The sequence below is a fragment of the Chenopodium album genome, chromosome 26, assembly GCF_948465745.1.
Source record: "Chenopodium album chromosome 26, dcCheAlbu1.1, whole genome shotgun sequence".
Taxonomy (NCBI): Eukaryota; Viridiplantae; Streptophyta; class Magnoliopsida; order Caryophyllales; family Amaranthaceae; genus Chenopodium; species Chenopodium album.
In genome coordinates, this window is record NC_137859.1 from 37,048,631 (window position 1) to 37,162,699 (window position 114,069).

At 35.4% G+C, this 114,069-nt stretch overlaps 12 protein-coding genes, 1 long non-coding RNA gene and 1 pseudogene across 18 annotated transcripts; 7 read left to right on the plus strand and 7 right to left on the minus strand.

Moving 5' to 3' along the window:
* Positions 1-15,132: 15,132 nt before the first annotated feature.
* Positions 15,133-24,678, minus strand: LOC145618397 (uncharacterized). 2 transcript variants are annotated; one of them, XM_081673171.1, is made up of 6 exons: positions 24,157-24,678; positions 22,686-22,849; positions 22,081-22,254; positions 21,468-21,605; positions 20,162-20,363; positions 15,133-15,913 (listed from the first exon to the last, which is right to left on the minus strand). In XM_081673171.1, exons 2-6 carry the CDS (start codon positions 22,686-22,688, stop codon positions 15,663-15,665), a joined length of 768 nt encoding a protein of 255 aa, XP_081529297.1. In that variant the 5' UTR covers positions 22,689-22,849; positions 24,157-24,678; the 3' UTR covers positions 15,133-15,662. The 2 variants fall into 2 exon arrangements, with proteins under 2 accessions (XP_081529297.1, XP_081529296.1); XM_081673170.1 differs by having other exon boundaries at positions 22,686-22,854.
* A 1,851-nt stretch (positions 24,679-26,529) lies between these two features.
* Positions 26,530-31,093, minus strand: LOC145616429 (putative inactive receptor kinase At5g58300). Of its 3 annotated transcripts, XM_081671141.1 has the most exons (4): positions 30,683-31,093; positions 30,481-30,527; positions 27,641-28,998; positions 26,530-27,492 (listed from the first exon to the last, which is right to left on the minus strand). In XM_081671141.1, exons 3-4 carry the CDS (start codon positions 28,929-28,931, stop codon positions 26,858-26,860), a joined length of 1,926 nt encoding a protein of 641 aa, XP_081527267.1. In that variant the 5' UTR covers positions 28,932-28,998; positions 30,481-30,527; positions 30,683-31,093; the 3' UTR covers positions 26,530-26,857. The 3 variants fall into 3 exon arrangements, with proteins under 3 accessions (XP_081527267.1, XP_081527269.1, XP_081527268.1); XM_081671143.1 differs by lacking the exons at positions 30,481-30,527; positions 30,683-31,093 and adding an exon at positions 29,423-29,601; XM_081671142.1 differs by lacking the exons at positions 30,481-30,527; positions 30,683-31,093 and adding an exon at positions 29,316-29,415.
* Positions 31,094-36,463: 5,370 nt separating this feature from the next.
* LOC145617873 (uncharacterized) lies at positions 36,464-40,326 on the minus strand. The gene is made up of 5 exons (XM_081672626.1): positions 39,780-40,326; positions 39,431-39,542; positions 39,038-39,161; positions 37,498-38,406; positions 36,464-37,158 (listed from the first exon to the last, which is right to left on the minus strand). Exons 1-5 carry the CDS (start codon positions 39,979-39,981, stop codon positions 36,754-36,756), a joined length of 1,752 nt encoding a protein of 583 aa, XP_081528752.1. The 5' UTR covers positions 39,982-40,326; the 3' UTR covers positions 36,464-36,753.
* A 5,242-nt stretch (positions 40,327-45,568) lies between these two features.
* Positions 45,569-46,478, minus strand: LOC145618559 (uncharacterized). The gene is made up of 2 exons (XR_014107946.1): positions 46,151-46,478; positions 45,569-45,724 (listed from the first exon to the last, which is right to left on the minus strand). It is a non-coding gene; the product is annotated as an uncharacterized LOC145618559 (long non-coding RNA).
* Positions 46,479-47,527: 1,049 nt separating this feature from the next.
* Positions 47,528-50,121, minus strand: LOC145617164 (NADPH-dependent aldo-keto reductase, chloroplastic-like; annotated as a pseudogene). Its single transcript, XR_014107684.1, has 7 exons — positions 50,014-50,121; positions 48,830-48,880; positions 48,630-48,706; positions 48,439-48,526; positions 48,070-48,345; positions 47,696-47,934; positions 47,528-47,614 (listed from the first exon to the last, which is right to left on the minus strand). The product of XR_014107684.1 is annotated as an NADPH-dependent aldo-keto reductase, chloroplastic-like (transcript).
* Positions 50,122-56,493: 6,372 nt separating this feature from the next.
* On the plus strand, positions 56,494-58,153 carry LOC145618638 (acid phosphatase 1-like). Its single transcript, XM_081673411.1, has 4 exons — positions 56,494-56,613; positions 57,100-57,562; positions 57,664-57,876; positions 57,976-58,153. The coding sequence occupies exons 2-4, from the start codon at positions 57,111-57,113 to the stop codon at positions 58,151-58,153; spliced, it is 843 nt and encodes a 280-aa protein (XP_081529537.1). The 5' UTR covers positions 56,494-56,613; positions 57,100-57,110.
* Positions 58,154-58,720: 567 nt separating this feature from the next.
* On the plus strand, positions 58,721-60,587 carry LOC145617719 (V-type proton ATPase subunit E1-like). Its single transcript, XM_081672461.1, has 6 exons — positions 58,721-58,822; positions 59,206-59,306; positions 59,398-59,608; positions 59,733-59,926; positions 60,346-60,445; positions 60,564-60,587. The coding sequence occupies exons 1-6, from the start codon at positions 58,721-58,723 to the stop codon at positions 60,585-60,587; spliced, it is 732 nt and encodes a 243-aa protein (XP_081528587.1).
* A 453-nt stretch (positions 60,588-61,040) lies between these two features.
* LOC145618166 (putative BTB/POZ domain-containing protein At3g08660) lies at positions 61,041-63,723 on the minus strand. Its single transcript, XM_081672956.1, has 4 exons — positions 63,567-63,723; positions 63,335-63,401; positions 62,028-63,206; positions 61,041-61,953 (listed from the first exon to the last, which is right to left on the minus strand). Exons 1-4 carry the CDS (start codon positions 63,641-63,643, stop codon positions 61,444-61,446), a joined length of 1,833 nt encoding a protein of 610 aa, XP_081529082.1. The 5' UTR covers positions 63,644-63,723; the 3' UTR covers positions 61,041-61,443.
* A 1,755-nt stretch (positions 63,724-65,478) lies between these two features.
* On the plus strand, positions 65,479-69,101 carry LOC145617412 (histone acetyltransferase TAP1-like). Its single transcript, XM_081672114.1, has 8 exons — positions 65,479-65,633; positions 65,714-65,811; positions 65,884-65,950; positions 66,631-66,814; positions 66,977-67,076; positions 67,242-67,342; positions 68,518-68,611; positions 68,834-69,101. Exons 1-8 carry the CDS (start codon positions 65,575-65,577, stop codon positions 68,908-68,910), a joined length of 780 nt encoding a protein of 259 aa, XP_081528240.1. The 5' UTR covers positions 65,479-65,574; the 3' UTR covers positions 68,911-69,101.
* Positions 69,102-70,369: 1,268 nt separating this feature from the next.
* LOC145618094 (transcription factor GTE1-like) lies at positions 70,370-73,531 on the plus strand. Its single transcript, XM_081672884.1, has 9 exons — positions 70,370-70,614; positions 70,866-70,955; positions 71,181-71,381; positions 71,859-71,936; positions 72,044-72,271; positions 72,391-72,465; positions 72,580-72,638; positions 72,835-72,985; positions 73,086-73,531. Exons 1-9 carry the CDS (start codon positions 70,591-70,593, stop codon positions 73,314-73,316), a joined length of 1,137 nt encoding a protein of 378 aa, XP_081529010.1. The 5' UTR covers positions 70,370-70,590; the 3' UTR covers positions 73,317-73,531.
* Positions 73,532-74,093: 562 nt separating this feature from the next.
* On the plus strand, positions 74,094-83,120 carry LOC145616479 (putative LRR receptor-like serine/threonine-protein kinase At1g06840). The gene is made up of 20 exons (XM_081671208.1): positions 74,094-74,924; positions 75,010-75,160; positions 75,247-75,318; positions 75,413-75,484; positions 75,663-75,806; positions 75,902-75,973; positions 76,092-76,163; positions 76,844-76,918; positions 77,568-77,636; positions 77,750-77,818; positions 77,910-77,981; positions 78,142-78,228; positions 78,351-78,419; positions 78,894-79,396; positions 79,571-79,726; positions 79,813-80,099; positions 80,924-80,975; positions 81,190-81,440; positions 82,171-82,305; positions 82,512-83,120. Exons 1-20 carry the CDS (start codon positions 74,825-74,827, stop codon positions 82,857-82,859), a joined length of 2,856 nt encoding a protein of 951 aa, XP_081527334.1. The 5' UTR covers positions 74,094-74,824; the 3' UTR covers positions 82,860-83,120.
* A 1,401-nt stretch (positions 83,121-84,521) lies between these two features.
* Positions 84,522-89,748, plus strand: LOC145616652 (putative zinc transporter At3g08650). The gene is made up of 6 exons (XM_081671413.1): positions 84,522-84,816; positions 85,171-85,821; positions 87,221-87,505; positions 88,184-88,312; positions 88,404-88,501; positions 88,678-89,748. Exons 2-6 carry the CDS (start codon positions 85,357-85,359, stop codon positions 89,489-89,491), a joined length of 1,791 nt encoding a protein of 596 aa, XP_081527539.1. The 5' UTR covers positions 84,522-84,816; positions 85,171-85,356; the 3' UTR covers positions 89,492-89,748.
* Positions 89,749-91,039: 1,291 nt separating this feature from the next.
* On the plus strand, positions 91,040-97,778 carry LOC145617362 (uncharacterized). Its single transcript, XM_081672052.1, has 10 exons — positions 91,040-91,257; positions 91,508-91,718; positions 91,798-91,864; positions 92,377-92,405; positions 92,503-92,711; positions 93,075-93,193; positions 93,826-93,921; positions 94,002-94,074; positions 94,752-94,905; positions 97,301-97,778. Exons 2-10 carry the CDS (start codon positions 91,536-91,538, stop codon positions 97,466-97,468), a joined length of 1,098 nt encoding a protein of 365 aa, XP_081528178.1. The 5' UTR covers positions 91,040-91,257; positions 91,508-91,535; the 3' UTR covers positions 97,469-97,778.
* A 2,391-nt stretch (positions 97,779-100,169) lies between these two features.
* LOC145617713 (KH domain-containing protein At3g08620-like) lies at positions 100,170-104,923 on the minus strand. Of its 2 annotated transcripts, none has more exons than XM_081672454.1 (7): positions 104,659-104,923; positions 104,408-104,496; positions 103,507-103,658; positions 101,386-101,502; positions 101,173-101,289; positions 100,888-101,031; positions 100,170-100,801 (listed from the first exon to the last, which is right to left on the minus strand). In XM_081672454.1, exons 1-7 carry the CDS (start codon positions 104,742-104,744, stop codon positions 100,652-100,654), a joined length of 855 nt encoding a protein of 284 aa, XP_081528580.1. In that variant the 5' UTR covers positions 104,745-104,923; the 3' UTR covers positions 100,170-100,651. The 2 variants fall into 2 exon arrangements, with proteins under 2 accessions (XP_081528580.1, XP_081528581.1); XM_081672455.1 differs by having other exon boundaries at positions 100,170-100,798; positions 104,659-104,922.
* Positions 104,924-114,069: the final 9,146 nt, after the last annotated feature.

Here is a 114,069-nt window from a genome sequence, read left to right on the forward strand (position 1 = left end):
GTGTTCCAGATCAGGTTACATTCCATTCGATCCTGAGATCGAGCGCTCTTTCCATAGACAGAAGAATTTTTATAGGCAAATCCTGGCAGGTTCTGGGAGTAATAATATTCCTAGAAATTCGCCATCTGAATTAGAGATGTCTACACCACCTCCACCACGCAAGCTTAGCGATTATTCGCAGCCGTCCCTGACAGATTTTCCATATCATTCTCCTACACCAGATCTCGAGGGAGTCCAGTTCGAGATCAAGCCCCAGTTTATAACGATGATAGAAAGAAAGCAATTCAATGGAGCTAAGGGTGAATATCCTAATCTTCACATTGCAGAAATCTGTCAATATTGCAACACTATTAGGCAGAATGGGGTAATGCAGGACCAAATCAGGGAGATTCTTTTTCCTTTTTCTTTATGTGGAAAAGCTAAATTGTAACACCCTAGAAATTCCTTTCCTTTAAATACACACTTTACTCTTTTAAAAATACGATTTAGGAATATCTAAGACATTACCGCCACCGTGAAAACGGCTAAGGCAATTATCAAAGACACACAGCGGAAGACTTAACTCAAAACCATTCAAAAACGAGTCAACTTAAAAGTCAACCAAACGAAAGTAAAAATTAAAACCAAAATCAAACTAGGAAAAATAAAATCAACCTACAACTTGGAACCATTGAAGGCCCTTATCAAAACCAATTAAATTATGAAAACCTTTGCGTTAGTCTCATAAGCATAACATAATATAATATTTGAAAGAAATAAACCACATCTCAACTAATAGAAACTAGCATGATTCGCTCTTCACTCATGCCCCGTCATGAATATGTTTCAACACCTGAAAAGATTATCTCCACTTGCTCCCACTACTCTCCATTAAAATGGATCATCGTAGGGCCAAGATAAATACATAGCCAGACACAAACAACACACACAATCAGCAAAGCTGAGTACATAAGCGTATTTAAACACACTAACATGCAACTCCTAGCATCACACATACTTACCTCATTGCACCTGTTTACAAGCACACACAACAAACAACATGACTCTTTAACTGGACACAAAATAATTTATTTAGCGTTGATTACACATCGAACGGGTTTCCAACCAAACCTGCCTCAATAAATTGAGGACCACTGACACGGGACCTAACCGTGCCAGTATCACCTGTGCCACACATTGGTGGCGGAATTCCAGCGCATGATAATAAAAGGGAATATACAGCGTCCTGTACTCCATTAGAAGTTATGGTTAAATATAAAACCCCATAACTCCCCCCATATGTTCATACTCAAGGTATATACGTTCCAAGAGTTTTGGTGCGTAATCTCTTTCACTTTACGTTATTTACATATTATTAGACTTGGTGATGACTCTCAAAGCATAACAATTCAATCATCAATAATAATTCAAACAAACAAACATACCAATTTAATTCTTGAATAATTAGTGACCACAAATAATTTAATGTTGAACCCTTTTTAAATCTACCTCAGTGTCAAAGACACCTTAAGCGCATAAAGCGCCAACAATCCTAACCCTCGGTGTTAAAAACACCTTAAGTGCACAAAGGCACCGACATACAATTTATTCCTTGTGTACATAGACACTTGCATAGCTCCTTCCTCATGCTTAAAGCATCAATAAAAATTATATGAACCATAATAAAATTGCTTTTCAATAATCCAAACATAATTAAACAATTAGTTTGATTAAACATGCTCTCTATCATGCCATAAATAAATATGTAGTCCATATAATCATGCCAAATATAATTTTCCAATCCATAGATCATCACAAATAATTCATGCTTCACAATTCAATCACCAACACCAATAATTCATAATTCAATACATGAACCTTAACACGATACTACTTGTAGTTGTTTGAAATTAAGCCTAGCATGATTCTACATCATCCAATATGCTAAGTACGCGAACGTACCTCAATTAAGCCCATAAAGTGGCCGAAAATACTACAACAATTCCCGAATCAAGTCTCCTACAATAAGGGACAATAATACTAAATTAATTACTCTTGTATATACAATTTCCAGCAACTTAAACTCACTTTAAACTATTTAGAATAATCTGAAAATTATTTAGAAACCCCTAATTAAACTCCTTTTTAATAGGTTATCACACCCTTTTATTAAAATCACAATTATACTACTTTAAATAAAATTCCAGCATTTTAAACTAATCTAAAACCCCTTTAAAACTTCATCAAAATATAATTTCATACTTAAATTATCCATAGGAAAATTAAATTATATCTTACCCTTTAAACTCAAGGATTAAATTTAAAAAAAAAACTTCGTTTAAAATCAAAAACTGCCCGAAAATCATACTTAGAGGCTGAATTTGGCCACGAGAGAGTGGTACTCACTACCAAAGGTAGTGAGTCTTTCTTAAAACGTTGTTTCCACATGGAAAACACTACTTTTTTGTCAAAATCGGATGAGTTTAGAACCTGATCGGGATTAAAACGGGATTAATATTAACGAACGGGAAATCTATAATTAAAGCACGAATTTATGAGTTCAAAATAATCTGGAATCAAGTTAAACTAATTAGTAGTTATAATCACCAAAATTTCCAAAATATCATTACTATAAAAGCCCTAAATCAATTGTTCATAAAACCCTAAAAATCAAGTCTTTAATAATTTTAAAACCCTAACTTATAATTTTATGAAATCTGAAAATAAAACACTTTATTATTTAAAATTTACAATCTTTAATCATCAAAACATAATTATAAAGTATACTAATCATGTTTAGACAATTAAAATCAATACCCAAAATATATAAAGTATAGGGATAATAATTAAAACAAAATAAAGAAGGAGAGAAGAGGGAGAAATAATTACCTTGACCAATTGACTTTTTGTGGGGGAAATTTTGGGGATTGAAAGAGTATTTATAGAGTAGAGTAGGTTAGGGTAAGTTTTGGGCTTCATAAAAATTATGGAGTTGGATAATAAAATAGTTGGCCCAAATTATAAAAATAGGATGGTTGGGTTTATAATGAAGATGGGCTACATTTGAATTAAATACTTGTTGGCCCAAATAGAATTACTTGATTAATCTATAATCCAATAATTAAAATAGTTTTACCCAAAATATATTTTATAAATAAATAAATAAAATATAAAATACGTTAAAAATACGGGGTATTACATAAATTGTGGTTTAATGGCTTGAATAGAACTGCACTTGGTATTACTAACAAGGAGACTCTTGCTTTGAATTTTTATAACAAATATTACCCTGCAGAGAAAACAGCTTTACTGAGAAGTGCCATTCAGAACTTTGCCTAAGAGCCAGATAAAGCATTATATGAGGCTTGGGAGAGGTTCAAGGATCTGCAGAGGGAGTGTCCCCACCATAACTTGGCAAAGTGGCAGTTAATTCAGGCTTTTTACAATGGATTAGGGAATGCATCTAGGACAATTTTAGACTCCGCAGCCAGCGGTAATTTATGAATCTTAATGTAGATGATGCAGGTCAGGTTATTGAAGATATGACGATACATAATTCCCAATATGGGAATACTAGAGGCTATGCAAATAAGGGCAAGCACCATGTTGATTCAGTAACCCTTATGCAAGCTCAGCTCACAATTATTTGCCAGAAATTAGATAACCTTAGTACTACTATTCCTAATTCTGTTGCTAATGTTTCCGCTATTACTAACAATGCTAACGATGCTTTTTGTGAAAATTGTGGAAGTGTAGGACATTATGAGCAAGATTGCAGGAGTTCAATGGAGCAAGTTAGCTCTTTCCAAACTTATAAGCAAAATAACCCATACTCCAACACCTACAATCCTGGCTACCGTAACCACCCATATTTATCCTACCGTAGCACTAATGTTCAAAATCCTCCACCACCACAACAACCACAACATGCACCCCCTCCACAGCATAAATATTATCACCCTCATGCTAACCAGAAAGCCCCAGCACAAACCCCTACTACATCTTCTGACCCTGCTTTGTCATAAATTAGAGCAATGCTAACCAGTATGCAAAAGCATATAGAGAGTAGAGGCCAACAAATTGACTCTATTATAGCCCATAATAAAGTCATGGACACCCAAATTGCCCAATTGTCCTCTACCCTACAAGCTCGCCAGTAGGGAGCCCTACCAGCGCAGGGAATTCAACCTACGGAACATGCAAATGCAATCACCCTAAGGAGTGGTTCATACTTCACACTACGATAGGCCCCCAATGCCCAAATAGGATGAACCTGATTTAATTGATATTGCTAATCCTGATTCCATTGTACCAAATGTTCCTGCATGTAATCCCCCATATTTATAAATATATTATAAATGAATTTTTATTTTATTTATAATATTTATGTGTGTTCTTCCGGGATTTAAGTTTTAAAGTTCCAAATTATTTTTGGGTTGATTATTGATTTTGTTCTAAAATGATTTTTAATTGTTCATTCTACAATTTATGTCATACATATTAAACAAAGCTAACCCATTTCATTAATCTAATTGGCCCATTAATTTTATGAGGCCCAATCTTAAAACTAACCCTACACCACTCTCTCTCTTATAAATACCCCATACATCCCCAAATTTTCCCCACACAAAAGGTTAGTCTTATTTTTTTTCCTCCTCTTTATTTTCTTTATTTTATTTTCCCTTTATTTTATTTTCCTTTTTTTTCTTTTCTTTTTCCTTTTTCTTTCTTTTCTTTTTCCTTCTTCTTTCTTTTCTTTTTCTTCCTTTCTTTTTCCTTTTCACGTGAGTTTTCATTCACGGTCACCACCACCGCCCACCACCAACTGTCGCCTGCTGCCCTCACCACCGCCGGCCACCTGACGCCGGCGACCACCCTTTCTTTTCTTTTTCTTCCTTTCTTTTTCCTTTTCACGTGAGTTTTCATTCACGGTCACCACCACCGCCCACCACCAACTGCCGCCTGCTGGATTCCGTGTCCGCACCCGGGTCGCGTCGCGTCGAAATCGGTACGGTGGGGTGGTTGGCCGAGTCCGAGCTTCGTAGCCTATTCCTTCCTAAAATGAAAATTAATTACACATTAGCTAAACAAATTATATGGGGAAACCGTCTAATCCATATTTGAAGCATAACTGTACCTCAAAATCATTTCGACTACTGCACATTTTGCGCTTCCTCTACCCTCCCTCCATGTATTCCTAACAATAGTTGCCTCTAGTACAATTTCACAATTACTAATCTAACTAACCATTTCAATTCAATGTACAATTTCAACAATTAGTTCAATTCAGTTCAAAAATACTAATCTAACTAACAATTCAATTCAATTTGTTCCTGCTAGTTCAATTCAGTTCAAAAATACTAATTTAACTAACAATTCAATCCAATTTATTCCTGCTAGTTCAATTCAGTTCAAAAATACTAATGTAACTAACAATTCAATTGAATTTGTTCCTGCTAGTTCAATTCAATTCATAATAACCAAACTAACTAACAATTCAATTCAATTTACACTTCATGTCATTATTAGAAAGCCCAATTCATGCCGTATTCATTAGAACCTGTTAGATTTCGGGAAAACTCCTCAATCTGGAGTGTGTACCATTGATCATAATATATAGAGTTTACAACGCTAGGCCTAATCACGTTAGGAATCCTAGATACGATAAACATACAAAATATACAAATAATATATCCTAATCTATGACAAATATTATCCTAAGTATAATATCTATCACACCCCCGCAGTCGTAGCGGGAGGAGGTCGTACGCTAAGACTGGACCTAAATTCCAGAAATAGATCTCGTGGTAGGCCTTTAGTGAAAATGTCCGCAAACTGATATCTAGTAGGAACATGTAAAACCCGTACTTCCCCCAAAGCAACCTTTTCTCGAACAAAATGAATATCCATCTCCACATGTTTGGTGCGTTGGTGTTGTACCGGGTTGCCAGAAAGGTAGATAGCACTGACATTATCACAATAAACTATAGTAGCCTGCGGTAGAGGACAATGTAACTCAAGTAATAAATTACGAAGACAACATGCCTCGGAGACAACATTCGCGACGCCTCGATATTCTGCTTCTGCACTCGACTTAGACAAAGTATGTTGACGCTTAGATGACCAAGACACGAGGTTGTCCCCAAGGAAACAACAATAGCCCGAAGTTGAACGCCGGGTATCGGGACAACCTCCCCAGTCAGCGTCAGTGTAAGTAATCAATCGATGAGTAGAAGTAGGATATAAGTGTAAGCCGTGATCAATGGTACCCTGAACATAACGCAGAATGCGTTTTAATGCCTCATAATGAGGTTCCCGGGGATCATGCATAAAAAGACACACCTGTTGTACCGCATAAGAAATATCTGGCCTGGTGAAAGTAAGATACTGATCGAAGAGCACCTGCTAAACTGCGATACAAAGTAGGATCCCGAAAAGGTGGTCCTGCATCTGCACTAAGTTTGGACTTAGTGTCAACTGGAGTAGCTGCAGCCTGCAGGCTTACAAGAAGCCATACCTGCACGCTCTGAAATCTCCTGTGCATACTTTTCCTGTGAAAGTAGCATATAAGATGGTTTGCGGGTCACCGCAATCCCCAAAAAATAACTCAAAGGACCCAAGTCAGTCATAGGGAACTCAGATTGCAACTGGGAAATAATTCCTGTACGCAACTTGTCAGAAGAGGTAGCTAAAATAATATCATCAACATATAAGAGCAAATATGCCATATCATCACCCTGCCGGAAAGTAAAAAGAGAGTTGTCACTCTTAGCAATGACAAAACTCAATTTGATGAGAAAATTCGCAAAACGTTGATACCAAGCTCTAGGAGCCTGTTTCAAACCATAAAGAGCCCTGCGAAGCCGACAAACATGAGTGGGAGCCCTCCGATCAACAAAACCCGGAGGTTGATGCATATAAACAGTTTCCTGCAAGTCACCATGTAAAAAGGCATTTTTGACATCTAATTGATGTATCGACCATTTTTTAGCCAAAGCTAAGCTAAGAACAGTGCGAATAGTGGCCGGTTTAACTACCGGACTGAAAGTCTCATCGCAATCCACACCTATTTCCTGCGACCTGCCATCACATACAAGACGAGCTTTGTGCCTTTCAAGGTCACCATTAGACTTGTATTTATGCTTAAAGAGCCACATACAATTAACAATATTCACCCCCGCAGGCCTAGGCACCAATTCCCATGTCCCTGTTTTAATTAAAGCACTATACTCATCATTCATCGCCGCATTCCAATTTTGGTCATTTAAAGCTTGTTTATATGATTTTGGAAGGGGAGATTTTTGGTGAGGGGGACCCGAGTTTTGAACATTGAGGTTGCAATATTTCGGGTTAGGCTTAAAAATACCACGTTGGCTACGTGTAATACGAGGAGATGGTGGTGGTGGCCGAGTGGGCTGCAAAGGGGGTAGGCCACGCATTGGTGGCGGGGAGTAAGGTGGGACAGGGTGGCTGCTCGGCTGGTGTGGCAGTGGGGTGCGCGGGGAGGTTGCGGCTGGTGAAGATGTGCCGCAACTGTGTTTCGGTGTGGGCTGCATTTGAGGGGAAAAGGAAGTGGGCTGCACAAGTTGAGAGTGGGGTGTGCGGCCCACTGTAGGTGCAGCGTGAGAGGAGTGCTGCTGGGTTGGGCCAGGAGTGAGAAAATTAGGGGCATGCTGGTTTAGTGGAATTGGGCTTGTGTTTGTGAGTTGGCTACGTAGGTAAGGATGGGTGATCAAGGGAGATTGATCATGAAATCCTAGAAAATCATAGTCTTTTAGCTTGAATTGAGCTAAATTTTTGTATGGGAAAGTAGACTCATCAAACACAACATGTCGAGAAATAATAATTTTATTAGTAGAAATATCAAGACATTTATATCCACGGTGATTAGAAGGGTACCCTAAGAAAACACAAGGAGTAGATTTGGGAGCTAGCTTGTGAGGAGTAGTGGCGGTCAAATTTGGGAAACAAAGACACCCAAAAACCCGAAGGTGATCATAAGATGGGTTAGTGCGAAAGAGGGCTTGAGCCGGGGTCAAGTTCTTTAAAGACTTGGTTGGCAAAATATTTAATAAATATGTAGCGGTCTCCAAAGCATGTGCCCAAAAGGTGGGGGGTAGAGAAGCATGGAATAGTAAAGTGCGCTTGACATTGTTTATAGTCCGAATCATACGTTCGGCTTTGCCATTTTGGGAAGAAGTGTGAGGGCATGAGAATCTAAACACCATACCATTATCTAGACAAAATTGTTTAAACGGGTCATTGTCGAATTCACGACCATGATCACTTTGAAAGGATTTAATGGGTCTTTCAAATTGAGTTAAAACATATTGTCGAAAAGTAAGAAAAGTTTGGTAGGCTTGAGATTTATAGGCTAAAGGAATTGCCCAAACATAATGCGTAAAATCATCTAAGAGAACCAAATAATATTTGTGACCATTGCTACTACGAATAGGAGATGTCCACAAATCGGCATGAACAATATCAAAGGCACAATAAGTATTACTATTCGAAGAATAGAAAGGAAGTCTAACATGTTTCCCTAATTGACATGAATTGCAAAAATTGGAGTCATGCTCCTTATTACAATTAATAAAATTATTACTCCTAAGAAAGCTTAAAGAGGGTGCTCCCGGGTGTCCTAGACGGTTGTGCCAAGTGGTAGGAGCGACAGTGGTGAGAGATGTGGCAAGACAAGTGCTTGGATCATTGGTGGTGATAGGATAGAGGTCTCCCGAACTATTGCATCTGGTGACTACCCTCCCCGTTCGAAGGTCTTTCACAGAAAAACCATTAGGGTCAAATTCAATAGAAACCGAATTATCAGATGTAAATTTACGGACTGAAATTAAGTTTATAATAATTTGAGGGGCAAGGAGTACATCTCTAAGTGCAAGTTTGTTAGGGAGATTAGTATGACCATAACCGGTAATTGGAATGCGATGACCGTTACCAACTAAAATATGATTATTAGTGCTTAAATTAAACAGGGGAAGAAGATTACCGGAATTGTGAGTCATATGAGTGGTAGCTCCCGAATCCATATACCATCCATTATCCGGTGTAGATAGGCCCGGTGAAGAATAAGCACTAGCAAAGTCCGTTGGCGTCATAGGGGGGCCGTACATAGGAGACCCAATGTAATAAGCTTGCTGTTGTGGACTTTGTGTGTTGGGCCGCTGCTGGAACTGGCCCATTGTAGGGAAAGGGGCTGGTGGAATTGCCCATTGAGGCCAAGCAAGCTGCTGACCTTGGGCCCAAGACTGACCAATCGGCCCAGGAGATTGTTGAGGGGCTTGGTTCGTGTTTTGCTGTTGTTGCTGTGGCTGAGCACCACGGCCTTGGCCACCACGGCCCTGCCCCCGGCCTTTGCCACGGCCGCCTTTCCCCTGACTTTTGCCGCGCCCTGAACCGCCGCCACGGCCACTGCCACCCGCAGGTGGCTGTTGTTGCTGCCCCGAATCTGCAGCGTTTTGCTGCTGTTGTGCAACAAAGGAGGACGGTGGGTTGGCGGTGTCGTTGTTCCGGCGAGACTCCTCCAGGACAAGCCTTGAACGGGCATTGTTAAAGGAGGGCAAAGGGTCGGTTTGCGCGATCATTGTTGCAACCGTGTCATAGTCGGTTTTATTGAGTCCGGCAACCATACGAAGCACTAATTTCTGATCGGAAATTGGTTGATCGACGTTTGCAAGTTGATCGGCAATGCTCTTCAATTGTTGGCAGTAGGCAGTCACATTCGGGAAGGAATCCAGATGAAGTGCATTGAGTTGAGTTTCAAGAAACACCGCCCTCGTGCTCTTATTGTCTTGGAATATGTCCTTGAGACGATCCCATGTTTGTTGAGCCGTAGACTTGCGAACAAGGATTGTTTGAAGAAGGTCAGTGGATATGGTGCCATAAATCCACTGTTTTACGATTGCATCCAAGCGATTATTCCACAAAGTAGCAGTGACATTAGAGGGTCGAGGCACCGTAGAGTCAATGTGATGTAAGACATCGTATGCAACCATGTGATTTTCAAACAACTCCACCCAATTGGAATATTGAACTTTCTCAAAGTCTAAGGTTAGGGGAATGGCGTTCTTGATGTTGGTGACGGTGAGTGCCGGATGGAACTCGGTAGACGGTGGAGGAGGTGGCGTAGGAGGGGACTCATCTTCCTTCGCCATAGGCAGCTCAATAAGACAGTGAGCAAAAAGTCACGATATTGAAGTATTTCGAGAACGAAATCTGGAAAAAGGAAAAACAGAGGACAAGAACAGGGGAAGAATTGCGGAAAAGTGATGGTCAAGGTCCCAATAAAACAGTAAAAAAAACCAAAGAAAATTTGGAGGAAAAAAAAAATAAAAATTTTGGGATCTAGAACCACTTTTATTACTAATTGGTGTTTTCCAGTGTTTTCGTAGTTTTGTTTGAGTTTTATAGGAAATTGCACATATGGAGCATTTTCCCGGACTTTCGAGGAGCGACTACGAGGCATTGGAGGAACACGGCCACTCACGAAGCCCAAGACCGGTTAGAAGAAGCAAATCGGTGATTAAGGGCTCGGTATTGAGAATCCCGAGGCATTTGGGCCAAGTTCGAAGGCCCAATCGAGGTTCATTTTAGCCCAAGAAGCAGCCTGGACTAGAGGTGCCCCGCCCGAAGCGCGCGCGCCCGGCCGGGCGGGGCGAGGCAGCTGAAGTGAAGAACCCGCGCCCGGAGCACGCGCCCGGCCGAGCGCGAGAAAGGGAGTCAGCAATATAGGCCTCCCGACCGGGCGCGAATGTTTGGCGAGCAATTTGTTCTTTGATTAGTTTTGTTTAGCGTATAATTCTTGCTTAGTATTAATGTAATATTATTAGGCAAGTTTAGACACTTCTTTACACTCGATTATTATTTTTTGGGAAATTCCCATTGGTACACCCGTGGTTTTGACTTTTCCCATTGATACACTCTAAAATTTTTGCCTTCCCATTGGTACACCCATGGTTTGGTCTTTTTCCCAACCGTGACTAACACCGTTAAAAAGTATTTCATTAAGTTGAAATAATTAAGGAAAAAACTATCATACCCCTTTTAAACATCTAATGTCTCGATTTACGTGTCGAAAATTGTTCAGTTAAAGTTTTAGGAGTCCTAGTCGTTAAGGATCCAAATTAACCTCGAAATTAGCAAAAAAAACGCAAATGTCTCATATGCGTGTCAAAAATGTCTCGATTTGCGTGCCATTATTTTTTTGTGATAATAATTGTTCGGTTAAGGTTTTAGGAATCATTTTGACCCTTTACGGATCTAAATCGAACTCGAAATTGTCAAAAAAACTAACAAAAATATCTCATTTTACACGTCATGATATTTCTGTTTTGTTTTGTCATGACTCGCAAAACGAGACATTTTCGTTAATTTTTTGACAATTTCGAGTTCGATTTAGTCCCTTAAATAATCAAAATGACCCCTAAAACATTAATTGAACAATTACTATCACAAAAAAATAATAGCACGCAAACCGAGACTTTTTTGACACGCACATGGGACATTTGCGTTATTTTTTTTTTGCTAATTTCGAGGTTTGGATCCTTAAGGACTAACATGACTTCCAAATCTTTAACCGAACAATTTTCGACACGCAAATCGAGACATTAGATATTTAAAAGGGGTATTATAGTCTTTTCCTTAATTATTTTAACTCAATGAAATACTTTTTAACGGTGTTAGTCACGGTTGGGAAAAAGACTAAACCATGGGTGTACCGATGGGAAGGCAAAAATTTTGGAGTGTATCAATGGAAAAAGTCAAAACCACGGGTGTACCAATGGGAATTTCCCTTATTTTTTCTTCTCTCTCTACTTAGACTTTCTCTGACTTTTATTTTCCTTGTTCCTAAACTCCGTTTGTAATTCCGTCGATTCGGTACGATTTTTATTAGGCTTAGTTTCAATAGGTAGATTAATTTATAAATGGTTAGGTTGAGATTCGAGAGATGAGATTTAATACCGGTAAATTAACTCTATGATTGTAATACGTAGCGAAAGCCCTTTATGATCTGATTAATTAATGCATTGATGATTGATTGTTGTGTTTTACCCTGGAATATTGTTTATTAGTGAACCTATGCCCTAGGCTTTATTATTATTGATTTCTTCCTGATTTATTCTTCTTACTCATATTCTTCATAGTAAAGATTTTAATCACAAAAATATTGGTTACTTTGATAATTTAGATTATAATAATTAATTAGGAGTAGAAAGACTTGTTTCCCTGTGGATTCGACCCTATTTCCCTATCTGCATAAGCTAGAGGACTTAGGTAATTATTTTTTGATTAGGTGATACGACTTTAGCCTGTCAAACATCGATGTAAAACTGAAACGATGACATTAGAACACTTACCTTGTTCAACCCTAACTGTACATTGCTCGCATCCTACCGCCGGAGCAACCAATTGGTTAATTAAGAAACCCAGAACCACCGCAATCGCCCACTTCAAAAATGAATCGCTTTAACATCGCTGACATATTATGAAAGTCGAAAGGATTATTAACAAATGCGCGAAAACGGTGTTATTGTCAACGGCATGGGTTAACATGTAACACTGTTTTTGGAACAAACCCATACCCCGTCCAAGTTAACGTTCGTTAGTGCCTAGTTACTCGTTTTTTTTGCGCTAGACTTTTTTACCCTTACTAAATGAAACGAAAAGTCTTTTACACCCCCATATAAACGATTGACGTTTATATGTCATACTAGGTTAAATCCCGTGCAATGCACGGTTGTTAAATATTTTTGACAATTTTATTATAAATTTTTTAATATAATGACTTGAGTATTAAAAAATATAGAGTATATTAAAAATAAAAGCATGCAAGAGAAAATATTTAAAAAAGATATGTAATAGTTGTAAACTTATAATGGATAGTTTAATCTTTTAGAAAAAGATTTATACATCCTCTGTTTCTATTTAGTTGACGCGTTTGATTTAGGCACATATATTAAAGAGAGGGGAGAGAGTGATAGAGAATGAAAAAGCAAGTGGGGTAGCTTGTAAATGTAAGGTAAAAAATTTACCCAAAAAGAAAACGTGTCAACTAAAAAGAAACTTCCTAAAAAGGAATACGTGTCAACTAAAAAGAAACGGAGGTAGTATTTTATATAAAACAAATTATGTCATAATTTAGATATAATTTTTATTTTCCTTAAGTAACAATAATTTTTATAGAAGGTACTTTTGACGGAAAATTTTTTAATAATACATTGACAAGTGTGTCTTTAAATTTGCTTTTAGTAGTATGTAATTGATTAATTGACTAACAAGGCTTTCCTCAATGTTCTGTATGTAACAAAGTCTCATAAAAATCAATGTAGTCCAGCGGAATAAAGCGGCCTAGGTAGAGTAACCCTCAAAGTGGGTGCAAGGATCGAGTGTTCCTGTAGTGCTTTTCTATTTTTGCATTGGCAACTTTTCCCCACTCCCATGTCATTCTTTATTTAATTTTTTTTGGGACCTATATGTACCTTGTTTTGTTCTTTTTTTCATGATATTTCTTATTGTTATTTGTAAATAATATTGACATTTTAATTAGTTATATTTCTCATATTAAGAACTCTCCTTTTGGATTGCATTTTCCACCAACAATAAATAAACAAAATACGTAGTATACAAGTAGTAATTATACAAACATTTCTTTTTCTTTCCCACAATAAACTAACTACCTATTTGTAAAATTAAATAAAATATATAAATATTACTCCCTTATTTTTTAATAAGTGCTTTATTAGTACTTTGCATTACTAAGGATTCCAACCTGCGCGCAATATAGCTAGCCCTTTGAGATGAACTATTATCGATGTTCTTTATGTCCTATGCCGGTTTGTGTATAATATTTTCTCAAAGCTATTTACTGTGTAGTTAGTTGAGCTACTTTAAAGTAACGCCCACATAAAGCAACAAGCTTTCGTTGTCCGGTGACTAATGTTGTCAGGTAATAATTAAACCATAACCCCCATTAAATATAAAAAAATTTAAACTTTATTAGTCCGTTCCTCATTTGATTTCTAAATAATTAAACCACTCCCATGTCATTCTTTATTTAATTTTTTTTGGGACCTATATGTACCTTGTTTTGTTCTTTTTTTCATGATATTTCTTATTGTTATTTGTAAATAATATTGACATTTTAATTAGTTATATTTCTCATATTAAGAACTCTCCTTTTGGATTGCATTTTCCACCAACAATAAATAAACAAAATACGTAGTATACAAGTAGTAATTATACAAACATTTCTTTTTCTTTCCCACAATAAACTAACTACCTATTTGTAAAATTAAATAAAATATATAAATATTACTCCCTTATTTTTTAATAAGTGCTTTATTAGTACTTTGCATTACTAAGGATTCCAACCTGCGCGCAATATAGCTAGCCCTTTGAGATGAACTATTATCGATGTTCTTTATGTCCTATGCCGGTTTGTGTATAATATTTTCTCAAAGCTATTTACTGTGTAGTTAGTTGAGCTACTTTAAAGTAACGCCCACATAAAGCAACAAGCTTTCGTTGTCCGGTGACTAATGTTGTCAGGTAATAATTAAACCATAACCCCCATTAAATATAAAAAAATTTAAACTTTATTAGTCCGTTCCTCATTTGATTTCTAAATAATTGATGGGTCTTAAGAAAAATTACAAAATTATTCATGGGGTAACAAGGTAAACAAACATTTTGAGGGGTATAATGATCTGTGCACTATTCATAAGAGCAATTTCCTACTTTTTATAAGGTAGGGATTCACTTGCTCTATATATACACGTACGAAGTATATATTATTATGGGTATTTGTTGGAATCATATTAATTTTTAATTGTTATAGTTCATACATATTTATAATTAAAGATGTTACGGTCAAAGATTTGTATTGGTATATGTGCCTAAGTGAAACACTACATCTGGTTCGCATTATATGCAAATTTGGTGTAGTATTTGTGAGATTAAAAAAAAAAAAAAAGTTGCATATTATACGAATAAGATTGGAGGTAGTAGAACACTTATTAACAATGGAGAAACTATTATACTACGGAGTACTAAATAGCCAATTATTTTATCATGATTCATGAGGGGCCCTAATATCTTACTTTGCCTAGGGCCCATAAAATGTCAACAACGATCAATTCATAGTTTAACATGGCAATCACAACTTTAAATGAGTTGAACATCAGTACATCACATAATATCACCAAGTAGCAGATTTAAACCCACTTGATATAATATTATACTTGCTTACTTCCCTTTTCATACCCTCACATACAAAAGCATCGATATTTACTATTCACCTTCACAACTCCATTAGGGGGGCAAACCCAAGTAGCATCAGTACTGCCCGTACCAGAAGCAGTAATGCTGGTGTTTAAGGAGCACAAATATTCAGATTTGCAAACTAATACTATCCTGTTCTATTCAGCAAATGGCACGACAATAAAGGAGCGCATATATACAATTTGCAAACCAATACAAGTTATTACTGCATATTATTTGAGCGTCGTCATCAAATACTCTTGAAAGCATGATTGCAGTGATGCCGCAATTGTTTGGCAGAAGACTGGTCATGTTATGGGCGAAATAATAGGCAGTAATTGTTCTGAGAAGCCTTGAGCGTCATCATCAAATACTGTTGGCATCTGTCAAATTCCACAAAATGCAGTAATCTAAAACAAGATCAGAACATCATCCGAGAATCCTCCGCCATACCTTTCTGCATAGGAGTAGCTTGATAGTTCGAGCGCAGATGAAAGCTTGAATTTCCACTCATATAGGCACCATCGGCCCTCCACCAGTCTACAATGGAGCTGGGGTCTAAATCCTAATCTGGTACTCATCTGTCTAGTCAAGGTGCTGGCTTTGGCTTCTCGCCATTTGTATCTAGCATGCGAGACACGACTACACTGCAGGTACTGTCCTAAGAAAGTTAGAAAATATCATGAAATTAGTATAGTCATAAATCAAAATAAATAGGTTAAAGAACTTAAGGTACTGTCATAAACTTGTTTTTTCTACTTGATTTGAAATCATTAATATATGAGTATAAGCCATGATTTTGCGTGTTTGTATTAAGGTATTTTTGGTAGTTGATTTAGGCTTAAGAAGCATTATTAATTAACCAAGAAGGTAGTATTGCGATCACCGTGTTACAACCAATCCACTCTTACTTTCTGGTACCACAGCAATTCCTCCTGATTGAGTACTAAATCCAACTCCCTAGCAGCCCCGAGTTCTTCTAGTAGCCAAGGCCTTATGATTCCTCCTATCAAGCCATGAGAGTTTTTTTCTCCCTGAAAATGTTGTGAAAAACATCTTTGTTCCATTCTTGCAGATCAGTAGAGAAGGACTTGAGCATGTTCATAAGAGGGATGTCAGTTCTCCATTTTTCAGATAAAAAGTCAGAGAACTTTTCATGAGATAACCAAGCCGCCTGGAAACAAAAGGGAAGATTTAGAGAATCTAGAGGAGCAAATCCATTTGATGAGATAAGAAGAGGGCAATGGTCCAATTGAATAGCCGGGAGATGTTTCACTCTTGCTTTGTCAAAACGCAAACCCCAATCTGGATTACAGACAGTTCTATCCAGTCTTGCACTTCTTCAAGTCGCTAAAGAATTTCCTCTAGCCCAAGTATGAGGTGAGCCCGAAAATTCCACCTCTCAATTAATTGATTTTGTTCCACCCAGTGATTAAAGTGCTCACTTCTCCTAGTTGTTTCCGCACAACTTGACTTTCTTTCCCAACCAAAACGAGTCTCATTAAAATCACTGGCTAGCATCCAGGGTTTATTATGCTGCTTAGCAAAAACAGAGAGTTTACGCCATAAATCTTGGCACTTAGAGGGAGAGGTAAAGTACCACGGTTCTTCTCCTCCTCTTGATATCGTCATTGTGATGTATTGGTTAGACTTTACATTAGAGTCGATGGTCACTAGTTCAGGCTTCCAGTAAACCCAAGTGCCCCCATTAAAAGAGCATCCACACGAGTATGCCCGTTATAACCAACCAATGTAGCAACTCTCATTGCTTGTTCACCACCCTTATGGGTTTCTACTCAAGCAAAAACCAGGGGTTTATTAATACGAATCACTTCACGCAAAATTGCCAAGAAATCTCTATTTCCAGCTTCTTGAACGTTCCAAACCAAGCACGTAATTGGAAAGGAATCAGCACCAATAAGGGTTGTACTATTCATAGGAAACATTTTATTCGGGAATTCGGATTTGAAAGCATCATAAATGTGCCTCATGGCTTGTCTAATTTCTAATGGTAACTGCAATGTCACCATCAGTTGTAGTGTCTCCGGCCTCGACACCCTCCATGAGTGTATCTCCATCTTTAGGGGGCTTGTGGTGTGCCTAAATTTTTACTAAGGTTCAGGTGTCTACGTGATCAGCTACCTGGTTCCGGGTATTAAACTTAATAAAACAAAGATATTTCCAAGGAATATTCTAAGAGAATCCAAGTTTGAACAAAGTCAAAGTAGTTATAAGCTTTCCTACAATCAAGGAGGAGATATTTCCCACCAAGAATAAGTCAATTGGAAATGTTAATTGTATCTGCACCACAAATCAATCCACATTCGTCGAAGACCAAGTCAAGGAGTCAAACTACTTCTCCTATTTTCATGGAGGACACTCCCACACTATTCTCCAACTAACCGGCAGTAAAGAACAAGTCAAAAGGCAAAGGATAAACACAAAGAGAACATGGCATGAACCTCATCATCAAAGAAGCTGTTACAAGACTTAAAATGGCTCTCCTATTATAAATAGGATTAAAAACCATTGTAAAAACACAAGATACGAGCCCTAGGCATCATATTTCATAGTCATTAGCAATTAGTACTAAATTACAGATTCATTCTTGATCTAAAACAACCTGCATTGTACCAGTACTTAATTTTCAGATTAGTAGATTGATGGACTCAACGCCACCCGTAGTTTTTACCCCTTATTCATGGGTTTTTCAGCGTTATCATCTTGTGTCTCTTCTTCTTTTTCCCCTTTGTTCATCTTTCGTAGGTTATTCACCCTCATTCATTGAACCTACACTATCACTTCCATACTTTTTAGTCTAGCTGTTGTCCTATAGAACCTGGTCGAATCTAGCGAGTACAGTCCAGATACGGGTCTGTGGGCGTGATCTTCTCTAGTGGTACATATATATATAAAGTTACTATGTTTGGGAGTAGTAGAGGATTGGGAAAGAGAGTAGAGAGATTGGCTTGAAAAAGTTGGCTTCATGGTTAAGGGGGTAATAGGACTAGCTTGTTCACTGGCTTGAATTAAGCTTGTACTATTTTCCTTTCTAGTGCTATTCAAGGGAATATTGGTATAGATCATTGGTTTTATCTTGAAGGATAATTTTTGGCAGTGAATTATCTTGTTTCCTAGAATCTTTCATCAAGTAGCACAATATTGATACACATATTGCATACATTATATGAATAGTTTGAAAAAAATATATAAGTTTGTTCTTATTTTGTATTTTTATAATTTTTTAAAAATTCTTATCTTGTATATAATGAAAATAATCAAATGCATACGATTAGCAACTAAAAAATAGGGATATACTATAAATAAAAATTATCTTTTTCATCAAATCAATTTTTTTCATAAATTTTATTTTGTTTTTTATATGATAAAACAAATCAAATGCATACCATTAGTTCAAAATTACTTATGTGGCATGGTATATTTATTATACAAATTAATTTAATCATAGGTTTATAAAAGATAAAATTTTACGTGACACGATATATACTTTTTTTTTTTTTGAATACATGACATGTACTCTCGAATTTGACCCCGTTTACTTCACCTTATTTTTATTAAATTATTTTTGTTGAACTGAAATTATTATTACTGAATTGAAATTAATTTGATTGATTCTCTATTATATTTCTTCTATAGAGTTACTGATTTTTAATAAACTGAAATTAATTTTACTAAACTAAAATTAATTTTACTAATTATTTCAAAAAATAAAAAAACTTAATTTTAATAAACAGAAGTTTTTTTTACTTAATGTTATTTTTTCTTAAGGTGAAGTGAATAGGACCTTATTCTACTTTAAATATGTTATTACAAGCTAGGTTGCACGGAAACGGATACAGATACAAAAACGGGGACGGATACGGGGACGGGATACGGAAAAATTAAAATTCCAAAAAACGGGTACGTCATGGATACAACCAAAAAAAATCAGCAAAATATAAATATATATATACAAAAAATGGAAAACAAAAAAAAAAAATTCACAAAATTCACAACATAACGACATTAATGATTAAAATCACATTTAGTCTTGAAAACAAAAGAAAGAAAAATAAATAAAAACCTACTCCTAATAGTAGGAATCAAAATATGAGGAAAAAAAAAAATCACATAATAACACCTATGATTGAAAAGAACAAAAAAAAAAAAAAAAAAAAAAAAAAAAAAAAAAAAAAGAAGAAGAAGAAAAAGCAACACTAAATGAATGCAGAAAAATAAATCGACCAAATCAGAACAAAAGAAACATAGAGCAAGAGAAAGAAGCAGAGTACTCCGCAGCTTGTGGTCGCCTAGTCGGAGATGGTGGTGGCCTAGTCAGAGATGGTGGTCGGGCAACAAGCCTATATCTATCGTCTTTGTATTTTAAGATTTAGGGTTTTCAAATTGCAAAGGTAAGTAATTAAAGAGGGTTTTTTTTTTTAGAATTGGGCTTCAATTTGTACTAGGGGACATCCAAAAAGTACCTAAGCCGTACCCGAAAGGCTCCCCGTACCACTTTTCATGGGGACGCATCCTAGGCGTACTCGTACTCGTTTCTGTCCCCGATACGTCCCCGGTACGAAAACAGCATGGAGGAGGCGTACCCGTGCATCATTGATTACAAGTATTAGATTTCAAACAAGTTAAGACATTATTTTCAAACCTTCTTGTAATTGTAATATTTTGCCTCTTAGTAATTCTATAGAAAAGAATTGTAAGATTATGCATGGAAAACTAAAATTTATTAACAAAAGTGAAGCCTTTACTTCCGATTAACAACAACAACAACAACAACAACAATAATAATAATAATAATAATAATAATAACAATAATAACATTTATTTTAAATAACACAAAAACACGAAACCTTTAATAAAATTAAAAAAACAATTTAGATAGAGTTTTTACCGATTTCATCCATTTTGTTTTTTATGTCCAAGAACTTGTGAATTTCACAGGCGTTGTGAAAATATAATTCCTGATCATAAATGGGATTCTTTGCTCCATGGCGTTCCCAGCGGTTCATTCTCCATGCAGAAACTGCTTTAAATGTAAACGACGCCCACCTGAAGTTTAATTGCTTATCCAGCTCTGAATGAGGAGGCGGAATCTGCAAAATTTATTTAAGAAATTTCATAAAGCTACAACTATAAGTGGATTGGAAAAGAGAAGTTGCTAAGTAAATTAAGGAAAGGGATGCTAGGGACATTGTAGGAATGAAAATCAAGGTTGCACGCATGTCGTAGTAGTAGTTATAGTTCTTCCTTCCACCCCTATGACTTCTTTTTGTAAGAAGGATCGTCGTTTCCCCTACTTGCAAGAGACTTCTTTTTACTCCAAAAAATAGCATATTTGTACAAACAAAGCACAAAACAGATAATTTGCAATTTTGCATGAACTACATTTATTAACTTGACCACTAATGACTATTTGATGCGCGAACTCAATCAATGATACTTCTTTATTTGTAGATTCAATTCTAACAGCCTTAATTGTTTTTCTTTTCCATTTTTATTTGTAGAATCTTTTCTCCGGAGGAGCAAATACCACTACGGCTGGAATAATTTGGACACTTACTGAGTTAGTGAAAAACCCCATTCCAATGAAAAGAGTACAAGAAGAGTTAAGGAATGCCGCATTGAATAAAGGTTGTATAACAAAAGTTGATCTCTCAAAACTCAAATATTTCAAAGCAGCGATAAAGGAAGCATTTAGGCTGCACCCACCAGCTCCATTATTAATACCTCACGAAACAGTAAACAAAAGTAACTTAAAAGGATATGATATCTTACCCAAAAATCTTATTGTTATAAATGCATTGGCTATTGGAAGAGACCCAAAATACTGGAAGGACTCAGAAAAATTAAAATTAATTTATGCCGAAGAGGTTTTTGGGGAGTTCAATGGATATGATAGGGAGTGAAAGTATGGCAATGATTCCTTTTGGGGGTGGAAGAAGAATGTGCCCAGCCTTTGCTTTTCGTTTAGCCAACCTTGAGCTTGCACTTGCCAATTTGTTATACTCTTTTGATTGGGGTGAGTCTATACCAGAACAGGGTCGGTTTTTCAAATTATATGGCGTTTGAACATACCTCAGAAATGGAAAAGTTTATCATGGAGGAATTGCAATTAATTCACCTAAGAAACTTTGTAATTAATATTTAAGGTTTTAGACGTCATAAAAAAAGAAAACTTACAAGTTTTAAATTCATACCGTTTGATCGTAAGGCAACTGAACGTCAGCAGAAGGTTCAGGTTCTACGGAGAGGAAATGAACGTAATAGTTGCTCAAGTTAATGCTTTGGTAACACTCCCATTTGATACCACCAACTAGCTGGAAGGTCTTAGCAAACTGCAAGTTTTTTAGAAGAAATTCAAGGAACATCATTCATTGATAGAACAAGTGTACTTAAAATAAAAAATTACTAAGCATATATACCATCCAATATTACCATTCAACTTGCTCATAATGCTAAAACAACATTACATGTGGTCTAAGCCACCAAGATTCTAATTAAGGGTACTAAATCTTTGAGCCAAGCTCAAATAGGTTTTGCTCAAAGCTTAAACTTAGCTTAGATTCTAACAACATTACATGTTGCCTTCCTTTGTATGATGCCACATCCAAGCGTCATTTCTGTCATATAGGGGTACAGGAATATTGCAAATCTCATTCACCTCCATAGAGGAGAAATTCGTACTAAGGGCTGTAAGATCCCACACATTATTGACCCATAAATCACGAACAAACAACTATAAGATCAAAAATATTGGCCTAAAAGTAATTATTAAAATACTATTTGTCATACTAATGCTGTAGGCCTTACCCCAATGACAATACAAAAGTCATACTGCTGTAACGGCTGAATAGGAAGCTTTACTCCGGGTATCCGCGACTGAGGTAGAGATGAACTGAACCTAAACCCCTGCAACTGACGACCAAATTCAGCCCATTGATTTCCCAAATCTCCTCCTCGCGATGAACTTCCAACCTCTTTCTCCTTACCAATGAAAAAAAATAAAAATTAGTAGCACACTAGAGGAACTTTGAATTTAATTCAACACTCTTTTAATTAAGTAGTACGAGTAGTAGTTTATGAAAAGCCACAATATTGCTCAATTGATCAAAATATTACATGACATACGTTATATTAAATTACACAGTGAATTAGGCTAAATGCCTAAGTCTTAAGCATAAATGAAAGGTCTTTTTTATTCTCTTTTAAAAATAACACAGTCTTTTCAACAAACAACTGGAAAACTTAATTATCATAAGCTTTAAAGAGTCTAGGACTATATAGTGCGGTAATAAAATCATAAGATTAATCACCCAGTCATAGTAGGGAATACTCCTTAACTGAATAAGGAGTGCTTTTGGAAGTAAGAGAGGGGGTGGGGGGCGGGGGAAAGAGAGAGAAGCAAGCAAACAAACCATTTGACACAGCAAGGTGGCTAAGTCAGTAGTAAACAATCTTGTCCTCCAAAGGGGTTTGAGCAAAGCCTTAGATTCCGGCTGATCTCATACTAACAAGTCCCACCATTTCTCTTGGCCTTCAATCCGTTCTAGACAAGAGACATATGACTCTTCTCATGCATCTATCCTGGAGAACAGAAAAACGCTTCAGTTTTGGACAGTCCATTATAGTACAAGACAGAAGCAAAGCACAAACAAGTCGACCCTTATAGATGCTTTCCATCTGAGGCAATAGAATGAGAACAAGCTGCCTAAGTTGGGGAAGGCAAATGACAGCATGATCTCCTTCAGTTAAACCACAATTCACAACTTTGACTGCCATTAGCTCCTTCACTTGTCTACAATGTTCAACTTGTAATATTATACTGATTCTCAGTCAGCTCTGATTTTCAGTTCGAACAACTACCAGACACTATCAATTAACTCCTACGAGATAAAATACCTAAAAAAACAGTCAAACTCACAAATATGATCAAAATGTAAGCACACTTCATATATGGCTACCAGGCTACCACTAGTTCATTTTCTCTTTGGAATTATAGTTTTGTAAATTCAATAATGGAATAACTGAATAATTAAAATTGGTGTGTTTACTCAAACTTGTAATTCTATTTGATTTAATGATCCAGGGACAGTCAGATATTGAACTCAATGAGGCCGGGAGACAACAAGCTGTGGCAGTTAGGCTTTGTTATAATGTTCTGATTTAAACATGGTATAGTGCAAGAGATGCGTACTAATTAATATAACTTGATCACAACATTACTTTTACCCCATGTGTGTAACCAAGTATTCTAATAAAAAACAATTCTATTAGGCCTGCTAAACAGGCAAAGCTGCTATATACTCCGAGTTGGACACCCTGTACAGTATATTGATGTAAAAATTCTCTCATAGCTGATTGTTTTTTAGAATTTCTTTGTGAAAAAACCTCTGTTCAAAACAATTCTGCCATCATCTAGCACCTAAGACACAAAATTACTGCACTATAATAAGCATTAAAAAAAAAGGGATTCATCAAAACCAGGTAATTAAGTCTGAAATATTGATGTGACCAATTCAATTTGGTTATATGAAATTCTGCAGGATCTTACGAAGGAGTTTACAAAGGAGTTGATTATATGACCAATAATGTAATAGCATTGTCAAAGCCTCAGAGGACTACAACAGTCACATCAAGAGAAACAAAGAGGAAAAGAACAAGAAATAGCTTACAGAACTAACATCCAGAAGTAATTTTCTTGGTTTTCAATAATACAGTTTGATTTAAAATTAATCAAGTAATTCACAACAACAACATTCAATTCGAAGAACAAAATCGAAATTACTTAAGACAAATGATCAACAACAAAATTTAATTCGAATTTTAAGACTATAATTGAATTAAGAAAGGGAAAATCACAAGAACCCTAATTCGATAAATTCATACCTTAAAACCTTGATGTAGATCGAAACACTAAAGCTGAACCCCAATTTGAAAAAACCAAAGCAATTTAGGTCGAAACTGTAGAATTAAGGAACCGAGGAAGAAGCTACGGAGGAGTTTTCACAATGAAAGCTAGGTCGCGCGAGAGTGAAAATGGGTTTTAGTGAGTTTTCGCCATGAGAGCTAGGTCGCGCGAGAGGAGGAATAGTTGGAGCGGGGGCGGTGGGATGTTTTTGCGGAGAGGGGAGATGTGTAAGGGCGCGAGGAGCGGCGGTGAGGGGCGGCGGTGGTCGGCGAGTGGTGGAGTAGGAGCGGCGAGTGATGGAGTGGCTGGAAATTGTGGGAAGTCAAGAAATGTAGTGGTGGTGTGGTGGTGGTGTGGTGGTTGGACTGGTGGCTGGTTTCCTTTGTTATTCAAAACAAACACCACCCTAAGTTTGGGGGATTTTCAGTCCATTCCTATTATTTTCCTTTGTTCATTCCATTCCATTTACCATCTGCGAACCAAACGGCACCTAAGTCATTTGTTTATTTTCATCGAGAAGTTATTTCCTCTAGCCGGGAATAATACCACCTTTCACCGATCTTCCATAAATGGAACGGCCTTTAGATTATTTCAAAATGGAACAATCTTTGATACATATTAGCCAAAAATGGTATGTGACCGGTTGGTAACCTGTTTAATAGGTTACCTGTGACACATGAAACAATGCCATCGATCGCTTTTTATGATTTAAAATAAAATTAAAATAAAATAAATTAAGACCAAATAAAAAAAATACTTAAAACTAAAAGAAAAAATTGAAAAAAAAAACACCCTCTCCCTTTTGCTGGCAACCACTCAACTACCATTCGGTCTCCTCCTCCCCACCCCTGACCGACAGCCAGAATCCTTACCCGGCGCTGGTGAAAACTTTACTGACCTAATCCCCGACCACGTAGCCTATACCCTTCCCCGGAAACCCCCCTCCCTCCCCTTGTAAACCCTCCTCTTCTCACCGGCCGACGCCCAATCCCCTTTCCCCATGTCGATGAACCCATTTCGCCCCTCTACAGACCGACTCCACTCCATTCCCACCTTTAACCATCACCCGAAAATCCTAAAACCCCAAAATCGAGGGGTAGTTTTAGGGTTTTCAAATTTTAAGGTGGTGATTCAAGGCTTCAAAGGGAGGGAATAGGTGGTCGAGGACAGCATAAGGACGGTGTCGCTAGCGCCGGTAGGGATCTTTAGCCACCGACGGGTTTGGGAAGGGAGACCAATTGGTGGTGTGGTGGCTGCCAGCAAGCCAAAAGGGAGGTGTTTTCTGCAAATTTTTTTAGTATTAATTTTTTTGTTAATGTTTTTTTTTAAACTTAAGCTTTGTTTTTAAATCATTATTATTAAAAAATAATATTAAAATAAACTAAAAATGTTTAAACCAATCACTATGTCACTCGTGTCAAATGTAACTTGTAAAACAGGTTACAGGTTTTTTGTTCCATTTTTGGCAGATGTGTATCAAAGGTTGTTACATTTTGAAATAATTCAAAAGTTGTTCCATGTTTAGAAGACCATTGAAAGGTGGTATTATTCTTGGCAAATTTTCCAAAACTAAATACCCTAAAAATTAATAGGAAGAAGTAACTCCATACTTGTAACCAACGTTGAATTGAAAAAAGTCAATTCAACGTTGGTTAATGTTTAATTATTAGTCGTTGATGTATGTGTCGTAGCTTACATCTAATATTGTCTTGGTAACAAAGTCAGGTATATATGTTACCGTTGAATTGAACAAAGATGAAATTTGATTGAATAGATAGATTGTTTTTCTAACTAACTACGTATTATATGAGATTAGCAGAATAATCTCAACAAATTACACACGGTCTCAAAAGCGGTAGAAGTCATTGTGAAATTGTTTTTTCGAAATTTAATGGGCTGTTAAACGTTTCTACATTCCTTTCATAATAATAAATGCTACTTCAATTTCAATTACTAAGTATTGAGATAGAAAGGAAATAGATGGTCAGACTACGTATCTGAGTTGTTTTACGGTAAACATTTTTTAACACAAGATTGGACTACAGACTATATTGTCCCGTTACCTTTTTTGTTGTTGGCCATTTTTTATTTTTGGTTATAATGGCCAACCTGTATCACCTGATATAATTGAAAATTTGATTTTAATCGATTCTGGGGAAGTAGAATTAAGTTATTTTGTTCGACTTCAATATCAGAACCATGATTTGCTTGATGATGAGTCATGTAATCATGCATAAAGAATTATGAAAAATAGCATCAAACCACCCCCGGCCCCCCCCCCCCCCCCCCCCCCCCTTTTTTTTTTGTCTCATCATTAAGACTCCAATTAGTGTATGTCAAACGAATTTGTCACAATTTAATTGATTGTAATACTAATTTGAGATAAGATACACTTATACAAGATGTCAGTAACACCAATAAAAAAGACAATGTTTGAATCAAATTTAGCTACAACACCCCTCCTATACTGATCAACAAATAAAAACCTGAAAAAAAAAGAAAAGAAAAGAATGACACAATTTGAGTTTCTAATTTATAACCCTAAAAGAATCACTAAATAGCTGGGACCTCATTAGCAGCAAGCACCAAGATTTTGAGCTATGTACAGTCCTTTGTTAGTAGCCTCCTTTTTCACTAAAAGATGAAATCAAAAGAACAAATTATTGCTCTTTGTTACTTTTACGGTGTAATGGTATCTGAAGCCTTCAACTTTGATCCCTCCGCCTCTGGTGATGGTCTGCTTGAAGAATCCGACTGCCTGGTCTCCTCGATCATCTTCACCACTTCTCCCATGTCGGGTCTTAAATCTGGCACCTTGGAAACACAAGCCATGGCAATTTGAAGCATTTGAACCAACTCTTCTTCAATATTCTGATTTCTCATTAGCTCTGCGTCGAATACTTCCGCGGTCCATTCCTCCCGAACAACTGACTGCACCCACCTTGGGAGATCAACCACATCATCACGTCCAGGTGATTGCACTGGGGTCTTCCCCGTAAGCAACTCAAGAAGGAGAACACCAAAGCTATAAACATCAGATTTTTGGGAGGTTTTCCTCGTCTCTATTGTTTCTGGTGCTCTGTAGCCGGCAGTTCTCGGAGGGACAGCAGGGAAGCTCATGAGGGGAGCCAGACCAAAATCTGATATGCAACCATTATGGTCCTCGGAAAGAAACACATTGGAGGACTTAATGTTCCCGTGTGTGAACTTGCCACCGCCTGCTGAATGGATGTGGGCTATTCCTTTAGCAGCTCCCAGTAAAATTTTTATCCTGGATTCCCAGTCCAGTGGTGGTTTTTCACCATCCTTGCTACCTGAAAATATCATTCATTGTTTTGTTTATTTAAGCTCTTTCGGACAGTAATTGCTAAGCTGAACAGAGTTCTACTTTTTAAATTTCTCATTTTCAGAATTGACACATAAGAAACAAAAAGGATAAAACAAAGAGAACAGAGAGCATACCATGCAAACGTGCCAACAGGCTACCAGCTGATACATAGTCGTAAACAAGAAGTTTTTCATCCTTAGAGTAGTAATAAGCCCGTAGGGGAATAACATTAGGGTGCTGACCGACCCTTCCAACTGTTTCCATCTGCTGCTCAAACTCTCTTTTGCCAACCACAACCTCCTTCAATCTCTTGACAACTACTGTCGTTCCATCCTCCAAGATGGCCTTGTAAGTCGTCCCATAGCTTCCCTTTCCCAGCACTTCAGCAGAGGCCCTTAGTAGATCTTCAAGATCAAAATTGAAGGAACAACCTTCAAAGAAAACCAATTTGTTCTTCTCGGACTCCTGGACACCACTACCAAAATCTTCCTTGGGCTTTTCAGTCCTTCCAGCACCAAAAGCCTTTCCTTTAAGAACACCATGTCCTTCACTATCCTTTTTCCTTAAACAGCAAAAGAAAGCCATCAGCAGTAGAAGAAAAAGTGCCACACCTCCTCCTACTGCAATGGCAATGATAACCTTTTTGCTTAGTCCCTTTTTCGAGTGTTTTTTCTCATGAGCAGCAGGTGTAGGACCCACGTTATCTGAAGGAGACACAGCGGGAGCAGAAGCAGGAGAAACTCCAGAGCACTGTTTAAGTGGAGGTCCACACAAGCCTGTGTTTCCCTGAAATGAAGAATTGGGAAAGCCACTAAGAGCCAATGGGATTGCGCCATTAAGGTGATTGTTGCTCAAATTCAGATATTTAAGACTTTGATTATTTAATTTGGGGATGGATCCAGTAAGAGCATTATCTTGAAGGAACAACTTATTTAAATTAGTCAGATTTTGAACAGATGATGGAATTTCACCCTGCAGGGAGTTAGAAGCGAGATCTAATGTGTTGAGTTGTGGGGATAATGAAGATGGTATTTTTCCAGATAAGTTATTTTGTTGTAGGTATACATACTGGAGAGAAGGAAGGGACAGCAGATCAGATGGAAGACTCCCTGAGAGGAGGTTTGATCGGAGGCTGAGGGTCGTAAGGTGATCCAACTTCCCAAGGGTGTTATTAGGGATAAGACCTTTAAGTCCAACCCCAGGTAGCCTGACAGCAACTACACTATTGTTATCCGAGCTGCAGGTAATGCCCACCCAAGCAGTGCATACTGGGGCAGAAGAAGTCCAGTTCACTTTCCGGCCATGAGGGATTGAAGCAGCAAACTGAAGCAAAGCTTGCTTATCATTTTCCAGATCAGCATGGTTTGGAGGTGGAAAAATGAGCAAGAAAAGCGACACCAATGTCAAAAGAAAGAAGAGCCTCATAGATATCCTGCTGGTGTAGGCTCAATAGGATAATGGTTGGTCTGTTGTAGCGATTCTCTGGTAATGCCTGGCAAAAGAAAGAATAGGCTATCAGCAGTCTGATCATATTTCCTACGAATACAAACTAAAGCAAGCACTGCATGCATGTGAAGCATAGAGTTTACAAAAACTAATAAAATTCACTCAATTAGCCAAAAAAAAAAGAAAAGGAATGACTTAACATGCACTATAAGCAAAATGCTGTAAAAGACTAGTTATCTCTTATAGAAAAACAATAATCTAGACAAATAACAATGTAGCAAAGTTAGAACAAAGATGCTTGCAACAACACGAGTGATATACAAAATGCAGAAACCGTACATTGAGAGGTTAGATGTGAATTACCAGATAAAAGGGAATACAATTATATGGGACAACAAGCAGGATATAAAAGCATCAAGCGGAATCTCATAATCTCTATTGCAATTTAAGAGAAGGTACAGATACTTCACCTAAGTACCAACGAACAACTCAAGGATTAAATGTACACCAGAATGGGAGCCACATGTTAGCAAAGAAGCTGCCTTTGATTGAAGACTAATTTGTGGACCAACAGATTGAATGCTAGATTAATACCAGACCCCAGTGTGTTTCTAAGGAATTCATCCGCCGGGTCCAGTTATTAACACCAGTCCACCCACCCTCGGAATTAAACAACTTAAAGCATCAAATTAAAATGAGTGGAGAAGAAAGAATAGGATTAACGGAAAATTTTTGTACCAAAGCATAAATGCCACTATTTATGAAAACAAAGAAATGTCCAGTTCAATTCTCGTCTGACAGTCATAATACAATCTTTAGGATTAGTATAAAAAGGTAGTACTCCATAATACATTTATCAAAAAGTAAGCACACAGCTAAAGTGCTAATGAAAGCAATAAAGCATGGGAGTTCTTTTTGGATAAAGAAGGGAGCACTAATAAGTATGCAAGGTTTAGTTGATAATAAAGACGAGTCTTTTTCTGTTTAAAACACTAATTATCACTCATGATCAATGTTCTCCTACTGCCTTTCCATGCTTTCACCTTCTAATTTTAAGAGTATATTGCATGAATCATTAGTCAAATCCCACAAGTAAAACATTCTCTTTTTTCTTTTCCCTTAAAAAACAGCAATCAGTATACTTCTACTAAATTGGGAAGGATGATATACTGGGTCTCACTTCTCACTAATGGTATCCAAAGTATACCAAATTGAAGGTCCTCTTTCAAATTATCGAATCTAATCAACTTATGATAAATTGAAGGATCCGGTTGAATTGGGATGATTAATAAAATGAAGAACAGATCAGGGTGTAATGAAGATTTTAGTAAACATGAACCTGAAAATGGGAAAGCTGAAAATTTTGATAAATTCATACTAGAGGGAAGAAGAATTTACTATCTTTAGCAATCAAATTAATAGTTGAACTAAAATTAAAGGAAATAAATTTGAAGTAAGGAAATGTAACAAAAATCAAACAAAATATAAGAGTATATGAATTCAAAGAGATATTGAAAGAGGAATTTACCTAAAAAGATAAATGGGTCAAATTAGAGCACCTATCAACAAAATTATCTGCACAACAAGAAATAGAGGTACAGATCCATGAAATTGATGAATCAAATTTAGAAACAGAAAATGAATAGAATTTAGCACATTTTATATGATGCAGAAATGAAGTTGACAAGTTGAATAAAATGTGAGAGATAGAAAAAAAAAGAAAAGGGTACCTGGAAAGAAGCAGCATTTGCAGCAACAACAACAACAACATAGTTGAGTTTAAGAAAGAGAATGAAAAAGAGAGAAAAGGTGGGGAAATGGGGGGGTTTAAAAAGGAAAAAGAAAAAGCAATTATCAACGGCAAAACTTGAAGAATACAAGTGAATCTGAGTTGGGTAATGGGTATTAGTTTAGAGAGAAAACATGTTTAATTTGTGTTCAACCCAAAATCAAAAGTAACCTCCCCTGAAAATGGGGGGTTTTGGGTTTTCGATGAATTTCTTCTCTGTTTCAGTGTTTTTGTTGTTCGGATTTTCCAAGTAAGGAAGAAGAAGAAGAAGAAGAAGAAGAAGAAGAAGGCAGGTGCAGAACCCAGGAATTGAAGTTGGTCTGCACAGCTGTAATTTTTCAGAACAAAGACCTTTTCTTTCTTTTGTTAACAATATTAACATGACATTTTTACGTTTCTGTTTTTCTTACCAACACAATACCAGCTCATTCCTTGCCGATTACCTTAACATTTTTAAACCAACTGCTACTACCTCCATTTACGCATTTTTATTAATCAAATGATACGCGTATCAATACAAAACTTTAACCAAGAAACCTAAAGTTGATATAATGAAAATATATAATTAAAAAGTTTTTTTTTTTAAAAACAAAAAAATTATATTTAAAGTGTTACTCACAACTAATCAAAAAAAATTTGCATGACAACATTTACAGAGTAGGTATACAAAGTGTTTTAATATTGTAATCAAAGTAAGTAACGTACTTAGCACTGTCAAAACGGTTTGACAGTTCGGTTTCGGTTCGGTTTGAAATCGGTTCGGTATTTAATCGGGTCGGTTTGGAATCGGTTTAATTGTCTCACGGGTCGGTTTTGGTTCGGTTTAAATAGTTATCGGTTCGATTCGGTTTCGGTTTATTTTTAAGCGGTTTTAATTCGGTTCGGGTTGTAAACAGTCCGGGTTATAAACGGTTCGGTGCAGACGGGTTGCGGTTTGTTAACGGTGCGGTGTAAACGGTTTCTATCCCGGTTCAAACAGTTTCGTGTTCGAAACGATTTTGGGTTAGAAACAGTTCGGTTCTTTTTTGGCTCAGTTTATAACTGGTTCGGTTCTTTTCGATTCAGCTTTTAACTGGTTCGGTTCTTTTTCGGTTCAGTTTATAACTGGTTCGGTTCTTCAATGGTTTAACCACTTTAACGTTATTCATATCGGTTCCATTTCAAGTTTACTAAATTACGGTTCGGGTCGGTTTTCGGTTTCATAAAATAAATTGTTTATCGAGTTATTTGGATTCGGGCAGTTAAATGGTTTTGGTTTGAAATTTGATAGTACTTGCTAACCTTTTACGTTCACAAGTTTTATATAAAGTCGCGAATCATTTCATATTTAGGCATCATATTATAAACAAATTCTCATTGATTTTATAAATACATATTATGTTATGTTTCAAGTTTAGTCATACTGATCTACTAGTTATATTCCCGTCAAAACAAAAAAGTTTGTAAACAGTTCGATTTAATTATATTCCCGTAAAAAAAAAAAAAACATCCATTTAATTATATAAAAAAGTTTGTAGACAGTTCGATTTAGAAGCGGTTTGGTTCATAAACGGTTTGGTTTATAACCAGTTCGGTTTACAATCAGTTCGGTTTTTAAATGGTTCGGTGCAAACGGGTAGCACTTTGCTAACAGCTCGGTGTAAGCGGTTTTTTTGCCAGTTTAAACGGTTTCGGGCTGGAACCGATTTCGGGTTAGATACGGTTCGGTTTTCTTTCAGTTCGGTTTATATTTGGTTCGGTTTGTTAACGGGTTCGGTTCTTATACGGTTTAACATTATTCGGGTCGATTCGGTTTCGGGTTTACTATAATACGGTTTGGGTCGGTTTTCGGTTTCAAAAAAATCGGTTTTTAATCGGTTCAGTTCTCATTTGAGTCGGTCGGTTTCGGACAGTTAAACGGTTTCGGTTTGAAATTTGACAGCACTAAACGTACTGCATCTGTTTCAAACTATTTGCAATGATTAGACATTATTTAGAGACTCACATTTTTATGTCAATTCATTGTAAATAATTTGAAATAGAGATGGTATATAAAATAGTATAAAGTCAAAGTTTTTTAATCTGTAATTAAGTTGAAGCGGAAGTTGTACTCACAAGACATAGTAATCATACATTTGTCGCACTTTATCAAAAAAAAAATTCACAAAATAATCAAAAAAAAAAAATATTCGTATAATTTGAGACAAGTAAAATAAACTAGATAAACATGATGTTAATTAATTTGATAGTATTTGTCTGGTAATTAAATAAAATTAGTGGGACTAGCACACTTTAAAAAAATAAGGTCATCTATCCTTAATTCCTAAGATCCCAATTCTAAAACCTAAAATAAAAGAAGAAAGGGGGGAGCAGTAGTTGAGAAAGTTGGAAAGGAGGGTGAGAGTGGGGCCCACGAGGGTAATTAGTGAGATACTGACAGATTAGCAGAGAGATAGAAAGAGGTGCAAATGCTTGTAACTTGTATTTGTCTCTCCCTCTTTGGATGGATTCTTCGGTGTTCTTCCACCTTTTTTTTTTTTATTAGGAGCTTAGCATCTCCTTAATTTTAATCTCAACTTGTAAAAGTCAAATAATTTCCAAATTATATTCTAATTATCCAACCTAATTATATTAATTACAGATGGAGTATATATCCAATTAAGAGATCCTTTATTACACTACATTACTAATTGTAGTCTTATTTTTCCATCATTTTTAGTTTACCTAACAATTTTGGAAAATTTATTTGTTTATACGAACTGTTTAGTATTGAAGATTTGAAGTTGAAGATGTTACGTTATACAGAGTACTGAATATCTCTTAAACAAGATTGGTGTCAGATTAATATTAAATGAAAAACCAAAAGTCCAAAAACATTTCTTGTTCCGAAATTCCAATGCCAGATTGAATTAATATGACAATAATACATGACGAATTTAGGACAATAGTAGTAGTATACCATGTTAACAAGTACTATTTGTTTTCTTCAAAAATAACAAGTAGTATTTGTTCTAGTGGTAAAAGTTACTATCTCACAACCATGTGGATGTAAATAACATGGTTGTGAATAGGGAGTCCCTTATCCTTTCTCTCTCAAGCTCTTATCGTCTCACGTACTCTAAAAGAATTTTGTCTGCATAATCGAACATAGTTGACATGTGAGAGGTCATTCGCCGACTCGCTGTATATAATGCCTTTTTCTTACCCAAAAATTTAAAATAAATAAAAAAATAAATAAAAAAACTTATAGAGATGTACTCCATAGGTCATAGTATGTGGTGGTAATGAAAAACAAAATGTATGAAATTTTGTTTGAAAAGTCAAATAACAAATGTTTGCACTGCATGGTGTATGAGTTGAAGCTAAAGAGTAAAAACCTAACTCCGTATTTTCATAACAAGAAGTAGGTAGATTACTAAGGACAGGTAAGTAGAGTTAACCTTGGATGCTTTAGTTTGCATCATCAACACATGCATGATGAATCTATCTATAATTATAATTATTAATTAATAAAGTCGAAACATAAATTCTAGCGGTTGTCTGATATTCGAATTAGAGACTTTTTTTTGTAAAATTAAGTCTTACCTATTTATGTACCAACTCCACTCTTTTTTGCCTCATAAAATGCACTCCTAACCTAAGTGTTGTTTAATTAAGTCTTTCCAATTAATTTCTTCTAAAGATAAACAGTCAAGCATTCAATTCCGAGTCAAAATGAAAAGCAGACTTCACTACAGTCTACACTCTACAGTGAATATATGCTCTCGTTGACTCTCATTAGTAGCTCTCCAATGCATTTTAATCATAAATAAAGTTCCGTTGTTTATATTTTTATTTGGCATTTTATGAGAAGTAGTTAGATCTATATTACTGGGCCCATTTCTAATGACATTCAGATTGTACCATGCATGCAATACACATCTTCACTACAACCTCTACAAGTATGCCATTTCTTTTTATACAAATACATTATTATACTGTATCCAAGTTATTTGTTATTCATTTGCTAACCAAAAATTAAATCTCAATATACTCCATGGCTACACGCTACAATAGTGCACCTGTATAACTATCTTTAAGTATATCCGGGTATAATATGAAGGTACGTAAGAGATTTATGATATATACAAATTTACCTAAATTAATTAATTTATGATATATGTAATATTATTAAACATAGAGTGAGATAATTTTTTTTTCAGTTTCCACCACTAAAGCAACAAGCATGCAATGGCTTTTGAAACAATTTGTTATAGGTGCAAAACATAATATTACGGAGTATTACGGTAAATGAATGATTTCCATAGGAAAAATGTCCAAATAAATACATTAAACATGTACTCGTATTGAATAAACAAGCATTTTTTAAAAAAAAAAAAAAAAAAAAAATAGGAATGAACAAGCAATTTTAACAAACATGGTTTGAGAAAATAAACAGATGAATCATGATAACCCTAATAAATATGATGTCAAAGTCAACATGCAGTTGAGCACAAGATAGGCGAAGTGTAGTGTCTGTCACTAACCAGTGAATCATGGTATAGTTTAGTGCCTGGTTAGACTTTATTTAATAGGTGTAGGTATTGTGGGCCAACCCAATGAATTTGGAAGCATTAAAGTCTTATTGGGTCACAGGCCCAGTTTTGAGTATGGCTGTTTTCATCAGAGCCCCAAAAGTAGTTTGTGAACTTTATATTACGTACGATATTGGTTGCACTGCCTCTCATTTTAAAGCCAAGGTACAGTATAAACCACACTCACCACTTACTACTGTCGTAGTCACTAGTCACTGGTCACACTATTTACTTTGCAAATGGTTTTATACCTTCTCTTATACAAGTAGCAACGGTCCCAAAGACTAAAATGACGTATTAATGTAAACTCGGGGCCTTCTAAGAAAATAGTGATTCTTGGAACAAATTACGTGAAACCATTTAAACTCGACAAATTGTGTGATAGACCGAAGATGTATCACTAAGCAAGAAAAGTAGTCTAGGCTAAAAGTAGTGATACAGTATATGAAAAACACACAGAAGTTAGATGAAGAGGGGTGGAGTGCATGAGGATCCTCAAAATGAGGATAGCAAATGATGTTGAGGGTGAGCCCTTGTGTTTATTTAAAAACTAGTGAGATCACATGGACATGTGCTTGTTGTGCGTGGGCTCTAAACCTGATGCCCGCATCATGTGCTGCAACTGCGACTGACAGCAAAGTTCAAAGGCCACCCACATGCCTATCACATTTGACCTCATTATTCCCAGATCTAGCTTGGAAGTTTCCCCACATATATCTTTTGCAGCAAAAAATAATTGAGTAAATCCAAAATTCCCAGATCTCACATTCTTATCAGAAGAATTCTTACTCATTCTTCATGCTTCTCTGAGGCTAACCCTATCAGAATTCTCTCTTTCAGATCCACTATCCAAAATATCTTTGTCAAAATGTACTTGTTCTAAGTCATAACAGAATCTCATGTAACTCGATTAGTTTATCGAGTGCAAAGGAAGCCAGACAGTCCATCTAATCATCTAGAATACTACAGTATTTGCACAAGCAGATACTGGTCTGAGACTCTGAGATCCCTCTTCAGATTATAGCATAACAAAAGGGGTCTCCAAAGTCTAAACCTTACAGGCATACAAGAGTACATCCCAAAAGCTCTGTCTTCTATCTATGTGTGTGCAATATCTATATAAAGTACCAACTGTTAGTACTGCTAGATTCGATAATGATTACAATGATAACACATAACCATCAATATATATCATTGCGAAATGAATCAAATGTACAGAACTATATGACTATTGCCTGGAGTATCCATGGCATTAAGTTATAATGTATCATATCAATTACATCAGGACTCGGGAACATAGGAAACCCAGACATTTCTTTGCAAAACAATCAATCAATAGACATTCAGCTCTTCTCCAAGCAAAAATGAGATATTCGATCACGCAGAGATAACCAGATAACTTCTGATATAATCAATTCGAAAGATCAGAAATATATAAAATACCGAAACGAGGTTGCAATCATGAGAGGCCAAATGGTTCCGGCAGAGGCTCAAACCCATTTTCAAAAATGGAACACTGATCAGACATATCATCCACGCTATGCAGCCAAGTAGTGTTCTTCAGATCCTCTTTTAGTAGGATTGCATCATATCGGGTGCTCTCGTACATGTCTGCTCCAGTCAATCTCCCGAACAACCTGCCATTTTCTTCTTTCTTCCCGTTCTCAAGCAACCCATTAGCATGTGTACCATTCTCTAGATTAGATCCATTACTGCTAAGTGATGGACTTCCATTACTGTTGACAGATGTTGGACTGCCAGACCCGTGACCAGTTTGGATTTTGGATGGAGCAGACCGGATGCTTTGAGGGAACAGGGAGGTACTTGGAAGTGGGCGCATGCTCCCTGAACCATTTCTAATATCCTACATAAGCAGTACAAAGCAAAGCAAGGAGTTATACAAAACCAATTGTACACAGATATTCAATTTTCTGAGTGGGAATGCCAACTAGTACCACAAAACATGTCAAAGAATGAAAGACAGAACGCACACATACAAGGGGACTAATCCTCTCCAACGATAAAGATGAAATCAATTGTCATTTGTTGCAGACAGTCCCCCATATTAAAGAGAACGAAGTGAGACCATAATAAAAAATTCAAGCGAGATAGAAACATATCAGAGGTAATATGAAGACTGTTAGGAACAAGTTACTGATTACAAAAGACAGAAACAAGTAACAAAGGAGAATAATAAACGTACCATATGTCTGATAGCCATGTCAATTGACTTCTTTGATATGGTCCTTCCCATACCACCATTCTCCATGGTTGTGGATGCCTTGACAGGTTTCCTCATTGAATCAGAAACATAAGCTGATTTACGGGATTCAGATACATCAGTACTGTGGCCATTAGAGTGAAGATGACCCCTTCCAGGTGGTTCTACAGACCTACCCCTACTAACTGGAGAAGATGGTCTCCTAGGCCTATTAACAGAGCTTGGAGTCTCCGCATTTACCTTTGATGTCAAACCTGTACCTGGTCTTGACCTCCCAGCAGAAATAGGTCTATCTGTCAATGATGTTCTTAGATTTGGAGGTGTATCAAGTGGGAAATCAGGGGGAATAACTGGCTGCTGTGATCGAACCCTAGGACTTGGGGAGCTAGGACGCGATGTTGATGTCTGGTTGCGTCCATTAGACATTACACGCCCTGTTGAAACAGAGAGGCTGGGAGCTGCTAAGGAGTTGGATGATGGACTTCGCCGAGTTGGAGTTGATGGGCGAGAGTTTGATCGAGTGACAGGAATACTAGAAGTAGCAGGGACCTGCGATCTAGAACTAGGAGTAGAGGGTCTTGAGTTTTGTGATTGCCGTGTCCTGTCACCAGAAGAGATATTGGATGATGAACGGGGTCTTGAAGGAGTAGAAGATCGTGAGGGTGTAGTTCGCGTGGAGGGAGTGGTAGGCCTAGCAGTAGATGATGTACGGTTGATGGGGGAGGATGGTCTAATGTAAGATGACACAGAGGCTGAACTTGTATTCAGAATCGAGGAGGATCTATTTGAAGAATAAGTGCTGTTAAGAGTAGAAGATATAGAAGAGCGTGTCACGGAGCTGCTTCTTGCTGGTCTAGAGGAATGGCTGCTATCCAATTGCGCAGTAGAAAGCTGATACAACCATATGACTGAAGTTAGACAGTTTATCCAAATTCATATATCTGATCACAAAAATCGACTTAACACCATAAATTCATATTGGACTGCAAGGATTCTGCACAAGAATGTACTTAAAGACAAATTATTAAGTTCCACAAGCAAGAATTTTGTATTGCCTTTTCCAGAAAGATGTATCAACTATCTACTTTAAAATAAGCTTATACTGCAACACTCTTTCAACATCCTCAATGTGAAGTAAATTATTTTAGAATCATACTCACATCCAAACTAGCGTTGCTATTAGGGTAGCATTACATGATTTGAAAATGTAATTCAAACTTGATTAAAATGGTGTTATGCCACAAGTATCTTAAATACCTGAACAGTGTTACTACTCCATAATACTATTATTGTGTTTGTATTAAAATCTCGGTAAAGTAGAAGCATTTCATTTTGGTAAAATAGAAAAGTTAAAAATGAAATTAGCAAAACTTTAAAGTGAAGCTATGATAATGAAACAGAAAGTTTGCCAATTTATTTAGGGATACAATGTTAGCAATACTATTATTAATGAGGATTAGAATTTACCACAAAAGAGCACATTAACAAATTAAGTTCCACAGTGACATGCGATGGGACATACCCTGGACGGTTTAGTCGTGGAAGTGGATCTAGTAGCAGATCTGTTTCTTGGAGTAGCTGAAGTTGGTTGAAAATCAGTCCTCTCTGATGATGCGCAAAGTGGAGTTTCTGGAGGCGTCAGAAGCCTATACAAATCGCGATATAGTGTCAGTGAATCAAGCATAGAACTAATGGTAACAGCTAATATCACAAAAAATGGAGCTTGCTTCGAGTTAAAACATCCATCTTAATCAAGTATGTGATCTAAAGCTAATCAATTACAGTAAAGCATTTAAATCAGTGAGATTAACTCTATGATTAATTAATTAATTATATTATAGTTATAAAGATGGGGGAAATTGGAAAACTAAAAGTACCAATGAAAAAAGAGATGAAAATGAGTGAGGATGTAAACCAATCATAATCATGCTTCCCGCCATCAGCAGAAGCCAGTAGATCATCCAAACCACTCCTTGCTGCCATTGTCACTGATCCCACCGTTGTTATCCTCCCCAATCTCATTGACACTGCAACCAATCAATCAATCAATCAATCAAATTTCTTCGAATTTATTATTATTAATAAAAAAAATTGAAAAATTAAGTAACCACTAAGACGTCACTGTTGCGAAGTAAGGTACGGAAACAGGGACCATCACTAGTTTTGCATCCCATTTCAGATTAACCGACAAATTACGACAACAACAAGGCCTTTATCCCAAAATGATTCGATAACGTCCGATTAAATGATAAAAAAAAAAAAACCTTGTGCTTCGTCGGAGGGAGTACTCAGGGAGACACTGCGGCGAGAGCGAGAGAAGAGATCGAGAGTATCATCGGCGTTTCTGGAGGCACCGGTGAAGCTGTTGCCTCTGCGGTGGTGGTGGTTTTGTGGTTGTTGCTGAGACGGGTAAATTCTGGTGGAGGAGGAGGAGGAGTTGTTGTAATCCCTGAAGCTGCGATTCATGTTGGTTGAAATGTTGAATGGAATAATAAAAGAAGTTGGTTGTGTAATTGGATATGGGCAGATGGGAAAAGGAAGAAAACAGTTGCTACTTTGAATTTACGTCATATGTGATATGATGAAGAGAGAGAAAATAAAGTGAGAATGGATCTCAATTCTCAATTCTCAATTCTCAATTCTGTGAGAGAAGAAACAAATTCCTGGCGCAGAGATTTTTTACTAGTATTTTCGAAAAATTAATTAAACGGGAAAAGGTCCAATAATAAATGGGGATTTCGAGGGAGTTTTAGTTCTTCCCCGCCCAGGAGGACCAGACGGTGCTCCTCTTTTTTCAAACTTGCCCCTCTATCAAACTAATGTTTGGTTGGTGTAGCTAGGTGCACCCAGAAAGATCATTAAATATATTTAAAAGAACATGTGTGGAAAAAATATATTATAGATACTTATAAAGAATGCGAACATACTAATATTATTGATAATTTAATAATCACTATATAATATCAATAGTAATATTATTGATAATTTGGTCAAGATCATGTGGTGTTATTGCTAATTAGTGTTAAAAAAAAATCATAAAAACTAATTTCTTAAGTTTAATTAACACTGTTGGATACCTTATTGGATACTCGATAACCGATCCGAATATCCGGATACTCGAATTTATCGATTCGGTTTATTGGTTATCGGCCCATGCTCATCCCTAAAAAAAGTGATAGACTTATTTTGAGAAAGCATAACTTTAGATTAAATTACCTTAATATTATATAAAATCATCTTGTAGGAGGTTTAAGCCAAGAAGAGAGAGAACCTAGGATATGATCACTTTGCTTGCATGATTCACAAAAAAGTGATCTTGTAATTAAAAGATGGTTTTGCACTAAATCACTAATGTTACTCTTATTCGATTATGTCATTGTTACGGTGTTATCATCCTTACTCATCAAATGGCTTTAAGAAATATTGATATATTATTTGGATGAAATACACAGTATGACATATGATAATTTATGAAAGTAGTACAGTAAGATAATTTAATTAAAATACAGAGAATTATGTATTGATTCGCTGATATATATCATTACTTATTTACAAAAATCTGTTAGGTAAACTAATTGTTTGTTCTTTTGACAAAGATCACCAACAAAACAACAAATACAAGCTAAAAAACCAGCAAAAGAAATGACAATCACGAGCACGGACAGTCAACTAGTACGCAGAAGCAATCCAACTAATTGTTTGTTCTTTGATTGGTAACAGTTGATAAGATAATTTATTTTGGTGTCGAATGACTCTCAATTCTCAAATAGTCAAATACTTCACATTGTAGAGGTACGTTATGGAAATTTATAAAAGTTGAACTCAAAGGCTCAATGCTACGGTGCATGTTCTGATAGCCATATGGTTAATTGTGTTTCTTATGTTCATTTTTACTTGATTTACTTTGACATTTATACTTTTCACACTTACGTACTTATTTTTTTACCGTATTTATATGTTAAAAAAACATTGTACTGTTATGAAACCATAATATTATTTGTTATAATTTTTCTTATTATAGAGTAACAATTTATTGAAGGTTATTATTAGATTTATGCATTGACAAGCTTGATAAATCAAATAGGTCAAGTAATAAAAAACAAAGGAAAGAAGTATTTTAAAAAACATGTTATCATAGCCTAATCAGAAATATAATCATCATTAATTACAAACCTCATGTGTTTACTGTATAATTCGGCCACATAGAAGAGAAAAATCTACGCCCTTCATAAAAACAAAATACGTTCCTATGAGATAATATGTCTCTTTCATGTAAATGAAAGGCAATAATTATTGAAAATTGTTAGGACTTCTTATCATTGCATTATTAGGAGAAGCTATACACCCAACCTAATAATTAATTTTAACAAGCTAATTAAGGAGGTGAAGTGATTACTCTTTGTCAAAGTATCACGTTCAATCACTTTATCATGTGTTAGTTGCAGATAGCTAGCTAGGTCATTACATACATCTCCATATTACTCAATATATATATACCCTTATTTCTACTTATAGTTATTACAAATTATTACTCCGATAACGAATTGAATACTTATAAAGGTAATTGAAGAAAATGACACACTTGTACGTGCATTGGTCTATACACTAACTCCTAAAGTCCTAGACTCCTAGTACAGTAGTACTATCTCCTTTCAAACTAAAATTCATGTACCATCTTAGCTTTATCTTTGTAGTATATGTTTATTAGGAAGTTTATTTATGCACTATTGTATCTCTTATTTCCCACAAGTACATTCTTATATTATACTAGAAAAGAGAAAATTAGTAGAAGATAATGTAAACAACATCATGCATTTAATCATTAATTTTATGAAAATAGTATTACCTCCGTTACATACGAAGTATTATTTACAACGATTAGACATTTTCACTCTCTACTTTATGTCAAATCGTTGAAAATAATATGTAACGGAGGTAGTAATTAAGTTTAGTGGATTGATTAGCATATAATAATTTAATAATGCACAAACATTGTGCTACGAGCGACGGTGGATGTAGTAAAAAAATAAACGAGAACAACAAATAAGAACAAACTAAGCTAGTGTGTTCCCGGGCAATGCTCTGGATCGCTAGTTTGTACTTCTTTAATTTGATAATTATGTTCAAATATTTGTATAGCTAGTGTGTGATCCACGCGTAACCTCGGATGTTACAATTTTTTTACCTCATATATTTATTTTCTAATCTTGTGAAGAAAAAATATATTAATATATAACCTCTAATTTTTTTAGGAATATATAATGTTAATTATGTGAAATTTAAGATACTAATTAAAGTTAGTTGTGAAGGTAAGTGTGTAACCTTTATTTGTTGGAGGTTGCGGGTTCGAATCTAGATAAAACCATAATTTATACATCATATATTTTATTAAATGAAGTTGCAAGCTTACGTGTCACATGTACTTTGAATGGTGTCATCCTTTAATTAATCTAAAATACATATAGTATAGATATTTAGAATATCTAACCAACCAAGTTGCAAGTTTACGTGTCGCATGTTAACCTTTAAAATGATTTTTTTATTTTTTTGGAACATGTTTGGACCAGTGTTAAATTAAAGTAGGGTGTCATTATTTCAAGGAAGTTAATTGATTAAAGTTTAGAATTTTTTATTGGAGGTTGTAATTTTGTACTCTTATATAAATGAAATGCTTTTTGATAATTAAACATTTATCAAAAAAAAAAAAAAAAAAAAAAAAAAAAAAAAAAAAATGAAAACAAGAAAAAAGGATGGGTGTAAACTGTAAAGTGCATAATGAAAATAATGAGATCGAGTAGCCGTAGAGAAAACGATAGGAGTTGGAAAATGGAGAGAAAAGGGAGTTGATGAATTAAAGGAAATGGGGCACGTGATTAGGAATGAATCCCCTGGAGTACGTTATATCATCGGTAATTGCACATTCAAATAATTAAACAGATGAGTTGACGTTGATGATTAATAAACTAATGATGATTTAAATATTAAGTAAGTCTAAAAGTAATAAGTAATCACTGGAGTTGAAACAGTACAAGGTAGTATTACAAGTGTAGATCCTAGATGCGTTAGCTTTGTAGGAACCCAGGATGTTGGGATTTTAGACACTGCATGTGCATTTTGTGTCCTTTCTTCTTCTTTTTTTATTTTTATTATCCTTTCTTACTGTCTTCAATTTAATAATTAAAAAAAATTAGTCGTCCCCACATTACCATCACAGATGTAATTCATCAATTAAGAATTGGAGTATTTGGTATTATTGGGATGTAAAATTGAGGCATGATGGATCACTATCAGGTATGGTTTTTGGTCCATATTTAGGGACAAAAATGTATTTTCAAGTAAATATTTAGACAGTAATTATTTTGTTACCAGATGTAAAAAAATACTCCCTCTTCACTTTCCCCTTCTCTCTCCTCTTTCCCCCCTCTTTCCGTTTTCTCCACCGAAATTCTCACCGGAAACCTTTTTTTTAAACAAAAAAAAATTCTCTCCTCTTTTCCTTTGTAATTCGAAGACCTCAAGGCTAGTTTGTATTGCGACCAGAATTTTCAGAGCTACAAGGGGGAAATTCCAGCATATGCTGGGGGCAAGGATCGATCCCGTAACCTCGAGGTTACGAGATGGGAGTGCTACCATCAAGCCAACTCCACATCCTTACAAAACAATTCAACAATAACAGTATACAAATAAAAATTAACAGTATACAAAATAAAATAACAGTATACACGTTAATGATAACGGAGCACCGACAAACAATTAATGTCGTCATCTTCAACTCCTTCACATCCAAATTGTTTCGAACTTCAACAACACCAAACAAAGAACTCACCGTTTTTCATGGAGAAAGTCGTAAATTTGCATACCGGTGGTGAATTCATTGTCTCTCGTGACCAAAGTAACAAGATGTTTAAAGACCTTGAAAATCCTTCGCCGCCCTCCAATTATACTACCTTTTATCAACAAAATTTGTTGGTCCAGCCCGGCGCCGGTTGTTTTTTCACGGGAAACAACAGCAAAGAGGAGAAAGTAACTTCTCTCTCCTTCTTATTCTTTTTTACCCACCCCTCGTTCTCATTTTACCCCCCCTATTTTGTTCTGTCTTTTTTAATTCGCAAATATTATTTTTTTATTCAGGTATTGGAAACGGGCTATAGTTTCTCTGTAAAATTGGAGTATAACACAAGTTCGTAGGATCAAAGTATTGCACTATCAGCTCAATTAAAAAATTCGCATAATGGATTTTATATTATATTAAGCCCTCTCATGCTTTTTTTTTTTTTTTTTTTTTTTTTTTTTTTTTTTGAAACATTCATGCTTAATTTTTAGAATATGAAACACGGATGTGATATGGGCCATCTTAGAAGTTGAACTCAATTAAAAGCTTTTAAATTGATATCAACCAACATAAAAGTTCTATCCCAAAAGTATAAGATAATGGGAGAATAACCTTTAGTCTTATGAAGTGATTAAATCTCTCTTTATTTTTATCAATATGAGATGCTCACATGTGTTGTTTAGTAGAGTTCTACAAAATTCAACAAATTTCTATCATAATAAAGTCAATTGGGAATAAGTTGCCATTTCTCTTACGCAGTATTTTTTTTCATAAGAATAATATCCGCAAGCAAGAAAATAAACTCACTTGTGATGATTATTGTATAAACTCACCTAATTGGAGCACTTGTTTAGTTATTTAAATATGACTGTAAGCACCTTTTCTTTTTTTAATTTTTTAATAATGATCGTTCTATAATACTGTACCTTGTATGAAGTAGGGGTGAAAGTTCGGTATTCGGTTTGGATTTTATACCAAACCGAATCCAAACCGAATTAATTCGGTTTCAGATTTATGAAACCGAATCCAAACCGAATTTGGATTCAATCCAATCCAATCCAAACCGAAATAATTCGGTTTTGGAAATTGAATCCAAACCGAACCGAATTTTTTTTGGGCCTGTTATTTTGGGCCTAAATATAGTCCAGTCCATAATAAGTTTCTTTTTAAAAAATTCAGTCCATAATAATATAATATATTAATATGTCTTGAGGCTTGATATTGGCCAAATTTAAGAAATAAACATAATTAAAAAAAAAAATTGTTCAGCCATTAAAATTAAGTTACAAACATAAGAAAGGACTTAAAATTTAATAACAGTAAACATGGAAACTTCAAGCCTTCAATTAACTTGGCAGCTCCAAGCTCCTCAACTTCCTGTACAACAACAAAAAAAATCAAGAAAAATAACAAATTCAATCAAAAAACATATTACTATTACATGCAGGTTCCAAATGAACAAATCCATATGTATATATATAAAAAAAAAAAAAAGAAATTATAAAAACATAAATATAAAATCAACTACAACATGCAAATTGAGGGGCTAAAAAATCCATAGAAAATCAATCATAATTTCCAATCAACTAGACCCAAAATCCCAAATTAATCAACAACACTTCATGATTAATTAGGCCAAATTCAAACAAAGTAGCAACTAGCAAACACAATTTAGCTACATAACCAGATTAATTAATTCAAGTTAATAAATAGCAATTACCCGAAAATATTTAAGGAAATTGGAGAAATTTAATCGAAATTCAAGCAAATTCTAAACATTAGCAAATTAATTCGATCTCTTACCTTTGAGTGCTGTAGTGAGAGTAGAACGGTGGACGAGCGGTGGTAAGGGGCCGTGACAGACTGTTGCGGTTGTGAGGGAGGTGGTGGTGAGTGATGAAATTGACAAGGTGGTGGCGCGTCGCGGATTTGAGGGAGTACGAAGTCTACGAACACCAGATCTGAAGAAAGGAACTAAGATTCGAACAAGGAGACACTGAAACTGAAGGAAAGAACTGAGGTATGGTGGCCGGAGTAAGATATTGTGGTGAGATACGGTGGCCGGAGTGAGGTGATGAGGGAGGAAGTGAGGAAATGAAGGGTTTTGGTGAGGAAGTAGAGGAACTGAGGAATGAAGGTGGGCGAAAATCGTGAAGGAGGATATTAGGGTTTGCTATATATATGTAGGGGAATTGGGCTGGGAATCTATATGGGCTTAAACATTTCGGTTTGGATTTCGGTTTTCGGTTTTTTAGGATCCAAAACCGAATCCAAACCGAAATAATTCGGTTTCAGGTTTTTGGAACCGAATCCAAACTGAAAACCGAAAAAACCGAACCGAATTTCTAGTTTGGTTCGGTTTGGATCGGTTTTCGGTTTTTATCCAAACTACTTTCACCCCTAGTATGAAGTATAACCCGGAAAGCCGCAATTATAATTTAGTCCAACATAAAGATTAGATTTAAAAATGAGTTAATACCAAAACTCATATCACACTATCACAAAAAAGTTTTATAATATTATTTCAAGTTAATTTAACATAATGTCAATTTAACACTGTTCCAAACATGTTAGGAAAAAAAAAAAATCGTTCACATTAATAGTTAACATGACTCCAACTATCAGCTCACGGATTCCATCACAAAATGATCAACTTAACTTTTATGCTGGGTAGCATAAATGTTGGGCCTCTGTCAATCCATAACCAACATCACTTTTAGAACTGGGGATGAGCCAACCAAACACACACCCAAATTGGATTCCATATCAATTTAGCATTCTGATAATACAGAGAAGCAAAAACAAAAAATCCAATTCAAATTAAAATTCGGTTGAATACCTTCTCCTCTAGTGAAAATTAAAAGTTATGGAGTAATTTTTTTTCCTTCTAAAAAAGAACATTTTCAGATGTATGTTCCCTAGGCACCTAGCCATCTGTTTATGAAAATTTCATTGATAGTCGTAACTCGTAATTGATTTTTCATAATTAGGTGTTAGGCATAGTGTAGCTACCCAAGAGATTAGTTCAAAAGGTCATCATAGAGAATAATATTCGAATTACATGGTTTTGTAGAACCTTATAGGTTATTATTAACATTGACAATATGGCCAAAAGATTATTATAAACACCTACACATAAAGTTTAATACTTCGTAACTTTTATCTTTGAGAGAGGAAAATTTAAAATTCCTCATCCCAAAGTTCTTCAATAGTTTTATGCCCAGCAGACGCCTTATGCACCATTCCCTCAGCTTTATCAAACTTTTCCTGCATCCACACCAAGATTTAACTCAAAACATGCATGAAGTAGACTTGATACATGATTATGAAATACAGTAGAATACTTGCCTGCTTAATATCAGCAAATTTACTGAGCAAATTTGAGGAATAGACCAATCCATCACTTGAAAGTTCTCTTTCAATCTTGCTGCAGTTGAGGTTTTAGGCAATACACTGTGAGACATTTCGAGCCCCCAACGAAGAGCTACTTGTGCAGGAGACCTGTCTAGTTCAAGCGCAACCATGTTGACAACTTCATTTTCAAGAATATCTTTCTTGTTCTCTTTAGACCCCAATGGCGAATAACCCTAATCAAACAAAAAATTAATACAAGTAAGTTTCTATCAAAGCAAGTAAGTTTTAACAAAGAACAACATGCATGTTTATTTATAGCATTAGAAAGAAGCTATATATTGAAATAAAGGATGAGGATGACTACTTACAGATAGATGCACATTCCTTGATCTACAAAATTCATGCAGCTTTGATTGTTGCCACATAGGGTGACATTCTACTTGGTTCACAGCCGGAGGAACACGAGCAACTTTGAAAAGATCATCTAGTTTCTTGACAGAAAAATTACTTACTCCAATAGCGCGAACTTTGCCTGAGTCATACAGCGACTCCATTGCCTTCCATGTGCTAGGTATATCTGTCGGAAGATATCTCTCTGGATTGGTATAATGCAATCCTCTCTTCTCCTTTACTGGCCAGTGGATCTTCAAGTGGTGATAGCAATTCAGACTAACATAAGAAAACCATAGTATATTTATTCGATATTAAATGAATGAGTAAAACTTTAACACACATACAAGGTATAGATCCAAGTAGTCAAGTTGAAGATCACTCAAAGTTTTTGATAGTGCTTTTGGTACATCTTCCGGCTCATGATCAAAGTTCCTATATCATCAAAAATTCAAAATATATAAAATTATATCAGTGATGATAAAAAGGGATCACATGGCTAAACAACGTAACGATGTGGACTACTTTCAAAACTCACCATAGTTTGGAGGTGATAAATAACTCATCTCGCTTGACTGTTCCATTTTCAAAAAGCTCTTTTAAAACAACTCCAATCTAGTACGAGTAATCAACAAAATTATTTCAAGTTATAATATAATTTATAAATTCTTGAACAATGGGAGTAACTAACTCATCTCACAAAAAAAAAAAAGACTAAGAGACAGAGTATTTGATTACCTCTTTTTGATTTCCGTAAATCTCAGCACAATCAATGTGTCTATAACCCAACTGTGTAAAAAATAAACATATGTAGTTAATTGCTTGTACTCATAGTTGTTATTGAAAGACATCTTGGCTTTAATTTGGTATCGTCAATGATTTTTCACAACTTTCTTCATTAGCATATCTTTAGTGGTTCTCCTTTTCTTCATTAGCATACAACGTAATCAATCAAAACCTTTATCTTTAGTGGTACTTTAACGATTCAAAAAGATCTCACATGAATATATTTTTCTTTATATATATACCTAAGAAATTGAATTTTACTTTTTATATTACCTACAATCATCTTCATCTTCTTTTTGTATGGTTTTAGGTAGACTATACAGTAATACGAGATTTTGGCTAGACTATACAGTATACACTATATACTAATACGAGATTTCTCATATGGTTATAGGCTAGACTTGGTATTATAATTTTTTTTTTTTTTTCTTTCAAAAAAAAAATAAATAAATTATAATACCAAGTACAATAAGCTACATCTAAATTTTTAATTTTTTTTAAAAAATTTAACTTATTTTATAAAATTGCTATATATATTAGGGAGTTGACGTAAATATTTGAAATTTTTTTAGTTATAAATCTTGTAATAGAGGAAGCATAGAATACTTTATTACATTTTATTAACTTGTAAATATTCTTCAATGCCAAATTATTTATAAGGAATATGTGTTCTTAATGAATTCTCCTAGGCTTTATTTTTTTTTTTTTTCCTTTCGACAATAGCAAAGGAACAAGAATAAAACTTAGAAAGGGTAACCCGACATTTCCTTGCAATGTCATTTGCCCTTTAAAGGGAATACCCATAGGCACACATTAGAAAAACCGCTAATATATTCCTATCGTGTTTTGGAAAATGTACAACAACAATTTTGAAGGCTCCTAGATAATGCTACTACTCAAACCATATGAGAAATCGTTGCCTTTAACAAGGATCTATTAAAATGGTTTCCATATTAGAAATATATACTCAATTTTCAAGATGACATAATTTCAATAATATTTTTGAAACGGAAGAAGAAAGCAGAATTAGGCGGAGCAACAATCATACAGAAATAAAACATTATACATAGATAGAAAAGTTAAAAATAGAGAATAAAAGTTAGAAAATGATAAAGCAGGAAGAAAAGAGAACGAACCTTAATGGCATGACCAACAATTTGGGGAGAACATCTATATGTGCCAAGGCCAACTGAAGGGATTTTAGCACCGGTGTTTAACTCAAACCATTGTATTTGCCTCTCCATTCTTGTTGTTCTTCTCGATCTATAAATTATAAATATTTGATCAATTACGAACTATATGCATATATATATATAAGCCATACTATACATGGCCTTCCTTGAGATTAGACTTACCAAAATTATAAGTTATTATTTCAGGCAATATATTAATTATTTGCTGGAACAAGAATCAAACCATCAATCTTTTAATTTGGGAATAAATCGTTGACATATATATATAGTCTCTTCATCCATATTTATAAATACGTAGTACTATACTTCCCCCTTTTATTAGTCTTATCAGGCAAGATATCAATTCCAATTAATGTTTTTGATTTTCTTGCCACCTCAATTCGACCTAATACGATCTTTAAAATAAATTGGTCCAAGACTCTATGCTCACAATATCAATACAACTATACAAGTCTTGAAAACAGAAAACATAATATACACATTTCACTTTAACAAGTCATTAATTATAGTACGGAGTTAATTAGTCAGTGGTTACATCAAGGACAATCGACATTAGAAGGCAATAACCTGCACAGCATAACAACATTCCATATTTACAAATATACCTATTTATATTTCGGTTATTTTAGTATTTCGGTTCCAAACAAGATCAATCCAATCCAATCTAAAAATTCAATTTTTTTAAAAAAAGAATTACTCTTTCGACCCAATTTAAAATTTGAATCTTATTTAAATATTTAGTTCGGTTTGGATTGAATTTGATTTCGGTTTTAATTTGAATAATGGACTCCCCTACAAGGCTACAATTTTATATTATACTTTAAAAGGAATAGTTTACTTATAACTATAATAGTTTACAGGGTAAAATTTGTAGTTTATGGAAAATCAAGCTACTTATGGACGATATCAAATTCATATCTTCTTTTATTCATTCCATTACAGTTATGAACGAGTAATAAAATTTCCATATTTTGAAATAACTCAATCACATACTCACCTACCTTTAATTAATTTGCCTCCAATTCAAAGTTCCAAGCTCATCTTGCAAGTTAGTGCAAGATAATTAAACCAACATACATATAAGCTTCCATAATGACCATAAGATTACATGTCACACATGTATCAAAACTAATCATCACTTTAGTCATCCATGAAACTTGCTACCACACAATTTACTCCCTAACATGATTCTAAGTTTTTAAACATGCTCATAAAGTCAAGGTTTTCGTAATCCTATACGTAACTTGAATAAATGAATTGGTATGCTACTTTACCAACTAGAAATTACTTTCTATGAAGTCCTCTCCTGAACCAAACAACAAGATTCCAATTAAAATCAAATCCAAGCAATCAAATTTACAGCAATACTAACTTACGTGCTTCAAGACCTTCAACATCCAGTTAAACAATACTTTAAGGGAGCATTTGGTTTACATAATTAAGGTATGGGTCTAAAATGGTTTAAACCTATATCTTAGGTTTGTTTTATGATTTTACGAGTTTCAAAGCCAAACCTCAAACCTCCAAGGTATAGGGTTTAGAAATCTTGGGAGGGAGGTGGATTTGGCTCATTCCCATACTTTTAGCCTTTTAGGTATTAAATAAAAGAAAAAAAGTTGCATTTCCATAAGCATACCAAACATATAGTATTAAGAATCAAGTTTCAAGCCCATACCACTATAATTTCATTCCTGATTCCAACCCATAGCATGAAGTGGGCTTGGTATTTTTTAGTATTTGGGCTCAAATTAATGGGTGTAGGAGAAATGTTTATTGTATTGTTTTTATGTTTTTTACCCGCAATAAACCAATAATTCATTTTTGAACATTTTCTAAAAAATCAACAATGAAATACTATTTCCCACAAAAAAAATATTACCGTATAACCATGCATGACACAAGTTATGAACTAGTTATAATAAAATACAACTATAAATTTCACAAAATTGCGGGGATTACATGTTGAAATATAAGTTGTTTTGGTATTATAAAGATTATAAAAGGTTTATTTTTTTTTCAAAGAATTTTTTTATATGCTGGTCAATATAAATAAAAAAGGTCGCTGTTAAAAATAGAGTCATTATGCTCAACATAACGTCGTACTTCATGTTCACAATAATATCAAAGGTCACACAAGTTTTGATAAAAGTTACTATGTTAAAATTAGAATCACTATGTTCAATTTAACATTAATTGCGTGCGTATAAACATAATGTCCACAATAATGTGGACTAGATAATAAGCTAAAATGTTAAAGCATATCAATCTCTGATCATGGCTCTGATTATGCCAGGTGATTTATAAATATAGGCAAACCCACCTCCCTCCCAATGTTTTAGGGGGTGTTTGGTGTGCAAACCCCTAAATCTAACTATATGCAATATTCCATGTTTTGCTGTTGTAAAAGAAAAAAAAAAAAAAAGTTACTAGTAGTATGATACGTAGTACTTAATTTGTTTAGAACATGATACGTAGTATCGTAGTAATAGTATGAAGTATATATTTTGCCATTATAATAAATCTATATACTTGTACAGTTTATTTGAGGCAGTGGATCGAAGAAGCACTTGAATATTAATTGACTTTATCTTGAATACTTTACCACTTAGTTATTAGCTAAAATATGACCTCAATATATATACGTAGTATTTTTATATTACTTATAATATACATGTCTAGTCAAACATGAGCAGGCCAAAAGAATTGTTAAGCCTATCATGTCCACCTCTCAAATCACAATTCAAGTATGTGGAAATTAAAGAAACGCTCGCTTCTTTCCACCACCCACACCAGTACACCACTATTGTTCAATTCGTTGCATATACTTTTAATTTGAATTGTAAATGATAATAGTTGCATTTAATTAATTGGTGTTTGGTAACAAGTATTACTCCTCAATAGACAATACTACCATCTCTATTATTGTATGGATGACAGTGAAACTACGTGAAATAAACACACATATATATAAGGGGGTAATGGTGTTGCCATTTTGCAATACTATAAACTACTATTGTTGTATCATTAGGCAATGTTGTATTCGACTAGTGTAGGACATAGATCACGAAATATCACATATATATACTCGTATATTAGTAGCAAACTGTAATATAATCAGCAACACCTTGAAATTGAATTATCTCAAAATCCCTTGCAGATTAAAAGAAGTATGTGTTTAATTAAATTAACAATTTTCCATTCTTGTGTGATTTTACGGAGTAAAATAATAGTTGTGTAGATAAATTATACGTAATATGTACCTTGAGAGAATTGATGAATGGGTGATTTCTTTAGTAAAACTTATTTTCACAAATACTATGTAAGGAGTATATGTTTACTTTTCGAAAAGTAATGAAGGCATGTGATATGATGTAAATAGGGGCAGGCCTTACCAAAAGCATAATAAGTAAGCTAAAAAGGTTTTGCTATTACGGGAAGATGCGTGGAATGTACATGGGTACGTAGTTGATAGGACTTGATCAGCCCAGCTTCATGCATGCTCAGCTTAGGGCATCCACGATGAAACAAACCTTTAACAAAACTCTTCTCTAACAAACCTTTCATCAACAATAGATAAACTTATTTACGGATTTATGTAGGGGACTCACTATCAATACAGCTCATTAAATTCATCCCTACAATTTTTTTTACTTAAAAAAAAAAAGTGAGAAAAGATTCAAATTTTGCCAACTAAGCAAATACAAACCAGTTTGTCTACACAAACCTCTCCACAACAAAACTCAACCCAACAACAGGTTTGTGAACAAACCTCCTCTAAATTGTTCCCACAAACCTCTCCACAAACCTCTTATTGCTATTGCCCTTATTTAGTTATTACGGAGTAGATTTTTGCATTGATGGGGCCGAGTAAATGGCAATGCAAGTCAACAACATTTTAATTACTTTTATTGATTTTTGATTGTTAGATGCCGGTGCTGGCGGGCAGGTTACAATGTTCTCTGAATGTCATCCTAAATCTACTGTTATTTGTTTAAAGGGAGGATGTGACAATTTTTTACACTATTCCAGAAATTAAATCAAAAGCACTTTCATATTTTCATCAATAATGTCTGAGATTAACTCCCCAGGCCATGGTACATTGATAATTTAACACATATTTTTTCACTATCACAATATCAAAGAACGAACCACATATTTGTATCAAAGAGAAGTCAATTGGTACCAAACAATAAATATACGAGTACCAAAAGAAGTCAATTGGTAAAAAATAGAATGGAAAAATGAAAATTAAAAATTCAACTATTTACTAATCTTCCTTAAAAAATCTTTTTTTTTTTTTTTTTTTTTTTTTTTTTTTTTTTTTTTTTATTTATTAAATGTTGGTATTGAATTATGTTGATTGTATTATAGTTGAGTTGGTTTTGGGTAAAATTTGAGTTATTTAGGTCCTAAATTAAATTCTCCCCTGACAATTTGTTTTTTGTTTCATTATTCTTTTGACATTTTAATATACTATACTCATTATTTAATGTGCGACATATTACCACTCCCTCCGACCTCCGTCCCTTTATTTTTGCCCCATTGTCATTTTTTGGGTCAAACTTTGAAAACTTCAACCACAAATTACCATTATTCTATAAAAAAATAATATAGTCATGAATGGTCTTGTTAGATTCGTATCATTGTACACTTTATTAATATTACGTTTTTATAATTTTTACGTGTATGAAAATAAAGATACAGACGTTGTAAGAATTATGGCAGAATTATTACCATTTATAAACTACTCCATATTATTACCATTTATAAACTACTCCATATTAATTATTATGAAAATAAAAATAATTATTACCATTTTAGATCAATTTGCACCCCGCCCTTATGGCAGAATTATTACCATTTATAAACTACTCCATATTAATTATTTTAATATCGAAATAGCTTTTTTAGTTTGATGGACCCCTAAAGACAATTGTTTTGTGTTTTATAGCCGGTCTATTTCATTTTCATTATGTAAATTGGGTGGGTTTGACTTTGACTTTTAAAAAAATACCCCCACTGATCCATAAATCCATTACATGCATTAAGAATTTGCTGTACATAAAAATTGAAGTCGGCCAATAATTTAAAGGAGTGCTAAGCCCACTTATTCTCACCGCTAAACCGAAGAGGAAATAAAATACAATCTGTGTTTAGATTTTGTGACATTATTTGGTCTATCCATGTGGCAGCTTTCGATTGAGAGTTAGACGACCTTGATAATAAAAAAATTAAAAAAAAAAAAAAAATTGTTGAAATATTAATAAGCAGGAAATCTTAAGCTCACTCTCCTCCACTTCGCAGTGCAACAATTGGTAGATTTCATGCCCCTTGGAAGCTAAGCTAGCTTTTGATAAATTAATTAGATGCCACTTTTGGGCCGTCAACGTACTATTAGTGGGTTTTTGATGTAACGAATCTCAACTCGTATATGAATCACTGAATTGACTAAACATCATTACTTGTGAACATCTTTATGTTTGCATACATGGAATGGTCGACTCATAAGTATTCTCAGCTCGTTGGATCCTCTTTCGAACTTCCAATACAATACAAGGTCAATGATCCAACTAGGGGCAATCAATTTTGTTGGGATATTATCTCCTAACTAATTTCATCTTGCATTCTTCATTCTAATATGTCCTCTTTTTTTTTGGGACTAATAAAGTGATAATGGACTAAGAGCCTAACACCATTAGTCCATTACATAATATTACCATATACGAGTACCTTGTATGACAAAATTTTCATGGGGCTATATCACGACTAACCCCACCATGCACATTTCTTCAAAATCAGCGTGCCCAATAAAAGAATGTGTTAATGAAACGGATGGCGTAAGTTTATAGATTAAAAAACTTAGTGGTTAACGTTAATTATAATTATATATACCACATCAGAATCACAACAAGTATATGACTTTTGTTGCGCTTGAAGATTATAGGGTTGTCAACCTGTCATGCATGAAAAAAGAAAAAAAAATGAATTACCTACAAGAAAATAGAAAGTGGAAAATGTATGTAGCAAATAAGATTAAAATGAGAATGATGTGAGGTGATGAATTGAAGGTGGAAGGTGATTAAAATATAATAATAATGGGATTGGCTGATGAGAATATTTGTATTGGGTTTCCAATTCCAACAAACATTAGTATGTAATAATAATAACAAATAATGATACACGTACTATTTCACTCCTTTTGCTTTCTGACTCCTCCTGCACTAATTATTGTGTTGTGCCCTATTCACTTCATGCCAATTCAATATGTCATGCCCTAACTAATTAATCAAACTCCTTAAGTAGTCTCTTATAGTATTGTGCTTGCCTTTCTACCTTTTCTTTTTTGGCTTTACTTGACTCAATTCCTCTATTTATTCCTTCATCAAATGCAATACTCACTGGCCTACTTTTGCTCTACTTCTACCATTCTTTCATCAATTGACCTAGCTACTAGCTTGATCCTTATTACCCAACAACATTGTCGATACTCGATAGATCAAGTACGATTTCCGCATTTGACTCGATTGTCGCTCTATCATCTAGGTACGTACGTACTAGCTTAACTTAGTTGTTAACTTGTTATATGTATGCATTTTTACATACACTAGATTGGATATATTATCAAATAATTTCATTTTCATGTGGATGTATCAAGTATGTGAGTATGTCTAAATGTCTACTTATAGTAATTTGTCTCAAACCCCTTGCACTCTCATCAAATTATCTCATCAATCAATTCACATACATACTTCCGTATATGATTATAAAGAATTAATTATTATATTCTCACTGGTGTTTATTTTTATAGAATGTCAGTGCACTATGACATAAGGATTTAAAAGGAAATAAATTAACACACTAAAGCCCCCTTTTGAGAAAAAAGGTCTTGTCCAAGTGTGTCAAAAAAAGTCCATATGCATTGCTTTTAATGGAGTTGACTAATTGAGCACAATATTTTTAGTGCTTAATTACAGTACATTACAACATTCAATACATTGAGTATTTTTAATTAATGTGCATGGAATGAAGGAAGTTGTAACATGGCATGGATGGTTGCAGCAATGGGAAGATGGAAGAGGGAGGTTCTAGTGATGATATTGTTGTTATTGATATCGACGACAATTGCCAAGGAAGTGACAAAGACGAAAGGAGTGAGGCATATGCATAGAAAGCGGCATTCAGTGACAGGAGCCGAAGCAATAATAAACGGGACAAGTAGTAATAGTAGTGAAGCCTACTGCCTAAGCTGGAGGATGGCCGTCGAAGCTAACAACATGAGAGGATGGCGTACCATCCCTACTCAGTGTTGGCGCCATGTCCAGGGTTACATGGTGGGAGGCCAATATTACCGCGATATTAGCTTGATTATTGATCAAGTTTATGCTTATTTGGATGGCGTTACTCCCCTTGGTGATGCCTTTGATGCTTGGATCTTTGATGTCGATGACACTTGCCTCTCCAACCTCCTTTACTACCGAGCCAGGCGCTTTGGGTAACTCCTTAGATTCGTTTATTACTGGCTAGCTACCAATTTATATTATCCGTCCTCTGTCTCATTTTACTTGCTCCATGCATTTGACTGTTTTGTTGTAGGTGTGATCCATATAACCCAACGGAATTTAAAACATGGGCTTCTAGAGGAGAGAGTCCAGCCATTCCCGCCGTGTTGGATTTGTTTAATAAATTGATTGAAGTTGGATTCAAGGTGATTTTATTGACAGGGAGAGATGAAGAGACCCTTGGCGAAGCTACTGTTGATAATTTACTAAATCAAGGTTTTGTTGGCTATGAACGCCTCATAATGAGGTTAGTACATGATTTCTTCAAGTTTTGATCATATAGTTGTTGCCATTGATGAACACGGTGCTAACTTTCTCTCATATGTGAATCCATGGACTTGCTTAGGTCGCCGGAGTATAGAGGACAGAGTGCAATCATGTACAAGTCTGAGATTCGCCGACAAATAATGGAGCAAGGGTATAGGATTTGGGGAAATGTAGGAGACCAATGGAGTGATCTACAAGGCAATTTTAGTGGTGATCGAACATTTAAATTTCCCAATCCAATGTACTTCGTGCCCTAATCAATTTTAGGAATGGCTTAAGTGTGTATGTGGCTCTTTTAAAAGAGCCATGGTTTGGTTCTAATTTCCTAGTTGTATGTAAATTTGTGAATGGAGGCCGGGGAGATTATAAATATTTGAAATGAAACTATTTAAAAGCTTTATTTGAATGGAGAATTGCATCTAACATAAACAATTTTATTAAAACACTCCCACTCCCCTGTCCCTTATTGTTTTGAACATATTTAAGATGCAAATTCTAATGATTGAAGAAGTTTTTTTTTTTGGTAAGAGTAATAAAAAACATTAGGTTCCATCCTCAGAAAATGAGAAATAAATGGGCTACAAAATTTGTTGGTTGGTTAGGAAGAAAAAAAAAAGGCCAAAAAGAAATGGGATACAATCATACACGTATAAGCGTGAGTGATAGGTGACAGAGGAATTATTCAAAGGTTGAACAATCTGCTGGCAATTCGGAAGCATTTCATGAACTTAATCAAGATCCCATTACTCCTTATTCTTACAATTGAATATAAGATTATTATTGCAACTCAATTTTTGTTATCGTTTCATTAACAAAAAAAAAACATGGACGATGGAGACGTATCGAAACAGATTCAGCAAATGGTCGAATTCATTCGGCAAGAGGCCCTTGAAAAATCCAACGAAATCTCTGTCTCTGCTGAGGAGGTTTTTTCTTTATCATTACTCCCTTTCTTTTCATTTAAAGATGTTCTTGCTCCGAATGTTTATATAAATTCATTATTTTAAGTCCTTCAATCATTTCCTTTTCTATAACATGTTGTTGTTGGTTGGACATTATTTAAGTCCAATGAATTTTTACTCGTATCATATACTACCTCCGTTACACATTATTTGCAACGATTAGACATTTTTCCTCTCTACTTTATGTCAAATCATTGCAAATAATGTATAATAGAGGTAGTATATTTGTTTGCTTGTCAATTAATTAATGTAATCATAAAAATACATTGTCTTATTTGATGTTTCACTTATTCACATATATGATATATGAACGATTGGAAATTGGGTTACGTATGCTACATTTTTAGGAATTCAACATTGAGAAATTACAATTAGTTGAAGCTGAGAAGAAAAAGATTAGACAAGATTATGAGCGCAAGAATAAACAAGTAGAAGTCCGCAAAAAGATGTAAGCACCAACATCTATCATGTAATGTTACTTGAATCATTCTTTTTATCTGAATATAAATACTTACTGTTTGATTGATTCGGGTATGCAGTGAGTATTCGATGCAGCTAAATGCCTCGCGGATTAAGTTCTTACAAGCTCAAGACGAGATTGTGAATGACATGAAGGAAGCTGCTTCTAAGGAGCTTCTTCGTGTTTCCGACAACCCCAATGCTTACTCCTACAAGAAACTTCTCCAAGCCTTTTCTGATGACAAGAATCCCTACAACTACAACAAGCTTCTCCAAGCCTTGATTGTTCAGGTCCTATATCTTTTTTGTATTATTAGCTCGATTGGTTTTGGAATGAAAACTCTTTTAGTCTTCTAACTTGCTCTGGCATTCTTTTTAATGTTATTTATGTATGGCACCTATCCTTTATTTTCAGGGCTTACTACGCTTGAAGGAACCTTCTGTATTGTTACGCTGCAGGGAGATGGATAAGAAAGCGGTTGAGTATGTTCTTGAGGATTCTAAAAGGGAATATGCTGAAAAAGCTAAAGTACATGCACCCACGATTACCATTGATGATGTCTATCTCCCTCCACCCCCCTCTGCCTCACAAGAACATGGTCTCTCATGGTATCTCACCTCTTTCGCTTTGCCTCTAATTTTACCAAACACTGGAGCTTCCCTGATAATTGATACTGCATCCTTTTTTCTGTTTTAATTCCTAACTGCTTTGTATGATACACTTGCTTTCTTACAAGATATATATTGTGAGCCTCTAATAACTAATCTTTATGATACCTACAAGTAGGATTATATTATCATAGTGCTATGGTAATTGATTAGGTTTGCAAAATGATTTCTATGATATGTTATTAAGGTTCTACATGAGGTTTAGAGCAAGACATTTCTTGGAAATTGATGCTGTGGATTATACTTAATTAATCTGTAATTCAGACAAGTATCTTAGTTGGAGCACCCATTGCATACCATATCTTGTGTTGCTTGTGCTTATTATCTAAGTTTCAGTTGTTTCTTCTTGTGCTTGTAAGCTCGGGAGGAGTAGTGTTGGCTTCACATGATGGAAAGATAGTTTGTGAAAATACTTTGGATGCACGTCTAAATGTGGCATTTCAGCAGAAGTTACCTCAGGTCTGTACTTGTGACAAATGTTTTTTATGCTATTAACAAGAAACTTTATTGCAACAAGTGTGTAGCACCAAAAGAATTCTTGACAAGCTACTTATCTGATTCTAACTTTTCATTGTAGATACGCAAACACATTTTTGGATAGAGTTTGTATTGGGTCCTGGTGATAGAAGCAGGAGGATATTATTATCAAGCTTCATTCAATGGACACATATACAGTCCTTGATGCTTGCATATGAATTGCATTATCTCTGATTTGGCTTGCTAATAGGAAGCAAAATAATGTATTTATCAAGCCTAGAATAAACAAACATTCTGCTAACTCTTTGAATACCTCTTTTTTCATTTGGGAGAGTTTAAGAAAGCTTAATGTTACTTTGGAGAATGTAATAATTTCTAGAACAATACTTTGTAACTTCATTAAAGAAAAGATTGAGTTCAAGGCAATTAATAAATTGAATTTGTTTACTTGTCAGAAAAAATCATTTATTAGTCTATGCTTAAGCAGTTAAGCACATATAGGAGGCAAGATATTGGAGCATTCAACATACAATACAATAGTTTAGTATTAAAGCACTAATTTGTTGAAAATTCTGTACCTAGCTCGCTCATATCTCTGTTTCAGAAGCAGGAAAGTATGTTCAAATACCGGTTTGTCTTCAAGGCTCGAACACATAGGGCAGCCATAAAAAGGTACTTAAGCATGCTTTCCCTTCTGTAAATTATGACAATTACAAATTTGTTGGTGTATACACCATACATGCTCATGCGTTTGGATGGCAAAGGTCTTATGGTGTTTATTAGGATGCCAAAGCCTTACCATTTTGGATATAGAAGCTGCAGTAAGAAGGTAAAGTGCTCAAATATTTATCATATATGCTAATTACAGAACTATCATAAAGTTTGACCTGATATATCACCATGTTTTCTTGAGCTCCATGTCTTGATCTTCTGTTTACTGCATTCCACCCGGCAGTAGCTTCTGAATCCACCTGATTATCCTAAGAAACCGAGTGCCTTCGACTACGTGCAGTTTTTCCTTTCCTTCCTGATTTTTGCCGCTTGTTTCCCATTGGAGTGCTAAAAATCCCAATCTTCCCTATTCCTTTTGAGAGTGAAGTTAAGAATGTCTTACCATTTCCTGACTTGCCCAACATATCTTGTTTCATGCAAGTCTGCTCCTTCTCCAAATCATTGAGCCTCATTCTCAACCTCGAGATCTCAAGCTTCAGTTCTCGGTTCTCCCTCCTCAAGGATGCATATGTATCTCTGGGGGACATTGCAGCACTTGGGATGCCGCTGCTAATTTTTTGGGAGAACAATGCATCTCCTGAACTTCCTGACATGCTATTCTTCAATCGAAGCTGCTCAAAATAGAGAACTCTTACTGTCATTTGAACTGGGAGCCGATCATTCTGTGCAGCATGGTTGCAAGCTTCATGTGAGAGCTTTTGGCAGTCAATGTATTTGCACAACTTATTGCGTACATCTTCAGATATAATAGGGTGAGCCTGCACAGGCAAATTATTTTTTGACAGGTCCAGAGGCTAAAAAAAAAAGGCATCAGTTTTGTATTTTGAAGTACCTTGAGATAGATGTCAAGTGCTCTGTAAAGCCCATCATCAATGACTCGGGCATAATCCGGCAAAGCCTCAATAATAGCAGTGAACTTTTGCAGTGACAGGTAAGGATCAGGGGCAATTTCTGCTAGGTATGCATCAATAAGGCGTCCAACCTTCAATAGAGAACCATGGGTGGGAGAGCCAAAACCTTGAGATTCATACCCACTTAGATCTTCAGTAGTTTCTTCGTCTTCCATCCGCTGAAGGAAGTTTGCCAGAATTCTGCAGACTGTGTCAACATCAAACAAGGAATCTCCCTTGTGAACAGACGGGATAAGCAGATCATCAAGAGAAACCATTTCTAGCCGACAACCAACCCGCCTCTCCAGCTCAAGCCTGCAGGAGATGTTGGCATCCACTATGATTGCCATCCTTAATAAACCAAACAGGAAACTAAGAGGAATTGGTGAAGATTTCGATTTCTCTGTTGGAAGAAGATCAACAAGAGCCTCAATAATCACCTTCTGGTCATGCTCTTGTGTGCCACAATGTGGTCTTAACCTTGCTGGATTCCATATCTGAAGTTTTCCAATGCCCTTTAACCATTCTTGTGCATAATGCATCAATGACGCGATGATACTGCAAGTATCAACACATGCTTTCACCATAGCCGAGATAACCTGCTGATAGAAATCTATCCTCAGTACTGACAGATCTTCAACCCACCATTCAATGTAGCCTGCAGTTTCTTTTAATTCTGCCGAGTCATCCTCATGGCAACTTACATGTGAAAAACCCGAAGCCAGCTGCTCTCTGCACGCGTTGGCAGCAATGGCATTCGCACATTTGCTTGGAATTCCCACCTCTTCAACCATAGAAATAGGTAGGGACTCACAAGCAGAGAGAAGTTCAACACATTTCTCAATACTCTGAACAACCACCTCGTCAAGATAAGCTTCCGTTCTTACAATGAGGTTCTCTTGGTGATAGTCTTCTGTCATTTCCAAGTACTGAGCAGCACAGCGCAAGTAGGCCACATTGGCTGCTGTAATCTCAAAGTTCATGCCGTAGCAGAACTTGGCAGCGAGCTCGAATGCTTGGGAGCCCCCTGGTAGGTTGTGAAGCTCCAACTTAGAGACCTTTGAGTCCTTGGAATCTGCAATCATTTTTCTGATTTTGCCACTCCGAGTGACTAGGGGAAACTATAATATAAATCCACAAATCAAACAGTAGAGTCATGTCAGACAGCTCGGTACATTTGATTACAGATACAAACTAATATTGATAGCTAGCAAGCTGAAACAAAAGAAGTGATACTAGGAGAATTGACCTTGTGCAGTAGAAAGGATTCGCCATCAACGACAACAGTAATGTCCCCAGCAACGTCCTGAAAGATGCTGCTAGCAGCAATGGAAGTAATAGATCATAACATACATGAATACAGTATTAACATTATTGTTAAGATCAAAATTCATAATACTAGTTTGAATGATAAAACACATAAACCAATTCTTTGAAGTAATAGATACAACATGAAACATGAATTTAATTTAGAAAATTACCGGTTATTTAAAGTATTGCATAGCTTGGAATCAGATAAAGGATGAGGAGAGAGTTGGTGTTTGTCTTCTGCTACCATTTTTGAATTTGCTCTATCTTTAATACAAATAATAATTCTTTCTCTATTTTCCTTCCTCAATCATTTCACACTCATTGGTATCTTCTTCTTCTTCTTTGGGCTAAATTGTAGTATTGAAAAGAAAGAGGAAATGATGGGAAAATCTTTGTTGGTATGTTCTGGAGCTTCAATCTTGAGTCTCTGTCTGACTGACTGTTGCTTTTGCTTTCTCTTTCTCGTTTTTTTGATTTCACTTTGGAAGCTTTTTGTCTCACAATTACATCCCCATTATTATCCTATTTATTGCCTCATTTATCACCCTCCCCACCACTTACTTCTTTCTCTCAAATTACTTTCAAATTTTACATTCAAATTTTACTTATAGCTACAGCTTAGAGTTTGTGCCACTGCGACAACATGTCATCGATTTAATTTTAAATCATCTTTACATATTCCGTTTTATAAGTAGGATCTTGCTAACGAGCGTCCTAGGACATTAATTAGATTAGGAATAATTCCGGGGGCGGTCATTAGCTTTTGCCTTATAAGTATAGGGAGAGATAAAGCTTAGACTATGAAAGCTACGACAATATGTCATCAGTTATAAATCATCTTTAAAATATAGGGAGAATTATGTAACAGTCTGCTCAAATGAAGCCCTATTTTTCATTAAAATTAACTGATCGGAAAATGAAATGACAAAAATTCTTATAGGGATTATTGATAAATCATTAGTCTACTACAAATCATTTGTATTTAATTATTGTTTAAAATGAAAAGGAATGGAGAGTGGGGACAAAGGTGTGAAGGTAGGGAGAGGGAGCTCCGGAACTCAAGAAAATAATAGTGAAAGTGAATAATGGGTTTGTGGGGATGTCTTAATATTTAAGGGTATGAGAATGGGAAAGTACACATGCCATTGTCCCTTTAATCTTTATGGATAAACATTTTTATTCTTTTGTTGTTGACTGGATCACCAAACAACCATTTTTTCTTCTTTTTTGCTAACATTTTTAGGGATGATCCAAAAAATTCCTTCCTTAATCTCACGCCTTCTCTTCTTCTCTACCTTTTTTGGATCCCAATAAATGCTTAATTAATCACTTTATTGCCTCTCATCTAAATTAGAATGAACTCTATTGTCAAAAAAAAAAAAAAAATTAGAATGAACTTAACTAGCTAAGTACTCTACTAATATTCAAGATTCTTACTTTTATTTTGGGTTTACTCTACTTCTAGCTTGTCAATTGTCATGTCTATTAGGCTACTTTCATTTTAATTGCCAAAGTATATGCTGAGATGACAATTACAAGTTAGTGTTTGTCATATCTCACTGAATTTGTAACTTGTTTACGTTTAGATCTTACACTTAGACATATGAAAATATAATGCATGCATGATGGTAAATTATAATACGAAAAAAACATACAATTGTATGTGAGACATTTTAGGTTTATATTCCCTTATACTTATATATGTGATGAAGAGCAAATTCTTCATCGCATACTCTATTGGAGTTGTAATGCAAATCGAAGAATGTTACTCTTGAGCTCAATCAGACAATTTGGTGATAGCTCACTAAAAAAAAAGTTTAGTTTTATGTGGCAAGAACAAGCTATAGCTCGCTGGCAGTGCCACCTTGCGCGTAAGGTGGAGGCTTGTGTGCTCTTAAAAAATTGATTAAAGAGACATATCGAGCCTTAAATTTGTTCTTTAGGACTATTTAATATGAGTTGATAAAACTAAATTGAATTAAATAGAACCGAAGTGAAATGAAAATAAGTCGAAAAGAACATAGCGTTATTGTCAAATTCAAAACTTGTAGGGTCCCACTCCTGGTTGAGTAATGAGGAATTGAGGATGGGTGAGTAAAGGGATTGAATGAAGGAAAGCGTGCGTGTTGTGGTACACAGACACTACCGCTGTAGTCACTGTAAATTTCATCCTCAACAATGAACAATTCAGCAATTATGCACGCTTCATCTTCAATTGCCCTTTCCCTTTCTTCTCGGTATGTATTATGCGTTTTACTATGTTCCCCCTTTTCTTTTCTATGTTTTCTAATTTCCCTTCAATCTTAACTTGTTGCAGGGCCCCTGCTCTTACTCAATCTCAACAACTGTTCTTCTCTCATCTCAATTTCAATCTCAATCTCAATCCCAATTATTTTTCTGGATTCTCTACCACAGGTTCTTTTCCCTACTATTTGCTTGATTAATTTTAAGTTGTTCAACTAATTAATTCTCGATCTCAAACTGCAGGAACCAAAAAGCTTAGATTTTGTAGCCTCAAGCTCAAGGCTAGTTTTTGGGAATCCATCCGATCTGGGTATCTTCTTTCCCATCTCAATTTCATTCTTTCTTTTGATGTAATGTTGAATTTTTTATTAGACTAGGAAAGGATTAAATTAATTACTAAAATTTCTTTGGAGTAGGATCATAGCAACTGTATGTATATTGGATATAGATGATAATGCAAATGCATCAAGGTTGGTTTAATTGACAATAGAAGATGAGGGAGGCCCATGAAGAAACTTATGTCCCTAGGTTCTACTATTGTGCTCTTAGACTCTGGAACCATATTATTGTTCCATTGTTAGCTCTTTGGGTCTTGTGTTTGTTTTAAAAAAATGTTGAGTTTTTATTAATAGAGGAAGAGGAAGGACCTCCTCTTAACACCTATTAGATGAGAGGAACACCTGTGTTGTACAAATAATAGTGAGGCTTGGTTGGTTATAGGTGGATAGATAGGGGGTTTAGTTGATAAAAAATATGGATAGAAAAAGTTGATATTAGGGCTTTGTCGATTTTAAGTGAATAGATAAAGGTAAATTGAGACTTGTAAATAAGGACATAATTTGTGGACGAAATGAGAATTCTATTTGGGGATGGAGGGAGTAAATTGTATGCTGAGTATTTGGAGATGGTGTGATACCTTCTCCCGTAATGCTTAAGTTGTGTTTTCTTTAATGAAATCTGAATAAGTAGATAACATGCTTGCTGTTACAGAATCTTGAAAAACAATACAACACAAGTTATTGAACCAACAATTCCCACTGAAGAAGAGGAAGAGCCTTTGCCTGAAGAATTTGTGCTTGCTGAAAAATCTCAAACAGATGGGTCTGTTGAACAAATAATCTTTTCTTCTGGTGGAGATGTTGATTTGTATGACCTACAGGCATTATGTGATAAGGTGATTGTGGGGCTTTTCTTAAAAATTTCCAAGAGGGATGGATTATTGCTAAACACAAAAGAAAAGTAGTCATTGTCAGGGAGTGAGTATGTTTTGTCTGGCTACCATTAAACTATCTATTGAGTAAATTCACTGCTTGACTGTACTCTGTCACCTCGACAGGTAGGTTGGCCCCGTAGGCCACTCTCAAAACTTGGTGCAGCTTTGAAAAATAGCTACATGGTTGCCACACTGCATTCTGTTCGTAAATCACCTGATGCAGGTAATTTGTAGATGCATCAAATTTCTAACAACCCGACCCTGCCTAAAGTTGGCTGTATTTTGGGTGGAAATTGTGCATAATACCCCCAATACCCTTACTCTAACCCACTTCTTTGTATAAGTAAATGATGGACATCTTATTCTATTGTGCAAAGTTATCTGACAGAAGGTGATGACTACAAGACGCTCATTGGAATGGCTCGTGCTACTTCTGATCATGCCTTCAATGCTACAATTTGGGATGTTCTTGTTGATCCATCTTACCAGGTATCTTTTGACTGGAGATTAAGTGAGATTTATTTATTAATGTGGTTATCTGCATGCATTTAGACTACTATGGGGAAGGTTGAGTTGGATGGGTGTTCAATGTTCAAATTTTTGTGAAGCTAGGTGCTTTCTTATTAATCTACAACATATTGATCACTAAAGACAAGGGGAGAATTTTGTAGATGCTAAACAAATGTGTCTGACTTGGCTAGTTTTATCACAGATTATCTCTGTAAAATTCTCAAGCTATATACTATATGTGTAACCGAATCATCAAGAGGGTGAAACTGTGCATAATTTGCTAACATATCCCCCTCCTATCTTATATGACTAAAAGAGAAAAACTGTGAATGTAAGCAATCTTAATCTTGTATGAGCTGTACCGAACTTGAATATAAGTCAACTGTCATGGTTAACTTATTGAGTTCTGCAAAATTCATCTTTGACTATTATTTGCTCAAATATATGTTTTTTTTTATTTGAATAAATGTAGATGACCAAAACTAAACTTGTTTATCTTAGGTTGCAATTTTCCAACTAGTCAATTAAAATTTATAGTTATATATTGTTATCAAAATCAAGATAAAATTTGGAACTTTTGACTAGGAAAATTCACTACAATTTTATTTTGGCTTAAGCAAGTATTTGCTGAACATAGAAGTAGGATCATGCATAGCTTGTGCAATAAAGTTTGTGCCTTTTTTTTTATGCTACTGAATTAGCTGTTTGTGTTACTGGAGTATAGCTTGTCTTGCAATTTGCATATGAGGTCCTTAGAGAAGTCTCAGAATGTCAGCCTAATGTGGGTTTATGCATGCAATCTATCTGGATATATAGCTTTGCTGCAAGTTAGTGTTCTAATATGTGCAAGATTCAGAATGACCAGGTCTACGTGTTTACTTATTACTTTATCAGGTCATGTATCTTCATTACAAAAATCTTAATCTCTTTATCTGTAAGGCTAGGGCGGGGTGGGTATGGTTATCAAATAGCACTTGAGGTTCCTTGAGCCTGAGCCATTTTGCATAACCTTCCTTGATGTGTGGGCGTGTGGCGGACAAATTTGTTGTGTCACTGGCTTGTTTGTGTGTGTGTGTGTTGTGTGTTTCCTGACGGAAGCTGGACACTGTATATTAGGTGCATAACAGTACACCATCTGTCTGGTTCTGATGTAGGGTCAAGGGCTTGGAAAGGCTCTTGTGGAGAAGATGATAAGGGCTCTGTTACAGAGGGATATTGGCAACATTTCTCTCTTTGCAGATAGTAAAGGTAATATTTTCATTATACAAACACTGAAAAGATATGCATTACTAACTGCAATGACAAGCTAAGCTCTATGAAAGTGGTTTCACATGAAGATATCGTGTGAAACAAGGATAATTTGTTCTTCCCCTTTTCAAGTATTCCTTGGGATATTGTTCGTGTTGTATCTGACTTGTTTTCTAGCTAAGTAATTGAATTCTGACATTGACATATTTATGTTCATTGCAGTTGTTGACTTCTATCAAAATTTAGGATTTGAACCAGATCCAGAGGGAATCAAGGGAATGTTCTGGCACCCCAAGTAATAGTTCATGGAAGATGAAGGTGAAACGTGGTACAATAAGCAGTGATATGATAGCACTTTGCTGAACTAGGTTGTGGTAGTGATCGATGTGTAAAAATGTTATGTTCTTCGTTCTTATCAAGTTTTGGTTATGGTTCTGTACGAGATTACGAATGTGTATATCAAAGATTATAAAGGAAGTTCCAGGACTAACTTCATGTATGCAACAAGAAGCCCATAGGCCATAGTAGTAATTGGGCTGTGGAGAAAGTGGGAAACGTACCATGACATATTGACATTGAACCTACAATTAGGATCACGCAATAATCTCCCACATGGCCACATTACACCAACGCCTTCGAGCACCAATTTTTATTATTAAAGTCATAGAGAATTTATAATTGCCAATCAATGAAAACAAATTTAACAAATCCAAACAATAATTTATAAGGGAAGAGCGATCCAAATACATAAATATAACAACAATTCGACATATTTTTAATTCATTGTCTCATACAGTCATACATATCTATGGGCGTTTGGTTCACAAAGTGGTATGGGGTTGGAATCAGGAATGGGGTTAAGGTGGTATCGGGTTGGAACTTGATACTTAATACCATGTGTTTGGTGTAATTCTGGAATGGAATATCTCACTATTCTCTCCTCTTATTTGATACCTAAGGGAATGGAATGAGCCAAACCCACCTCCCCCCAAGGTTTCTAAACCCCATACCTCATGGGTTTGAGGTATGGGTTTGAAATTCATATTTTTGTCAACCAAACATATGGTATGGGTTTTAGTCATTCTAAACTCATACCTCATACCTATATTTCGTGAACCAAACGCCTTGTCATTTTTAAAATTTTGGAAGGCAAAGAATTCTTGTGATGATTTCATATTTTCAGTACCTCGAACAATCGATATCAATTAGCATAAATGTTGGTTGGTAATTGTTTGCGTTAGCTATTTTATCTGATGGATTATAATTGTTTTTGTGTAAAAGTGCTTAGTAAGCACTCTCTTAGACTTTTTTTTTTTTTTTTTTTTTTTTTGCACCATGAGCCTGCTTTTTGTGAGAGCTTTATGAATCATATGCCGTAAATAAAAGGGGATAAAAAGAATAGTTGTTAGCTATTAGCTTTTTTAAAAAGAACTTATTACGTTTAAAACGCTATATTAAAAAACTCTTTATCAACGCCTTAACAAGCTTTTTGAAATGGTCACTCATCTCTTTTTGCGGTAAAAAAAACTCTTTTTGCTTTAAAGAAGCCAAACAACAATGAATAGTAAATTAAGTTTTTTTTCAAGAAAAGACCAAAAGTCAAACAAAATATTTTGGTGATTACATTTATATAATTCAATTCGTCAATCTAAACTCATATTGTTTCAAAATTTGTGTTTAGAGAACCATAAGAACTACTCCGTAATTAAATGCAACACATTGTCTTAAATTACTCCATGTTTGACAAACAATTTGTCACTTCGTAGCAAAATAGGGTTTATCCTTCTTTAACTTTTGAAAAAAAAAAAAAAAGAAAAAAGAAAAGAAAGAAACATCTGTGATGATGATGGTATCTCGAGGAAAGGGGTAGAAATTCTAAATTCAATTTTGTCTCAGAATATTGGGTTTAATGTTCTTCAATCTTTGATCTTCCAAACTCAATTACAGTATAATCTCATCTTCCTTTTTAATTGACTCTCATGGAACCCCCCGCTACTTTCAAGGTACAATTTGTACTCTAATTTCTTTTATTCTTGCTTTTGATTCATTTATAGTCTTGTTTGATTCTAAGTTTTTTTTCTCAGTTTCTTGTAATCTGTTTATCGTTTGCAGTTCACCTTGTTGATATGCTAATATTCACTTTTCCCTTATGATTCATGATTTTGTTTTAATTCCATGTTTATCGGAAATCAAATAAAGTTGTAATTTTGACTTACTATGATCAATTGCATGAATGGACAATTCTGGGTCTCAGGTTCCTGCAAATGTGAATGTTGTACAAAATGATGATCAACTCAAAGATTTCAAAAATCATGTGAATCAGGTTTCTTTTCAAGTTGACAAGGTTAATTCTTTCATTTACTAATATTGTATTCATTTTTGCTTTGTCTAATTTCCGCTTCATTATCATTCCATTAATTCTTTCATGTCATTAATTGTAGGCAGTTGATCACGAATCTTACTTGTTAAATTCTGTATATTTTGTTTGATATTCAACTTTATTTTTTAGGTGTAATTATATTATTTGCTTGCAATATGCTTCTGAAATAACACTGAGAATAACTTGCAGCTAGAGCAAAAAATAAATGAGATTGAACAATTCTACTCCGCCAACAGTAAAAAGCAAATAATAGACTCTAGAAACAATATATCGAGGGATTATAATTATAAAGATAAAGGGAGACATGTAACGACTAGGCAAAATCATCCCGATTCCAAAGCTAAGAGAATGCAGGACCTCATCAGGCAATTTGGTGTTATTTTGAATCAGGTATCTTGCTTAATGTCCATTATCATCATGTGAATAACCGAGCTCCTTTTTTTTATTGCGTCTTTAGATTGGTGTTGTGAAGATATAATATTACTTGTTCAATTAATGCTCCATTTAGGTCTTTGTAATAAACTGGATTTCGATTTAGTATTCTCTTTTATGTACAGGCTTGATAGCTGCTAGAAAATCCATTCACCGTTTTGTTAATTTGCTTTACATTAGGAGAAGTAAATCATACTCTGTATTTAATATTCCATTTGTTGTGCTTGTCTACTTATGCTACCAACCACGGTTAACTTTCAGCCTCAAAATCTGCAGGGATACTTGTACTTTTGTTTTTCTCTTATGTAAATTCTATTGCAAATAAACCATAATCTAGTGGCATTTCTTGCTGTCAAACCTTTTCACTTGCACATGTTTGAATACTATTGTACTATAGTGTTCTCTGCCTTACGGATCCTTTGTTTTTCTTTCCAGATTACTCAAAATAAAGATGTACGCTCTTCCCTGGATTCTGTAGATGTGAATGATCTAGGTTTACATGATTCCTCTGAGGTATAGAACTGAAAATCGGATTCCTGACATTTCATTTTTTCTTGCTGAACATCATAGGAAAGATCCTGACTTACCAGTGTGTCTGTTCACGTCATTTGCTTTTCTAGTCAGTTATTGGAAAGCCTAGGGACTTCAACTCTATAAAGAAGCGAGTGGAAGCTAAGGGTGATAATGGCTACAAGCATGTTCGAGAGATTTATGCTGATGTGAGGTGGGTTTTGAAGAATGCTATGAAATGTAATGATGAAAGGAGTGATGCTCATGTGACAGCCAAAACTCTGCTGGCAAAATTTGAGGGAAAGTGGCTTGTACTTTTGCCAAAAATCATGCAAGAGGTAAAGTTGTAGCTTCTTGTTTGAGTTACCACTTGCTTCAATCACAGCCCATTAACATGTTTTAAGCTGTTATGTACAGTCATTTAAACTGGTATATGTTTCCAATTTTGCTTGTACAGGAAGAAAGAACGGATGAAGAGGCAGGTTTGAAACAGACTTATCATGCTCAGATGGCAAAGGATGTAAGCTGTGAGGTGGGAAGCTCTTGGAGTTATCTTCACTTGCATGCATGTACTCGTTCACCAGACTCAGATTTTGATATTTAATGCACTGCATTTTGCTCTTTCTCCCACTTTCTGTGCATGCAGCTTTACAAGGTTGATATGCGCCTAAAAGAACTTAGAGATCTAATGCTCCAAAGGTGCAGGTCAGTCAATTTAATGAACCTGTACCATGTGGTTTTGTCCAGTACTCTCATTTGTTCAGCCATGGCTATCTCTGCCCCTCACGTGTGGCATAAATGTCACGTGTTTGCAACAGTGAAGATTTTGATATGTTGGTTATGTTCTGTTTGATTTCCTTAGTCAGATTGATATGTTGACGATGACAACATGGTATTTCAGGAAAATGTCAACAATGGAGAAAAGAGAACTTGGAAGAGCTCTGACAAAGCTCTCTGCGGATGATCTAACAAAAGCTTTGGAGATTGTTGCTCAGGGAAATCCGTCCTTCCAAGCAACCGAAGAAGAGGTGGATCTCGACATAGATGCTCAGGTAATTGACAACGATTCATGGGGAGAAATAAGGGCTATGTATCTCTTTAAATGGATAGTTTTCACGGAATTGATGGTGATGTTTGATCGGCACTTTGCAGAGTGAATCCACCTTACGGAGGTTAAAGTATTTTGTTGTTGAGAGATTGAAAGCTAAAGCTGAAGATGAAGCCAAACAATTAACTAACATTGGTGGTGACAAAAATGAGCGGGGAAATGGTAAGACTATTGTGAACAAATCCAAGGCTTTGAAGTCAAACCCAAAGCGAAAAGCAGAGAATATGGATGCCCCTGCCAAGAAAAAGACCAAAAAGGTCGGCTCAATTTTGTAATATGGAATAGTGAGTTAAGTTGCATATATTCATGAGATGTGGTTTGATCTGACAGTGCAAGGAAAGGCACGTCTCTTTTGTTCCTTACCCCTTATTGTGGCTACTAGTAAAAAATGGTAGGTATATCATCAGATCAGTATTCAGCAACGTTTGTAAAGAGGTAGAATATGAACTTATATACATACATATATATAGCGAGTATATGTTTTGAGCTACTGGCAGTTTCTGTGTATGTGTTACTTTCAAATTGTTTAGCACTAATTTCGTCGTGAGCTGGGTCAGCTCTGGGTCATAATATTACTGTAGAGCTAGCTTAGTGGCTGATTAATGTTGAGCCAAATATTTTCTGTACATGATAATGAGTTGATGAGAATGTTGGGTTGGATTAGTAGAGAGGGAATTATAGAAATTGACAGCTGAGAGAAAGCAAGCTTGGGGGTTCTACTGTAGGTGCGCCACCTCACTCATGTAGCATCCTCTGTAGTATTTATGAGTAAAGATAAATATCCTACTCCGTACTAGATACGTTGATGTTAGATGTTGATTGTTGATGCATGTACGGCTGTTCCCACTTATTGGTTCATAACCAACTACTTCATCCATCCCAAATTAGATGCCGCGTTCTGACTTGCATGGTTTTCAAGAAATAACTTTAATATCTTTGCGGGGGAAATCTAGCTTTGTTTTTCCCAGGAAGATTTATTTATACATCTATATATGGAGAGAAAAAAAAAAAAAAAAAAAAAAAAAGGTGGCGTTCATAAGTGGCGGCTGAATTGGCTTGTACGGAAAAGGACAAATGCATGCAGGGGCAACTGGCAGTCTGTCAAAATGGGTCAGTAATGATTAAAAAAATGAGTATAAAAAATAAATAAATAAATAAATAAATATTTATATTTATTTGACTCTCTGACTGTAAGAACCTTACCTGCAGGTAGTGTTGTTAATTGAATGTTATGAAAGTAGCTAGGAAGAAGCAAGAAATGAATGTCGCCATCTTATCTTGGATTTACTTATTAATAGAAAATTAATATTGGTATCAACTACTCTTATCTTTGTATACCTTTATTACTTAATTATAGTTTGTGAGTGTATTAGTTTTATACTATTACTTGTTTCGGAAAGCAAACGATGCTTCTGGGATTTCATTTTTTATCTTTATTTTCTCGATCACCACCTAATCTCATCAACCCATCATCTCTCTCTTCTTTTTTGATTCAAATATTAATTGGTCGTATGAATGTAAGTATAGTTTACTAGCTGTATAATATTTATACTAGTATTCATGAGATACAGTAGATTGTTCAGCTTTAGAAATTTGATAATAAGTTGAACGCGTCATCTTTAGATATTGATTGGGACAAGGACAGGGACAGTGAGATTATTGTTTACAATCCAAGGATGACTCTTCCTTGCATTGCTTTTCTATCTGTGTTTGTCTGAAACTTAATCTGTTGCTATAAGAGAAATTTCAGATATTATCTGATTCAGAACCCTTTTCTTGTGAAATGTTATTGCTCGGAATGAGACTTGCGATTCAATTCTTCGTCATATTTTGTATCTTCAATCCAATTTATGTCTCTGCACAATCTACTCATCCCCATGAAGGTACTTTTTTTACTTTCTACCTTTATTCTATTTAAGAAATCAGAGTGATGTATTAACATTTGCTTTTGTAATGTAACCCATGCAGTCGAGGCCTTAAAGTCGATCAAAAGCAAACTGATTGATCCTATGAAACACCTTGTTAACTGGAAAAAGGGAGATCCCTGTACTTCTCACTGGAATGGTGTTCTATGCTTCCGTAAACTTCAGACAGACGGATTTTTCCATGTCCGAGAGATGTATGTAATTCACTTAATTTTACGCGTATCTTTTTTTACTTATGATAATCCTTTCTTTGCTAAGACTGGTAAAATAATTATTGCAGTCAACTACTGAACATGAATCTCTCAGGAACTTTGGCACCTGAAGTTGGCAACTTTACTCATATGCAGATACTGTGAGTGTGCTAATAATTTTATTCAACAATTTAATATTGACTACTTTTAAGCTGATCTCTTACTTATACGGGCTTTTATTTTCAATCAATTAAGAGATCTCATGTGGAATAAATTAACTGGCACCATTCCTAAGGAGATAGGAAATCTCTCATCTTTGACGCATTTGTAAGTTCTAAACCTTCATTGTAGTTTCTTGTAAAGCTTGCATAAAAGCCAACTTACTTTGTTAAGAGGTGACTTTATGTCCTTCGGGGTGACTAAAATTGTTGTATACAAGACTCTGTTAACTGTTAAATACCAAGTATTTTCCATAATAATGTAATGTATTATTTCTGTGATTCAGGCTTTTGAATGGAAACCAATTTTCAGGTTCTGTTCCAGATGAACTTGGCTTTCTGGTAAATCTGGACAGACTCCAACTAGATGAAAATAATTTATCTGGCGCAGTGCCCAAGTCCTTAGCCAACATGGTCAATGCTAAGCACTTGTGAGTTGAGCTTTCAATGCTTGACATTAATTTGGATTTTTCTTTATGGCTATATTGTTAACTATTAAATCTTCTGATCACATTTGTATTTGCAGCCATTTGAACAATAACTCATTTAGCGGCCACCTTCCTCCTGAGTTTTCCCAACTACCAAAAATTGCTCACTTGTGAGTAGATATCAGTAATGCTTGTAAAATCAAAGGTTTTACTATTATTTTTAATATCTATATATTACTATATTAAAAGATCGCAAATCATTAAAGGTATGCATTGTCCTTTTTGCAGGTTGTTGGATAACAATAACTTGTCTGGAAACCTCCCTCCTGAGTACTCAGCTTTAGCACATCTGGAGATACTGTATGTTATTCCTGCACTAAGCCACTAATACTGTTTATAGTTGCTTTTTTTCTTTTTTTTTTTTTTTCTTCTTGTGCTGTCTTTGCAACTAGTTGTTGGTTATTTGGGACAGTATCCTCGAACTTCTGATAAATGCAATTGAAATTTCATGTGCCTGGGTTTAATAATAGACAAGGACATCAATGGTTTCCATATAATGATCAAATGTCTATTGTGTAAGGCTATGAACCTTGAGCCACTGTATCCTTAAGATCTGTCATCTTAATTGAATGGCTAAATGGAATACATTCCCTAATATAGTGCTCTCATGAAGCTTTTATGACCTTTTTTTTTTTTTCGGAGTACTTTGACTCTCCCCTGAGTTCTGCTGACCGTGCTTTCCTTTTTCAACTTTGTGATACCACTATTCTAGAATGTCATTTAACATCTGACACTTGACAAATATCCATGATTATTTAACTAATTACTTTTGAATTTGATCCCACAAAGATTTGTGCATCTCTTTTGAGTTCATGCAACCATGATTAAGCTGCTGTTATAATTTATGTAATTATCAGAAGGCTGTTTAAGCGATCAATGAAGTCTTAGTATTTGTTGATGATCTAACTTTCTCTGCTTTTTTGTGTACAAATGTGACCTATATGATTACTAAAGTCTGTTTTTCCAATTACCATTTGCAGCCAACTCGACAATAATCATTTTGATGGTGCTGAGATTCCAGAATCATATCAAAATCTGTCCAGATTGGTAAAGTTGTAAGTGCTTTTCAGCTTTGACATACACAGTATGATGTTTTCTCTTCAACAATGCTTAAGTTGAAATATGTGTTCTCTCTTTATGTTGTGCTGGTTGTTGTGGGAAAAGCAGCAAAAAGTTCAGCAATTCTCACTAGATGTAAATGGTTAATATTTCTATTGACCTTGTTGTGCAGCTGTGTGGAAGGTTTTAGTGGATTGTTATTAGCTAATGCCTTAAACCTACGCCACAGTAATCTAGAGTCAAATTCTGCAGCTTTATTTTCTTCCCTTCCCTGTCTGCTGTAGAGATACTTCCAGGTCCGGTTCCAGGTCCTGATGAGTTAAATGAAAGCCTAGTAGCCTACATTGTTTCATGCCTTTTTGCTTCTGTGAAGTCTAAGCGAAGCTTACTAAGTCTTCAATGATCCTACACATAAAATTCTGTATGGGGCTCCATCCTATGGCAAAGGGTGGAGTATCCAAGACTTACATGTTAGTAATTTTTTATTCCACTTAACAAAGATTTAGCACATCAGAGAAATTTCACTTATATTTGGCTTTCTTCTAAGTTCTAACACATTAATAGTGCTTAAAATTAAAGTACAACCATCTGCATTTTACTTTGAGAGCTTGACTCCAGAAATTTGTTCTGTTTATTGATCAACAGAAGTCTGAGAAACTGTAGCTTGGGTGGATCAGTTCCTGATCTTAGCCGGATGCCATATCTTAGTTTTATGTAAGTTCCAGCTTAGTTCTTCTGCTTTGCTTATTCTTTCAACACTCAATGTGGTCTTTACATGTACAATTATTGATTTTTTTTTAAAACTTGTTTCTCTATCTGAATTTTAGAGATTTGGGTTGGAACAAGTTAACAGGACCAATTCCTTCAAACAAGCTGTCGGACAATGTCACTACAATGTATGTAGATAATCATTTTAATGTATTATTAGAACACTACTCAATTATTTCTCAGGAACAAATGTTAATTACCTTCTTGTTCTATCTACAGTAATTTATCACATAACAACCTGAATGGATCAATTCCAGAAAGTTTTTCCCTTCTTCCAGATCTCCAGATGCTGTGAGTTTTTAATGTACTTCCATGGTCTACTGTTTGATTGAGGAAATACTATTTGATGACTTATATATTTCTGATATGAAGTGTACTCTGCCTTTAAGAAATATTTAATTATAAGTCAGGTACAGTGCTTTATACCTGAAAGTAAAATTTATTTTCACAGGTGGCTTTTAAACAATTCTATCAATGGCTCCATCCCTACTGGCATTTGGCACAACAAGTCCTTCAATGCTACTGCTAGACTCTCTGTGTAAGACCTCGACTATATATTTGAAATGCATTACATAAGCCTGAATCCCACCTTCACATGTATTTACTGTCTATAAAGATGAATGATACTCATATAAATCTCTAATGTCTTTTGAAATACAGTGATCTTCGATACAATTTGCTCTCCAACATTTCTGGAGTTCTGAATCCTCCACAGAATGTGACCTTAAGGTGTGTGCATTTTGTCTTGATAAATTTCACTTGTTATGGTCTGTAGATTAGTAGAATATAATGGCATATGTGGAGTCATTTTCTGTTTTGCAAATTGCTTGAACATGTAATTGTGTTCTGATTCTCATTTCAGCTTATATCCTATAAGGCTATTCGAAATTTGACTTACTTTGAATCTTGTATGCGAGTTTTTATGATAATGCATCTGCACTACCAATTACCAAGTATGTGTTCTTCTTCATACACTTTCATTACCTCTAATTACCACCCTGGATGTGTGGATATGAGTGTTGATTGAAATCGAAGCAAAATGCTAGTCTGGTAGTGAAGATACATGACCAATTCTGTAAAACACTCAAACCATCTCAACAATTCTGAAATAAATATAATTTTGACCAGCCTTTTCTTGCCTTCTCTGCCCCAATTAAATACATGGAAACAACCAGTTTTAATATCATATGAGTTCCTCTGCAGGCTTCGGGGAAATCCTGTGTGCAATCGTGCAAACATACAGAACATACACCTTTTCTGTGATTCTGACGATGGTGGAAACGGAACATATGATGGCCGAACAACTCCGACAGCTTGTTATAACACATGCCCTGTTGAACAATATTTTGAACCTGTTCCAGAAGCTCCAGAGTGCTTTTGTGCAGCTCCTATCAGGATAGGATACAGATTAAAGAGTCCAAGTTTTACTTACTTCCCTCCTTACAAATTTCCTTTTGAGTCTTATGTCACCCACAACTTGAAAATGCACCACTATCAGCTTTTAATTGATTCATATGCATGGGAAGAGGGGCCTCGTCTGCGGATGTATTTGAAACTTTTCCCGGTTCTTGGCAATAATCATACTTTCAATGAAAGTGAGATTCACCGTATTAGACGTATTTACACAACATGGAATTTTTCTGGAAGTGATATATTTGGGCCATATGAGCTTCTGAACTTCACACTTTTGGGTCCTTACAGCTATGGTATGTACCCAAACTTTAATCAGTCGGAGGATTCAATTTATTTGTTATTTTAATATTCTCATTCACATCTTCAATCTGGATTGAATAGTTTTTCTTTGACAACTAAGGCTGCGAATTCTAGGATGACTTTCTGTCTATAAGTTATTTGACACTGTTTTGGATACTTTCTTGTAGTGAATCTTGAGACTGGTAAGAATGGCATTAGTAAGAGTGGTTTGGCTGCCATTATGGTAGGGGTGATTACGTGTGTTACAATTGCATCCGTTCTTGCCACAATTCTCATAATTAGAAGGAAAAACAGAAGCCGGCAATTATCTAGAAAGAACATGTGTAAGTTCAATGTAGATTCCACTAGTAATCAATGTGAATGCTCCTTTTTGGAAAATTCTGTTAATATAATAATTGATACAATGCAGCCTCAAAGATTTCCATGAAAATTGATGGTGTCAAAGAGTTTACCTTTCGAGAATTGTCACATGCCACCAATAATTTTAACAGCTCAGCTCAAGTTGGTCGAGGAGGATATGGAAAGGTTTATAAAGGCATTTTAGCCAATGGCGGTGCAGTTGTGGCTGTTAAGCGAGCAGAGGATGGATCACTGCAAGGAAAAAACGAATTTCTTACAGAAATACAATTTTTATCTAGGTTACATCACCGTAATTTGGTTTCATTGGTTGGATACTGTAGTGAAGATGGTGAACAAGTAAGTTTTCTTTTTCCTTTCAGTGACCTTTATTTCCCCCTTGTCTAGTTGAAAGTACTGAGGAATGTTGGGATTTTGAGTACACTCCAGATAAACCATTAGTTTAATTGGATGGATGAAAGAAGTTACTCTCCCCTAGAAATTTGCTATTTCTTATGGATATGTTTTATTTCTTAGAAGCAAAATATTGAATTGATTAATGGAAGAAATTGAACTTCCAATGGAATATTTCACTAACTTAAGGGGGAACATGTAAGGAACTTCCTCCGTTTTCAGGAAATCTGAAATCCTCAGGAATTCAAACAATTTCCATTTTTAGGTAGCTACTTTTTAGGAAGTTCGCTTTACTCTGTATTACACCTGTCTAGTGTCAACCAAACAACTAGTGATTCTTATCAAATACAATTCTTAACACACGCTCAATGCCTTTTGTGTCAGCATCCTTACTTCTGCAGTTTCACTCTTCCTCGAGTAATTCAGCCAATGAACCGTTTTGAGCTATTTCTGAAACACTGTTTTGGAACTTGAACTAGATCAGTAGTCCAACCAGTGAATTACTGAGCCTGAAACTGTAACTAGTGAATTACTGATCCTACTTTCTAATCAGCTCAAATCTTCAATCAGTTCTATATCTGTAACTGACCAACACTGGTAAACTGCTGTGGACAAAAGTTGTTTGCTTGGGAAAAAAAATGTATGAAATTGATTTTTCTCTACATGCATCACCATTACATCAAACATTTTTTTTTTCCTGTGTATGCCTCTTGGAAAAGAATCTCTATACGGATATACCTCCTAAGCTATCATTTTGATTAAACATGCAGGTGCTTGTCTATGAGTATATGCCAAATGGCACTTTAAGGGACTGGCTTTCAGGTAAGAATATGACGCTTGAGCTTCTAGAAACTTTAGTTTGCTGTGCCTATAGTAAGACAAATTGCGGAATTTATTCTGTCTCTAATTTCATCTGTCAGATTATATAATGCATAAAATTTGCAAAATAATTTCTGGATCCTATGTTTGATGTTCATAGATAACTTTGTGTTGTAATTCTGAGCTGAATGTCCATAACCTGCTTTTATTGGGACAGGTAAAAGTGAGAGGACCCTCAACTTTGTCATGAGGTTACGGATTGCATTAGGAGCAGCCAGGGGCGTTCTTTACTTGCATACAGAAGCAAACCCGCCAATATTTCACAGGGATATTAAAGCCAGTAACATACTTCTGGATGCCAATCTTACTACCAAAGTTGCTGATTTTGGACTATCACATCTGGCTCCTGTAATGGATGATGAAGGCAGTGTACCTCATCATATATCCACTATCGTAAAGGGAACACCTGTAAGTGAATTTCAGTTAATATTGTTATCATTTTTTGTGTGGCATGTTTGGATATGTTTTTGTAATTTAGTATGTATGTGGGACTTTTGTAGCCTACTCAGCTCGTATAAATATGATATTGCTGGGGATGTAGTTGATTTGTCACTCTTAACAGAGGGGAATTGAAACTTGGTTGATCTTAGCATTGCGTCACTTGTTGCTTTACTTAGCTATATCATACTGTGTTAGAACCTCGCCTAGGGCCTTCAATTAATCTCCCTTTTTTTCAGAATAAAGGTGATTTGCATGAAAAATTTACAGTACTAATTCATCAAATAGGTGTGCCAGACACCATAGTCAACTTTCAAAACTGTTCTTACTGGTTTCTAATTGTTGTTTGTTCTCTATATATGTTTTTGGAAATGGGGGAACTAAATGTAAACCAACATTCTGTAGATACAATACAGCTTAAGAATTAGAAACAAAATACACCTTGTCTTTGAACTAGAAGTCTTGCTCATTGAATTGATGAGATTGCCCTGTATGTATGAAAATTGCTTGTTTCCAGCATATAATTGGCAGTTGCTGCATGGTAAAAATTAATAATTAAGTAAATAAAACATAGGAGTCGGTAAGATGATAACAGGGGGGATGGGGGAAAGTGGTGTAGAACAGAACTCTGTGAATTAATCAATTTTGTTGCTGCTAATATATTCTGAATGCTGAATATTTCTTATTACTGCATATGCAGGGATACCTTGACCCAGAATACTTCTTGACCCATCAACTGACAGATAAAAGCGATGTGTACAGCCTGGGAGTTGTATTTCTGGAGCTTCTCACAGGAGTACCACCAATATCACATGGAAAAAATCTTGTCCGTGAGGTAATTTCACCCTTGTATTTATGATGCATGTTATTCCTCTAATGGGCTCATTCATTTGTTTTTGCATTTTTATGCTTTCTATTATTCTTCCTGCAAATTTGAATGCTTTAGTGTACTACTCCAAAGTAAGTTATTGACTTTATCAAAATATGATCAATTGTATATAAAGAAATTTTTAGGTTCTGATAAATATTTATTGGACATAGGTTAATGCAGCACAGAAGTCAGGGTCTTTGTTTGACATTATTGACAGCAAAATGGGAGACTATCCTTCTGAATGTGTAGAAAGATTTATAGCGTTGGCTTTGAGGTGTTGTCAAGATAAGCCAGAGATGAGACCTTCCATGTTGGATGTGGTGAGGGAGCTCGAAAATCTCCTCCAATTGGTTCCTGACAGTATGATCATGTCCGATACCTCCTCTTTGCAATTCCGTAGCTCTTCTTCCACCACAACCACGTCCTTGACCAATGTCTCCAAATTTGCAAGAATGTCCTCCGATGTATCAGGCAGTGATCTTACTACCACGGTTCTGCCCACCATTACACCACGCTAGTCTTGTGGACTTGTATAATAACATGTAATTATTGGCACTGTCTTCTATTCCTTTTTTTGTTCGTCCTTCAGAAGTTGATTCATTTAGAATAATAGATGGTGCCATTTTTGTAACCTAGTAATTAGGAAAAATGTATAGATAGAAGAAGAAAAAATAAATAAAGTTTAGAGAAAGTAGAACATAATGAATATTCATGGTCTTTTGAGGGGTTCCAATTGTACCATTTCTTTTAATTTATGCTTAATATGTTTGATTAGATATTTGCCTACAATCTCCAATATTTTTTCTCAAGTTGTTCTAAGAAAAACTACCTAAAGTCAACAACCATGTATTGGTATTACAGTGTACTACATTCATAATTCTACTTCTAAATTTGTGATACGGTTTTGTTCATGTCATCTATAGCCTAGAGTTTAATGGCTAATTGGCAGCATTAAGTAAAAGCAACCCAACTTTATAGGTGACAAGATCCTTCAAACTTCAAAATTAAGCATATACTATTGTTTGTATACATGGTAGGTTTTAGTTGACCAATAATCTTGTAAGCTTATGACTAGTAAACACACACACACAAATGACAATGCTACATGCTTACTCTGTAGTACTGAGCTTGTAGGCTATTGAAGAAGACTTGGCACAATTGATTGATTCGTATTGAACTTGGACTTGAATAGATGGTGAAGCGATCAAATCTACTATATCCTTACTTCTTGTCCAATTCTTCACTTAAGGGGCATTTAGTTTATCTCATATAAAAATTATATCAAGTAGGGGTTTTCATTCGGTGTTTGGTTTGTATTGGACTTGGTCCAATCCGATTTCAATTAAATTCGAATTTGAAAAAATAAATCCAATTCGATTCGAACTTTTCGAAAATTTAATTTGATTTAGGACCTTTTCTGATTTACTGAACTGACTTGAATTGATTGGAATTGAACTGGACTGAACTGAATAGAGCTGAAATGAATTGTTTATGAGAGAAGGAAATTAGGAACGGAGCTGAGCTGAGCTGAGCGAAACTGAACTGAACTAAAAGTTGAAGAGAATAGGCCCTTAGTCTAAATTAGATTTAGATAGTTTAATCCAATCCGAAATCATAATTAAAATAAAGTACCATTTATTTGGGATCAAATATGTAGTTTTTTCAATAATTCAATTAAAAAACAATGTACAAATTGGCCTGCATATGGATGTTAAAATACTTTAGCTAGGTTAGCTCATTGTGATTTACATGTTATTCGAATAAGTAGCTTATATAAAAATTTCGAAGTTTTAGAAATTATTTGGGTTGTTCGGTTTATTTGGATCCAAACTCGTTCAATCTAATCTGATTGTATAGTCTTATTAACTCATATCAAAATTTTGGGATTGTGAATTTATAAATGGGAGTTGTTAAATATCGCCCTCGAATATCTAAATAACGTCCTTAAAATAAAATAAAATTACGTATAAATTGATATAGTATTAGAAAAAATAATTAAATAAAAATTTGATTGCATATGTATAAATTGCATGTAATTTTGAACTAATTATGAAAATATGAGTGATACAGTGATACTATCAAGTTGATAGGGCATAATACTTGTAATAAAGAAAAGAAAAGAACCGAAACGGGTCTGGTCAGCATAGAAATAAGAAAGAGTCCATCTCCCAGTTTCTGTCTTTTTCCCCAGACATCAGTTGCTGGTTTTCTGGGTCTCAAAAACCAACGTGCTCTTTTCTTTTCTTCTTTGTCCTTTATTTTCTTTCCTTTTTTCTTTTGTAATTTAAATTAGATAATCCTGTAATTAAATCATTATTATCATTAATATTAAACTCGTTTACATCATTGTGAATTTCCAAGGGGTTTATTCCTTTGAATGTACGCGTTACCTCAAACTTCATTGACGAAGGCCGCTTCTTCAATCTTCATCTATTTCTACTCTTTCTGGGTCTCCAAGCTTTTCTCTTTTCTCAGGTGATTCTCATCATTCTTATACTTATTATTGTCATTCTAATTTGTCTTTAATTGCATCTTTTTGTTTTTTAATTTGTGGGGGTTATTCTATTTTAAGATCTTCTTTTTCATATTTTAAAATTGTTACAGATTCTTGTTATTTTCTGTCTTTCTGACCTGGGGATTCTGGGTTGATCGCAGTTGATTTAGTATCAATTCATAATTTTTAGGGTTCTAAAGATGATTGCTTTTAATTCAAGGCTCTAACTTTAATCAGCTGCATTTTTTTTATAATTTCAATTTGTACTTTAAACGGTTGATTTAGTAACAATTTGCTACGATTTGTGATTCTGATGGGTCCCCTTTTGTTATTAGGTTTTTCAATTCATGTGTCCAACATGATTGATCTTCAAGATGAGGAAATTTTAGTCAGCTTTCTCTAGTTTGTTGTTCATTATGGATGCTAAAAAACTCATTAGGTTGATTCAGCACTTATTCCGCCTCATACCGGCATGAACTTGTGAATTTTCGGCCTTTATCTTTTCGAGGACTTGTGCGAGGATGAAATCAATGTTTAAGCAGGTCCTCTTACTGTTTTTAATTTTTGCGGTCCTCGGTGTTTGTGTCAAGGCAGAGTCTAGTAAGGTTGATAGTCAGAGGATAATAGTTGCGCCATTAAAGGAATTAAGAAATGATGTTACGGAAGGCACCGGTGCTAAAGATGTTTTTAGTTCAGAGACCACTTCTACCAATCTTAATGACGGGAAAGGTGGAAGTAGCAGAGTTTCTGTCACTACTGTTGCATTGTTTACTCTAGCAATGGCTGCTGCCAGTGGTTTTGGAGCTATTCCATTCTTTTTTGTGGAGCTTGATCCCCGGTGGGAGGGTTTATGCAGTGGAATGGCTGCTGGAGTCATGCTAGCTGCAAGCTTTGACCTTATACAGGAAGGCCAGGAGTATGGTCATGGAAGTTGGGTTGTCATTGGGATATTATCTGGTGGAATTTTTATTTCCCTCTGTAAGAAGGTGAGACCTTTCATTTCTCTGGATAAAGTTCATTTTAATGTTGTCATTATCTTCATGATTTGTACTCTTCATTTTCCTGTCTAGCTTGTATGCATGACTAACATAGCTTCTTTCACTACATGAGAAAAAAAAAAAATCTGGTTTAAATTTTGCTTCTTTGTGGATATATATCTTCGATATCTTTCTCGATTAACATGGTTTTTCTGATAACATGAGAGGATTATAGTGTTGTTTAGTTATCACCAATCTTCTGGTTTCAACTATTAACCTGCTATATAAGAGATGTATATTGTTGGGATCAAGAAATGTATTTGTTCGTAAGAATGATAAATTGGGGTAGGATGTAAGGAGGCCTTGAATGTTACCTGGATGATCCTGATAGAGGGAATTGATATTGGGCTGTGATATTCTCACAATTCAGTTTAATACTTTCTTCCTCACATATCAAATAAAACCCGATGCTATAATAACTGACATGAAAATTCATGGGAAGTAACATTTTCTAGGATGTAGGAAATGTACCATATAATTCTTTTGTTCAACCAAACAATCAGTGATACAATTATAATTCTTTGGGATTCCCCACAATTTGTGAAACATACTATGTACCACATTATTTCCAATTTATTTATCCCATACAAGTTATTAATATAACCTAGTCAGCCCTAACATCCCTTGTTTTTCTTATGGAAGTAATATGATAGCTCATAACGGATCCAATATGAAGCTCTCTTACTGATGAGTGATTCTGGTATCTTGGGAGGCATACACCTAGAAACACTTGGGTAGTAAAGAAAGATTATATTGACTGCTAAACTTTAGAGATTGCCTAGCAGAATTAGTGAGTTGACATTGAACCTCTGGATTTATATTATCATGATGAAGTTAGATGAGAGTGGTATATGCATTCTTGAGAGTGTCAGCAGGCAGAGAGAGGATTGAGTTGTTACTTGTTATGCTATTTTGAGCAAAACTAAAGTTAGCAAAGCAAAGTCACTTGCATATCAAAATGTGGCATGCCTTCTAGGCTACTTGTGTAGTTTCAACTGAACACAAAAGACATTTTAAGCTATTGATTTTACAATTAGTAAAGGGTTGCATTTGTATTATTCATAAAAATCAAAAATAAAATGAAAGGATTGTCATTTGAGAATGTGCATGCTTATGGCTGCTCTCTTTCCCTACCTTTTTGGAGTCTAAGAAAGGAGCTTGGGTTTTTTTACCAGTCATAGATGATTCAACTATATATGATAGTGAAACTAGATGGTCTTACTAATTATACTATCTATTGCCTAGCATTTTGTGAAGTTTTCGCTTTAGGATTCAGGATACAATATTTGGATTTAATAATGTGTATGATGTCTTGTTGCTCTAATTGCTATAAATGTCTTTCATCCAGGTGCTTGATCAGTATGGTGAGGTAAGCATGCTGGACATAAAAGGCGCTGATGCAGCAAAAGTTGTTCTTGTGATTGGTATTATGACTCTACATGCTTTTGGGGAGGGTGCTGGTGTCGGCGTCTCGTTTGCTGGTTCTAGAGGGTTATCTCAGGGTCTTTTAGTGACTTTAGCTATTGCTGTTCACAATATACCTGAAGGATTGGCTGTAAGTATGATGCTTGCCTCAAGGGGGGTTTCTCCTCAAAATGCGATGTTATGGAGCGTGCTTACATCCTTGCCCCAGGTATATTAAGCTTTATTTGTAATTGTTCTTTAGCAAAAAAATGAATTAGGATTTGTTGAGAATATTGTTTGTTACACTATAACCAGTTTAGGTGGTATCTCTTGTTTCCATTTTTTATCCCTTCCCCTTTCTGCAATCCCTAAAAAATCTTTTTGAGGTAAATTATCAATACCTGTCATTGGAGCTGTAGAATCCTTGTGCTCAGAGTGATTAAATCCTCATGGATTTTATAGAGCACAAAGTTGAGTAAATGACTGAGGTGTTGAAAATAATAGGTCGAGGGATAATATAGGAGTTATCCAGCAAAGGTAGAAAGAAGATTTGACAGCTCTATGATGTTGCCTTGGATCGAGATTCAAGCACAAAGGATTGAGTGAAACGTTGCCTCATTAGGAATTTAGGTTTATACAACTTACTGCCCCTCAACTTTTGCATTTGCTCATTTTTCAAGATCGTTCTATAATTTAAATGGACTCGATTTTGCTTTAAACTTCTCCCAATGCAACCCATTCTATTGAATCAATTGAAGATATTTGTTGCCTGTTGGTTCTGGTTTTTGTTAACCTTTTCAGATTGCTTAGAGAGTTAGAAGATATGAGTTTAGGTGATGATAAAGTGTATTTCTTGTAGGGATGACAACTGCAAACTAATTTGTTTTTACACCTGTCTGATTTGCAGCCCATTGTGGCAGTGCCAGCATTTATATGTGCTGATGCATTCAACAAATTCTTACCTTTCTGTACGGGCTTTGCTGCTGGATGTATGATCTGGATGGTTATTGCAGAAGTTCTTCCAGATGCATTTAAGGTTTTGTCTTTTATTTTCCTTACTTAGATTCCTGGATTTCAAGATAAATTGTAGGTAATTGACTGTTATACTTGTCTTCTGATGTTTACAGGAAGCCTCCTCATCTCAAGTAGCATCAGCAGCTACACTCTCTGTGGCATTTATGGAAGCACTGGGCTATGTCTTTCAAAATTTCAGTAATAACTACAAGTAAGCACTTTCAGCCACTTTATATCTTTTCACAAGTTTGTGAAGCTTTCGCTGTATCTTTCATGTCTGCCCTGAGGAGAATATTGAGAAGTTGTTTAGTAATTTTTTAAAAGCATATATGTTGGACGTTGCACACTATGATTCTTAAGTTGGTTGTAATTTGTATGTTCTTGCAGATCAGAAGATGTTTCTGGGTTTGTCATCTCATTACTTTTTGGTCTGGGGCCACTACTTGGTGGTATTGTCCTTGTTGCATTTGCTGTTGCTTTTCATCTCCAACATGCACTGCTGACTGGTATAGCTTGTGGGATTGCCTTTATCCTGGGAGCCTGGAGACCGTTGCAGCTACTTTTATATTCAAAAATGGGGCTTCTTCCGCTTATATTGCTGTTAGCCTTGGGAGCTATTGTTGTACATGTATTAACATCCAGCATCTTGAACGCGGTTAAAAGAAAGAGAAACTCAGCAAATTCCTTGTTTGCTGTTGGTGGCTGTTCATTGAGTGCCCTGACAATTCAGTCATTTCTATCATGCACGGCAATTGCGTTCCATGCTTTAGCTGAAGGCCTAGCACTGGGAGTCGCAGCACCAAAAGCTTACGGGCTTGGCCAGTATATAGTGCTGCCTGTGTCTTTACATGGGCTAATTCGTGGGGCTGCAGCAGCAAGCTGCATATATGGGGCTACGGATAGTTGGCATGGGTCTATTGCAGCAGCTACATTGATAGGGGTGGTGGGCCCAGTGTCAGCTATTGGAGCAATAATAACTGGAATAGACTACAAGGGGCTGGATCACTTGATGGTGATTGCATGTGGGGGTTTACTCCCAATTTTCGGAAGCATAGTCGCCAGAGCTGTGAAGTTGGATCGACAAAAGTGTAATTTTGGTATGATAATTGGATTAGGTTTTGCTAGTGTATGTCTTATGTGCACTAAATTGGTCTGCTTGAACACACCCTATTGCAATTCTGCGCCAGAAGCTGTTAGATGAAGTCTATAATATAGAGGGTACTTGCTGCTTCAGATAGATAATGAAAGATTTGTCGATATACCATGGTGAACATGAAGGAAGACTTGTGCTAAATCGATTTACTGATTAGAGAGGTAGTGTCACTAGTTTGGGTGTGGGGAGAAATATTCCATCGGCTGTACATCTGATTCATACACTTCAATTATTCAATGATATTGCTTCACTGTACAGCATAATTTACACACTTCTTTTTGGTTTGTAGAAATCCTTATTTGTTACCTCACCTTATGATAAGTATTAGTCTAGTACTTTACAACTGCCATCCCAAAACATGTAGGCCTTGTTTGGTAGTAAGCTTATTGGGGGTATATTAGCTTATTTGACTAACTTTAGCTGATTGACTAGTCAAACAAGCTAATACAAGTGTTTGGTAGTAAGCTTATTGAAAGAGTTTATTCCACTAAATAAGCTCTTTTTGAAAAAGCTCATTTTAGGAGCTTTTTCAATTAGCTTATTCATTAATTATTGTGAAATGACACTTATAACCTCATTTAATTAAAAATCCTATCTAAACTACTTACCCCACAATTAGCTTATTGGTCATTTCACATACTCAATCACCTTTAAGCTATCAACTATTTACCAAACACTTTTATATAATCAGTTAATACAATAAGTTAGTCAAATCAGTTAATAAAATCAGCTAGTCAAAATCAGCTAACTCAATCAGCTTCAACTTTCAACTTTCTCCCAAACAGGGCTGTAGTCAAAAAATATCCCTTTTCAATCTACAAATTAGTTACTAGAGTAGATTATAAAGGGATATTTATAATGTAGCCAAACACCTGTTACTTGCTCAATTAACTGTGTTTTCAAACAGTTACTGGGTTACTGTGCAAATGCATCAATCGAGTTGGTTATTAGAGTAGGTTCTGATTAAATCACTCTGGTTTTTTAAACTATTTTTCTCACAATAACATCTACATAGGTTTGGATCCAAGCTTTGCTTTTTTCTAGTCTAAACCGCTAACAACGATGGTTGTTCTACCTAATATAGAACCACTAAAAATTTATAGCTAGTCAGCTACATACCAACCTTTTGAAATTACTCTTCCATCATTTATGTTTCGTATGATAATATCCCTAACAATAATGTGAACTTTTTTTTTTTTTTTTTGGAAGCATAATGTGAGCTTGTTTGTCACTCTAATAATAAGATACGTACCTTTGTTTTGGTTAGTTTTAGTAGTATACTTTTAATATGGGGATAAGCCATAAGGTGGGGGTGACCGGGATAGAATTGATCTCAGGATCTCCTTGAAGCAGAGGAACCGGGAGAAACGATCTAACTACTTGAGTTATCCCTCACTCTTTCAAAATACGGAGTATTTGATTAAAATATAGATTAACCTTAGAAGCACTAATATCATTATAGAACCTAATGGTATTAAAGTATTAGAGGTTTTTTTTTTTGGCAGGTAAGTATTAGAGATTCTTCGTTACTATACTAGGGAAAAAAAAAAAAAAAAACAAATCGATTTATGTTAATCACTCCAAACTAAATAATTAAATATTTTTTTAAAAAAAAAAATGTACTCATGTAGAACCTAACAACTGAGAAAGTCAGTGTTGTGCTTCTTCATCGTCCTCTTTTCTTTTCGTTAGATTTCCTTAATCACACAACCACTTACAAAGTTTACAGAAACGAAAAGCTCTTATATTTAATGCCTTTTGGGAGTCTCTGAAAGCTCAACCCAATTGCAGAGAGGAAGCAAATTCGGTTTAAGGTTCGAATCTTAAATTATGGAGTTTTTTATTCTTTATAATTACTAGTCCCTATTGTTTAATTACTCTTTGGATTGAATTCAGACCTTAATTTTGATCATAAAATTAGCTAATTTCAATTTGAAAGATGTCAACTTTTGGGCTGAATTTCTTTAATCTTTGGGGAGTTGATAATGTGAAATGATTAGGATCAGTTGATTATATGAATGAATAGGAATAATGGGTTTCGTTTGTATTAATGTAATTATTCAGGTAGATAAGTATTTATTCAAGAACGAGAATGGGGATGAAGGAGATATACAGAGTTATAAAATTCATATGCTCCATTGAATTCATGAGAATGAGTGTGGTGTGGCCTCTTCATCTTGTATTCTCTTACTTGCGCCTCTTCAGTGGCCGTCACTTCTCCACCACTTTCCCAACACAACTTGTTTCTGACAGACCCATCTGCATTGTCACTGGTGTAATCTTCCTTCTCCTTTTCTCTCTTTTTTCTTTCGTGTTTTTCTTTCTTTCATATCAATTTATGCCTGTTTTTGTAGGCTTCATCAGGCCTTGGAGCTGCTGCCGCCGAAGCTCTATCGAAACAGGGCTTTTTTGTTATCTTGGGTATTCATCCCCATCCCTTCCTTCCTACTGTCTGTCTCTTTCTGTGTCTGTTCTCTCATTCTATTGTTTAGTTGCCCTTTGAATACAAGGGACCCACTTTATGTAATGTATTAAGTATACTTTCATAAGCAATTAAGCATCATTCATTGTTACCAGTGACATGACTTTTATGAATTGTTTGGATTGAAGGAAGTGGAGAGAATGGACGGGAAGGAAAATTGAGGGATGTAGTATCCTTCATTTGGATAACAAATGTGGAAGGTAGGGAATTGGAGGGGAGGGAATGGAAGGATTAAATTGTAAGAAATTAATCCCTCCAACAATAGAGAGATTTGGAAGTAAAACTCATTATTCTTCCCTCCCCTCCCTTTCCCTTCTCTCCTCTTCCCCTCCCTCCCCTTCTTTTCCTTCCCTTTTCATTATCCAAACAAACTGTTAAATAAGCTGATTTTGTTAAGAGCTAAATCACTATTTTGTGTATGTTTGATGCATGATTTCCTCCATATGTGCAGTTGGAAGATCAGGTCATCTCTTGTCAAAGGTTAGGTTATTAAAAATGTAGGTTGATTGTATATTTTGACGATTTTTTGCTTAAACCCACTTCTTTCATCTTTCAACAACATATTCTGTGTGGACAGACTATGGCTGAGATCCGTAAACGGAATGAAGATGCTCAACTTGAAGCGTTTGAGGTCGACTTGTCATCCTTCTCATCCATCATGAAGCTAAAGAACTCTTTGACGCAGTGGCTGTTGGATATGAATCTGCATCCTTCAATCCAACTGTTGATAAACAATGCTGGGATATTGGCAACATCATACAGACCCACTGATGATGGTTTTGATGAGTAATCATGTCATTTCTTTGCCCCTTTTTTTTACCACCCATGCTTTTCACTCCTAATAACAAATTCATAATTTCTACTACTGAAACTAATGAGGAAGGCATGTAATTCATCCATTAGTTTGTTAGAGGCACATGCTAGTTTAGGGATGATAAGAATTACCCAAGTTCAATTCAGAACTATGATAAGCTCTAATAAGTTATAATTAGTTAATTCCAGAAATCTAGAGAAATCAGGTGAAGAGAACACACTCTGAGTTGTTAAACTTCTGTTTCCTGCTTCATTTAATCCAAACATTCTAGAAAGTTCTTAAGCAGTTAGACAATGCATGAATACTGATATGCATTTGTTTGTAATCTTTCTTAGGATGATGATGACAAACTACTTAGGCGCGTTCTGTCTCACAAAAGCTTTACTACCATTACTCATGAACAGTCCTGTTCCATCACGTATAGTCAGTGTATCATCTTTTACACATCGAACAGGTAATCATGTTACTTTGATCATAATCATTTGAATAGTTTCCTCCTCTGATGAGTGGGGCTCGTTTACAGTTTTGTTTTATCTCATATATGTGAATGCTGTTAAAAGGGTTCAATCATCATCAAATCCTTCTTTTGAAAGTTATCTATTGCCTTTCTGGCCAAATAACTAGAAAGTTATGATCCTATATGTATGTATCTGACTCCATGGTATAAAAACTCACTTAAATAACGGCCAATGCCTGTGTAAGCCTCTTAATGATAAGATTTATAAATCGAAAAGGATTCTTAAAGCTGGACCTTCTATATACTGTTTAACAGATTGGTGTTTAATCATGAAAGCATGTTCATATTTTCATAGTAAAAAAATATGATGTAGGAGTTCGGCTTGCCTTAGTATTTAAATGATAAAGTTTGACAGAACAAGTTTATTGTTGCTCTTTAAAGGAAAAGGGGAGTGGTTTGCTACACTACCATAGGACTTTTATATGGCTTTGTTGTGTAGATTTCATGCTAGGCAAAAAAAGCTATTACTGATCCACCTATTGCACTAAGGCTTGTTTACTTTAGATTTTGATAGTTACTGGGTGTGTGTCGAGTGTAAACTATATGGCATTCATCATTTGTTGGTTCAGTGAATGATGTGCAGGTGGATAAGGAACTTGTTTATGGAAAGTCCTTTTCAAATTTCAAGCAATATCCATTTGCTCAGATATATGGATGCTCCAAATGTAAGTCACTTTTGCTCAACATCGTTTACACATTTATATTCGACAGTTTAAGATTCAACTTATTGGGAATTTATTGACAGTGTGCATACTGCTTTTCTCATATGAGCTTCACCGGCAACTTTGCAAGGACAAAGTTTCTCAACTATCTATCAAGTAAGATTATTATATCTAGTCAAAGAAGCATAGTTAAATGGTACTTAATTTTTTTTTCTTTGTGGTGAAATTATGGTTCCCAAGGTCTTGCAAAAATCAAAAACTAAATTGTAGAGCTAGTTGAGATGTGCCATAGAATCATAGGGCCTAAGAGGATGAATGGTTATGAATAGCCTTTCCCTTATTTATGTGTTGCAGCCGAGCAGGAACATTGACTATACATGAATTAGGATGATTTTTTTTAGTAACTGTAGCTTAGCTTCCCATTCACAGGAATTGAACTTTGTATTTGCCTTTGACTTTTTACTTAGAAAAGTTTTATATATTTATATGTTCCATTAGTTTATGGATTGTCATGGGTACACCAGTACACCCTTTATTAAAGTTTAGATCCTTTGCCATTTTCTTATGTCTTCTTAGATCACACTTTCAGCTCCTCTTTCTTTTCATATGTACATGAGTTTACGGGTTTCAGGATTTAAAATGGACAAATCTCTCATTCTGTGATTTTTTAGCTGCTATACTGTTATCCATGTGTAGAAAGTAGATTGTCCTACTGCTTCCTAACAAATATTGTATCATCAGCTTGTCTGATGATTGACAAATGCATAGCTGTCCATAATGCTGATCACCAGTTCACCACTCTCTTTCATGTTTCTTTTTTCATTCTTTTGTAGTGTTGCGGATCCTGGAGCAGTGAAAACCAACATCATGCGGGAAATACCACAATGTCTTTCTCAATTAGCATTTGCAGTCCTGCGACTTCTGGGAATATTGCACTTTCCAGAGGAAGGGATCAGCTCAATTCTTGATGCAGCCCTTGCTCCACCTGTAAGATTATTAAACTTCGCTACCACATCCTTCTGGAACTTGGTCTTTCTATTGCAATTTAATAAATTGTTGACAAGGAGAAATATGTCTAAGGACCCAGGGGCCTGTAAAAGGTATTTTTTTAGGCACAGGCACAATCGACCGGTTAGCCACATCAACTATCCATTAGGGTATGCCTATCAAACCTTGACATATGGTTGAAGAGAAACCCCTGAAAGTTCCCATAATCCCATAAATAATTGAGAAACCCCTGAAAGTTCCAATGAAGTGACTGAAGAAACACTTATAGCCTGATCCCACAGAAACACAGTTTTGTAGCCCTGTTCACTTTTCTGCCGCTCATTTTAAGCAATAACACCCACCAAATTGCCAAAGCGTACTTCTGTAAGAACCTTTGGATCCTTCACCATTATATACCAACATTATGAAGCAATGCTCCAATATGGTATCTAGACAAGTTCAACTTCTTGACTCATCTCAAAAGTCTGTGCCCCGTAAAATATGCTACGTCACAACACAAACAAATACGAGTATATCCTTAACCTATTCACTCTCCTAACACAGTATATGCATAAGACAGTGTGCCCCATGGGTCTATTGAGGATTTGATTTGGATTTTTTTTTTCCTTGGTTTAGTTAGAGGTGACTATGAGTGAGTATTAAATATCTAGGGTTGATCATCAAGAAAAATGGTGACATTGATCAAGACGTGGCCCACGGCATTAAGTTGGGGTGGCTTAAATAAAGAGTAGCCACGGGAGTGTTATGTGACCGAAGCATTCCTATACAATTGAAAGAAAAACTCTATAGACCAGTGTTGCTCTATGGTATAGAATGTTGGGCTTCTAAAGAGCACATTGTAAAGATAGAGGTTACGAAATTGCGCATGTCAAGATGGATGTGTGGAAACACTCTAAGAGATAGAGTCGGAAATGAAGTTATTCGCAAGAAAGTGGGTGTCACATGCATTGCAGCCAAACTAAGGGAAAATCGTCTGCGTTGGTTCGGGCATGTAAGATGAAGACCCTAGGATGCACCGGTACGAAGAGTGGAACATTGGGGTCATGGAGAGGTTAAACAAGGTAGAGGGAAGCCGAATATGACGGTTGGAAAGCGTTTGGAAAGATATGTAGCATTTGGATTTGCATGAGAATGAGGTATTTGATCGTAAGGGATAGAGGAGGGAGATTTTTGTGGATGTCTATACGGAATAATCACTTTTGGTTCATGTACCCACTTATGGGATTAAGGCTTTGATTGATTGATTGATTGATATTACTTGGAAAACTGCTTGCAATTTATCATCGATGTTTCATTATCTTTGGAGAGTTGACCATTATCTTTCGTCAAAAAAGTGGGACAAGGTATTAGATATTAGGTATTTCCAGGTATTTTGTTGAAAGAATTTCGCTGGGTCATTAACACAAAGATCCTTGCTCCATTTATAGTATTATTTGAATATAATTGAGGCGCTTCTAATGAATTTTTCGGTAAAGACCGAGGCCCTGTTCTCTTCACCTTAAAAAATAATATTAAGTAAAAATAATTTCACTTCAGTAAAAATAAGTTTAAATTAATAACAGTGTTTGAAAAAGCGCGCCTAAGGCGCGCCTAGGCGCTGAGGCGCAAGGCGTTAGAGGTCATGCGCTTTGTATGGTCTAGGCGAGGCGACTTCAATGAGGCGCAGCTAAAGCGCACCGAGGCGCGCCTAGGCGCACCAAGGCGCAGCTTGAGTCGCATAATGAGTTTTTTTTTCCAGATTTTTTTGTTTCTTATTATATGCGCCTCACTTCAATGAGGCGCACCAAGGCGCACTGAGGCGCGCCTTAGGCGCAAGGTACTCCAAAACGCCTTGGTGCGCCTTGAGCCTTTTTATACATTGAATTAATTTCAGTTCAGTAAAAATGATTTCAGTTCTGTAAAAATAAGTTCAATTCAGTAAAAATAATTTCAGTTCAGTAAAATTAAGGTGAAGAGAACGGGGCTGAGAGCCATAAATTTTTGCATCGTGACTTCTCATATTATGGCATAACATATCTTGATCAGATCTCCATTCTTTTGTATAATATATCCCTAAATTATTTGGATATATTTATAGCTAGCTCCCTCAGTCCCTCCTGTCCGATTTCACAGCACTGTAATCCTAAATCCTTGCCTTTGTTGGTACTAAATACACTTTCTAAATGCTCAATTTGACCTGCTACAACCTCGATATTTTCTGACTCTTGTCTCTATGACTCCTGCTTTAGTACCGATTCCTGGTTCAGTGTTAATCCATCAGCTGTTGTCCCTGTATAAGAACTGTTTGTTCTGCTTTTATACAAGTTTCAGTTAATACCAATGTTGCTAGGGATCTAATTTCTGTTAATCTAATGGCGTGGTAATATTGTAACAGGAAACTTCTGGAATGTATTTCTTTGGTGGCAAAGGCAGGACAATAAATTCCTCCCCCTTGTCCTACAACAAAATGCTTGCAAAGGGATTATGGGGAACGTCATGTGATATTTTTCAAGAGCTGAAGTGTAGTCACGAGAAATCCTCATTGATATCAGTTTGTGACTAGACAAGATTTCCTTTTGACTTGGAATTTTTCAGCATAAATTTGAGTGAATGGACTTGTATAATCATAATCTGAGTATCTACATTTTTTATACGAAGTATTTAAACAACTCTTTTATTGAGAAGTTCTTATTCAACCACCACAACAGCCGTAGGTTTGGACCAGAGCGCACTTTGTAACAAATTTGTTAATAGTTGTCTTGATGTTTTGTGTAATAAGGGGGTTAGCTTTTCCCTTGGTTTTCTCTTTGTAGTACGAGTAATAGTTTTTAACTTTGTTGGGGACTAGATGATTTATTGTTAACTTTATGAGATACAGAGTATTTTTTTTTATCTTGTGGGGTATTTATTATCGTTCATGCCTCGATCAATTTCTTCATCCTCCCCTTGAATCCTTACTTAGAAACTTGTAATCTTGAATTATGGTATAGGACAAAGTTGCAGTAAATCTTCAATTCGAATAATTTTACGCTACAGAAATTGTTGTTAACAAATCCTAAATTGGTGAAGGTTTAAAACTCCTTCAGCAGTCGTGCATTTTGCTGAAGTCGAACGCTTTATTAATGTGAGTATGACTTCCCCAAAAAAATAACTGTTTATTAATGGATGCTAAAAATATCTGCCATGGAGATTTTACCTGAGACACCATTGAAAATTTTCTTTGAATTTGATAAATACAAATATATGTACTAGTAGTACAATAACACCAAAACTTACACCTTTTGCTTTGCTCCAGATACAACATACAAGAAACGAAGAATAAACACAACTATACAAGGTACTAAACATTAATTATTACCCGTATATCATTATAATACAATGTACAAAGTATATAATGTCCACGAACGAGGTACTCATACTAATGAAGAAAATAGATGTTGCATGAAATATAATTATATCAGCGTTCCTTTAAATTTATGACTTTGTTAACAAGCAATAAACATGCATCATAGTGTATCTTTTCTTTTTTTTTTATAAACCTAAGTATTTTGTATCCTGGAAATTTATCTTGAAGACTTAAAAAAGAAAACACATAACATAATTATAGCAACTCATGAAGAAGAATCTGAAATGAGTACATATATTCATACTTGTGTTTTAAGATTTAGGGAGATGAATAAAAATAATAAAATGGGGCCAACCTTTGTTATTGATGAAACCTACATACTTAAATACGCTGATTAATAATCGATTACTTTTAATTTTGTTTGACAAGCCAAGTCAAAATCATGGTGTTGACTAATTAGCTTTGGCGTTTTCCATTCAACCCTACCATCCACGTTACTAGACTCCATTCTTTTTGGCATCCAAGCTAACATGACAAACATTTCTGATAATTTTGCACATGGAAATATTATTTCTAAGGTTTATATTTTTTGGACCATAATTTTTTGGGGCCAGAAGATGCTTCATTATATATTCTACACGAGGAAAACTTAAAACATTGTCATTCTAAGGATTTTTCGGCTTATAATGATTTATTTCAATTCCCGTCATACAAAATAAATGGGTGCAATTAGATATTCAAGTCATTAAATGTTACGGATTATTGTATCTACAACCTAAATGTATTCAATCAAGTCATTAAATAAATGTCACGGAGTACTTTTGTATCTTATCATCCACAATGAGCCAATGCAATAGGTTACTCTTTGTCTTTCCTCCTCCACAAATAAAAAATAAATATGAATAATAAAAAAATAGTGTATATATAATCATAGACATTTTGAGAGCATGTTAAATGAAATTAACTTATCAGCGAAAAGAATTTTATAATTCGTAGTTAAAAATTTTTTTAAAAAAAAAAAAAATTTATTGGACCAAACCTTACAAGTAATTTGCTAGTTACACCTCAATTCTTGAAAAAACATAAATTAGTGAGGTGGTAATGTATTAAACCATTTTTCTTTTGTCCCATAATTGACGAGCACACTATTGCAAGCTCAACTAATACTCTCTAAAAAAAATTTCTTTTTTACCATAATATTGCAACTATTCAAAATTTGAGTAAACATTCTAAATTTATCATGTAAAAACAGACATGTTTTAAAAATAACAGTGAATAATTAGAAAGATTAGTGGTAAAAAATGTACACAATCAAACAACAAATACAGAAAGAACTTTTAGAGACGGAATATCTTGACAGACAACAAAATAAACAAAAGAGGTAGGTGGAGGGGGAAGGGGTGATAATGGTATACAGCCAATAGGGAAATAGATAGTTCCAACTTCCAACAGAAATAGTATGTGAATCCTGGGATTGGGAAGGTTGGTTTATGGTCGGCAACAAATAATGGCAATCCCCGCTGGTGAACCAGCCACAGCCACAACCCAGAGGTGATCCAGCTATTCCAGCTCACCCCCTTTCAACCAACATTTACATTTCTTTATGGAATCCAATGGCCTAAAAAGCTCAAGTATTTTACACTGAAAGATGCCCTACATTTTATTTCATGCACATCAAACCCCATTGTGGGATCAATATTCACCATTTACGCCAACTCGCTAGCTTCCAACCTACGCTCTAAACCACACTACTGCATACCAATGCTTAGCTTGAATTCTAACCACTACTCTCAGAGCCTACCATAATCCATCCACAGCTATGCCAACCCCCTTTCATCTTCCGTAAGGGCAATCATCGAGCAACCATCTTACTCAAGCCACTCGTAACATAGCACACATACAAGTACAACAATACCAATGCCCAAATGTGCAATATTCATACTTATATTTATATACCCACACTGTTCAAGTTTGCTAACACATGAATAAATCCAATGAATATAATAGCTTACAACTTACAAGAACCTGACAGAATGCCAAAAAAAAAAACTTAACCCAAAAACACTATAATGACTTTCCCCTTTTTTTTTTTCTTTTGGAAATAGTTTCTTTTGTTCTTCCTTTTTACCCTTTCCAAACTGTTTCTCCCAGAATAGAGATTAATAAAGATTAGAAAAAAAGAAAATTAAAAACCTTAATATGACAAATAGAATAGGAGAAGGGAGGAAAAACGACGGGAAATGACCCACCAATTAGCTCACCACGAACAACTGTTGCCCTATATGCAGCTGTTGTGCTCACTCTGACAGTAAGCACTTTTGGGAGGTGAGCCCTTTGACTTTGACGCGACGCAGACGCATAGCAGAGGCAGCTCCATGACTCAGACATACAGAATAATAATTAACGTCCTGTTTTAGCACGCTTCATCCCACTAGTATTGAATGGAGATACACTTCCACTTGGACCAGGACTGTCTTCTCTAAAATTCGAGTTCAGCATAGCAAGCTCCCTAAGTTGCTGCCTTTTGTAAAAGTCTTGTGATTCATCCTGCTAATAAAAATTCCAATTAACCAAAATAAAAAGGCAGGAGATGCCAAACAATAAGAGTAGGTCTTAAAGGCATTGAAGTAGCATACCACAGGCTTCAGCAATTCTTCTAGAATTTCTTTAGCCTGGCGCAACTTTATGTCAACAATATTGGGAGCCATATCAGCCTCAATCAAAATGTGAAGTGGCTCATTCAGGTGTTCATAACCAGGTCTTCCTCGAAGCTTCTCTTCCTAGAATCATACACCAATAAAAACCACATAAGCTACAAGAAATAAACTTACAGGAATCAACAATTGATTCCAACTGATATTTATAAAATGATAACAAACCGTTCACAATGCAACATTGCACAGGATAGTAAAGATACTTACCTTGTCTGGATCCTTAATTGATCCTTTACCCCTAATGTACACACGACAACCAGTCGAAGCCTCAACACGTTTCAGAGAATTTCCTCTGGGTCCCAAAAGTCTACCAACAAAATTGAACTGGAAAAAAATATGGAAACAAATGCATTAGCAGTCATTCTCATTTGAGTATAAAGTCATACAAAATACAATGTACAGGCAGGTAATTATACTTACATTGGGATATGAATCTACTGGTATTTCCAGCCGCATTATTTTTTTCACAGTATATGAGCTAGGGCTCGCAGGTGCCCCTTGCCAGTCCATCGACATTCCAGGTGGACCACTCAGTCTCTGTTTGCAAACATCATGATTCATAGCATTAGCCAAAACTATGATGGTGTAGAAGGTAATGAGCTAGGAGCATCCAACAACAACAATACTCTAAAAAGCCTCATAAGTATTGCAGGCAGGGGTTATAGAGTAGATATAAAGTAGGCCAGTAGCCATACTTCTGCAAAAGAAAGGCAGATATGTACGACATGGTTTTTAAATATTCATAAGAGTTGCAGACAGGTCTGTGGCATCTGATAGAACCGGCAGATGGCAAAAAACAGACTCCAGAGCCACATAAACTAATGTGTATAATCCTAAATTGCTTGAATCCAGCTCAAGTAACGGTAAATTTTTATCACAGTTCCACCAATTCACTCAATTAGTAAGGAAAATATTGCAATCAGTATTCATATTCTGCCTCCTATTCTCTACTTGCATTTTGTTGATTTTTTTCTCAACGCCTACTCAACAGTATAAAGGTTTTAGACAGAAGGCAGTAAGGCACTAGATTTCCATCACAAAATCTCTTAGAAAAGCCAAATCTGTATGGAAATACAGTTCCATATATTCTTGGGAACCATGACTAGATTAATTTTATAAAAGCAATGGCTCAGGCCGACTCCTACAGTATGATTTATAGACTGTAACTTTGCAAGGCATAAAGCCAAGAATAGCGCTACTACTAGATGAAGGAAGATTTTAACCATTCTTCTGTTCCTCTCCTATTCAGGCATGGTCAAGGAGGAGAAAGATGCCCACAGCAGGTGATATGCTATTCTTAACCCTAACTGGCTATCTAGTAGTTATTACTGGAGCAGAGTTGAAATGCTGACCAGATGATGAACTATTCTTCTCAATAAATTCAATCAAATGCCACCAGTAAATATCAGAGCCTAAAGAAAACTAACAAATCTTCAATAGACAATTCCACAAATGTCTTCAAACATAAAGGGAGATGATTACACTAGCAGAAGAATAGAAGCAGCACGATCATCACCACAATCATCAGGCCATTCTTCATGCAATCAAGGTCCAGTAATATAATTTTCAGACATAAAGTAGAAACCATTGGATGCCATGTTACTAGTGCAGCGCATAAAAGTGAATGGCATGCTGCATGCCAAGAAATATTTAGAAAAACATGAATACAGATCCAAGTCAAGACAGACCTAGAATCATTTGATGCAAGAATCCAATTCAACATCTCACAAGAGTCGTTCCAGGTGATCCTTTCTGTTTGACCAAGTGATAATGCTTATGAGCACAGTTATTTATAAATATTTGCTAAGAAACGACAATCATGTAACCAGGACTCTAGGCTTAAACAGTTTAAGTATAAGTGTAAGGAATTCTTCCACTCTTCCGGCATATGTACATTAAAAGGTCTCCAACTCAGCTACAATGAAATACTTCCAATTGATTTTTTTGTCAAGACAACCAAAAAGGAGACTCAAGATTATGACATCTCAGTTATCTTATAGGAATATCAGTGTTCTTTCAATCTCGTGAATTTCATTTCAGCTCATCAAGTAAAGAGCATGAGCTCAGCCTCCCTCGCATGATGATAGCAGATATCCTCAAAACAAACAAAATCTACAACTTCCTAGTTCCAAGCAGTTTTTCTGCAATGTTTTATTAGGGCTAAAGCTATGACCACAAAACATCTATGTACGAAAAATTAAAAGACACTCTAGAGATGAGCAGCCCAGAGATACAGAAGATTGAACTGCTAGGATAGACAATTTGTTTGAATCCAAAAAGTGATACCCTTAACCCATATATACAGAAAAGAAAATCAATATGTAATGCCATGTTTTCATAAACAAAGACTACAGTGCAGATAATTTGATAACAAGTCATTGAACAAGTTGAAAAATAGGGTTTATAGGGAATAACAGCAGAGTGAAAAAGAAGAATAACTATAGCTAGTTCTTCATCACACAGTCATCTAAATTGTAGACGTTTATATGTAGGAAAAAGGAACAGAAAGGTAGACAAGCAGGAAGATGTTGCAAAAAATACCTCTTGTTGCAGGCCGTTCCATCCACCATATCCACCTCCATGAATATTAGAAACAATATTTGCAGATGCCATAGGACTGGGGCTTCTATGTTGACGTCTATCAAAATCACCAAAGCCTTGACTTGGTAACATACCAGAAACCCTCAAAATCTCTGCAACCATCAATCAGTAAAGATGTTAGAATGAATGTATAATAATGAATTCAGCGCATCAAAATGTAAGATCCTAATCCAATATCTCCTAGATGTGAGACCATGCGGGAGTGGGACGGCTACTTGAAAACATATTTTGTAAATGTCCATTAAAATAAAATACTCCGTATTTGAGATTCAGAAAGCCATATAGCATTGCAGTCCCTCAGAATAATACAACTTTTAGCTACTTAAACCCAAAAGAGTGGCATTGTAGAGACACATGAAATAATGTCCAATGAGACAAGTAATTGCGAGTGTAGTGAGTGGCTTTGATTTACGGCAAACTTGTGTACTTTAATTTTCAAAAAAAGAAAATGCACTCGTAGAAGACATGAGTGAATCAAGTAAAGAGTGAAAGCAGCAGAAACAAATGTTAGGCAAAATCACATGTGGTCTGGAATGGTTGACACATCATAAAATTGTCAGAGTAAAAGCAACAGATTGAATTTTCCAGATTGATACCACACCAGTAATAACAAGCATCACACAAAAAAAAGGAAAACTTTAATATCCTAGCTGGCAAAAAAAATCGATAAAATGATTAAAAACAACTGGAAAATAATGAAAAAAGTGGGAAAACGCAGTTGATTGAGATTCAAGGATCCCCAGCACAAGTGGCGATGCCGATGCTACTAGTATCAGAATCAGATGACATGACATGACACTTGGTAACGCAGTCATCATCTGGAATAAGATTAGATCCAAACCTTGATTAAGGAGGCGGCTGCATATGGGGAGGACTTGCATGAAAGGACCCAATTTCTGATGCTCATTCAACAACTCCGTCAAGTACTGACTGCACCACCATCAATGACAGAGTTCAAGACCAAGTCAATTTCAATAGTTAATAATAAAACAAAAAAACAATAATTGAAATAATAATTATCGGGTAAATTTCAGTAGTAAGTAAGTTAAGTAAGTATGTAAGTAGGGTTTAATTTTTTTAAAAAAAAAAGACCTATCATCAGACGCAGCGGCGGCGCTTCTAATCTGAGGAGAGACTGCTCTAGCTGGAGAGAAGTTTGGATTGTAGAGTCCTGACATGATTTCTTCTTTGATTCAATTCAATTCAACTGATAAAAGAGAAGTAAGTTTCCAGGCGGAGGAGAAGGTGGTGGTGGTGGTGGTGGTGATAGGGTGGATGAAAGCAGCCAGATGGAGTGAATGAATTCCGACCTACCACTCGACGGTGGTGGTGGTGGTGGTGGTGGGGATGATAGAGAGAGAAAGAGGAGAAGAAGAAGAAGAAGAAGAAGAAGAAGAAGAGAGGAGAAAAGGGGGAAGAGAGAGAAAGGGTGGAGGCTTTTTATGTTGGCAGAAGAAAAGGAGGAGACACAAAAGGGTTTTTTTCTATTTTTTATTTTTTTTTATTTTTTTGGTAATAAAAAGGAAACCACTCAACTCTACGAACCCCAAACCCCAGCCCACTCCCACCAACACTCTTTTTAATTATCACTGGATCTGTAGCACGCAGTAACAATAATAATAATACCAACTCCAGAGTAAATATACACAACCATCCTCCTCCCGATGCGCTCACTTCTCTCGCTTTTCCCCTTGATTTTTGCTCTTTTTTTTTTATTATTTTAATTTCTCCTGTAAAGTTTGTGGAATTAAATAAGCACTCAAAAACTGAATCAAAATAGGAGGTCTTCTCCCGTGATTAAATTATAGACAACAGTCTTCATTCATACCTTTACCTGTTGCAACTTTTGCAACTAAGCGCTACTTCTACGGACTATATATTCATTTCGTCAATCACTCATCCTTTCTTCAACTTCATACGTCCACCCCTACCCTTTCATTCAACCATTTTTTACTGCCAATTACGGAATATATATACTTTAAGCTTTTGGTTGAATTAGTCCACTAACAGATGTGATCTTCTATCCATGAAATTTTGTAGATTATACCTACTAGGAATGATTGAACTTTTCAACCCCTCAACTAAATTTAATTTTAAAAACACATTTGAACTGTACATGTTAAAAATTATGAATAGCTTTACTTTATTAATCCCTTTGTTTTTGAATAGTTGTCATGTTCGTTTAATTTTATTTATTATACATATATAGTACTAATTTTGAGTGTCGTCGTTTTTAAATACCGTATAAAATACAAATTTTATCATATAATATATTGTTAAATAGATATCTCTGCCTTTTAAAAGGTTTGAGATGTTGACAAATAAAAGGGAAAAAAAAATTTGTGATGACTTTTATGCATACCGTTTGGTCAATTATGCCTTCTACAATGTTTACTCCGTATTTTACTTATTTTCCCTTATTAATGTTTATGTTTTTTTAATTATAAAGAACGGTGTGTGGACATTAATACCATTAAGGGGTCGTTTGGTTCGTTAAATTAGAATAGATTGGTTTGGGATCTCATACTAAGGAGATATAGATTCTAAAACTCGTACTTATCTAAACTTATTTGGTTTATTCTTTGGAATGAGTTTTACAATTCATTAAAGGAATAAATTGTGAATCATAGGGCATAAGGTGGGTATGAGATTCTAGGGGAATGAGGTGGAATTAAAACTCATTGGTATGAGATTTCATATCTAAATTTGGCTAACCATACAATAAAATGGATGGAATGGATTTTAACTCCATTTCCAATCTATTGCAAAAACTCCAACAAAACGACTCCTATTATTTTCCCTCACTGATGCTACTGACAACTAAAGTTGTGACATATGACCAAACTGAAAAAGCTTTTCAGAACATGGCTAGCTAGCTTGCATTAGTTGATCCAGCTAGTTAATATAATATTTCATACTATCAACTTTTTAATATTTATTTTTCCTAACAACTAATCTTACATATCTAAGGTCAAACTAGTGATTTGGCCCATAATAATATACGTAGTAGTATGAATGTTTTTTCTTGCATAACCCTCGATACATGCATCCAACCATCAATATCATAAAAATTAAAAACTTTGATGTTACACATTAAAACACTTAGATGAATCTATCAATCTCTCACTTAGGGTAAATTTTTTTAATTTTTTTTTTCCAGTAATATGTTAATGAAATTCTTTAGTCACAAATTTTAAAAATTGACGAACAATATAGAAATACAGAATATAATTGTGTGGACCCGAATTTGAGACCGTCCGACCTTTTTTTTTTTTTTTAGTTTAGGCATCCGAAATTTCATGATATAAGAAGATTTTCAATTTCGATTTCTCAATTTTTACATTAATCTCGTTCTCGGTCTAGGACCAATTTTCATAATCAGTTTTATTGTTTTACATTTATAAACCAGATAAAATGTGCTAGGAATGCCATCTATCACACACCATGGCTAGCCATGTCCGGGGAGTTTTTTCAATTCGTCCTTATGTTACAAATTTAGTAGATGTCAACATTAGTTAGAAAAAAAATGTAAGCAAAATATCTTTAAGGGTATAAATGTCCATACACTATTCTTTAGAGTTAAAAAAGATGTAATCTATCTATACTTTATTAATTATTATTATACTTCGTATTTAAAAACACAAACCACAATTTTTTTATATGACACATGTCATCATAAGTCACTCATTACCCCATATGACACATGTCACCTTCCTTAATCTTTTTGTTAGGCCCTGTTCTTTTCATCTTAAAAAAATAATATTAAGTATAAATAATTTCAGTTCAATAAAAATAAATTTAGTTCAGTAAAATTAATTTCTGTTCAGTAAAAATAATTTCAGTTCAGTTTAAATAAGTTCAGTTCAGTAAAATTCAGTTTTCTTAAAGAAGAATTATAATAGAAAATCAGTAAAATAATTTCAGTTCAGCAAAAATAATTTAATTTCAGTAAAAATAATTTCAATTCAGTAAAAATAAGTCCAGTTCAGTAAAAATAATTTCAGTTCAGCAAAATTAAGGTGAATCAAACAGGGCCTTAGTCTTTATGTATTCTATAACTTGCAAATTCAAGTAAAAAAAATGAGGGATTCATTTCCACTATAATAAAATAAATTTGAACTAATTAATACACATTACATAAACATATGAATTCCAATAAAAATTGTCTTTTCATCTTGTAGACTTAAACTATAATTTAAACAAATATGTCATTTCATATCCCACAATCTTTATGTATATATACATAACTAAATTTCTTCATCTTTTTCCACAATTTTCTTTTTCTCTTTCAAGTTTTAGCAATGAAACAATTACTTCCTCAAAAGTTTCAACTATTGAAAAGCATACCTATATATGAAAATATCCCAAAGTAACAACCCGTGCATCGAACGGGTCAAAAGAGTAGTTTACATTAATGAGAGCAAATAAATGATGATTATAATTGTCCAACACTATTCATAATGGTTAACTCAAACTTTTTAAAATGTAGGAGGAAAGGAATGCTCCTTGTATTTGGTACTTCAAGTATTATATTATTATATAGTAAACTATGTATGACAATACAAGTGGTAAAAAGAATAAAAACTTGAAAAATAATACTTCGTAGTTGAGAAATACATATAGTGATAAGTCGAAAAACATAATAATAAAAGAGAAGTGTGTGAACAATCAAAGTGAAGTTTGCAAATAATGTTAAAAGTTAAAACGTGTTAAAGTAAGGAAAATTTGATTTTAATAATCCAACCTTTGCGTATTCTTATTTTATTAATCCGAACTTTTGATTATTCCACAATAATCCAAGCTTTGGGGGGTGTCTTAGATTATCAGGCCAAGCAGGTCACTTAACCTAAAGATGCAGGTCACTTTCCACGTGTCAGATTGTCATTTGTCCAATAACTATTTTTATCTTTTTTATAAAAAAATAAATTTTTAAAAAAGAAAAATCCCGCCCTTTTCCACCTCCTCTTTCTTCTTCCCTTCAAACTACCATGACAGCACTACCACCACCGCTTCCCCTCCAAAAATCAACCACCACCACTCCCTCCCCTCCATAATCCGGTCCCCAGTCACCACCACTCCTTCCCCTAAAATCCGACCACCACCACGAACGTCACCACCCATCCCCTGCAAAATCCGACCACCGACAGTCGGTCCTTCCAATTGCCGAGCACCCCACTTCCTTCCTCCTCCATAATTTCCGGCAGCCTATCCTTCCTTCTTACTTCCTTTCTCTTTCCTTCCTTTCTCTTTACTTTCACTCTCCATTAATTTCGATCCCCTCTACCCAGCCACCCACGACTGACCACACACCGCCAACCTCGCTCCGTTTATCTTCCTCAATTTCTCTCTTCATTCCCAATTTCCGGCTGCCGCCTACGTACCCACTATCGACACAGCAATATCAACTCGCCCCCCTCAAATAATAGAACCCTTTTTTCGATTTCTAGGTTTTCGATGTTTTAGGGAATTGGGGGACTTCGAAGGTAGTCGGAAATTGGACAAGGGAGAAGGAGGGGCAGCAGCTGCGCTTGGGGTGAGGGGAGGGGGAGGGTCGGCAAGGGAGTAGGGGTGGTCGGAAACTGGAATAGAGAGTGGGAGGGGCAACAGAGGGTGGGAGGGGAAGGTGGGTGGCTGGGTTTTACTTTTTTTTTTTTAATTATTTTTTTGTCAAAAAAATATAAAATGAAAAAAAAAAAAAATTTTACCAGAGAAACAGGTAGTAGGTCACTTTGGCCTGATAATCTAAGACACCCCCCAAAGCTTAGATTATTGAGGAATAATCAAAAGGTGGGATTAATAAAACAAGACTACGCAAAGGTTGGATTATTAGAATCAAATTTTCCTTAAAGTAAAAACGAACCAAATAGTCGTATTCGTATATATAAAAAGTATTGGCGTTAACGGGGATAAAATAAAGGAAAAGGAATTAATAGAGACATCGGCATTAATCGGGAAGAAGAAGAAAGGAAAGAGGAGGAGGAAGAAGAAGAGAAATCGAAGATGGGACTGGTATGGCTTGAAGCAGCACTTCCACTTGGTATCATCGCCGGCATGCTCTGCATCATGGGCAATGCTCAGTATTACATCCACAAGGGCTTTCATGGCCGGGTCTCTCTCTCTCTCTCAACCCTTTTTCCTCTCTTTTTAGGGTTTTTTTTTCTGTTTAGATCTACTCTTCTGATTCTTCCATCTTCTACTATTCTATCATTTTTTAAAATCTGATTATTGATTTCATTTTTAATTTTGGTCGCAGCCCAAGCACATTGGCAACGACTTGTGGGATGTCGCCATGGAAAGGAGGGACAAGAAGATCATGGAGATTTGCTCCGATACTCAAAACCAGTAATTTCTGGTATGCTATTTGCTATTTGCTATGTGCTCTTCTTTTTTTTATCCCACCAGTTAGGGTTTTTATTCATATTCAATCTCGTTTACTTTTGGATGCTGTCAAAATTGCCTTGTCGATTGCTCTCTGTTGTTCTTAATGTTTACTTTGTTGTTCGTTGATATCTAATTCACAGATTTGGGATACAAATGATCAACATATGCCTCTGCTCTGCCGCCTTATTCTTAATTCAATTTTACTTTTATTAGCCAAACCATTCCTTTACAATTCCACTTCATTGCTTGCTCAATTTACACATACCGGGTTACCATTAAAAGCTGCTGCTTTCACTGCCCCTAATCACACAATTCAATACTTGGATTTTCAACCATTATAATTTTACGATTATTCAGATGCTTGTCTCAGTTTTTGACCAGTAACACAAATCTTGAATCTTGATGAATTTTGGTTACCAGGATTGAGGACAATAGTCATACTTACATTCAACTTTCCACGACAAGGCACAACTCTTTTCTTAGGGATTTATACTAATCACTTTTCTTTCTCCTCTATATATATACTTACCCCGGCAAACTTGTTTCTAGAAAATATAAAATGAGTAGTTTTTGACAACTAATTCTACTTTGGATGAATATCAGATTTTTAGGCTATTCGTGAAGCAAGTCAATTAATGAAGTCATTTGTAACATTTTCTGGTATGATAATCAGTTGTTAAATAATTTGTTCCTTCTCTCTCTCTTGCCATCCCCCCTTCAACCATTTTGGAGGTTAGTGAAGATGGCTACAAGCCTACAATTAACTTATTGTTAAACGCAGCATATGGCTTTTCAAAAATACAATGGATACGAGGTGGTAGCTTTTGCTGTCTTGTAACAATTGTGCTTATGCTGAATGATTTTTATTTGTTTATTTTTTAAAAGGAAATGCAAGAAGACCCTGCATGAATTTTAATGTACATATTTATATACACATTTTGCTTATTTAAAGCCAATACAAGCATATGTTGTACCCATTATTCTTTTCTTTCGTTTGATTTTTACATTTTTTTTCTTAGTGGCATGGTTAGAGATGATTGAAGAGACTGAGGGAGTGTTCAGGGTTAGAATTTCATACCTAGTGTCTTATAAGGGTAAGGAAGAACATAAGGTGAATCATTTGATAAGTGGGTGTTTCTTGCTTACAAAATTTCTGGTCTTTTGCTACTACTATTCTGGTTGACAAGAAGCTGACTATTCTTTTAATGATTTTGATTGTTATAATATGTAGGGTGAAACCAGTGATATGCTATGTTACATGGACACGGGTATGAGTATAGTATTAGGCGTGGTTGTGGGGATTGTATGTATGATATGACCCTTTTGAAAAATATGGATATGGTACAGGGGTACGACATAATTGAAATATTTGGGTAGCCTGGAGATATGGAGATAATGGAATATCTGGAAATTTTAATTTTTTTTTTTTTTTTTTTTTTGTAAAAAAGAAATACTTGATTTGTTCAGCATCAATTGTCACGATTAGCACGTGTAAAAAAATAGCATATTTTAAGTAAGAAAAAAGTTGTGCTTAGGATTTAATTACTCACTTTGTTCTTTTTTGATCTTTCAACTTTCCATTTAGGTGTGTTTCTTTTTGACCTTCCTACTTTAATCCTCCCTTACTCATTATATGGGTGATGAGTCTACTTATACTATTTCACAATACTCAAATATCTAAACAACTCTCTTTCCTACCCAATGAGTCAGAAGAAGGGACTCCCTTCCCACCAACTCTCTCATTTCCGTAGTATAATAGTGAAGGACTGAAGGTAAATGACCGAATATTATCAAACAATCTAAAACAAAGGGCTTTGCTTTCCATTCCGCCACTCTTCTCTAGCCGCCTCCCCACCACTGCCGCCTTCTTTACCTTATTGCAGCCCCTTCTCTCTCCTTTTCGTTTTATCTCATCACCCTCATTGAAGCTCAAATTCAAGGTTTTAATGCTCTATCTAACCTTTTAAAGCCATATTGAAGATAAAAAAAAAAAAGAAGGTAATTTTACTTTTTTAATCTCTCTCTTTCTCTCTCTTCATTTCAAATTATTAGGGTTGTGCGTTAATGAATGGTTGTTAGTTGTTTTTTGGCGGGTTTTTATGGGTGGGTGGGGTGGTTTTTAAGAGGGCGCGGTGTGGTTTTGGGGAGGATGTTGGTGGTTAGGTGGGGTGGTTACGGGGTGATAAAGATAGCTCTATTTATTGAAAACTCTCTGAAATTGTAGCCTCTACTAACACTATTTTTGGAAAGGAAAATTTGGGGGGAAAGGAAGAGAAGGGAAAGTTGGGGATACATTTTCCCTTATCTAGATACACATAGGGCTAGGGAAAGGAGAGGGAGGAATTCATTCACCTTTCCCTTTAAATATACCGTTTCCCTCCATTGTTGGAGAGATTTGGAGGGAAAATGAATGCTCACTCTATTAATCTCTTCCCTTTCTTTCCTTCCCTTCCCTTTCCCCATAACTATTGCTATCCAAACAGTGTAATGGATGCTTTCCGTGTATCATTGAGCTTTGTGTATCTGGGATCACACCTCTGTGAACTGGGTTGTGTGTTCCTAGTTGCATATTAAACATGGTCCAGATTGTTGAAGGCCACAACGCGGTTTAACAAATTTGGTAACCCACCAGTTAAATCATTGTGCTAGAGAATACAGTATAATGAGATATAGGGTTTACTTGGAAGTTGAAACACTAGACGTGCAAATTGAAGCATTGATAGATGAATATGAAGCAAATAGGCAAAAGGATTCTGGATGAATTGTGGGCTATGTTTAGTATTGTAGACTTTAGATAAAACTTTGAAACTTGTTGGAAGTAGGTTAAATTGTATGGGATAACTTTTGTCAGTACGTTGGTTACCTCTGGTTTAACACCTCTTTATCTTTGTCTACACACCTTCTATTGCACGGTCTATTCAGAGACTTGTACATATGCAATAAGGGAGAATAATAAAGGAATAAAATTGCAAATTTTTATTTTTTTTTTATTGTATCAGCAATCTGTTCTTTGGTTTATCGTCATGTGCACACTTCTGCTATGTGAGATGTTCATGCTAAGGATTTCAACCTGCAGATGGCACAACAAATATTTTGACATGATTCTTAGAAGTTAGAAAATGTAACATTTTCAATTCATAATTCCAAGAGCATGTTGGAATGCAATGTGAAAAGAGGAGACTGTAAATAGACTCGTACAAATATATGTAGATCTTTTCTGCCTTTTGCCAACTTAATTTAATCCTTGCTGATTTGGGATGAATGGGTTGAAACTTCAAGCTTTTGTGTCTTGTCCCCTTTTCCCCATCTTAATGTCTTGTGTAGCATGCCAAACCCATTCTTTGGTTCATGTTTAACTGAGCTTTTAGCAGACAATATACTTATGTACCTCATACTGTTGTTACATATCTGCAGGACGCTTTAGTTGGGGACTTGAAGCAATAATGAGCAGTCATGGTTTTGAAAAGACAACCATGAGATATGAGTAGATCACCAACTCCTGTCCTTGCTACTGTTGTTTTTTCTTTGACGTATGTATGTATTGATCAGGCAGGGTGGTGGAGAAACCAATTTGATTTTGAATATGTTAGCAAGAATTGTGTGCTTTAATCATTGTTTGGGCTTTCAAATTTCTTTGTTATCAAATCTGAGGTTTTTATTTTATTTTTTTGGGTATGTTAAATAATTTGACAGATAAGTTTTCTCACATGAGAATCATTGTCGTGGAATTGGTTTCAACTTGGGAAAATAGGCTTTTTCTATTTTCCGTCGTAATAGCAGGTTAAATGCAGAAGCAATTGTAGTCGTGTGCCCTAGGAAAATAACACATGTTTGGCTAGTGCTTGCTTATTACAGTTTGATGCTTCAACCCTTGAGTCACGGTTCCTTACTCAAATTCATAAAAGTTGATCAGAATGTACTTCTGCTGCTGTTAATCTAGTCATGTGGGCAATCATAAGTTAGAGCATGTTAAACTCTTGAAATGGCGACTTCCTTTCAGTCATCCCACAAATGAAAGTGACAGGGTTGATTGGATGCAATCTCTTTATGGTTGGAGTAAGATTGTGTAATTTATATTTTGGGTTGAATGAAATCTTCTTTTAAGATGGTAAGGGTAGTTAT

Excerpts from the sequence above, each read along its gene's own strand:
- LOC145618397 (XM_081673171.1), bottom strand. Across the intron at positions 21,606-22,080 it reads ACTTTTGTATTGTCATTGGG|TTTGCTAAGACCTTCCAGCT; the intron begins GTAAGGCCTACA and ends AAAAACTTGCAG. Across the intron at positions 15,914-20,161 it reads AAACAAAATGGATGAAATCG|GACAGTACCTGCAGTGTAGT; the intron begins GTAAAAACTCTA and ends TAACTTTCTTAG.
- LOC145616429 (XM_081671141.1), bottom strand. The coding sequence starts at position 28,931 with ATGAGGCTCTTCTTTCTTTTGACATTGGTGTCGCTTTTCTTGCTCATT. Across the intron at positions 27,493-27,640 it reads CCTGTTGGCACGTTTGCATG|GTAGCAAGGATGGTGAAAAA; the intron begins GTATGCTCTCTG and ends TGATATTTTCAG.
- LOC145617873 (XM_081672626.1), bottom strand. The coding sequence starts at position 39,981 with ATGAATCGCAGCTTCAGGGATTACAACAACTCCTCCTCCTCCTCCACC. Across the intron at positions 39,543-39,779 it reads TCCCTCCGACGAAGCACAAG|TGTCAATGAGATTGGGGAGG; the intron begins GTTTTTTTTTTT and ends GATTGGTTGCAG. Across the intron at positions 39,162-39,430 it reads GGGAAGCATGATTATGATTG|GCTTCTGACGCCTCCAGAAA; the intron begins GTTTACATCCTC and ends CGATTTGTATAG.
- LOC145618638 (XM_081673411.1), top strand. The coding sequence starts at position 57,111 with ATGGCATGGATGGTTGCAGCAATGGGAAGATGGAAGAGGGAGGTTCTA. Across the intron at positions 57,563-57,663 it reads TACCGAGCCAGGCGCTTTGG|GTGTGATCCATATAACCCAA; the intron begins GTAACTCCTTAG and ends GTTTTGTTGTAG. Across the intron at positions 57,877-57,975 it reads TATGAACGCCTCATAATGAG|GTCGCCGGAGTATAGAGGAC; the intron begins GTTAGTACATGA and ends GGACTTGCTTAG.
- LOC145617719 (XM_081672461.1), top strand. The coding sequence starts at position 58,721 with ATGGACGATGGAGACGTATCGAAACAGATTCAGCAAATGGTCGAATTC. Across the intron at positions 58,823-59,205 it reads TCTCTGTCTCTGCTGAGGAG|GAATTCAACATTGAGAAATT; the intron begins GTTTTTTCTTTA and ends CTACATTTTTAG. Across the intron at positions 60,446-60,563 it reads TTCAGCAGAAGTTACCTCAG|ATACGCAAACACATTTTTGG; the intron begins GTCTGTACTTGT and ends TTTTCATTGTAG.
- LOC145618166 (XM_081672956.1), bottom strand. The coding sequence starts at position 63,643 with ATGGTAGCAGAAGACAAACACCAACTCTCTCCTCATCCTTTATCTGAT. Across the intron at positions 63,207-63,334 it reads AATCCTTTCTACTGCACAAG|TTTCCCCTAGTCACTCGGAG; the intron begins GTCAATTCTCCT and ends TTTATATTATAG. Across the intron at positions 61,954-62,027 it reads CACTTGACATCTATCTCAAG|GCTCACCCTATTATATCTGA; the intron begins GTACTTCAAAAT and ends TTGCCTGTGCAG.
- LOC145617412 (XM_081672114.1), top strand. The coding sequence starts at position 65,575 with ATGAACAATTCAGCAATTATGCACGCTTCATCTTCAATTGCCCTTTCC. Across the intron at positions 67,343-68,517 it reads TTGTTGATCCATCTTACCAG|GGTCAAGGGCTTGGAAAGGC; the intron begins GTATCTTTTGAC and ends GTTCTGATGTAG. Across the intron at positions 68,612-68,833 it reads TCTCTTTGCAGATAGTAAAG|TTGTTGACTTCTATCAAAAT; the intron begins GTAATATTTTCA and ends TGTTCATTGCAG.
- LOC145618094 (XM_081672884.1), top strand. The coding sequence starts at position 70,591 with ATGGAACCCCCCGCTACTTTCAAG. Across the intron at positions 70,615-70,865 it reads AACCCCCCGCTACTTTCAAG|GTTCCTGCAAATGTGAATGT; the intron begins GTACAATTTGTA and ends TCTGGGTCTCAG. Across the intron at positions 71,382-71,858 it reads TTGGTGTTATTTTGAATCAG|ATTACTCAAAATAAAGATGT; the intron begins GTATCTTGCTTA and ends TTTTCTTTCCAG.
- LOC145616479 (XM_081671208.1), top strand. The coding sequence starts at position 74,825 with ATGTTATTGCTCGGAATGAGACTTGCGATTCAATTCTTCGTCATATTT. Across the intron at positions 75,161-75,246 it reads TTTTTCCATGTCCGAGAGAT|TCAACTACTGAACATGAATC; the intron begins GTATGTAATTCA and ends TAATTATTGCAG. Across the intron at positions 75,974-76,091 it reads CTACCAAAAATTGCTCACTT|GTTGTTGGATAACAATAACT; the intron begins GTGAGTAGATAT and ends TCCTTTTTGCAG.
- LOC145616652 (XM_081671413.1), top strand. The coding sequence starts at position 85,357 with ATGAAATCAATGTTTAAGCAGGTCCTCTTACTGTTTTTAATTTTTGCG. Across the intron at positions 85,822-87,220 it reads TTATTTCCCTCTGTAAGAAG|GTGCTTGATCAGTATGGTGA; the intron begins GTGAGACCTTTC and ends TCTTTCATCCAG. Across the intron at positions 88,313-88,403 it reads TTCTTCCAGATGCATTTAAG|GAAGCCTCCTCATCTCAAGT; the intron begins GTTTTGTCTTTT and ends TGATGTTTACAG.
- LOC145617362 (XM_081672052.1), top strand. The coding sequence starts at position 91,536 with ATGGGGATGAAGGAGATATACAGAGTTATAAAATTCATATGCTCCATT. Across the intron at positions 92,712-93,074 it reads ACTGATGATGGTTTTGATGA|GATGATGATGACAAACTACT; the intron begins GTAATCATGTCA and ends AATCTTTCTTAG. Across the intron at positions 94,906-97,300 it reads ATGCAGCCCTTGCTCCACCT|GAAACTTCTGGAATGTATTT; the intron begins GTAAGATTATTA and ends ATATTGTAACAG.
- LOC145617713 (XM_081672454.1), bottom strand. The coding sequence starts at position 104,744 with ATGTCAGGACTCTACAATCCAAACTTCTCTCCAGCTAGAGCAGTCTCT. Across the intron at positions 101,032-101,172 it reads CAATTAAGGATCCAGACAAG|GAAGAGAAGCTTCGAGGAAG; the intron begins GTAAGTATCTTT and ends GTATGATTCTAG. Across the intron at positions 100,802-100,887 it reads AAGAATTGCTGAAGCCTGTG|CAGGATGAATCACAAGACTT; the intron begins GTATGCTACTTC and ends AATTTTTATTAG.